This window comes from Cetorhinus maximus, chromosome 15 (genome assembly GCF_964194155.1).
Source record: "Cetorhinus maximus chromosome 15, sCetMax3.hap1.1, whole genome shotgun sequence".
Taxonomy (NCBI): domain Eukaryota; kingdom Metazoa; phylum Chordata; class Chondrichthyes; order Lamniformes; family Cetorhinidae; genus Cetorhinus; species Cetorhinus maximus.
The window spans coordinates 64,765,343-64,909,521 of NC_135893.1; the positions used below are offsets into that span (position 1 = coordinate 64,765,343).

At 45.4% G+C, this 144,179-nt stretch overlaps 1 protein-coding gene and 1 long non-coding RNA gene across 3 annotated transcripts; both read left to right on the forward strand.

The window, feature by feature from the left end:
• The first annotated feature begins 14,772 nt into the window (after positions 1 to 14,772).
• On the forward strand, positions 14,773 to 81,963 carry LOC144691222 (uncharacterized). Of its 2 annotated transcripts, XR_013579063.1 has the most exons (4): positions 14,773 to 15,310; positions 22,740 to 22,859; positions 46,450 to 46,606; positions 81,876 to 81,963. It is a non-coding gene; the product is annotated as an uncharacterized LOC144691222 (long non-coding RNA). The 2 variants fall into 2 exon arrangements; XR_013579064.1 differs by lacking the exon at positions 22,740 to 22,859.
• Positions 81,964 to 81,998: 35 nt separating this feature from the next.
• Positions 81,999 to 85,666, forward strand: LOC144690767 (ATP-sensitive inward rectifier potassium channel 12). The gene has a single exon (XM_078558575.1). It carries the CDS (start codon positions 82,049 to 82,051, stop codon positions 83,345 to 83,347), a length of 1,299 nt encoding a protein of 432 aa, XP_078414701.1. The 5' UTR covers positions 81,999 to 82,048; the 3' UTR covers positions 83,348 to 85,666.
• The last annotated feature ends 58,513 nt before the right edge of the window (positions 85,667 to 144,179 follow it).

The window sequence follows — 144,179 nt, forward strand, 5'->3', positions numbered from 1 at the left end:
TTTGGAGGGGTATGAGTGTGTGTGTATTTGGAGGGTATGAATGTGTGTGTGTGTGTGTGTTTGGAGGATATGAGTGTGTGTGTGTTTGAGGGGTATGAATGTTTGTGTGTTTGGGGGCTATGAGTGTGTGTGTGTTCGTGGAGGTATGACTGTGTGTGTGTGTGTGTGTTTGGGGGGTATGAGTTGGTGTATGTGCCTTTTTGGTTGTATGAGTGTGTGTGTGTGTATTTTGGGGCTATGAATGTGTGTCTGTGTTTAGGGGTTATGAATGTGTGTGTTTGGGGAGGGGTATGAGTAAGTGTGTGTGTTTGGATGTATGAGTTTGTGTGTGTGTTTCGGGGGGTATGAGTGTGTGTGTGTGTGTTTGGGGGGTATGAGTGTGTGTTTGAGGGGTATGAGTGGGTATGTGTATTTTTTTGGGTGTATGACTGTGTGTGTATTTGGGGGGTATGAATGTGTGTTTGTGTTTGGGGGGTATGAGTGTGTGTGTATTTGGGGGTTATGAATTTGTGTGTGTTTGGGGGTATGAGTGTTCATGTGTGAGTTTGGGGGGTATGAGTGTGTTTGGGTGGGCATGAGTGTGTGTGTGTGTTTGGGGGGTATGAGTGTGTGTGTGTGTTTGCCGGAGGCGGGAGTGGAGGTGGGGGGGGGTATGAGTGTGTGTGTTTGTGGGGGAGGGTGGTGGGGTGAATGTGCGTGTGCCTGGGGGGTATGTGTGTGTGTGTGTGTAATTTGGAGGTATGAGTGTGTGAGTGTGTTTGAGGGTTTATGTAATATGTATGTGTGTTTGGGGGGTATGAGTGTGTGTGTGTATTTTGGAGGTATGAGTTTGTGAGTGTGTTTGGGGGTTTATGTATGTATGTATGTGTGTTTGGGGGGTATGAGTGTGTGTGTATGTGTTTGGGGGGTTTGAGTGGGTTTATGTGTGTTTTTGGGGGTATGAGTGTGTGTGTATTTGGGTTATATGAATGTGTTTGTGTGTTGGGGGGTAATGAAATTGTGTGTGTGTGTTTGTGGGGCGGTTGCATGAATGTGTGTGTGTTTTGAGGTTGCGAGTGCGTATGAGTGTGTGTATGTGTTTGGGGGATGTGAATGTGTTTGGGGGGTATGAGTGTGTGTGTGTTTGGGGGTGTGTGAGACTGTGTGTGTTGTGGGGGCTATGACTGTGTGTGTGCTTGGGGGGTATGAGTGTGTGTGTGTGTGTGTGTGTGTCTGTGTTTGGGGAGACTGAGTGGGCGTGTGTGTTTTGGGGGGTATGAATGTGTGAGTGTGTATTTGGGGGATATGAATGTATGTGTGTGGTTGTGGGGGTGTATGAATGTGTGTGTGGTGGGTGGGTATGAGTGTGTGTGTGTGTGTTTTTGGGGGGTATGAGTGTGTGAGAGTATTTGAGGGGTATGAATGTATGTTTAAGTGTGTGTGTGTGTGTGTGTGTGTATGTTTGGGGGTATGAGTGTGTGTGAATTTGGGGAGTATGATGTGAGTGAGTGTGTGTGTGGGGGGTGCGCCTGGGGGGTATCAGTGTGTGTGTGTATTCGGGGGGGTATGAGTCAATGTGCGTGTGTGTGTGTATGTATTTTGGAGGTATGAGTGTGTGAGTGTCTGTGGGGGTTTATGTATGTATGTGTGTTTGGGGGGTCTGAGTGTCTGTGTGTGTGTGTGTTCGGTGAGGTATGAGTGTGTGTTTGGGGGGTTGTTAGTGCATGTGTGTCTGTTTGGGGGGTATGAATGTGTGTGTGTGTGTTTTGGGGGAGTTTGAGTCGGTCTGTGTGTGTTTTTGGGGGAATGAGTGTGTGTGTGTATTTGGGTGATATGAATGTGTTTGTGTGTTGTGGGGTATGAATTTGTGTGTGTGTGTTTGGGGCGGGTTGCATGAATGTGTGTGTGTTTGGGGGTTGCGTGTGTGTATGCGTTTGGGGGGTGTGAGTGTGTGAATGTGTTTGGGGTATGAGTGTGTGTGTGGGGGGTGTATGAGTGTGTGTCTGTGTTTGGGAGGTATGAGAGTGTGTGCGTGTCTGGGGAGATGTGAGTGTGTGTGTGTGTTTGGGGGGGTGTAAGAGTGTGTGTGTGTCTGTTTGGGGTGTATGAGTGAGTGTGTGTGTCTGTTTGGGGGTTATGAATGTGTGTGAGTTTGGGGTGTATGAGTGTGTGTGTGCATTTGGGGGGTATGAATTTGTGTTTGTGTTTGGGGGGTATGAGTGTGTGTGTGGGGGGGTGTATGAGTGTGCATCTGTGTTTGGGAGGTATGAGAGTGTGTGTGTGTCTGGGGAGATGTGAGTCTGTGTGTGTGTTTGGCGGGGTGTGAGAGTGTGTGTGTGTCTGTTTGGGGTGTATGAGTGTGTGTGTGTGGGTGTTTGGGGGTGTGAGTCTGTGTGTGTTTAGGGGTATGGGTGAGTGTGTGTGTTTAGGGGTATGAGAGTGGGTGTGTCTGTTTGGGGGGTATGAGTGAGTGTTGGTGTGTGTTTGGGGGGTATGAGTGGGTGTGTGTGTGTTTTGGGGGGTATGAGTGTGTGTGTGCATTTGGGTGATATGAATGTGTTTGTGCGTTGGGGGTATGAATTTGTGTGTGTGTGTTTGGGGGGGTTGCATGAATGTGTGTGTGTTTTGGGGGTTGCGAGCGGGTATGAGTGTGTGTATGTGTTAGGGGGGTATGAATATCTGTGTGTTTAGGGTGTATGAGTGTGTGTATGTGTTTGGGGGGGTGTGAGTGTGTGTATGTGTTTGGGGGGTATGAGTTGGTGTGTGTGCCTTTTTGGGTGTATGAGTGTGTGTGTGTATTTTGGTGCTATGAATGTGTGTCTGTGTTTGGAGGTTATGAATTTGTGTGTGTGTTTGGGGGTGTATGAGTGTGTCTGTGTACTTGGGGGTTATGAATGTGTTTGTGAGTTTCGGGGGTATGAGTAAGTGTGTGTGTTTGGGGGCTATGAGTTTGTGTATGTGTTTGGGGTGAATGAGTTTGTGTGTTTGGTGGGGGCGTTATGAGTGTGTATGCGTGTGTTTTGAAAGTATGAGTGTGTGTGTGTGTATGTGTGTGTTTGGGGGATTATGAGTATGTGTTTGGGGTGTATGAGTGGGTATGTGTGTGTTTTTGGGTGTATGAGTGTGTGTGTATTTGGGGGTTATGAATTTGTGTATGTGTTTGGGGGTTATGAGTGTGTGTGTGTGTATGTTTGGGAGAGATATGAGTGTGTGTGATTGGGGGGCACGAACGTGTGTGTTTTGTGGGTACGAGTGTGTGTGTGTGTTTGGAGGGCGTGTGAATGTGTGTGTGTGTGTTTTTGGGGGGTATGAGTGTTTGTATGTTTGGGGGGCATGAGTGTGTGTGTATTTGGGGTGTATGAGAGTGTGTGTGTGTGTGTGTTTGGGGGGGTTTGAGTATGTGTGTGTGTGTGTTTGGGGGGTAATGAGTTGATTTGTGTGACTTTTTGGGTGTGTGAGTGTGTGTGTGTAATTTGGGGCTATGAATCTGTGTGTGTGTTTGGGGGTTATGAATGTTTGTGCGTGTTTGGGGTGTATGAATATGTGTGTGTATTTGGGGGTTATGAATGTGTGTGTGAGTTTCGGGGGTATGAGTGGGTGTGTGTGTCTTTTTGGGTGTATCAGTGTGTGTGTGTATTTGGGGGGTATGAATGTGTGTTTGAGCTTGGAGGGTATGAATGTGTCTGTGTGTCTAGGGGGGTATGAGTGTGTGTGTTTTTGGGGGGTACTAATGTGTGTGTGTTTTGGGGGTATGAATATGTGTGTGTGTGTTTGTGGGGGTATGAGTGTGTTTTTGTATTTGGGGGTTATGAATGTGTATGTGTGTGTGTGTTCAGGGGTATGAGTATGTGTGTCTGTTTGGGGAGTATGAGTTTGTGTGTGTGTTTGGCGGGCATATGAGTGTGTGTGCGTTTGGGGTGTATGATTGTGTGCGTGTTTGGGGGGTATGAGTTTGCGCGTGTTTGTGGGGTATGAGTGTGTGTGTATGTGTGTGTATTTGGGGGGGTTATGATTGTGTGTGTATGTGTGTTTGGGGGTTATGAATGTGTGTGTTTGGGGGGGTATGAGTGTGTGTGTGTCTGTTTGGGGGGGTGATGAGTATGTATGTATTTGTGTTTGGGGGGTATGTGTGTGTGTGTGTGTATTCGGGGGGTATGAGACTGTGTGTGTGTTTTGGAGGTATAAGTGTGTGAGTGTGTTTGGGGGTTTATGTATGTATGTATGTGTGTTTGGGGGGTATGAGTGTGTGTGTGTGTGTGTGTGTGTGTGTGTTTGGGAGAGGTATGAGTGTGTGTGATTGGAGAGCACGAATGTGTCAGTTTTGTGGGTACGAGTGTGGTGTGTGTGTGTTTGGGGGGTGTGTGAGTGTGTGTGTGTGTGTTTGAGGGGTATGAGTGTTTGTATGTTTGGGGGGTATGAATGTGTGTGTTTGGGGATATGAGTGTGTGTGTGTCTGCGTTTGGGGAGTCTAAGTGGGTGTGTGTGTGTTTTTGGGGTTATGAATGTGTATGTGTATTTGGGGGGTATGAATGTGTGTGTGTGTGTTTGTGGGGGCGTATGAATGTCTGTGTGTCCGGGGGGTTTAACTGTGTGTGTGTGTGTGTGTGTGTGTGTGTGTTTTTGGGGGTATGAGTGTGTGAGAATGTTTGAGGGGTATGAATGTATGTGTGTTTGGGGGGTATGAGTGAGTGTGTGTGTGTGTGTGTGTGTTTGAGGGTTATGAGTGGTTATGTGTGTGTTTTTGGGTGTATGACTGTCTGTGTATTTGGGGGGTATGAATGTGTGTGTGTTTGGGGCTATGAACGTGTGTGTGTGTTTGGAGGTTATGAATCTGTGTGTTGTTTTGGGGGGTATGAATATGTGTGTGTGTTTGGAGGTTTATGAGTGTGTGTGTGTGTGTGTGTGTGTATTTGGAGGTTATGAATGTGTGTATGAGTTTCGGGGGTATGAGTAAGTGTGTGCTTAGGGGGTGTGAGTGTATGTGTGTGTTTGGGGGGGTATGAGTGTGTGTGTGTGTTTGGGGGGTATGAGTGTGTATGTGTTTGTGTTTGGGGGGACGAGTGTGTGTGTGTTTGGGGGGTATGAGTGTGTGTGTGTTTGGGGGGTATGAGTGTGTGTGTGTGTTTGGGGGGTATGAATGTGTGTGAGTTTGGGGTGTGTGAGTGAGTGTGTGTGCGCATTTGGGGGGTATGAATTTGTGTTTGTGTTTGGGGGGTATGAGTGTGTGTGTGGTGGGGGGTGTGTATGAGTGTGTGTCTGTGTTTGGGAGGTATGAGAGTGTGAGTGTGTCTGGGGAGATGTGAGTGTGTGTTTGGGGGGGTGTGAGATTGTGTGTTTGTGTATTTGGGGGGTATGAGTGTGTGTGTGTGTTTGAGGGGTGTGAGAGTGTGTGTGTGTGTTTGGGGGGTATGAGTGTGTGTGTGTTTGGGGCATGTGAGAGTGTGTGTGTGTGTGTTTGGGGGGTTTGAGAGTGTGTGTGTCTGTTTGGGGTGTATGAGTGTGTGTGTAAGTGTTTGGGGTTAGGGTTAGGGTTAGGGTTAGGGTTAGGGGGTATGAATGAGTGTGTGTATGTGTTTGGGGTGTGTGAGTGTGTGTGTGTGTGTGTGTGTGTGTGTTTGAGGGGTATGAGTGTGTGTGTTATTGTGTGTTTGTTTGGGGGGTTTGAATGTGTGTGTTTGGGGGGTACGAGTGTGTGTGTGTGCGCGCGTGTGTTCGCGGAGGTATCAGAGTGTGTGTGTGTGTGTTTTGGGGTATGAGTGTGTGTGTATTTGGGTATATGAGTGTGTGTGTGTGTGTGTGTATGTGTGTGTGCCTGTGTGTGTTCGCGGAGGTATCAGAGTGTGTGTGTGTTTTGGGGTATGTGTGTGTGTGTGTGTTTGGCAGGGGTGTATGAGTAAGAGTGTGCTTAGGGGGTGTGAGTGTATGTATGTGTTTGGGGGGGGGGTATGAGTGTGTGTGTGTGTTTTGGGGGTATGAGTGTGTGTGTGTTTGGGTTATGAGTTTGTGTGTATGTGTGTTTGGGGGGTATGAGTGTGTGTGTGTTTGGGGGGTATGAATGTGTGTGTGTGTATGTGCATGTGTTTGGTGGGGTGATGAGTGTGTGTGTATTTGTGTTTGGGGGGTATGAGTGTGTGTGTTTGGGGGTGTGATTGTGTGTGTGTGTTGGGGGTGTATAGGTTTGTGTGTTTGTTTGGGGATTATCAGTGTGTGTGTTTGGGGCTGTATGAGTGTGTGTGTGTTTGGGGCCATGATTGTGTGTGTGTGTGTTTCCGGGGGTATGAGTGTATGTCTGTGTGTTTGGGGGGTATGAGTGTGTGTGTGTGTGTGTGTTTGCTGGGGGGTGTGGGGTATGAGTGTGTGTGTGTGTTTTGGGATGTATGAGTGTGTCTGTGTGTTTGGGGGGTATGGGTGTGTGTGTTTGTTGGGGGGGGTTATGAGTGTGTGTGTGTGTGTGTATTTGGGGGGTATGAATGTGTGTGAGTTGCGGCTGTATGAGTGTGTGTGCGCATTTGGAGGGTATGAATTTGTGTTTGTGTTTGGGGGGTATCAGTGTGTGTGGGCGGGTGTGTATGAGTGTGTGTCTGTGTTTGGGAGGTATGAGAGTGTGTGTGAGATGTGTGTGTGTGTTTGGGGGGGTGTGGAGGTAGTGTGTTTGTGTATTTTGGGGGTATGAGTGTGTGTGTGTTTGAGGGGTGTGAGAGTGTGTGTGCGTGTTTGGGGGGTATGAGTGTGTGTGTGTTTGGGGCATGTGAGAGTGTGTGTGTGTGTGTTTGGGGGGGTTTGAGAGTGTGTGTGTGTAAGTGTTTGGGGTTAGGGTTAGGGTAGGGTTAGGGGGTATGAATGAGTGTGTGTATGTGTTTGGGGCGTGTGAGTGTGTGTGTGTGTGTGTGTGTTTGAGGGGTATGAGTGTGTGTGTTATTGTGTGTTTGTTTGGGGGGTTTGAGTGTGTGTGTTTGGGGGGTACGAGTGTGTGTGTGTGTGTGTGTGCGTGTGTGCGTGTGTGTGTTCGCGGAGGTATCAGAGTGTGTGTGTGTTTTGGGGTATGAGTGTGGTGTGTGTTTTGGGATGTATGAGTGTGTCTCTGTGTTTGGGGGGTATGGGTATGTGTGTTTGTTGGGGCGGGGGGGGGGTGGTATGAGTGTGTGTGTGTCTGGGGGATATGAGTGTGTGTGTATTCGGGGGGTATGAGTGTGTGTGTGTGTGCTTTGGAGGTATGAATGTGAGAGGTGTTTGGGGGGTATGTATGTATGTGCGTTTGGGGGGCATGAGTGTGTGTGTTTTTGGGGGGTATCAGTGTGTGTGTTTGGGTGGTTGTTAGTGTATGTGTGTCTGTTTGGGGGGTATGAATGTGTTTGTGTGTGTGTTTGGGGGCATGAGTGGGTGTGTGTGTGTTTTGGGGGGTATGAGTGTGTGTGTGTATTTGAGTGATATGAATGTGTTTGTGTGTTGGGGGTATGAATTTGTGTCTGTGTGTTTGAGGGGGGGTTGCATGAATGTGTGTGTTTGGGGGTTGTGAGTGGGTATGAGTGTGTGTATGTGTTTGGGGGGTGTGAGTGTGTGAATGTATTTGGGGGTATGAGTGTCTGTGTGTGTTTGGGGGAGTATGAATGTGTGTGTGGTTTGGGATGTATGAGTATGTGTGTGTGTGTTTGGGGGGCATGAGTGTGTGTGTGTGTTTGCTGGGGGGGGGCGGGTGTATGAGTGTGTGTGTGTGTTTTGGGGATGTATGAGTGTGTCTGTGTGTTTGGGGGGTATGGGTGTGTGTGTTTTTTGGGGGGGTGGTATGAGTGTGTGTGTGTGTGTTTGGGAGGTATGAGAGTGTGTGTGTGTCTGGGGAGATGTGAGTGTGTGTTTGGGGGGGTGTGAGATTGTGTATTTGTGTATTTGGAGGGTATGAGTGTGTGTGTGTGTTTGGGGGGTATGAGTGTGTGTGTGTTTGGGGCATGTGAGAGTGTGTGTGTGTGTGTGTGTGTTTGGGGGGTTTGAGAGTGTGTGTGTTTTTTTGGGGTGTATGAGTGTGTGTGTGTAAGTGTTTGGGTTTAGGGTTAGGGTTAGGGTTAGGGGGTATGAATGAGTGTGTGTATGTGTTTGGGGGTGTGAGTGTGTGTGTGTGTGTTTGAGGGGTATGAGTGTGTGTGTTATTGTGTGTTTGTTTGGAGGGTTTGAGTGTTGTGTTTGGGTGGTACGAGTGTGTGTGTGTGTGTGTGTGTGTGTGTGTGTGTGTGTGTTCGCGGAGGTATCAGAGTGTGTGTGTGTTTTGGGGTATGTGTGTGTATGTGTATGCCAGGGGTGTATGAGTAAGAGTGTGCTTAGGGGGTGTGAGTGTATGTATGTGTTTGGGGGGGGGGTATGAGTGTGTGTGTGTGTGTTTGGGGGGTATGAGTGTGTGTGTGTTTGGGGTGTATGAGTGTTTTGTGTTGGGGGTGTGATTGTGTGTGTGTGTTTTGGGGTGTATAGGTTTGTGTGTTTGTTTGGGGATTATCAGTGTGTGTGTTTGGGCTGTATGAGTGTGTGTGTGTTTGGGGGGCATGATTGTGTGTGTGTGTGTATTTCCGGGGGTATGAGTGTATGTTTGTGTGTTTGGGGGGTATGAGTGTGTGTGTGTGTGTGTTTGCTGGGGGGTGTGGGGTATGAGTGTGTGTGTGTGTTTTGGGATGTATGAAGTGTGTCCTGTGTGTTTGGGGGGTATGGGTGTGTGTGTTTGTTGGGGTGGGGGGTATGAGTGTGTGTGTGTGTGCTTTGGAGGTATGAATGTGAGAGTGTGTTTGGGGGTATCAGTGTGTGTGTGGGGGGGGGGGGTGGCGCGGTGTGTATGAGTGTGTGTCTGTGTTTGGGAGGTATGAGAGTGTGTGCGTATCTGGGGAGATGTGAGTGTGTGTTTGGGGGGGTGTGAGATTGTGTGTTTGGGGGGTTTGAGTGTGTGTGTTTGGGGGGTACGAGTGTGTGTGTGTGTGTGTGTGTGTGTGTGTGCGTGTGTGTGTTCGCAGAGGTATCAGAGTGTGTGTGTGTTTTGGGGTATGTGTGTGTGTGTGTTTGCCAGGGGTGTATGAGTAAGAGTGTGCTTAGGGGGTGTGAGTGTATATATGTGTTTGGGGGGGAGTATGAGTGTGTGTGTGTTTGGGTTATGAGTTTGTGTGTATGTGTGTTTGGGGGTATGAGTGTGTGTGTGTTTGGGGGGTATGAGTGTGTGTGTGTGTATGTGCATGTGTTTGGTGGGGTGATGAGTGTGTGTGTATTTGTGTTTGGGGGGTATGAGTGTGTGTGTTTGGGGGTGTGATTGTGTGTGTGTGTTGGGGGTGTATAGGTTTGTGTGTTTGTTTGGGGATTATCAGTGTGTGTGTTTGGGGCTGTATGAGTGGTGTGTGTTTGGGGGGCATGATTGTGTGTGTGTGTGTTTCCGGGGGTATGAGTGTATGTTTGTGTGTTTGTGGGGTATGAGTGTGTGTGTGTGTGTGTTTGCTGAGGGGTGTGGGGTATGAGTGTGTGTGTGTGTTTTGGGACGTATGAGTGTGTCTGTGTGTTTGGGGGGTATGGGTGTGTGTGTTTGTGGGGGGGGTATGAATGTGTGCGTATTCGGGGGGGTATTGAGTGTGTGTGTGTGGTGTGCTTTGGGGGTGTGAGTGTGTTTGGGGTGGTATGTATGTATGTGCGTTTGGGGGGCATGAGTGTGTGGGGGTGGGGGTGTGCGTTTTTGGTGAGGTATTAGTGTGTGTGTGTTTAGGGGGTCTGAGTGTGTGTTTTTTGGGGGTATCAGTGTGTGTGTTTGGGGGGTTGTTAGTGTGTGTCTGTTTGGGGGGTATGAATGTGTGTGTGTGTGTTTGGGGGGTATGAGTGGGTGTGTGTGTGTTTTTGGGGGTATGAGTGTGTGTGTGTGTGTTTGGGATGTATGAGTGTGTGTGTGTTTTTAAGTGGGTGTGAGAGTGTGTGTTTGTGTGTTTGGGGGTATGAGTGAGTGTGTGTGTGTTTGGGGGGTATGAATGTGTATGTGTTAGGGGTGTATGAGTGTGTGTATGTGTTTGGGGGGTGTGAGTGTGTTTGTATGTTTGGGGGAGTATGAATGTGTGTGTGTTTGAGATGTATGAGTGTGGTGTGTGTTTGGGGAGGTGTGAGAGTGTGTGTGTGTGTTGAGGGGGTGTGAGAGGTGTGTTTGTGTGTTTGGCGGTATGAGTATGTGTGTGTGTTTGGGGGATATGAATGTGTGTGTGTGTGTTAGGGGGTGTATGAGTGTGTGTATGTGTTTGGAGGGGTATGAATATGTGTGTGTTTGGGGGTTATGAGCGTGTGTGCCTGTTCGGGGGGGTATGAGTGTGTGTGTGTGTTTGGGGGGTGTGAGAGTGTGTGTGTGTGTTTGGCAGTATGTTTGTGTGTGTATGTGTGTTTGAGGGGTGTGAGATTGTGTGTGCACATTTGGGGGGTATGTCTGTGTGTGTCTTTGGGGGGTATGAGAGTGTGTGTGTGTGTTTGGGGGGTGTGAGAGTGTGTGTGTCTGTTTGGGGTGTATGAATGTATGTTTGGGTGTTTGGGGGTGTGAGTGTGTGTGTGTTGGGGGATATGAGTGTGTGTGTGTGTGTTTGGGGGGTATGAGTGTGTGTGTTTGGGTGTGTTCGATGAGTTACTAGTGTGTGTGTGTGCGTGTGTTTAGGGGGTATGAGTGTGTGTCTGTTTGGGGGATATGAATGTGTGTGTGTGTGTGTTTGGGGGGTATGAGTGGGTGTGTGTATACTTTTGGGGGTATGACTGTGTGTTAGCGGTGTATGTGTGTGTATGTGTTTGGGGGGTTTGAGTGTGTGTATGTGTTTGGGGGTATGAGTGTGTGTGTGAGTTTGGGGGAGTATGAATGTGTGTGTGTTTGGGGTGTATGAGTGTGTGTGTGTGTGTTCAGAGGGTTATGAGTGTGTGTGTGTGTGTTCGTGGGGTATCTGTGTGTGTGTGTTTGGGGGAGTATGAATGTGTGTGTGTTTGGGATGTATGAGTGTGCCTGTGTGTTGGGGGTATGATTGTGTGTGTTTGTGGGGGGGGGGGGGGGGGCGTATGAATGTGTGTGTGTCTGGGGGGTATGAGTGTGTGCGTATTCGGGGGGTATGAGTGTGTGTGAGTGTTTGGTGAGGTATGAGTGTGTATGTGTGTGTGTGTGTTTGAGGGGTGTGAGAGTGTGTGTGTGTGTTTGGGGGGTGTGAGTGTGAGTGTGTGTGTTTGAGGGGTATGAGTGTGTGTGTTATTGTGTGTATGTTTGGGGGGTATGAGTGTGTCGGTGTTTTTGGGGGGGTGTGAGAGTGCGTGTGTGTGTCTGGGGGGTGTGAGTGTGTGTGTGTCTGGGGGGTACGAGTGTGTGTCTGTGTGAGTGCGTGTGTGTTCGCGGAGGTATGAGAGTGTGTGAGTGCGTGTGTGTTCGTGGAGGTATGAGAGTGTGTGTGTGTGTGTGTTTGAGGGTATGACTGTATGTGTATTTGGGGACTATGAATGTGTGTGTGTGTTTGGGGGGTATGAGGGTGTGAGTGTGTTTGCCGGTGGGGGGTATGAGTGTGTGTGTGTGTGTCTTGGGATGTATGAGTGTGCCTGTGTGTTTGGGGGTATGAGTGTGTGTGTTTGTGGGGGGGGGTATGAATGTGTGCGTATTCGGGGGGGTATGAGTGTGTGTGTGTGTGTGTGCTTTGGGGGTGTGAGTGTGTTTGGGGTGGTATGTATGTATGTGCGTTTGGGGGGGCATGAGTGTGTGGGGGTGGGGGTGTGCGTTTTTGGTGAGGTATTAGTGTGTGTGTGTTTAGGGGGTCTGAGTGTGTGTTTTTTGGGGGTATCAGTGTGTGTGTTTGGGGGGTTGTTAGTGTGTGTCTGTTTGGGGGGTATGAATGTGTGTGTGTGTGTTTGGGGGGTATGAGTGGGTGTGTGTGTGTTTTTGGGGGTATGAGTGTGTGTGTGTGTGTGTTTGGGATGTATGAGTGTGTGTGTGTTTTTAAGTGGGTGTGAGAGTGTGTGTTTGTGTGTTTGGGGGTATGAGTGAGTGTGTGTGTGTTTGGGGGGTATGAATGTGTATGTGTTAGGGGTGTATGAGTGTGTGTATGTGTTTGGGGGGTGTGAGTGTGTTTGTATGTTTGGGGGAGTATGAATGTGTGTGTGTTTGAGATGTATGAGTGTGTGTGTGTGTTTGGGGAGGTGTGAGAGTGTGTGTGTGTGTTTGAGGGGGTGTGAGAGGTGTGTTTGTGTGTTTGGCGGTATGAGTATGTGTGTGTGTTTGGGGGATATGAATGTGTGTGTGTGTGTTAGGGGTGTATGAGTGTGTGTATGTGTTTGGAGGGGTATGAATATGTGTGTGTTTGGGGGTTATGAGCGTGTGTGCCTGTTCGGGGGGGTATGAGTGTGTGTGTGTGTTTGGGGGGTGTGAGAGTGTGTGTGTGTGTTTGGCAGTATGTTTGTGTGTGTATGTGTGTTTGAGGGGTGTGAGATTGTGTGTGCACATTTGGGGGGTATGTCTGTGTGTGTCTTTGGGGGGTATGAGAGTGTGTGTGTCTGTTTGGGGTGTATGAATGTATGTTTGGGTGTTTGGGGGTGTGAGTGTGTGTGTGTTTGGGGGATATGAGTGTGTGTGTGTGTGTTTGGGGGGTATGAGTGTGTGTGTTTGGGTGTGTTCGATGAGTTACTAGTGTGTGTGTGTGCGTGTGTTTAGGGGGTATGAGTGTGTGTCTGTTTGGGGGATATGAATGTGTGTGTGTGTGTGTTTGGGGGGTATGAGTGGGTGTGTGTATACTTTTGGGGGTATGACTGTGTGTTAGCGGTGTATGTGTGTGTATGTGTTTGGGGGGTTTGAGTGTGTGTATGTGTTTGGGGGTATGAGTGTGTGTGTGAGTTTGGGGGAGTATGAATGTGTGTGTGTTTGGGGTGTATGAGTGTGTGTGTGTGTGTTCAGAGGGTTATGAGTGTGTGTGTGTGTGTTCGTGGGGTATCTGTGTGTGTGTGTTTGGGGGAGTATGAATGTGTGTGTGTTTGGGATGTATGAGTGTGCCTGTGTGTTGGGGGTATGATTGTGTGTGTTTGTGGGGGGGGGGGGGGGGGGCGTATGAATGTGTGTGTGTCTGGGGGGTATGAGTGTGTGCGTATTCGGGGGGTATGAGTGTGTGTGTGTGTGCTTTGGAGGTGTGAGTGTGTTTGGGGTGGTATGTAAGTATGTGCGTTTGGGGGGGCATGAGTGTGTGTGTGTGTGTGTGTGCTTTCGGTGAGGTATTAGTGTGTGTGTGTTTAGGGGGTCTGAGTGTGTGTGTTTGGGGGGTTGTTAGTGTGTGTGTCTGTTTGGGGGGTATGAATGTGTGTGTGTGTGTTTGGGGGGTATGAGTGGGGGTGTGTGTGTTTGGGATGTATGAGTGTGTGTGTTTGGGGAGGTGTGAGAGTGTGTGTGTGTGTTTGAAGGGGTGTGAGAGTGTGTGTTTGTGTGTTTGGGGGTATGAGTATGTGTGTGTGTTTGGGGGATATGAATGTGTGTGTGTTAGGGGTGTATGAGTGTGTGTATGTGTTTGGGGGGTGTGAGTGTGTGTATGTGTTTGGAGTGGTATGAATGTGTGTGTGTTTGGGGGTTATGAGCGCGTGTGTGTGTGTTTGGCGGAATGTTTGTGTGTGTGTGTTTGGGAGGTATGAGTGTGTATGTGTGTGTGTTTGAGGGGTGTGAGAATGTGTGTGCGTGTTTGGGGGGGTATGTGTGTGTGTGTCTTTGGGGGGTGTGAGAGTGTGTGTGTGTGTTTGGGGGGTGTGAGAGTGTGTGTGTCTGTTTGGGGTGTATGAGTGTATGTTTGGGTGTTTGGGGGTGTGAGTGTGTGTGTTTGGGGGATATGAGTGTGTGTGTGTGTGTGTGTTTGTGTTTGGGGGGTATGAGTGTGTGTGTTTGGGTGATGTGAGAGTGTGTGTGTTTGGGGGGTATGAGTGTGTGTGTGTGTTTGGTGAGGTATGAGTGTGTGTGTGTGTGTGTTTAGGGGGTATGAGTGTGTGTATGTGTTTGGGGGCGTATGAGTGAGTGTGTGTGTTTGGGGGGTGAGAGGGTGTGTGAGCGTGTTAAGGGGGTATGGGTATGTGGGTGTGTTAGTGGGGTGTGAGAGTGTGTTTGGAGGGTGTGAGAGTGTGTGTTTATTTGAGGGGGTGTGAGAGTGTGTGTTTGGGGGTATGAGTATGTGTGTGTGTTTGGGGGGTATGAATGTGTGTGTGTTAGGGGTGTCTAAGTGTGTGTATGTGTTTGGGGGGTGTGAGTGTGTGTACGTGTTTGTGGGGTATCAGTGTGTGTGTGTGTTTGGAGGGGTATGAATGTGTGTGTGTTTGGGGGTTATGAGCGTGTGTGTCTGGTCGGTGGGGGGTATGATTGTGTGTGTGTGTTTGGGGGGTGTGAGTGTGTGTGTGTGTCTGGCGGTATGTTTGTGTGTGTGTGTGTGTGTGGGAGGTATGAGTGTGTGTGTGTGTGTTTGGGGGTTTGAGAGTGTGTGTGTCTGTTTGGGGGGTATGAGTGTGTGTGTGTGTGTTTGGGGGTTTGAGAGTGTGTGTGTCTGTTTGGGGGGTATGAGTGTGTATGTGTGTGTGTTTGGAGTGTGCTTATGAGTGTGAGGGTTGTCTGAGGGGGGGGGGGGGGGGTGTCTAATTGAGTTTGAGTGAAGTACCTGTGAGTTTTAGCCGGTGTTTTCTGGATGGAGAGGAGCCGTGTGGTCATGAGCTGATGTAGATGTGAGGTGTGACCATGTCAGCAGCCTTATCGGGAGTTTATTTGGCGTTAGGAGCTTTCCTCGCCTGGCCACTGACAGCTTTGTGAGTACATGCGCAGTGTGCGGTGTGCGGGATGCGATGGGTTCCTGCAGGATCAGGTAGCGCTGGACACGGATAAAAACCTCAGAGAGTCGCTGAGCCAGGACTCGGCTCCTGTGTAACACCCTCAGACTGTGGAGAGGGAGATCTGTGCTTTAACCCAGCTCCCAGACAAACTCCCAGTCATATATTGACAGGTCTAGCCAGCAGATCTTGTCATCGGGACCATGGAAGTCACTCAGTGGAATTGTCTCATCTCAGAGACAGCTACATTGTGAAGAGGCAGCTTTTCCCTGGAGAATTCCTTCTCCTTTATTTCCTCTGTGTCAAACCCTTGGGGGGGATCTTTATCGGAGCGTGTTGATTCATTAGGATGAACAGGTACAGCCACTTCCCAAGTTTGGGTGCTGGATTTACAGCGGGCTCTCTTCCCGGAAAGCGACCCCTGCCCGCAATGTGCTCCCAGATCCTGGGAGAATGAGGAATATTTGGTCTATTTCGCCGCCGCCACCACTCCTCGCCTGAAGAGGTGGTGGGGAGAGGAGGAGAGCCCGAGAAGCAGGTGAGCAATAATAAATAAATAAATCACCTTCTAATTTGATATATAATCCAATGGTAACTTTAAGCGAATAGATGCTGGAAGTGGTTCAATGTGCCGAGCAGTGAGCGAACACCAGCTTCAGCGTTTCAAGTCCTGCGCACTTTTAATTTATATTAAAAAAATGAAAACCTGTGTTTTAAATTCAGTATTAAATGCAACAAAAAGATTGAGATAAGTTGCTCTGTTTAAATTACTGATTGGATTGGAATGGAGAGAAATAAAAGTTAGCAGAGAGCTGAATTTAGTCTGAAATAACGGGCAGTGAAACACATACCGTTAACTGCTAAACTGTTTCGCCCCAAGCAAGGCATTTGGTGATATGAGGTGGAGGCGGATTCAGGGACACAATCCCGCTATCTGATTCAAGGCTTTTTTTTTCTTTATTTCATTATTTCCGTGTATTATCGTATGAGATTTATGTATCCAGTGTGAATTGCTCTAGTGGGGGGTTTATTTTTTTGATCTGTTTTTATTAAGTGCCTTCATTACATATGAAGTAGTAACAACAGCAGCTATTCAATCCGTTCTTTAAAAAAAAAACTGTGCAGAAGTTAAACTGACAAATAACTTTTAAAATAATTCGGATTTATTATGGAATCTGACATTAGTGGCCCTATGCCTTTTGTGCATTAAAGTGCTACAAAGTATCCTCATTAATCCAAGATCAATCATCTTAGTTAATAAATTTATTGGGCTTGCTGCAAAATAATTCATCTCCATTACCAGAATTCAAACATCTTGTAGCAAATCTATCGGGCGAGATGTTTAGTGGAGGGGGAGCCTGCACCTGAATGTTTCTGTCTATATCTATCTGTCTGTCTCTCTCTCTGTATCAGCATCAATCTGGCGGACTGAATCTGTCTGCCTGTCTAATAAAGAACAATTGGTAAGATGCTATTTGAATTTAATATAAGGCATTCAACAACAAACCTCTCGAAACTGAATTTAAAGCATTTTCAGTTCTGACTGTCGAAGGGGTTTCTGAATTGTGTTTTTTTTTTAAACTGCAGACTGTTTGGTTATATTGTTTTTATGTATTTATTTATCATTGCCTCACGTTGGGGTACTGCAGTTCGAAATGACTGGCCATTTACACTAAAAACTGTGGGAACAATCCCGTACGAATGGCATTTGGTGACTTGCATTCATGGAAAGAAAGGTTATGTTGAGGAGACATTGGTTTGTTACTTTTAAAGATTGTTGCTACACAATTTGTCTAATTGTATTTGTAGCATCCAGTTCTGCTACATGTGATTTCATTTCCGTCTCCTCCCCTCCCCCACTCCAGTCTGTAGGGAGTCTGTTGACACTCAACCCCAGTGGCGACTGACCTATTGCCTAAGTACTGATCACATGGCTCAACATAGCTCACGAGTGAATCTATAGAAGGAATGGCTTGGAGGTCAAAAGTGTGGAGTGTGATGGAGTGGGGTGGGGGGGGGTGCGGGGAAGATTTTGGGTGGGAAGGGGTGAAAAAGAGAGGGGTGGAAGAGGTGATGGAGAAAAGGAGGAAGAAGCATGAAAAGGCAGAGAGGCAGGGAAAATTCAGAAAGAGCTAGAAGGATACAGAGAGGGTAAGTGTTGGCAATGTTGCAGAAACATGGACAGCAGAAACATTAGAACAGAATGAGAATTTTTTAAAAGTTCCCAGAGTCAGAGACACAAAAAGAAGCAAGTATTAGCGAAGAGGACTTGTCAATCCAATAAAGGACAGAAAAGATGGGAAACAGTCACCAGCATGAAAGGAGATTAAAGCTCACGGTCATTCTTCACGTAGACAGTTCCAGAAAAGGAACAGTCTCCATAAATTAAACAAGCCGAGAAAAGATGCAACAAAGAGGAAGGAAAGCGAAAAAGTATGTGAGCAGGACGGGGTGTAGAAAAGCACACAGGCTTCAAAAAAAAAGCTGTAAAATCATCCAGAATCTGGTATACAATATTAATGAAAATGAAATAAAACATCTCAGTAAATTGCAGAAAGATGAAGGAATGCTATAATGGGATATTTATAGGCAATCATCAATATATAGAATACAGAAATAAGACGACGCTATGACAGAAGTGTGGGCTGTCAAACGATTGAATTAAGAACCATTAAGAAGCCCGAATCCTATTTTGCCAACACTATCTCTATTTTTAGCTTTTTAATAGGAGAATTACATAATTGAACTGCATTCTGGAACAAAAAGCTATTCTGTCATCTTACTTCCCTCAACAGAGAGAAAATTACCTCTTACTGTTGTCTTATTGAAGAATTGTGCAGGAAGAAGGTTCTTCCTTAAAAATAACATTTGGAACATTCTCTAAGACCAGTCCTTTTGACTTTTACCTACTGTGTTATTCAGCCCTTGACAGGTGTCATACCTGACAGTCCTAGAATATTACATGCTGTTAGCAACTTTCAGGAAGAAACTAGTCCTGGGGGAATGTCTGAATAGATGAAATTATAAAAGTCCGTAATTTTTAAGTTAAGACTGTGATTCTGTTTCAAAAAATCTTGATGTATTATTTTCAGTTGTCAATCAGCTACAGTGCTTTAATAAGCCGCTGGGAGAACTGATTTTGAATCCCAGACCCTTGACTGACATTCAGAACAAATTCAGGAAAGCCTTAGAGGCAAGTTTGCCAGACTCGGCTAAGTCAAATTGAGGAATGGGGGAGAGGCACAATGGCTGGCTGGATATACTGCCTCCTGATGAGCTGATTAAAGAATGTAGTTGGACAATGTCTGCTCATAAATACACAGGCTAGAGTGTCCAGATATCTGATCCAGGAGGACAGAATTGATAGAGGGCACCAAGCTAGCAAGAGGAAAGAAATAAAATTGGGAAGTGTTCCAGTGTAATGTTTTTAGCTATTAGAATTGCTTTGGAGTTGTGATATGTCATTGGCTCGAGACACATTTCCGTGGGAATACTAAAACAGTCTAGGTACAGAAAGCAACAGTGGCTATCCACTTTACACCTACATGTTTAAACCTATACCCCATCACACAGTCACTCTAAAAATCATAACAACATGTATTTATCTAGCTCCTTTATTATAGTAAAACATCCCAAGGCACTTCACAGCAGTGTTACCAAATAAAATTTGATACCAAGCCACATAAGGAGATAGAAGCACAAATGACCAAAAGCTTGGTCAAAGGGGTTCAAGGAGCATCTTAAAGGAAGTGAGATGGGCAGATTTAAGGAGATGCTGAGTAAATTGGGCTTATGCTGTCTGGAGTTTAGAAGAATGAGATGTGATTGTATTAAAACACTCAAGATTCGGAACAGACTTGACAGGGTATACACTGAAAGATTGTCTCCTCTAGCTGGGGAATCTAGAACACAGTGGCATACCCTCAGGATAAGCGCTCGATCATTAAGGACCAAGATGAGGAGAAGGTTCTTTACTCAGAGGGTTGTGAATGTTTGAAATTGCCTACTCCAAAGAGCTGTGAAGCCTCTTCATTGCAGGGATAAATAGATTTTTGATCTTTCAGGGAATCAAGAGATATGGGGAGCGAGTAGGAAAGTAGAGTTGGAGCAGAATATCACTGAATGACTTGAGGGGCTATGGTCTACTCTTGCCTCTATTTCTCATGTTCCAGTGAGGGAGTTGCAGAGATTAGGGCCTAGACAGCTAACAGGATGACTGCCAGTGATGACGGGATTAAAATCAGAGACACATAGGAAGTCAGAATTGGAGGAGTGCAGAAAGCTTGGAGGCTTATGGGGCTGGAGGAAGTTACATAGATAGGGAGAGGTGATGTGATGGAGAGATTTGAACACAAGCTGCCTCACATGTCCTTTTCTCTCCAGCCATGGCCTCTCTTCCTCTGTCAAACAGGGCTAGGGAGAGGGGCAGGATATATACCAATCCACAGGTAGAATCAGTGGTGGGAACGTGCCTTGCCTTCCACCAACTAACTTTGCTGCTGACGTAGATTCATTCAAAACCTTTATCATTTCATGGATTAATTCATGTAGATAATAAGACACAGAAAATAACTAGGAAGGGAGAATAATTTTGTTTATAAAACACAGGTTTGCGCTGAAGCGTCTCTGAGACTCAAAACCCAGACTGCCCAGAACCAGACAAATGACAATGCTGCTCTCAAAATGTGCCATGCGCGTAAGTCCCAATGGAAAGGCTTTCATAAACCCAGTCACCAGATCCCACCCTTTAACTCCAAGAGAACCAATTTCCATTCACACAGTCAATCCATTTGATTGCTCCTTCTGCATTTGATGAACAATAATTTTTAATACTACAGGGTCCTTAAACAGTGGGGCAACAACAAAAATAAACAGTGGCCTGGATGTAATGTCGCCCATTGCATTGGGAAACACGGTGGCTTGGCCTACTAAATTGCAGGAGAGGCCCTGTGTCAGCCTCCCAGTGGCGGCAAAACCTACCCCGATTAAGTTGGAGGGCAGAAGGGGCTGATGTGGGATTCCAGGCTACTGGAGCAGGCTGTCAATTGGAGTCATTAATGAGTCACTGATCACGGGCACCCGACGAGTGCAAAGTTCAGGCCCATGTGCTATTCTAAATAAACGAGTCCACAACATGTTTACCCAATCCCTTATGAGTGATTGGTGCCTTTATGTTAGTATAACAACATGACATGGGACTCAGCAGTGGTCAAACATCCTGGCAGCAAGATTATGTACAGGTATGACATGGCGAACAGCCTTAGGTTGTGCTACATGGCATGAGACAACCCTCGATCTTCTGGTCAAACCACGCAACGGAGTCACAGAATATTAGACTGTTGAAATCGCTGCGTGGTGACTGCACAGAAAAGCTTTGAAGATACAGTGCCGAGATAGTGCTTAAAAAAAGAGCTGGTAAGCAGATGGATCCCTCGTGGTGAGATTGCAGTGCATAGCCTGTCAGTTCAGTGAGTGCGAAAGTGCATCAAGAGAATCACCACAGGGTTAGCTCAGTCAGGAAAGACGAGTGACCAGGGTGTGGGCTGGATTGATAGCAAGTGAGGGAGAGTCCAACAAAATGAAGAAAAAGTCATAATACTTGGACCAGAGAAGGTTGTGATTATGATGGGCGGAACTTGGTAAAACTGCGCGAAAGCAACTATAACGACACTCATCCCAGGTACTATAGGTGAAAGAAGGTGAAAGTGGGAATTGTCAAAATGTCCACAAAATTCCCCTGTTTGAATTGGGTTGCAGCTGACCTATTAATTGAATTCAAAAATTTAAACAGCATGCAGAGCTATGGTTTTTTGACTCAGCTGTGTCTGAACCAGACAAGCAAGCTATAAAAATTCACTTAGTAATTGGGAATGAAGGTCTACACAGGCTGAACACAACAGGATTAACAACTGAAAAGCTAAATGATCCCCAAAAGATATGGACTACATTGAAGAATGATTCAGAATCAAGTTAAATTTCCGTATTCACCGACTCAAGTTTGTGTCATTTCAACAACAGCCTACAGAATCCATAGACCACTTTGTCAGCAGACACAGAGAAAGTGCTATGTGCTGTGATTTTTCAGACGCAGAGCTAGCAAACAGAATTGTTGAGTTGGTGACCGCATCCACTCCCAAGAAAGCGATCCAGAAAGATCTGCCAGACAAGCCCAGGATGTATAGCATCAAAGAACTACTCAAGGAAGCTTACAGGTCCTAAGTTCAACCCCAATTGTTGACACATTTACAAGAACACCCAAACCTAGAGAGACATGTGGAAGGTGCATGCACCAAAGAAATGCTCAGCTTTCCAGCAATTCTGCAAAGCATGTGGCAGAAAGGCCCATTGGCAATGGCAATGCACTAGAGCAAAGGCTGATGCAGCTACAAAGAGCCGTGCACTGATCCAAACAGACCGTATGAAACGGTTGCCTTTTAGTACTAAGAATGACCATTGGTATCCCGTCAAAAACATATCCATGAGGTGTCTGACAAACCAGAAAATGATGATGATGTGCACAACAAGACAATGAGCAGTGAACAGAAGTTTCAAACTGACAATCTTGAGGAAAAAGTAGACGCTGTCATAACATTCGAAGTGTTTACCAAGATTTTAATTATTTGTCTTAAGAAAGTTGGTAACTATTCATTATTGGTCAAGATTGGCACAGGGGAAAGTGCCAACATACTAGCCCCACAAATTCTAAAAGACATGTATCCACAGGCATGGAAGGCCATGCCAAAACCTACTTTAAGTGACCAATGGTTCATTAATTCCATGCACAGGATCCATCGTCCTGGAGTGCAAGTACAATCAATCCTCCTGGGTGCCACAGATGTTCTATATTATGGAGACTAAAGGCCCAGTGATTACAGGTCTATTGGCATACCGTAACCTTGTACTAGTGGCAATCCTTGAAATCAGTCAGACCTCACATAGCAGATCAACTTCAGAACTACTCTAATTGCCTCAGTTCATGATCTAACGTCTAAGTGTCCAAAATGTTTCAACAAAATTGGCAGTTTCAAGGGAGAAGCAACATTACGCTTGCAGGAGAGTGCAAGTCCGTCAACTGATCTGGTACATTTTGCACAATATAAATACCTGCAGCTACAAGAAGAAAAGATGAAAGATTCTATTCTACAGAAATTGTGGAAAACCATCATTGAAGGATGGACTGATTCAATTCAGCATGCTCATGGACACATGAGACCATTTTGGTCTTACTGGGATGAGTGAGGCATCGCCTGGGGAGTCATTTTTTAAGGCAGGCAGGTCATCATACCGGATTCTCCGAGACCTGATATTTTTCAACAACTTCATTACTCACACATGGGCATGGATCGGATGAGGAGAGTTGCAAGAGAGACAGCCTGTTGGCCGGGTATGAACAATGACATTGAAGTCATCATCAAGAATTGTGAGGCATGTCAAGAGCATATGCCAAGGCAACACAAAGCAGAACTGATTCCACATGAGTTTCCTACCCATCCTTGCTTCTAAATCGCATCAGACATCTTTTGTGTCCATGGCACCGACTTCATGGTCATTGTTGACTACTTTACCAAGTACCCCATTATTCAACAGTCACATAATACATCAAGCACAACAGTCATGCAGATTCTTAAGTGCTATTTTCAGATTGTTTGTTACCCCTAGAGAGATCATTTTGGATAACTATTTGCAATTTATTGATAAGCCATTTAAGGATATGCGTGAGAAGTGGAATATAAATCACACTACTTCTTCTCCTTCTTATCCTATATCTAACAGCCTAGCTGAATGAATGATTCACACAGTGAAATCCCTAATTCTCAAATGTAGACAGACCAATCAAGATCTATACACTGCAGTGTTACGTCTAAGCGCAACACCTTTAAGTACAACTATTCCAACACTGGCAGAGCTCATGTTTGGCAGACCAGTGCGTACCAATGCACCTACTCTTACCCATTCTACTCCCTCAGAAACTAGAGAGCAACTTTTAAAACTGCAAGAGAAGATGACCAACATGCACGATAAAAATGCGGGTACAGAACTGCCAAGTTTACAGTTGGGACAAGTTTGCATCCAGGATCCCACAGAAGGTACGTAGCAACCCGCAGAGGTGACAAGAATTTGTTCGGAACCAAGGTCTTATAAAGTCATTACATACAAAGGCGCAATGGTGAGGCGCAACCAAGGACAAATCAGATCCATTCCAGCTCCTCAACCACCGTCCAGTCCTTTTGCTTCTCGACCAAATGCAACCAGGAACAACATCCAAAAATAACAATCCCACAGATTACTGTGAGCGATTAAAGAAACCTCTATACAAGGTTACCATTACGTGATCTGGGCATATCAGCAGATTATCTCTATACTGTACAGACTCATAGTTTCATATTATGTGATGGTAACTGAGCATGAATGTATATTGTAAATAGTTATACTTCTTTGGAAGGGAGAAATATCTTTAAAAAGAAAGGGGGATGTGTAATATACCTTTAAGAGATGGCAACATGACATCAATAGAAGGGAAATGTGTCATGTGATCCAGTCTTAGTTTCACTTTTGCCTTTGAGCAGAGCATACACACACACACACATGCACACACACAACTCTACTGCAAGCTTTCAAGCTTTCTACCTACATATAAATGTTCTCACCTGCCTATTCTAACTAAATGAACCCACAATGTGTTTACGCAATTTCTTATGGGTGATTGGTGCCTTTATATCAGTATACCAACGCAACATTGGTGGCATGAGGAACTGCTGAACTGCTGGCCTCTGATTGGCTGGCAGCTCTCAGCGGGTGGGAGTTCTGCTGCTAGGGACCTCAACATGGAGAAAGCCTGAAGGTGGCCACTTAAGTGACTGAAGAGCACTTGATTCTATCGGGCCTCTCCCTCAGAACTGTTGGGGGTTCTCCCTGGTTCTCCAACCAGTCCCCTGTCTGCCTGACAGAATCCTGTCCATTGGTTATAATATCAGTTGCTTTGTCATTTGGACCCAGTATGTTATTCAGTTACAAAGAATTATGTAGAATTTACAGCACATGAAAGTTTAAGACGGATGTTGGGAAGTATTTCTTCGCTCAGAGAGTGCAGGACAACAATAACTTGAACTGGTGGTTGTGGCCAGGTTGCTGGACCCATTGAAAAGACAGCTGGATGCACTAACAGGTATATGGTAGGGTAGGTATTCTGGAAGGAGGAGCCAAAGAACTATCTTCATTTGAACTTAACTGGTGATCACAATACCTTGTAAAGACCTCTATTAAATGATCCCTCAGCCTCTTTTCATGAGAAAGGACCCTGGCCTATTCATTCTTTCCTGATAGCTATAACCTCACAATTCTTTTATTATCCTGGAAAATCTTCTCTGCCTCTCCATTGCTTCTATATCCATTTTGTAATATGGTGTCCTGAACTGTACACAGTACGCCAGATGTGGTCTTACCAAAGTTCAATACAAATTTAGCATATCTTCTCTATTTCTCAATTCTAACTTTCTGTAAAAAAAACAATAACTCTTGTGTTGTTTTGCTACAGCCTATTGACCTGCTTCATAACGTTTTGTTATTTGTACTCCCAGACCCATTTGCTCCATACCGTGCTTAGATTTTTATTTTCCAAGTAATACGTGACCTCCTTATTTCTTTAATACCTCATATTTATCTATGTTGTAATTCTTTTGCCAATTGTATGCAAGTTCTGCAAGTTTATTAATGTCTTTGTTTAATTATTTTGTCCTCTCCAGTGTTGACTATCTTTCCCAATTTGGCGTCATCTGCAAATTTAGAAAATTTGTTTTTGATTTCAAAGTCCAAATCATTAATATAAATTTTGAGCAACACCAGCCACAACACTGAATCTTGTGGGATCCCACTTCTCACCTTTAGCTACCCTTTCCTCTTACTCTCTGCTTTCTGTCTTGCAGCCAGATAGCTATCCGTTCTGCTACTTGTCTCCCGACTTCACATGCTATGACCTTTATTCATTAGTCCAATATGTGCTACCTTATTGAAGGCTCTCGGGAAATCTTGATATTTATATATACTACATTATCTTTGTCTATTTTTTCTGTTAACTCTTCAAAGAATTCTGTAGGGTTGGTCAGGCAAGACTTTCCCTTTTGAAATCCATGTTGATATTAAATATCATATTTTTGGTTTCTATATTTTTTTCTGTTCCCCTTTAGTAAGAATTACATTATTTTTCCTACTGCTGATGTTAAACTGACCAGCCTATAGTTCCTTGGACATGTTCCATCTCCATTCTTAAATATAGGTATAATGTTAGCTGTTCGCCAATCCTTTGGCACTACACCTTTTCTAACAAATTGTTTAATATGTGCAAGAGTGCCTCTGCTACATATTCTCCAGGTTCTTTTAAAATGCATGCTTGCAATTTTGTCCAGACTCGGGGTTTTATCCTCTTTGAGCTTGATTAGTTTATTTAATACTTTTTATTTTAAATACAGTTACATAATTTCTAATTTCATCTTCTGATGTCATGTCCACCTGGTTAATACTGAAGCAAAATAATTACCTAATATTTCTGCCATTTCACTATCGTTTCCTGTTATTTAATCCTGCCCATCCCTTAATGGCCCTATTTCCAGCCAGACTTTTTTTCTTACTTTTGTGCCTGTGGAATGTTTTGCTACTTTCTTTCATGTTCCTTGATAATTTAGTTTCACACTTCCTCTTTGTCTTAATTTTTAAAAATTTCTCCCCTAATCTCTTTATATTCTTCCTTGTCATGCTGTCCAAGCACAAAATGTATGCTTCTATCCTTACCCTCAGTTTTTCCATATGTCTTTATTCATTCATGATGCCTCACTGATGTTTAGATTGCTGTTATTCTTTAGCAGAATATGTTTTTCCTGAGTTCTGTTGGGCACCGTTTTAAATGTTTCCCATTGTTGTTCCATAATATTTTTAGGCAATATTGTTGTCCAGTTTATTTTCCCAAGGTTTATTCCCAGCCTCGCAAAATCAACTTCTCTTCAATCTAGTATCCTGGTCTTCCTTATGGCTCATGTCCTTTCCAATTATTACCTGAAAATGTATTATATGATACCTTTAAATTTTGAAATTGGGCTTTGAGTTTCTGTCTGCATCAAGGCATTTGGAGAATGGCACAATTTGACTAATTAGCGTCAGCATCAAAAACTCCCAAATGGAGTGGAATGAGCACAACTGGATGCAGAATAATGCTCTGGAGAATCTTTGAAGAACATCCTTCTCTCCTATAGAAGTGTGAATGTTCCACATTGTCTTGTGGTCGCTCTAAATAAGGTTGACAATTTGGTGCCGACATGTGACATGCTATAATACTATCATATTGCTTTGTACCCACTCCGAACTGGGTTCACTGCTTCAAGCTGATGTCAATGTAGTCAGTTGACGGTGAGAAAGAAGACTAGATTGCATTTGAACCTATTTTCTAGAGGCATAAGGACAGTGTGCTAACCCAGCATATCACTTACATCTGTTCGCTAGCTTGGGAAACCTGATGTTGTCAGATAAGCAGCTAGCTTTGAAGTTTTCATTGTCGTATCTTCAGATTCTGAAACTGATGTTTTTCAGAATGATAATGAAGTACTGGGAGACTGTTGTCAGGGCAACATTTCACATTCTAGAACTAATGTGTTTTTTTATTTTTCTTCTTGTGGTTGGAAATAATGGCTATGTGTCACAAGCAATCACCCGGCTTGGAACACAAGGAACGTATATTGGCTAAGGGACTTTTGGCAGTGGAAGAAATTGATGCATAGATTTCTGTCATCACTTAGCTCTATATGACATCCCTTTATTCTGATTTATTCCCCTTCTCTCTCCACTGAAGGTGTTGCTCCTTTTAGTGGGTACAATCTCATGGCTGCCAGTTGTCCTCTGTCCCTTCAGCTAAGTGATGTCAGCTATGTGAGCCTGGACTGTTAGCAGGCTATTCAACTAGTTGTTCAACAGAATGTCTGGCCAACATTCATCCCTCAACCAACACTGCTAAAATAAAACATTACACGGTCATTTCCTTTAATGATGTTCATGGAATCAAGTGTGCAAATTAACTTGTGCATTTGTCTACATTATGACAGCAACTGTGTGTCTTAGTAGGGTGTGGGATATCCTGAGCTTGTGGAGGTGCTATATAAATGCTAGTTCATTGTTTATGGCAATATCATAGTATGATCCAGTCCTTTTTACATTCAAATATATGATTGTATGCACACACTCCAGCAGGAGCTATTGGATAAGGAGTAAGAAGCAGGAACCCAGGGTGATTTCTTTTTCCCTCAGAGCAGAGTCCAAATGTAGCTCCCGTTAAATCTACTGAAAGGTTTATTATCTCACCAGAAAAAAGGCACTTCTACCAGTGCAGAACATCCTCAGTACTGCACTGGAGCATCAGCCTAGATATTTTTCTTAAATTCCCAGACAAGGGTGACAATGGAGCATAAGCAGGAGTAGAATTAACTAGGGCTCCTGGTACTGACTGCTGTTCAGCAACCCCTTATGAAACTGCATCAACATCAGACTCAGCCTTGATGCCCCCTGCCTGGTCACTCATTATCTATGTTTGTGCATGAACAATCCTTGTTAAGGCCATTAGGACTGAACCTTAGCATAAGGAAGCACCTTGGTGAGAAGAGCAGTAAAAACAAAAAGAATTTTCATTTGTACTGTCATTAATTTTTTGAACCAGTTATTTTCCCATCCTTGCCTGCAACTTTGACTTAAGTGTGTCATTAGTTATTATACTGCAAATACATTGAGACTGAGTTTCTCAACAGCACAGCTTGCATTTATACATTCAGCACAGGCAACATCAGAAATAAAATATACCAATACAGTAACTTTTATTTCTGCAGCTAGAATGCTCTAGAAAAAGCTGGAATATTCTGCTTGGCCTGTGTCTCACCTTTAGAAATCTGTAGAGGCAACTGTAGGAAGCACAGGTCTAACTGCAGAGGATTAATAAAAGGGAAACTAAATCTAATTGGTATATAAGGCTGAATTGGTATAATAGGCAGGTGCCTATTCACTTACCTGTGTCTCTCAGCGCTCCCTTGTTTTACAGCAGGCTACAAGTAGACATTCGGTGCAGTGTCTCCTCCTCAGTGACTGCATGAAGTTGCTGCCCATTGGCAAATGGAGGTTTACTCAGCCTTTTGTCCTTCTGTAGTTGAGATTGCTACTTAAGCTCATGCGGACTGACCTCCATGGGCAATCTTCTCTTTCCCTTAATCCACTGAGAGTGCCAACAAAACTTGCAGATTTCTTAAATGTAGAAATCTTTCCAGACACTTTACTGGGGGTTGATGGTGGGGGTCAGGGGGAAACAAAAAAATAAATAATGGTGTAGAAAGAACAGATTGATAATGGGAGAACAAGGGGGACTGACTAAAGCTTGGTCAAAACGCCAAGTGGAGAAAAGTGGATTGGCTTCAGATTGTGCCTTAATGGCCCCAGGACGCCCCAAAGGTCTTACCAACCAGTGAAGTGTAGTCATTGCTGTAATGTATAAACACAGCAGCCAATTTGTACACAGCAAGGTCCCAAAAATATAAATAAACTACGAGCTCATCTGTTTTTAGCAATGTTGGTTAAGGGATACATATTTGGAAAGACATTGAGAACTCTCTAGCTCTTCTCCAAAGTGCTAGCAACATGAGAGAGCAGGTGTGGCCTTGGTTTAACATCTCATCTCAAAGACTGCATCTCTGATAGTGTACCATTCACTCAGGACTGCAATGGGAGTGCCAGCCTAGATTATTGCACTCAAGTCTCTGGAGTGGGTCTCAAGCCCTTAACCTTCTAAGTCGGAGACGGGAGTGCTACCCACTGGGCCATATCTAACACCTAACTGCAGACTTCAGAGCTGCAGAGGCTAAAGGCTGTGTCAACAACTGTGGAACATAGGGGTGGGGTGGGGTGGGGTGAGGTGAGGGGGTAGGAGTTGGGGAGGTGGGAGGGGCGAGTGCCCAAATGACAAGAATTAGGAGACCAGATGGTGAGGGAAGTGATACAAGGTTGGAGGAAGCTGCAGAGATACAGTGGAATGAGGTCATGGAAGGAACTGAAGATGAGGACAAGCAGACAGATAATGTAGGTCATGTTTTGTTCCAGAAAGCCAGGCAGTGAAGGATAAGATTGGAGCCTAATCTTTACATACTCTATAAGCTTTTATTTTGAAAGATACACATTACAATCATTCACTTCCAAACCCAACAGCCATAATTTCAATATATATATATAGGAGTGCAAGCAAATCCCCAGTTAATGCCTACCACCTGAATATAATTAAAGACTCACTTAACATACAATTAACAGTCATCAAGGAGAGGGAGTAACGTGCAAATGGGACAGGATATAAATAACTGAGTTTTAGACAAGTTGAAGTTTGTGGAGGATGGGAGGATGATAAGGAGAACATTAAAGAAATTGAGTCTAGAGTTAACAGAATCATAAATGAGGGTTTCAGCAGTGACTGAGGCACCATGAGACAGCATTGTGGAGGCTGTATGTAAATAGATTGGTGATGGGTAGAACGGTGGGGATCTGTAGGCATTTGAGATGGGAAAAGAATTTGGTGATATCAGAAACCACTCACAGAAGCCAAAAGATGACTGACAAAGTTCAGTCAGCAGAGGTTGGGGAGGAATGCATATTTTTGAGGGAAATATTCTGGTTTCAAAAAAACATGATAGTCACATTTCCGTGGAGAAATGGAAATAAAAACATGAGAGAGAAACTGGGAACGTAGGAACAGGAGTAGGTCATTTTGCTTTTTGAACCTGTTCTGTTTTCAATGAGACCATCGCTGATCTGTGACCTAATTCCATATTCCTGTCTTGTATCGCATAACCCTTAATACCTTCAGTTAACATAAGTTTATCAACCTCAGATTTAAAATTAACAAGTGATCCAGCATCAGTTGCTATTTGTGGAGCAGAGTTTCAAACTAATGTTTCCTGACTTGACTCTTGGAAGGCCTGGCTCAAATTTTAAACGATGCCCTCTAGTCCGACGCTCCCCAAACGGTGGAAATAATTTCTTTCTCTCTGCCCTATCAGTTTCCCTTAATTTCTTCAAAGCTTGGATCACATTGCCTCTCAATCTTCTAAATTCCAGGGGATACAGCCCTCATTTGTGTAATCTCCACTTGTAATTTAACCCTTGGTGACCCGTCCATGCAGGCACCAATAGTCGTATTCTGCCAATTCAAGTATCTGCCCAATCCCTACTCTCTGCCACTCAGGCAATTTCCTGAGGTCAATAATTTGCCTTCAATTCCATGAGCTTCAACGTTGATCACCTGCTGGACTCTTAAAGGGACAGTATCTATAAAGGATGCCTGAAAATCTTTGGCAAAGGTTTTAGATTGGGGAAAGACCTGAAGGGTCATTTGTTACAAAGATCCCATGGATTATTTTCAGGTAATTTATGTTACCGAGTTACATGCTTATGAAAGCACAAGAGAAAGGTTTGCCAAACATTTTGTTATGTAGACACTGCCCATGTAATTCTGTTTTGAAACTTACAATTCCTGTAAAGTAGAATATAGAGCACAGAAGACCATGTGGATTTCTCTGCTGAGTCTCTGAAAGATATATCCAATTAATTCTACTCTCCCACTGCCTTACATTTCCTTTATAGCCCTGCAAATTTTTCCTTTTCAAATATATTCCCATTCTCTTTTTGAAAATTATTATTGAACCTGTTTCCACTGCTTTTTCAGGCCGTGCATTCCAGATTATAACTATTTGTTGCATAAAAATATTTCTCCCCATCTTCCCTCTGGCTCTTTTGCCAATTTCTTTAAATCTGCATCCTTTGATTACCAATCCTCCTGCCAGTGTAAACAGTTTCTCCTCATCCACTCTGTGAAAACCTCTCATAATTTACCAATATTCTGATAGATAGAATTCCAGTAACACAATGTAATAATGATCACAGTTAAGTGCAGTGATTAACTCACAGAATTGTTCAGCCATCATGCATAAATTCTATGGATTGATCTAGCCACTGACTTTCCATTACTAATGCTCAGTGCCAACAAAAATGAGTTTTTTTAAATGGGCTAAAGTTGCCCCACCCCAACAGTATATTAAATTGTTTTTGAAGATTCTTAAATTGACAGATACAAGGAATGATTCTTGGGTTTTGGCCTCTCTTTATTCATGCTTCTTGAACCCCTAAGTTATTTCAGTGCCTTAGAATCTCTCCCAGAAGCCCATTTTAAGTGTGATGCCTTCCTGTGTAATATGTAACAATGGGCAGAATTTTCTGCCTGTCGGGTGGGCGGGCCTGACCCAATCTCTGGCGGGCGGGGAGACGATCCCCGCCGGAGAAGCAGGCCCCGCCGCCATTTTAAGTAGGCGGGCTAATTAAGGCCCGTCCAGCGTGACGCCCGGTGGGAAGCGCTATGTGTTTCCTGTGCGGGCGGGGGGGGAATCCCCAAAAGCAAGAGTACGCTCTTTCGCACATGCACACGAAAGAGCGCACATCTCCCTGAGGCTAAGTGCTCCCTCAGGGAGATCGCTGAAAGTTGTACAAACATTAAAAATAGAGAAAAAAAAATCCTTAACATGTCCCCCTCATGTGACAATGTCACATGAGATGGGACATGTTAATAAATTTCACAAAAACTTGATTACACTTTTTTAAACCCTACATGAAACCTAATCCCGCCAGTGGATGAGGTTTCATGTTTTCTCTATTTGCCCGCCGGGGCTCCTGGCCTGTCCACCAACCTTAGGGTTGGACAGACATGTCGTTTAATTGTTTAAATGATCCTGTCAATGGCCTCAATTGTCCATTGACAGGTCGGCGGACGCACAGCTGATTTGGCTGTGCCCCCGCCTTCCTGAAAACTTAAATGGGGCGGGATTATGTTGGGGGTTCCGCCCGACATCATCCTGCGTCATTTTATGCGTCAGCGAGCGGGCCCCGCCCCCTGCTCACCGACGGCAAAATTCAGCCCAATATCTTTCTGAACTGTGCTTCTTTGCATCTTTATTCAATGCCATTTCACCAGAACTTATAACTGTTATCAGTGCTGACTTCATTTTATTAAGACTATATATAGGCACTCACTTCTGAAAGAGGAAGAGCGTATGATGCAGAATTGTCACATAATCGTAAATGTTATGAAGAGAGTGATCCATTCGCTTGCTGGCATTAATGAATACTTCCACTTTTCCTCTTCTTCGATAATAAAACTCAACTCTTTCGAGTTATCAACAGTCACAGATTGCAACTCTTTCGAGTACAATCACAGTTCTTGGTTTCCGGGAGTGGGACATGAACCCACAACCCTCTGATTCAAAGGTGAGGGTGCTATGAACTGAGCCACAGCTGACACCTCATAATAATAAAACTCAAGGTGCAGTGGGATGTAATTCAATCGGGGAATATTTCAATTGACGAATTATGTTCCTATCAACATCATCACGTGCATACTTTCCATCAAGTGTGCACTGAATACTGATTGAGGTGGAAAAATGATGGAGTCTTTACCCCTTCTCCAGCTCAAGGGCATTTGACCCACAGGCATCCCAGTTGCTTGCTTGACAGAGGTCAACGAATTCAGTGAATAGTGGAGAATCAAATCGGCAACCTTCCTGCTCTCATAAGGACAGGAGGAGGCCATTCAGCCTCTTAAGCCTACCCACTTAGATCATGGTACTTCAACTTTATTTACCCACCTTAGTTCCATATCCCTTAGTAGTACTCTTACCCGACAAAAATCTACCAATCTCCGTCATTAAATTTCAACTGACCCCCTTTCACAACCTTTTTGGGAGAGAGGGTTCCTGATTTCTGCTACCATTTATGTTAAAAAGTATTCCCTGATTTCTCTCCTAAATGGCCTATATCTAATTTTAAGATTCCACATCAGTGGAGTTTCTCCTTACTGTACTGAATCCATTTAACATTTTATACACCTCAATCAGATCACTTCCACACTCAAGGGAATAATGGCCAAGTTTATATAACTTTTCCTCATAACTTAACCCTCTTAGCCCTGGTAAACCTGAACTGCACTCCCTGTAAGGCCAATATATTCTTCCTGAGGTGCCATGCCAAAAACTGAACGCAGTGCTCTGGATGGGGTCTGACCAAGGCACGATACAGCTACAGCATCACTTCCTCCCCTCCCTTTGTAATCCAGTGCCCAAAGGTGAAGAGCCTCTGTGGCTCAGTGGCCCCATTGGCTAATGATGCATTGAACCTCAATGAAACATGTTTAGATATTTTGTGGGGAAATGTCCATAATCCAACCATCAGGATACTCTATTCCAATGGGCACAATGAGCTGTGGTTGGATTTGCCCATTCATAACAACTTCAAATCAGAACTTCAGTGACATCGGAACCAGTTGTAAACAAAACATTTGGCTTCAGACCACATCTCTGGACAGTACTTTTTAACTCTATGCAGATTAATGAAAGGTAACTGAGAGACTCCAGAAAGAGTGCAGATTTTAATCCTTCATATCACACAGGATTGTGTGACTAGGCCACAGGATCCTCTTATCAAATATCAACTTTTTAGAACTTCTAGTTCACCAATTATTGCATCCTCTCCCATTTTCTTAAGCACAAAAACCTCCTGACCACACAAAATGGGTTATGATGGTGAAGGCTGATTGTCTCATTGTCTCCACCTAAACAACCCAACTGCCACTATTACAACAACTAGCTAATCTTTAACCAACTCCTGTTTCCCACCCAGATGTTGCAAAATCATAATTGACTTGTAGTTTGCACTCTGAAACCAATCTGCTTTTAGGTTGATATGGTTCATAATGAATTTGTCAAAGCTTGTTAGTGTGCAAAGTCTGGGATGACTGAGACGAGGTCTGTAGCTAAAAAAAAAATACTCAATTAGTAAACGCGTTGCTCAATATGGAATTAAGTCATTTGTAATAGATTTCCAAGTAAAAAGAATGAATGTCTTGCATTTATATAGCACCTTCACAACCTCAGGGCATCCCAAAGTGCTTTACAGCCAATGAAGTACTTTTTGAAGTATTGTCACAATTGAAATGTAGGAAATGTGGCAGCCAATTTGTGCACAGCAAGCTCCCACAAACAGCAATGTGAAAATGACCAGATTACCATTTTATCTTGTGATGTTGGTTGAAAGATAAGTATTGGTCAGGACACCAGGGAGAATTCCTGTGCCCTTCTTCAAAATGGTGCCATGCCATTGTTTAGGTCATAGTCATAGAGTCATCAGGGCCCATCGATGCCAACTCTCTGTAAAGCAATTCAGCAGATCTCATTCCCCTGCTTTATCCCCATAGCCCTTAGGTCCCCATCCGGTTTCCTTTTGAAATCATTAATCATGTCCACTTCCCCCATTCTCCAAGGCAGCGAGTTCCAGGTCATTGCCACTCACTGAGTAAAAAGATTCTTGCTCAAACCCCGCCCTGCATCACTTGCCCAGAACTGTAAAACTGTGTCCTCAAGTTCCTGTACCATCAGTTAACAGGAACAATTTTCCTTATCTAAACATGTCACAATCTTGCACACCTCCATCAGATCTCCCATCAATCCCTTTTGCTCCAAAAAAAAGTACAGCTGAGGAGCAGATAGCTCCTGCTCTGTGCTGAGTCATCAGTTGAGCACAGCCTGGCTGCAGCATAGGAGAATATGTTCCCCACATCTGGATATTTTCCAACGACAACTGCTGGCCAATTCATTATTATGACAGCTGGGTGACAATGGGTTTGGGCTCAGCCATGAATCCCCTCACAATCAACTAGCCTGTTGATACCATCCAGGCTTATGCTCAAGGAATGGGCGAGCTGGATGAAGAGCCTAATGCATGTGGAATCATTACCTTAACACAGCTAGTACCTTCAGGAAGGAAGAAAACAGGATTGAGAATTGAAAAAAAAAGTTTAATTAAGAAAGTTGTAATTATATAAAAGCCAACTGCACCATTTCAGGTTCAGGCACAGGTTGACTTTTTAAACTGCTCAAGACATGTTATTGAATTCCCCCTTCCTCTCACACCACCCATGGAGCTTACGTATACATCACACCCTACTGTTTTTATAAATGAGGCATTTAAATCAAACATTATGACATTCTTGATCCTTGTTAATTGTTGCATTTCACTTTTAAGGGCTAATTTTATTTTCCATCTTGGTTTTGCTGTCTGAGAATGTCAGGAAACCACAGGCACACTGCCACAAGTTTCATCTGTTATACTAACCAATGTGAAACTGTAGGCGGCACACCCACCATTACTTGATTAGCATGGCCAACCAAAAGGCTAGACTCTCCACTGGTAATGCGAGCTCAGAACATTAACCCTATTTCACACATTTGTTATCTTTCAGTCTTTCTGAGTGTCTTTGCCACTCACTGGCTGAGCTATGGGCAGCAATATGCTGCAGATTTGAATTCAGCTAGGAATTGACTTGAGGCTGGATCCTTACATCCATCAGATGGTGGGAAACACTGGGTTGTATTTTCATGCTTGAGGCAGGTAGCGGGAGTCAGGAAAATTCCCGTTCGGCCTGCCTTCCTTGGGAGAAAGCGCCAGGAAAGTTGGGATTTTCATTCCTCAGCAGTGGGTGCAGGTTGCAGTTGGGCCAGCCAGCCCAGGAGAAAGTTCAGAGGCGGCTACAGGGGCTGCAGGGTGCCGAGGGTACATTCACCCAAAAGGGTAGGTCAAACATCTCATCTGAAAGACGGCACCTCAGTACTGCACTTGAGTGTCGGCCTATATTTTATGCTCAAGTATCTAGTATAGGACTTGAGCCCACAACTTTCTGACTTAGAGGTGAGAGAGTGCTAGCTACTGAGTCTCAGCTATGACCTAATGTGACCCTAAGCCCCAAATTATTATCCAATGCAAATTTTATCCCCATTTCAACCTATGGTAATGCACAGAAGAAAAATAATTTTGCACTGTATGTAGAGGAATCATGATAGGCATTTAACTGAACAAAACAGTTCCATATTTTGTGTAAAAAACATTAAATTCTCTGAATTGTGTCATCATGTAGAAACTAAGCAACCTGTCTCAGGTACTTAGTCATCAGGATGGTGCCCTTTAGTGATCTGTCATTTCACACATGGAACACTGACTCAGTTGATCAGAGTTAGATATCTAGCCTTTGTAACAAATGTCATTATAATAGCTTCTCTGATTGAAGACAGTCAAGAATCTAAAAGGTCAATGCCTAATGAGCCAAATGTTATAAAAGGGTGCCCATGCTTTATATACATAGGTTACTGAGTCCTACAGTCCTCATACGTTAGCATTCATATAAAATTCCTTCACAAATTCTGAAGTAAACAATCACAGTAACTATGGAATGAATGCTGGGATGAGGAGCAGTGTGGGAGTTGGGATAAGGAGTGGAGTGGGGGTGAGGAGGAGCAGTGGAATAGGAAAAGGGAAGAAGAGTGTTGAGAAAGAATGAGGTCAGAGGGTGAAGGAAGACTGGGGAGGATGTGGAGAGTGAGGATGAAGAGTGGGGACGGAGAGTAGGACGGGAGTGGGGATGGAGAGTGAGGCGGGAGTAGGGAGGATAAATGAGGTGGGAGTGGGGATGGCGAGTGGGGCGAGGGTAGGGAGGGTGAGTATGGCAGGAGTGGGGAGGATGAGTGAGGTGGGAGTGGGGATGGCGAGTGGGGCGGGGGTAGAGAGGGTGAGTATGGCAGGAGTGGGGAGGAAGAGTGAGGTGGAAGTGGGGATGGCGAGTGGGGCGGGGGTAGGGAGGGTGAGTATGGCAGGAGTGGGGAGGATGAGTGAGGTGGGAGTGGGGATAGCGAGTGGGGCGGGGGTAGGGAGGATGAGTGAGAACAGGAGTGGCGATGGAGAATGGTGTGGGAGTTAGTACTGTTGCAGAAATAAAACCTCTGCCTGTGTAAAATTGGTTTACACAGTTGGGGACTGAAACAGAGACTATAGGCAAGATTTTCACCCCACTATGGGTCAAGACAAAGAGAGACAGGCTCATTACTTCATGCTGCTGGCCAGCGTGTAGTTTGCCAGCACCGTCCCACCCCCACGGAACAGCTACCCACCTGCCCGCAGCTGATGAGATGCCAATTAAGGCCAATGGCCAGAGTCCGACTGGAATTTTCCAGTCAGCCTGCAGACCCACTGTAGTGTCAGGAGCACGGCACCTGCCTGGAGGTGGCCTTCCGGTGGCAGACCCGGTGGGGCCCAGCGCTCCGGGCTGATTTTGAGGCCGCCAACCCATCCCCTATCTGTTCACAACTGCAGTTGCAGGCTGCCCTAAGGAGGGGATTCCCCTCCACGATTATTGCCTGGCAACTGTGACAATTTTTTTCCAAAAGTTTTGGAGTGCTGAGATGGTGCCTCTCCCTTGCCTGCAATGGCAGGCTGTAGCTCCTTCCATACTGCACAGTCTCTTCATGGCCCTCTACCTTCAAGAGCCCACCAACCTTAATTGGATGTCAAGCCCAGCCTCTGGCTACTAGTTGGCCAATCCAGGCAAAATTGATATTGGATTGCTGCTCCTGACAACAATGCGGTTCGAGACCTGCATTTGACCCCAGTTTGGGATTCTGATCCAAAACGCAAAATCTTGTCCCATATCAACATTTCAGAAAGGCTAAATCAGTGGTTGAAGGAAAGGGGATTAAATGGTTATAGGAACTGGGCAGTTGTATGAGATTAGGACTACTGCTTTTGTGGAGGATAAGCACAGACACAATTGCCTCTTTCCACGTTGCAGTTTCCATGTAATTATCAGCAACAATACATTCAATATTACATAATTTAGCATGGTCTTTATGAAAAATACATCTTCTCACTCATTGGGAGCAATTTAACTTTAGTTGCTAATGTAAAAGGGATGATGATTCAGTTCAGCTATCATATACCTCAATCAGGTATTACAGGCAACCTTTCTAATATCAGCTATTTTGCACCAACACCAAAAGTCAAAGTACATGGTTCTAGGTATAAAATGATGTGCCTGGTGCAGAATTTGTCTGTCTCTCACTTATGCAGATTCCTGTGTTGCTTATGCACCTGACTGGCACAAATTTCACATTCAGGAGACATCAAAGCCCAATGGAATGTACCAATCAGCAAGCAGCAGGCAGGGATTAGAACTACTGGCTGTGAAGTTCAAAGCATTTGGCAATCAAAACCGGGCTGTCAGCAATGGCTTCCAATTCAAGGCAAACCATTAAATCCACGAAATATAACCGGAAAAACCCATGATCTTGGGGTCTGTACTGGAAGTAGGCTTTGTAACATTACAGGAATGAACATGCATCTATACAGCACATTTCACCACCTCAAGATGTCCCAAAGTGTTTTACAACCAATTGATTATTTCTGAAGTGCAGACACTGTCATAATGAAAGAAACATTAAAGACTTTACAAATTGCAAAAAGATGATTTAAGCATACCTCCCCAGTGACATTTACTACACTAGCCTCTGACAATATTTTTTGTTGGAGGCCTGTGCAAGAAACCAAAGTTATGAGTCCATTTGGGTTCCCAGACTTGTCACTACCAGTTAAGGAAATGAAACAGGATAACTGCCTACAAGTTCCACCCTGCATCTATGCCTATGCTTTCCAGATATTATAACGTGGAATGCATGACCTGAAGTAGCCACAATTGTAACTTTCAAAAGGGATTGAAAAAGGAAAGGTTTGGCAGGCAATGGAGATAAAAGAGGCGGAATGGGATTAATTTGATAGCTCTTTCAAAGAGCTAGTACAGACACAATGGGCTGAATTGCTTCTTACTTTGTATAATTTTATGAGGTTTTTTTGTGACTAAGAAGGAACACTGTCCATTCACAGGATGTGTTATGTGTTTCTGTTTGGAAGCCACTCCCCAATCTTTTGTATTGATGGAAATTTTCCAATGGACAAAAGTCTGAAGGGAAGCCAATATTGGAAACTTTGAAAGCAAACATGTTATATCCAAAGCCCTCAAATTAAGCTCAATGATACAACTGAAGACAGGTACATCTGAGGAGGAAACCAGTGAGTGAGCCGCTGGCCCTGATCTATTCAAGGTGTTCCAAAAAGTTACAACAGTTGCCCTTATTTATATTCTTAACTGAGAACCCAAAATAATAATTATTTATATAAACATTAATAATCGTGGTGGGCATTACAATCCCCAAGGAAACTAGTAACATAAAAGAACTGAAGTTCCCTAATGACCCCAACAGAAGAAACCGATGGACAAGATTTTACTTTTTAAAACTTTTATTGTAACTATCAAACAAAAATCAACACAAATTAAACATGAATTAACAGGAAAATTGTATTCAGTAGAGACTATGGGCAGGATCTTTAGGTCAGAAAGCTGGGGCAGGGCCCGCTTACCGACACGTAAAATGACGCGGGATGACCAACGTCACCCCACATCATTTCCATTTTCAGGTTGGCGGGGGCGCAGCCGAATCAGCTGTGCGCTCACCGACCTGTCAACGGCCAACTGAGGCCATTTAAAAAGTCATTAACATAATTAAGGGACCTGCCCGTCCAATCTTAGGGTTGGCGGGCAGGCCGGGAGCCTTGGCGGGCTTAAGAAGAAACTTCATCCACGGGCGGGATGAGGTTTCATGAGGGTTTTAAAATATTTAATAAAGGTTTGAGTTAAAGTGATGGACATGTCCCAACTCATGTGACAGTGTCACAGGAGGGGACATGTCAGGGAAATTTTTAACAGATTTGTCTTGAAAGTTTTACATCAGAGCCGATCACCCTGAGGCAGCGCTTAGCCTCAGGGAGATCTGTGCGCTTTCGCGCGCATACGCGTAAGAGCGCACTCCCGGCTGAGGGAATCCCCCCTGCCTGCACAGGGAGCAGAAAGCACTTCCTGGCGGATGTCACGCTGGGAGGACCTTAATTGGCCAGCCCACGTAAAATAACGGCGGGCCCCCGATTGGGGGCGCCAATAGGAGGCACGCCTGCTTGCGCCCACTCCTGCACTTCCCCTCCGACGGGGGCAAAATTTTTCCCTATGGATTACACTTTAAGTAGCTAAAGATAGATTGCACAGATTCACTGGTAGTCCCTTCAGCACATATGACATTAATCTCAGCCACAGAGCCCCTCAAAATTTAGTCTTCCCCAGGTAGAATTTCAGTTCCTTTATTCACACAGGAGTTAGGCAAAGAGTCCCACCCAACTTTACTCCAGCCAAGTGCCATGGGCACAATGTTTATCAAGAGGCATACCTTTCTGGATCCCTCACCGGTCTGCTCATGGAACCAGCCTCTTTGACCTTTTCTAGTTATGTCACTATTTCCTTCCTTAGTTTCTCCACAACCACGGAACTATTTTGACTACTGGCTAAAATTTCACCTCTCAGTTCTGTGTGTTTTTCCCCCAGTCAGCTTCCATTTCTCTAGCAACTAAAGCCCACGGGCTGATCTCTCAGAAGTCTGATGTCACAGCCAGGAAACTCAATTTTACAACTTTCTACTTCCCAGAAACCTGGAGTTTCCTTTTCAGTTAGAGACTGTCTCAAAAAATACAGGCTTTGAAATCCTGATCAGTGCAGTCAACAGTTTGCAAACTGTGGATTTCATCACAAGGGATTGCACCATTATTCAAGTTTGGAGCAATAAAAGTCCTGCTTTAAGCATGCTAATTTAAGTAGCACCTCATAGTAACAACAAGTTGTATTTGGTTCATATAGACAGGTGGCGGGCGTTGGAAGATCTGTACTAACATTCATTTTGGAGGGGACGCTCAGAGCAAACGTCCTGAATTTAAATGTTTTAACATAGACGCTGCTTAGATAAAATAAGTATTGTTCCAAAGATAATTGGTAAAGAAATAAAGATCTGAATGAGAAACAAAGTGAGATATTTTTTAGACTATACTATCAAAAGCCAAACCCAAAAACAAAATACTCTGGATGTTGGAAATCTGAAGTAAAAGCAAAAAATGCTGGAAATACTCTGGTCAAACAGCCTCTGTGGGGAGAAAAACAGAGTTAATATTTTAGGGTGCAAACCCTAGATTAGGTGCTTAAATGTGTTTATTTATTTATGCATGTGCGGTATTCCTTTATAATTGTTAAGGAACAGGCTATTTATTTTACAGGAAGCTTTACTCTCTCTGGAAAATCTCTTAGAAACCTGTTTCCAAATCCTTCCAAAGCACACCAGATTACTTGCAACAGCTTAATCTTTGACCCAGTGAGCAACTCAACAGAAAATCTTACTAATAGCTAAGGATTCTTCTGCCATCCTAATTGAGCAGGAAGATTTAAGTCCAAGCACGATAAGATATTAGGGTATATTTTTGCCTGGGTACAAAATGACGAAACCAGTTTTACAGCCACATCATTATTTGCACTCACATTAACGTCTCTGGGAGAATATATTTGACAAAGGGCGGATTTTTCTGGCCCCACCCTCCGCTGGGATTGTCCTGTCCCACCAAAAGTCAATGAGCTTTTGGCTGGGCTGCCGAATCTCCCACGGCAAGTCCCGCCACGATGGGGCTGGAAAATCCTGGCCAAAGTCTCGTGTGAACGAAAAATGTACAACTCCAGTCTTAGCTCTAGTGGGTGAAATTAGACACTGGAAAACCATACATGATTTGTGGTAGCATACAACTTAATTCAGAGAGATGGCAAGGAGAGCTGATGTTGGAAATAGAAATTCCACACCAGCATGTTGGCTAGAAAAAGCAAGCCCGGAACAACATTTTCGGATGCACCAAAACAGCAGAACAAGGGGACACAGGTTCAGGGTTATGAAGGACAACTCAGTGACAGACGCCAGGAAGTATTTCTTTACACACTAAATGATCAACAGATGGAAGAGATTGGCAGGAAGGGTGATTGAGGCCAGAGCACTAAGCCATGAGAGACATAGCGGTGTGCTGTCATGGGAAGACCATAGATTTTGTATTCTGGAATGATGACAGAAAATAGGACAGAAGCCCATCTTCATTTGTAACCTATCTTCTGTTTTTGCAGGAAGTGCTCCTTTAAGATTGGTCGTTAATGTATCTTCCTTGGGCATGTTAGAGGAAATTTACTCTGCCTCTGGCACAAATTGTGCTCAACATGTGCATGCTTGATGCCAACATCGCCTTAGTGCAAATAGATCTCCAATAAGTTAGCAAAATTTAAAAAAACATGTAAAAGCACAGGCATTACAATGTGATATCATGGAATTGATTTTTAATTCAGTGAGTTGGACCAAATAAGCAATGCACTGCTTGTGACAAAGTTGATAGTGTTGATATAAATTCAGCGCTATAGCCCTTAAGTAACTGTAGACTGTCAATGTGAATAAATACTCAGTTTAACGTTACTGGCACCTGGTAGTGTCATTCAAATTTGGGACTTGCTTCTCCAATCTGTTGTTTCAGTGATGAGTTAGAAGAAAAAAGACAAGATATCAGAAATTCTGGAACTACACAGTAGGTCCACCAGCACCTAAAAGAATAATGACAGGTTAATGTTTCAATAGCGATCCTTTGTCACAACCAGTTTTCTCCTTCGGGTGCTGATTGGCCTGCTGTGTATTACCATCACTTCCTGATGTTTGTAGTTTGCAGCTCTGACATTTGCCATTCTTTTACCTCTACTGGTCAGTGTCCAACCTTACACACCCCAAAAACTTGAGCTCATCCGATACTTTGCTGCCCTCATCTTAACTCATTCAGCAAGTGCCATTCTCCCATCCCACGTGTGCTGGCCTAGATTGGCTCTCAGTCCAGCAATGCCTTAATTTAAGAATTCTCATCTTTGTTGTCAAATCCTTCCATTATCTCACTCCTCCCTATCTCTGAACCTCCTCCAACCATACAAACCTTGGAGATTTGTGCACTCCTCCAATTCTGGCCTCTTCCGAATTTCCTTTTTTGGCAGCCAGACCTTCAGCTGCGTCGGGCTGAAGCTCTGGAATTTCCTTCCTAAACCTCTCCAGTCCTTAAAGCCCACCCATTTGACTTTTCCTGGTGTCTCCTTATGTGTCATGGTGTCAAATTCCTGTTTGGTAACACTCCCGTGAAGTCTCCTGGGTTGTGCTGTTACATTAAAGGTGTTATATAAATCCAATTTATTGTTATTGTTGTCAGTTGATTATTTTGTGGCCCCTGATTTTGCCTTTTTGTTTTGTGAAGAGGTAGCTATGAATCGGTTTTGGGCTGTACTGTAATGTGAAATCTATTTTCTGTTAGCTTTATAATGATTGGGAAGATGAAGGAAATCTTTCAGAAAACTGTGCAGCAAATCCATTGGGGCAAGGGATTGGGGAGGAGGCAACCTAGAAATGTCAGCTGCAACAGATATCATGGCTTACGAAGCACTGGCTCAATTTCAAATACATTACAAGCTGTGTCAGAGGTGGTTGAACCCAAAGCCTTCAGTCAGATGTTTGAATAACCCAATCGGAAGGTCTCACCTCAGCTTTCCTCAGTCAAGGTTGTGGGAATGCCCTGGAACAATTCTGAACGGTAGCCAGCCTTGGAGAGAGTGACTGCACAGCAGAAGATAGTAAGTATTCACTGAAACAGCAGAATCTTTTTCCATCTTGTCCTTATTTTAGCTGAAACAGCAGCATTTCTTTAATTTCATGAAGACTCACTCCGTTGAAAAACATAACAAAAAAAAATTGCATTTATATAATGCCTTTCACAACCTCGGGACTTTCCAAAATACTGTACAAGTAACGAAGTACTTCTGAAGAGTGGCACTGTTATTATATAGGAAGCATGACAGCCAGGAGAGGGGAGTGCACAAGATGCAAAACATTGGGGCCCGTGCTCTGAGGGCCCAGCCTCATTAGCTGAGTAGCCTGTCAATTGAGATGGTGCCAGATTGGCTGCTTTAGACAGAACAAATTGTCCTGGCAGTGCCCAAAGCAGCCAATCTGGCATATGGATCATTCCGATTGACATGCTACATGGCCAATGATTGCTGTTGTTCTGAACAATCATTAGCTGTGTAAGACCCGCCGGATTCCCCAGTCCCTCCTTTCTTGCTTACCTGGTGGACTGTTCTGTTTCTGTTGGGCATTGTCAGGTGCTTTCTTCACTCTTCACTTCAGACCTGGCTGGAGTGCAAGGTAAGATAAAGCACCCAATGCCTCACCTCTATGTTTAGTTTATCCACATAAGGCCCTTCCCAAAATTCTTCTTTGACGGTGTGGCCCTGGCCCTTCTTGACTCGACCTAACGCCTCCTCTCTTAAGTCAATGGTGTAGCCCTTGCCCTTCCCGAACCTTCCTCCCTTGAGTTGATGGTGTGGCCCTGGCCCCTCCCAATCCCTCATCCCTTGATGATGTGGCCCCATCCCTGGCTTCCTGGCCTCCTCCCTCAAGTTGATGGTGGCCGTGGAGTGTGCATCACCAGAGGTGAAAGCAAGGTCAGCGTTAGTTAAACTCAACTCCTTAGCTTGGCCACAATCCCCTCCTCCTACCCTGGTGACCAGGACTTGGGGCCTATAATCTCTCTCTCTCTCTAGCTCTGCTTCTTAAGCAAAAAGGCAAGAAAGGTTTTATTCATTAGCTCTGCTGCTTGGCAATTTTTAGTGGTCATTTTTATTAATTGCTTATTTTTATAATTATCAATTTATTGTTTTTACATTTTTTTTTGCTCAGCAGCTTGTTTATGTTTCCTTCATACTTCAACTCTTTTTTTGAAATTCGGAAGCAGTGCAGATCGTGGACCTGAAGCATTGATTCTGTTTTTCACTCTGCAGATGCTGCCTGGCCTGCTGAGTATTTCCAGCATTTTCCATTTATGTTTTAGATTTTCAGCATCTGCAGTACTTTGTTGTCCCATTATATGGTCTATGCTGGGCATTTGTAAATTTGGTTAGTTTCAATTTAAAATGAAAAAATATTCATTGCTCGATGCAGAATGTCATTTTCTGTTAATAAAGCCCATTTGTTTGGATAGAAGTAGCACCTTATTACAGGTGAATTGGTTGGTGCTGATTTACTCAAAGGTTTTGCCATTTTTAAACTTGGAAGTGAAACCAGGAGTCACGCACCTGTCGGATATGTCACTGTTAGTTCAAGATATTCTCATTTGTACATGGGATTGTTGTTTGCTGTGCTTGTGAGGTTCAAGTCTTTTGGACGTTGCATCCAGATATTGCATAGTGTCAGGTCAAAAAAGTGGAGCTAGTTGCGTAATATGAATGACCAAGTTGTGTGTAATTGTCTGACAAAGCCGTGGTTGTTAAGCATATCATACTGAACCCCTCACATTCGATGGGCTTTGTAAATAGAGGTATAGAGTGCAAAAGCCAAGAAATTTTGCTGAGCCTATATAAAGCAGTTCAACCCCACTGTGACTATGGTTCCCAATTCTGGGCATCAGACAGATGGAAAGGCTTTTTAGAAGGTTTAGGAGAGATTTACTCAAATGGCCCCAGGGATGAGAGATTACAGAGAAGCTGAGGTGGTTCTCCTTAGAGCCAAGAAGCCTGAGGCGATTTGATGGGGGCATATAAAATTATGAAGGGTTTAAATAGAGTAAATAGAAACTGCTTCCAATGTCTGAAGGACCGATAATGAAATGACCTCGATTTAACCTTATTTATGTTAATTGGCAAAAAAACCAGAGGTGACATGAGGAAAATCTTTTACTTGAAGAGTGGTTAGGATTTGGAATGCACTCCCTCCCTGGCATTGCGGTGGATACAATTTCAAAATAGTGTTCAAAAGGAAATTGGATAAAAGCTTGAGAAAAAATGATAGGGACAGAGCGAGTTGGGGGTTGTGGTAGGACTGACTGGATTTCTCTTCGAAAGGCCTGGCGCAGACTCAATAAGCTGAATGTTCTCCTTCAGTGCTTCACTATTTCATTCTATAGGACCCAAATCATACCACGAACGCACTCAACGGAAGCCTGAGGGTTAAGGGGGAGGGATAAAGGGCCCAGAAACAGGAGAAGCACCAGGGCCCGTGATTTATCTTCCTGGTCCTGATGGCAACCAGTTTGTTGACGCCAACGTGATAATGGCCAGATAACCTGTTTAAGTGACATTGGCTGAGGGATAAACCACCCCCCCCCCCCCCCCCCACCCCACCCACCTCCACCATTCTTTTTTTAAAAATACTGTGGGATCTTTTACATCTACCTAAAAGGGCAGACAGACAGGGCCTTGGTTTAACATCTCACCTGAAAGATGGCATCTGTGATAGTGCAGCAAACTCTCAGTACTACACTGGAGCATGAGCCTAGATTTTTCTTCTCAAGCCTCTGAAGTGGGAATTCAACCTTCCATCCCACTGGTGACCATACTGCCCACTGAGATGTAGTTGACATCTGATTTCAACAGTAATGCTCAGCCTACTCTTTCATAAGTAGCACCTATTGCCTTTCTCTGTGCAGTCAATTTCTCTCATTTGGTTTATGTTGGTCAACGGCTGAGCATCACCATTGGTAAATTATTGCTGGTCTAGCACATTGCAAAGCCAATATCAGGGCAAAATGGAAAAATGGAAAAATGCTACACTGTACATAGAATGTAAGTGGTAAGACCTCGACTCTGCGTAGCAACTCACAGCATCCAAGCCCAAGAATATCCAGCTGGAAGGTTTGCGGAGTGGTGTGTGGGATAATGAAATTCTTCATAATTACATCAATGCTCTTCCCCTCTCTTATTTTTTTTATTTACCTTGTCCCTAACGATAGTGGTAAGAATACTAAGCAACACCCTTTTGTATCTTTCAGGGTCACTAGATGACAAGGGTGCTGGGGCCACCATCACCTCAAAAGGGTCTGTCCTAGCATCCAAAGGTAAAGGAGCCATATCAGAAAGATCCTCCTGGAACCTAGAACCATCGATTAAACCCCATGCAGTAACAAAAAAGACAAGTGCCCTCTTTTGGTGAGCACCTTTCAACCTTGGTCAAACATGTTACAACTCTGACTGTGAGGTGCAATGATTCTGCAGATGTTAAAGTGTCCCATAATGGATCCCTGTTCTGACAGGATAATATTCTGACCAATTTTGCCCCTCGATTTACTAACTTAGCATGTCAACTTTCACCATGAAGGTAAACATGTTATGGGAACAAGGGTAAGCCATTCAGCCCTTGAGCCTGTACTGCCTGCATTTGGTAGGCCACCCAGATCTTTGTATTTTCTGCCAAAACTTGAACCTGGTTGTGTGATCTGAATTGCTATTAGAATGACATTGAATCTACAGCACAGCTGCAGGCTGTTTAACCCAACTAGCCCATGTCAATGTTTATGCTGCACAACCCTCCACCCATACTTCTTCATCTCCCCGAATCAACAAGCACCACTATTCTTTTATCCTGCACGTGGTTATGTAGACTTCCTTAATTGCATCTGTGTTGTTCATCTCAACTATATCTTGTGTTTGAGGCAAATCTTGATAGCCCTTAAAGTATTAAACAGTGAAACTCCTTTCTTGCAAGTGTATAGAATGGGGTGAGTGAAATGGATGGGAATCAGAGATGCATGGGAGTAAAACAATAAAGCGAAGATGGTAATGATTGGATATGGTTGAACTCTGGATTCATTGTGACCACAAAATTCCAATTTGATATATCAGTGTCAATATGAAACTAAGAACCAGCCCTCCCTTGACTGTGCTTATGTAGGAATATAGTATCAAGAGTAGGCCATTCAACCTCTTGAACCTGTCGCACTATTAAATTAAAAGAAGGAAAGACTTGCATTTATTTGACATCTTTTACAATGTCAGGATGTCCCAAAGCACTTTACATCCAATGAAGCACCCCTGAAGTGTTGTCGCTGTTGCAATTTAGGGAACATGACAGCCAATTTTGCTCATTACAAACTCCCACAAGCAGCAATGAGAGAATGACAAATAATCTGGGTATTTTTTGCAATGCAGTTTCGAGGGGTAAATATTGGCCTGGAAGAACTTACCTGTTTTTCTATGAATAGCATTTCCCAATGAGGATTTTGCTAAACGTCTCTTCCAAATAATAGTACCTCGGACACTCCCTCAGCACCGTACTGGTGTGATAGCCTATCTTTTAAGTTTAAGTCCCTGGAGTGAGACTTGAATCCTAAACCTTATGACTCAGAAGCAAGAGAGCTACCCACTGAATCACAGCTTTCATCTGAATAGCTGACACATCAAATAGGAATTCAAATGTTAACGTCTTTAGAGATCTTATATACTGTGTGTAGACATTAGATTTAAGCGCTTCGAATCAAATTATAATTACTAGATTTGGATACTTTCCAGACAAACCAGAAGTGAGAAACAGGGAAAAGGGAAAAAAGAAAGACACGTATTATTCAGTTTTCACGACCACTGGACACCTAAATTTGCACACAGCAAGCTCCTACAAACAGCAATGTGACAATGACCAGATAACCTGATTTTTGTAATGTCGATTGAGGATAAATATGTTGGTGAGAACACCGGGGATAACTGCCCTGGGAGAGAAAGAGACAGACATTTAGATGAGAGCAGTGAGAAATGGAGAGAGGAAGACAGACATTGAAATAGATGGGAACAGCAGGGACAGGAGAGGAAGAGACAGATGGACACAGTCCAGTAAAAAGACATGCAGGTGAATAGAGGGAAAGGGTTAGAAACAGATGCCATAACAGTGGAGGCAGGGAGGATAGCAAGAGATAACTGTACACTCAAGGGAAAGAATTTGAGAGAACAGGAAGAGGAGACAGATATCTAGGACAGAGTTATAGCAGAAAAAGAAAGCAAACAGTAAGACCAGCAAGGAAAGGTTCACAGAGAGAGAGAGAGAGAGGGAGAGAGAGAATTGAATTAAATAGACAAAGGTTAGAGAAGCCCCACTGATAATTGGACTCTAGGAACCAGATAATTTGTGTGTTTTTGCATCTCACAATAGATTTTAATATTTTTTTTATTCATTCATGGGATGTGGGTGTCACAGGCTAGGCCAGCGTTTATTTCTCATCCCGAGTTGCCCTTGAGAAGGTGGTGGTGAACTGGCTCCTTGAACCGCAGCAGTGCATGTGGTGTAAGTACACCCACAGTGCTGTTAGGGAGGGGGTTCCAGGACTTTGATCCAGTGACAGTGAAGAAACAGCGATATATTTCCAAGTCAGGTTATTGGGTAGACTGGAGGGGAACCTCCAGCTGGTGGCATTCCTATGTGTCTGCTGTCCTTGTCCTTCTAGATGGTAACAGTGATGAGTTTGGAAGGTGCAGTCTAAGGAATCTTGGTGAGTTTCTGCAGTGCATCTTTTAGATGGTACACACTGCTGCTACTGCGCGTCAGTGGTGGAGGGAGTGAATGTTTGTGGGTGGGATGCAAATCAAACGGCTGCTTTGACCTGGATGGTATTGAGCTTCTTGAGTGTTGTACGAGCTGCACTCATCCAGGCAAGTGGGGAGTGTTCCATCACACTCCTGACTTCTGCTTTGTAGATGGTGGACAGGCTTTGGGGAGTCAGGAGGTGAGTTACTCGCCTCCTAGCCTCTGACCTGCTCCTGTAGCCACAGTATTTATATGGCTAGCCCGGTTCAATTTCTGGTCAATGGTGACCCCAGGATGTTGATAGTGGGGATATAGTGATGATAATGCCATTGAATGTCAAGGGGCAATGGTTAGATTCTCTCTTGTTGGAGATGGTCATTGCCTGGCACTTGTGTGGTACAAATGTTACTGGCCACTTGTCAGCCCAAGCCTGGATATTGTCCAAGTCTTGCTGCATTTGGACATGGATTGCTTCAGTGGTATCGGAGGAGTCACAAATGGTGCTGAACTCTGTGCAATGATTAGCGAACATCCCCACTTCTGATCTTATGATGTAAGGAAGGTCATTGATGAAGCAGTTGACAATAGTTTGGCCTAGGACACTACCCTGAGGAACACCTGCAGTGATGTCCTGGAACTGAGAGGCTTGACCTTCAACAACCACAACCATTTTACTTTGTGCTAGGTTTTATTCCAACCAGTGGAGGGTTTTCCCACTGATTCCCATTGACTCCAGCTTTGCTAGGACTCCTTGATGCCACATTCTGTCAAATGCTGCCTTGATGTCAAGGGCAGTCACTCTCACTTCACTTCTGGAGTTCAGCTGTTTTATCCATGTTTGAACCAAGGCTGCAATGAGGTCAGGAGCTGAGTGGCCCTGATGGAACTCAAACTGGGTGTCAGTGAGTAGGTTGTTGCTAAGCAAGTGCCACTTGATAGCACTGTTGATGACACCTTCCATCACTTTACTGATGATCGAGAATAAACTGATGGGGCGGTAATTGGCTGGGACATACCTGAGCAATTTTCCACATAGCTGAGTAGATGCCAGTGTTGTAGCTGTTCTGGAACAGCTTGGCTAGAGGTGCGGCAAGTTCTGAAGCACAAGTCTTCAGTACTATTGCTGGAATATTGTCAGGGCCCATGTCCAGTACCTTCAGCCATTTCTTGATATCACGTGAAGTGAATCGAATTGGCTGAAGACTGGCAGCTGTGATGCTGAAGACCCCCGGAGGAGGCCAAGATGGATCATCCACTCGACACCTCTGGCTGAAGATTATTGCAAATGCTTCAGCCTTATCTTTTGCACTGATGTGCTGGGCTCCTCCATCATTGGGGATGGGGATACTTGTGGAGCCTCCTCCTCCAGTGAGTTGTTTAATTGTCCACCGCTATTCATGAGTGGACGTGGTAGGACTGCAGAGCTTAGATCTGATCCATTGGCTGTGGTATCACTTAATTCTGTCTATCACTTGCTGCTTATGCTGTTTAGCACACAAGTAGCCCTCTGTGTAGCTTCACCAGGCTGACCCCTCATTTTTAGGTATGCCTGATGCTGCTCCTGGCATGCCCTCCTGCACTCTTCATTGAATCAGAGTTGATCCCTGGCTTGATGGTAATGGTAGAGTGGGGGATATGCCGGGCCATGAGGTTGCAGATTGTGGTTGAGTACAATTCTGCTGCTGCAGATGGCCCACAGCACCACATGGATGCCCAGTCTTGAGTTGCTAGATCTATTTGAAATCTAGCCCATTTAGTCAGTGATAGTGCCACACAACATGATGGAGGGTATCTTCAATGTGAAGGCGGGACTTCGCCTCCACAAGCGCTGTGCGGTGGTCACTCCTACTGATACTGTCATGAACACATGCATCTGCGACAGGTAGATTGGTGAGGATGGGGTCAAGTATATTTTTCACTCTTGTTGGTTCCCTCAACACCTGCCACAGACCCTGTCTAGGAGCTATGTCCTTTAGGACTCAGCCAGTTCAGTCAGTAGTGATGCTACCAAGCCACTCTTGGTGATGGACGTTGATGTTCCTGCACCCAGAGTACATTCTGTGCCCTTGCCACCCTCAGTGCTTCCTCCAAGTAGCATTCAACATGGAGGAGCACTGATTCATCAGCTGAGGTAGGGCGGTATGTTATAATCAGCAGGAGGTTACCTTGCCCTTGTTTGACCTGATGCCTTGAGACTTCATGGGGTCCCAAGTCGATATTGAGGACTGTCAGGGCAACTCCATCCCGATTGCATACCACTCTTCCGCCATCTCTGCTGGGTCAGTCCTGCTGTTGATTGACTCAGGGATGGTGATGGTGGTGTCTGGGACATTGTCTGTAAGGTATGGTTCCATAATAATGATCACATCAGGCTATTGCTTGACTAGTCTGTGGGACAGCTCTCCCATTTTTGGCACTAGCCCCCCAGATGTTAGTAAGGAGGATTTTGCAGGGTCAACAGGGGTGAATTTGCCCGTCGTTGTTTCCAGTGCCAAGGTCGGTCCGGTTCCATTCCTTTTAGGCTTTGTAGCAACTGAGTGGCTCACTAGGCCATTTCAGAGGGCAGCTAAGAATCACATGTAGGCTAAACTAGGTATGGTAAGGCAGATTTCCTTCTGTGAACCAAATGGGTTCAATGGTCATCATTAGACTTTTAATTCCAGATTTTTATTGAATTCAAATTTCACCATCTGCCATTGCGGGATTCGGACCCAGGTCCCTAGAGCATTACCCTGTGTTTATGGATTGCTAGTCCAATGACAATACCACTATGCCACCGCCTCCCCATTGGTGGTGTAATTGTCCATCTATTGCAGTGTTGCTGGCTTTTATTTGTAGAATTCTAGTGCCTTTCAAAGCAGCTCTCTCCTGTTTTGGTTGCTCACGAATGTAGAGTGATTTTGGTAGTATGACGGGAAATAAAGCAGTCAGGAATTTTAATGGGAGTGAGAAAATAATGGGAGGGAGAGTGATGAACGCCTTACAAGCGGATGTTATGAATCAGTAACACTATGATTTACAGGATTAAGGATTAATCTCATGGGGGGTTTTGCAGTTACATTTTCGACCATATCCTTAAATAATTAAAGATTCACATTTTCTGTACTCTTTGCCGTGATCCAGATGTCAAATAAATTGTTCCTTTTTGCATTCAGCAGATCTCAGAGCCATCTCTCCTTATTTATTTAATTATCTCTCTTTCCCTGAGAGGCCACAAAATCATTTAGTTGAAAGAGTTTTCAAAAGAGCACTGGAAGGAAAATATTGTTATTTGGAAAGTAAATTGATTGGCCAGACAGAAAATATATAATGCTGCTATTTTGATGGAGACTATTATAGGTGTATGTCTCAGAGGCAGCAGTGAGTGTGCTAATGAACATGTTTGTCCCTATGATTCACTGACAGCAGCAGCAGGATGTTATACTGAGGTTTGCTGTTCACATTGATTTTGCATGTATTATGCATGTATGGTGCGTGTGCACCATATACGAACGTACAAAAAATGATGGACAGGTAAAGACCCACTGGTCCATCCAGTCTGTCCCCAACAATTATGATACCTTGAGTCTCACAATACACTGGCTCCCCACCATGCCCAAAACCTTGTGATCTTCTGGGAGAAGCAAAAAGAAACAGATAAAATCCCAGACCAATTTGGAGAAAGAAATTTCTGGGAAATTCCTCTCTGATCCAGGTAGGCCATCAAAACCATCCAGGAGATCACCCTGGCCCTGAATTCCCTGTGCTAGCTACCATTTGTAGGAGCTGATGCCCACCCCAGGTCCAGCATTTGCTTGCAGCAATTCAGAGGGCTAATTTTTTATTTGGTTGTGGAGGTGCCACTAAAGGTGGATGGGCATGCTATGGTCCCACACCTGGACAGTTTTCATGGAGACAGGGTCAGGGGAGGGTGATGGCTACCCAGCCTGCAAGTGAGAGATGAAGGCAGTCCCTCGGTAGCAGACCCATGGGCCAAAACTTCATCCAACCAGGACCCCCCACAGCCTCTCTACCATAGCCACCATAGCCATAGGGTCACAGCTCCGGCCGATGACCGTCAAAGGAGGGGCTGATGTTGCACAATGACACCATGACAGCTGTGGCCTCTTTGATTTAAAAAAATTATAGAAGCTTTGCACAGGGCTCCTCCATTTTGAGACACCCTCTTTTTCCACCGGCTACATTGGCAGCTCCCACTTCTAAGGGTGGGGCTGCTGATCTCTTAGTGGTGGAGGGCCTCCTATCAACCTGTCAGCCTCAGGAACCCATTCTCAATCCTTAACTGAATGATTGTCCATTTGGCTGCCTTCTCGAAAATTGCACTGACATGTGTGGGTTCCCAACTCTTATTTCGTCCCGATGGCAGGATCGGGACCCACAAATTAAAATCTAACCGAGAAGATTATTGTCCACTACATGAGACAGCAGGCAGTTATAGAGGTCCACTGTTCTCTGGGAAAAAATATACTTTCTGATAACTAATCTAGATCTAGTCTTATGTAACTTAAAATTATGGTCCCTGGTCCTCCCTAATATAAATCATAAGTCCTGCTTTTGGACACAAGGCTGTGTATAAGCACACAGTGCAAGTGTTTCTGGAGGCCCATCCCATGAGGTATGTTTCCAAAGAGATCTCAGCAAAACAGGATGGGGCTCAGCTGTGATACCCTTGACTGCTGGGATTCACTCATAGCTTTACTTTTTGGCAGATTCCCTTCCATTGTTGATACATAAAAGTAATCTACAGATTACCTTAACCATAAACCTAACCCTAACACTAGATTGCTTGACTGGGGCCTAGTTTGCTCATATACATGGACTGTACCATTGTCTGAATGGACTACTTCACCTTTTCCTGTTTTTTCCATATGCCTGTATGTAAGAAAGAGAGAAAAGAAAGGGTTGCATTCATAGAATCATGCAGAACAGAAGGAATCCATTCAGCCTGCCATGCTTGTGCTGGCTGTTTGAAAAAGCTGTACAATTTAGTCCCACAATCCAATTTTTTCCACATAACCCTGTAAATTAATCCTCTTCAAGTACATGTCCAATTGCCTCTTAAGGGTTCCCATGAAATCGGGTTCCATCAGCCTTTCAAATAGTGCATTCTGGATTTTAAGATCTCTCTGTGCCAAAGATTTTGCCTCATTTCCCCTTTGTTCAGCACCTTTCATGACCTCAGGATGTCCAAAAGTGCTTTATAGCAAATGAAGTGTTTTCTGATGTGTAGTCACTGTTGTAATGTAGGAAACAGGATTGGCCAGGATGCTGGGGAGATCTGGGAGACTAATAAGAGAGGAGAAAAGGAGTAAAGAATAACATGCTTAGCAAAATTAAAATGTTAAAGATTTTTTTTAAATTCTAATTCAAATTGTATTTTAAGTGCTTATTTTAGTAAATTCTAGTGGATAATATGGTAATAGGATGACTTTGAGGTGGCTTTATTACTGGGACTTTAGGGGACCTGTTAGTTTAGATGGCTTAGTTTAGATAGATTAGTTTAGTTTAGCTTCGATTAGTTTAGATAACACCAACAACATGGAATCAATTACCGTTCCAGCTGAGGTAGACTTGGGAACTGCCTCCTGACCCTGACCCTGACCCTGAAAGTGGAAGGCAATGGTAAGCTACCATTAACAAAAACTGCCAAGAAAGTGGCTCCGGATGAAGCATCAGCAGGTAATGGGCCAAAGACCTGCCTTCAGGTAGAGCGCACATGAAGGATCAAGAAAGAAAGCACTAATCTTATTTTAAACGGGTTAATCCCTTAGTTAAAAGAGCAGACAGAGAACATCATAGAAGTGTTTTCATGCATCTGTTACTGATTTCGTGATTCAGTGTCACAGTGTGTGACAGGAATTCTGTGGAAGTCTAAGGATAAAAGAGAAATCAGTGAGCTACTTATAACAACAACAAAACTGGTCAGCACTGTAGGAGCAATCTTCCTTGCATGTACAATCGGCAATGAGCCTTGCCTGCTAGATGCCCATTTTGGGAAATTGCATGCACTCTGACAGTTATTTCCAGTAAACAGGGACCAAAGATGTTGGTCCTAGGGGGGTGGCACTGAACCAGGGCCCTAGCAACCCTGCCAATCATTCCTGTTTCAGTTACCTAGCTTTGCTTGTAGATATGACTGGGTTAATTCTCCTGGCTAAAAAAGAGGGAAGCCTGGTCCGTGCTTTTAGCTTTAAATCTGAGATTGAATATCTAGGTCAGAACTATGAAGTTCAGGCCATTTAATGTTTCCTAAATGCAATAAATGGTGTGAGAACTGCTTGTTTATCATGCCTTAAGCATTTTTATATGTAAATTACTTTTGTTACTGCTCCAGAAAACATTTTATAACAAACTATGCTCCTTGGGAACCGATTGGAGCAGTGAAATGAGAGAGACAAATATACCTATCAGGGTGATATATAGTGGACAGGAGACTAGAGTATTTTTCCCACATTGCTCACCTCAGCATGAGGTGCCGTACGAATGATTTAAATATGGGCCAAGTACGGAATCAAGTTCCCCTTTATCCCATCTCTGAGACAGAAGATTACGCGTTCAAGTTCCTCAAAAACCTATGTCAATACTCCACTGCATTACGGAGAGAGTGCTGCACTGTCGGAGATGCCATCTTTCAGATATGGCATTAAGCGGAGGCCCCATTTGCCCTCTCAGATAAAAGATCCCACGGCACTGTTTCAAAGAAGAGCAGGGGATTTCTCCCCATGTTCGTGGCCAGTATTTATCCCTCAATTAACATCACTAAAACAACTAACTGGTCATCCTCATATTGCTGTTTGTGTAAGTTTGCTGCGCACAAATTGACTGTTCTGTTTCTTACATTACAACAGTGACTATACTTCAAAAAAATACTTAACTGGCTGTAAAGTGCTTTTGGACATCTGTGATATTGAAAGGTGCTATATAAATGCCAGTATTTCTTTCTTACCTCGTGTGCCTTCACATCATGCCTCAAAATAAGACTCCCTTCTTCCAATTCCTACACCTGCCATTCTCTGAGTGAATAACCAAGTGCCAAACTATTCCTACTGTGGACTCGGGCCCAAAGGAGCTGGATTGAGACAGGCACGAGGTCACTCCAATGAGGTTTCCTTACAGCTGCCAGAGAGGGGAGACTTATGCTCTTATCTGTCTGTGCAGAATTGAAAACAACGTCCTAGAGGTGAAAGGACAGTGTGTCACCGCTATGCAAGTCAATGACAGCATTTCCTCATGTCAGAAGGTGCAGAGTTCAAGCCCTACATCAGACAGTCTAGTGAGTGTAGATAAATGTTCTGAATTCTGGGTTGACTATGCAGTGGTGTACTCTTGCCACATGTGGGTATGATTTGCAACCCTCCCCCCCTCCCCCACCCGCCCCACAGCCCACCCACTTATCATGTGGGTTGTGGAAATGCATAAAACCTTCCCACCATGTTGGATTAACCACCCTAGTGATTGGGTGGTTGCTGTCAGACTGTGGGACTGCGAATTAGCCGACAGATCCTTCCACTACTTCACTCTGCTCTCCAAGGAAAAAGTTTGATGATACCAAAATAAGAGCTGCCAGGTGTGACCCAGGCCCATTGGCTGGTACTTCTGTTCTCAGCATTCTTTGTATCCACCTAATGGAATTAGATGAATAATTCTGAGGTACAAAAAAAGTATTAGCTAATGGAATATAGCGACAAACTTAAAAGTCTGAAGATTTAAGAAAGAGAATTGCAGTTCAGCACAATGTTATGCTGAAAAATGTGTTATATTTAAGTAATAATGAATGGCCACTGTGCCACTACAGATAATAGAGGACAATCAGGTCAACGTGAAAGGTGAGAACCTAGGTTAAATCTATTGAATTGACTTGCTATCCTCAGTCCCCTGGTATACAGCTTATTTTTCCAGCTCACAGCTCTGCACAATCTGATTCAGTTGTAAAATGCTGCTGTCTGCCAGAGACATTCACCAAACAAATGAAACGCAAACATACAAACAGAATAGTCTGAATGACGTAATTCATCCCAACAAAACATACCTGTGTATAGAAACATCTTGGCCCAGAAAGCAAGGCACCACCTAGGTTGAAAGAGCGGAAGCACAAGTCAAGAAAGAACTTGCATTTCCACAGTGCTGTCCATAGCCTCAGGGCATCCCAATATGCTCTATATCCAATGAAGCACTTTGAAGTGTAGTCTCTGCTGTAATTTAGGATATGCAGCGTTCAATTTGCACAATCCAGACTCCCCAAATAGCAATTTAATAATGACCAGATAATCTGATTTTTTTTTAGGATAATTGATTGATGAATAAATATTGTCCAGGACACCAGCCCTGCTGTCCTTTAAAATAGTGCCATAGAATCTTTTAAGCCCACCTGAGAGGGCAGAGAGGGCCTCAGTTTAACAGCTCATCTGAAAGACAGCACCTCCAACTGTGTGACTCTTTCTCAGTGCTTCACTGCAGTGTCAGCCCAGATTTTGGGCTCAAGTCTCTGTAGTGAGACTTGAACCCACAATTTCAAGAGGACATAGATAAGTTGGTGGAGTGGGCAGATGAAGTTCAATGTGGAGAAGTGTGAGATGATGCATTTTGGTAGGAAGAACATGGACAGACAATATAAAATAAAGGGCGGAATTTTGAAGGGGGTGCAGGAGCAGAAAGACTTGGGTGTATATGTGCATAGATCATTGAAGGTGGCAGGACAAGTGGAGAGAGCAGTTAATAAAGCATATAGTGTCCTGGGCTTTATTCACAGGGGCATAGAGTAAGGTTATGCTGAATTTATAAGACCCTCTTTAGACCTCAGGGTGAATATTGTGTACAGTTCTGGGCACCATATTATAGGAAGGATGTGAACACACTGGTGAGTGCAGAAGAGGTTTACAAAAATGGTCCCAGGGATGAGAAACTTCAGCTATGAGGATAGATTGGAGGAGTTGGGACTGTTTTCCTTGGAGAGAAGAAGGCTGAGAGGAGACTTGATAGAAGTTTTCAACATCATGAAGGGGCTGGACAGAGTAGATGGGGAGAAGCTGTTCCCACCCATAAAAGGATCAAGAACAAGAGGGCACAGATTTATAGTGATTTGCAAAAGAACAAAATGTGACATGAGAAACAACTTTTTCACACAATGAGTGGTTTGGGTCTGGAATGCACTGCCTGGAAGTGTGGTGGAGGCAGGTTCAATTGAGGCATTCAAGAGGGCATTAGATGATTATTTGAAAAGGAACAAGGTGCAATGGTTCGGGGAAAAAGCAGAACAGTGGCACTAGGTCATAATGCTCATTGGAGAGCCGGTGCAGACATGGTGGGCCGAATGGCCTCCTTCTGTGCCATTAAGATTCTGTGATTCTGTGAACCTCCCAGATGCAGAGGCAAGAGTTCTACCCAATGAGCAATTTCTGGTGCAGCAATGTGGTGGATTCATGCGGTCAATCAAGTGTATCAAAAGTCTGTAGATTTTACAAAGAAAAACTGAGATGAGGAGGTTTGATGACTTTGATGTCCTGGGAAAGAACAGCATAGAGAGGAGGCTGGACAATGGCTCTTGATTTCAGCACAGCCAGGGTGTGAGGGGATAAGGAACAGCTAGAATCTATAAATAAAGGATATCAATGAGGTACTGAACATATTAAACCCTTAAACTCATTGCCTTATCGGAATTAGACCAAATGCTGGATTTTGGGGAGTTTTATTGCCATTATTTAACATGGGTTCTTATTATTTGTCAATAACTAAAGGTAGTTTAATAATAAGTAGATTTACTGATTATTATGTGCTCAGCAGTGACACTGCTGGACAATAAAGGAACTGCAGTAGAATCTGAGTGCAAACAGTGCACTTTACACCTTTACAGTATTTGTATTACACCTGTTGACTGCCTCTATATTTGAAACTTGACTCTTGTTTTTTTTTTGCTCAGTCTCTCAATGCTCATTCTGCTGGAGGATTAGATGTGAAATATTTATTATCTTCCACTTTCAATTGTTGATCAATCAACTGCATTTCGAGCATTTTCTTGTTGTTTGAATTTTTTGGCTGCAGTTCTCTGCTTGGCCTGAGGTGGTGCCAGAGAGCATTCATTGGAATCAATAGGAAAGAATGAACAGTGAAGAATATTGTAAAATTGACAGCACAAAACAGGTCATTAACAGGATAGAATTATTGAATAGAGTGAGAAAACTAAAATATAAGAATAAAATAAATGTAATCAAATAGAGTTCCCTGATTGTTTAATAAGTAACTGCACAATGCATTGCAAAAAATAAAAAATACCTGGAAAAACTCAGCAGGTCTGGCAGCATCGGCGGAGAAGAGTACAGTTGACGTTTCGAGTCCTCATGACCCTTCAACAGAACAGATGCATTGGGTAGATGTAGAGAAGGTGTTTCTGCTAGTTGGGGAGTCCAAAACTAGTGGCCATACATATAAGATAGTCACTAATAAATCTAATAAGGAAGTAAGAAGAAACTTCTTTACTAACTTATAGGCACAGGAGAATGAAGTGATTGGTGTGTAACTCTACATTCCTAGTTTCTAGTTTATAGTAAATAATCCAAAAGTGAGCTTAAGGTATGGCAGGGCAGTTGGCCTATATGGAATGCCCATCCTGTGGCACGTGGGGAGTTGTGGACACTTCACATGGCCTAGACAAGCACATGTGCAAGAAGTGTCACCAACTGCAGAAACTTGTGCTCTGGATTTCGAAACTGGAGCGGTGGCTGGAGTCGCTGTGGCACATCCATGACACTGAGGACTATGTGGATAGCACGTTTGATGGAATGGTCATACCACAGGTTGGGAGCATGCAGGCAGAGAGGGAATGGGTGACCACCAGAAAGTCTAGGAGGACCAGACAGGTAGTGCAGGAGTCCCCTGAGCCTATCTCGCTCGAGAACAGGTTTTCCATTTTAGATGCCAGTGAGGGCAATGTTTCCTCAGAGGAGTGCAGCAAGAGTTGAGTTCAGGGCACCATGGGTGCCTCGGCTGCACCAGCGGGAAGGAAGAAGAGTGGAAGAGGAATAGGGGCAGGGGATTCAATAGTTAAGGGAACAGACAGATATTTCTACGTCTACAGACATGACTCCAGTTTGTTATGTTGCCTCCCTGGTGCCAGTGTCAAGAATATCGCAGGGGGAGGGTGAACAACCAGAGGTCATGGTTCACATTTGTACTAACGTCTTAGGTAGAAAGAGGGATGAGGTCCTGAAGGCAGATTTTAGGGAGACAAGTAAGACATTAAAAAGCAGGGCCTCAGAGTTAGCAATCTCTGGATTACTACCAATGCCATGCGCTAGTGAGCACAGAAATAGGAGGTGAGAGTTGATGAATGTGTGGCTGGAGAGATGGTGTAGGAGGGAGGGATTCAAATTCCTGGGGCATTGGAACCGGTCCTGGGGAGGTGGGACTTGTAGAAGCCGAACAGTTTGTACCTCAGTGGGGCTGGGACCAATATCCTTGCCTGGTGGTTTGCTAAGTGCTGTTGGGCAGGGCTTAACCTAGCTTGGCAGAGGGATGGGGACCAGAGGGTAGACTCAGATGGGGCAAAATCAGAAATGGTAATGGAAGGCAGAAGATCAGAGAGTGACTCTGGAAGACAAAGGAAACAAAAGATAGAAAATAAATAGAGTTTGGCAGTGCTCAAGGGTATATACTTCAGTGCAAGGTGTATAGCAAATAAAACAGACGAGCTCAGGGCACAGATAGAAATGTGGCATTATGATATCATAGCTTAAAGAGGGACAGGAATGGCAGTTCAACGTTCCTGGTAACAGGATTTTCAGGCAAAATAGAGAGGGGGGTAAAAAGGGAGGGGTTGGCAGTTTTGGTTAGAGAAGCAATTACAGCTGCGAAGAGGAACGATATGTTGGAAGGATCATCAGTTGAGGCCATATGGATTGAGTTTAGGAACAAAAAAGAGGCAGTCATACTACTGGGAGTGTACTATAGACCCCAAACAGTCAGAGGGAAATAGAAGAGCAAATATGCAGGCAAATCTCTGAGAAGTGCAAAAACAATAGGACAGTAATAGTAGGGGATTTTAACTACCCCAATATTAACTGGGATAGTTTTAGTATGAAAGGAACAGAGGGAACAAAATTTTTAAGGTGCATTCAGGAGAACTTTTTTGGCCTGTATGTAGCAGTTCCAATAAGGGAGGGCATGGTTCTGGACTTAGTTTTAGAAAATGAAGCTGGGCAGGTGGAAGGAGTGACAATGGGAGAGCATCATGATGGTAGTGATCATAATTCAGTTAGTTTTAACATAATTATGGAAAAGGAAAAAGATAGAACAGGAGTTAAAGTTCTAAACTGGGGCAAGGCCACTTTTAATAAACTGAGAAGCGATTTAGCAAAGGTGGACTGGAAACAGCTACTTGAAGCTCAGAGCAGTGGGAGGCATTCAAAGGGGAGATTCAGAGTAAACATATGCCCACAAAGAAAAGGGTGGTATGGCCAAACCTAGAACCCCCTGGATGTCAAGGAGCTTACAGGGTAAGATAGGTCAGAAAAGGAAAGCTTATGTCAGACACCGAGAACTCCATACTACAGAAAGCCAATAGGAATACAGAAAGAGGAGGGGTGAAATCAAATAGGGAATTAGGAAAGCAAAGAGAGGGCATGAAAGAAAATTGGCAAGCAAAATCAAGGAGAACCCAAAGATGTTTAATCAATATATTAAGAGTAAGAGAATAACTAAGGAAAGAGTAGGGCTCATAAAAGACCAAAATGACAACCCATGTGTGTATGGTTCATAATGAATACTTTGTGTCTGTCTTCACAAAAAAGGGGGATAATGCAGCTTGTAGTTAAGGAGGAGTGTGAAGTATTAGATGTGATAGGCATAGGGAAAGAGGAAGTATTAAGGGGATTAGCATCCTTGAAAGTGGATAAATCACCAGGGCTGGATGAAATGAATCTCAGGCTGTTAAAAGAAGCCAGGGAGGAAATAGTGATGAGTCTGATGATCATTTTCCAATCCTCACTTAATACAGGTGACGTGCCAGAGGATTGGAGGACTGCTAAAGTTGTATCTTTGTTTAAAAAGGGAGCGAGGGATAGATCAAATAAATACAGGCCAGTCAGTCTGACTTCTGTGTGGACAAATTATTGGAATCAATTCTGAGGGACAGGAGTAACTATCGCTTAGATAGGCATGGATTAATCAAGGACAGTCAACATGGATTTGTTAAGGGAAGTTTGTGCCTGACTAATTTGAATGAATTTTTTGAGGAAGTAACAAGGAGGATTGATGAGGATAGTGTAGTTGATGTGGTCCACTTGGATTTTAGCAAGGTTTTTGACATGGCAGACTGGTTAAAAATAAAAGCCCATGGGATCCAGGGGAATGTAGCAAGCTGGATACAAAATTGGCACAGTGGCAGGAAACAAAGGGTAATTATTGGAAGGCTGTTTCCAGTGGGGTTTCTCAGGGCTTAGTACCAGGTCCCCTGCTTTTTATGGTATATATTAATGATTGGGGCATAAATGTAGGAGGACTGATCAAGAAGTTTGCAGACGATACAAAAATTGGCTGTTTGGTTGATAGTGAGAAGGATTGCTGTAGACTGCAGGAAAGTATCAATGGATTGGTCAGGTAGGCAGAAAAGTGGCAAATGGAATTCAACCCAGAGAAGCGTGAGGTGATGCATTTGGGGAGGTCAAACAAAGCAAGGGAATACACAATAAATGGGAGGATACTGAGAGCTGTAGAAGAAGTGAGGGACCTTGGAGTGACTGCCCACAGATCCTTGAAGGTATCAGGACAGGCTGATAAGGTGGTTAATAAGGTATATGGAATCCTTTCATTTATTAGCTGAGGCATAGAATATAAGAGCAGGGAGGTTATGCTGGAACTATATAAAACATTAGTTAGGCCACAACTGGAGTACGTGTGCAGTTCTGGTCACTTCATTACAGAAAGGATGTAATTGCATTAGAGAGGTACAGTGGAGATTTACGAGGATGTTGCCAGGACTTGATAGGCTGGGGTTGTTCTCCTTGGAAAAGAGGAGGCTGAGGGAGATTCGATTGAGATGTACAAAATTGTGAGGGCCCTCGATAGAATGGATGGGAAGGGCCCATTTACTTTGGCAGAGAGGTCAGTGACTAGGGGGCGCCAATAGGAATATTGGTAGAAGGTTTAGTGGGAAGGTGAGGAAATATCTTTTCACCTAGAGGGTTTTTGGGGTCTGGAACTCACTGCCTGAGAGAGTAGTAGCGGCAGAAACCCTGAACTCATTTTAAAGGGTCTGGATATGCACCTGAAGTGCCGTAACCTGCAGGGCTATGGACCAAGTGCTGGAAAGTGGGATTAGGCTGGTGGCTCATTTTTTGGCCGACATAGATACGATGGGCCAAATGGCCTCTTCCCATGCCGTAAACTTTCTATGATTCTACTCGGAGTATTTAGAACATGGAGCTTTTACCATATAGAATACTTGAGGTGAATTCAATAGATACATTTAAGGGGAAGCTAGGTCAGTACATGAGGAAGAAATGAATAAGAGGCTATAATGATAGGGTGAGATGAAGTAAGGTGGGAGGAGGCTTGTGTGGAGCTATTTCTGTGCTGTAAATTCTTTGCAATTTTGTGTATAGTTCTAACACATACACAGCAGGAAGGTTTGTGCTCTGAATGAACTGACCTCAGACGGGGTAGTGTACAGTGAGCTATAGTTGACTTCCACCTTCTCAGGCCAAGCTAGAATTGCTGAACCGGCTGAATGCTCAGTGTCCCTTGCTGGAAGTGCTTAGATGCATATATTGCAATCCAATGTACTATCAGACCCTAGATACAGTCAAGCCCTCCAGCTAAATTCACTGGCCTGAATTTCACCCTCTCCCCCGCCTGAGGGTTTTGAGGTGGGGGGGAGCATGAAATTGAAGGAACAGGATTCCGTCTGGGTCCCCGCCCGCCCTGACCTCATTGTGATTTACACTGGGGCGGGCAAGGCCTCAGACCCTTGCCCCAGTTGAGGCCCATTCAGTGACCAGTTGTTGGCCACTTAAAGCCATTTCCTGCCCAGCCTCAATTTTTAGGCTGACGGAAGGATTTACCAGGTGTGGGGGAAGCCCGTAAATGAGCGGGTTTAGATCTTGGGCGGTGGAGGGGGGCACCTACCACAGAAGCCCCCTTCTGACTTCTGGCGCACACCCCCCCACTAAGGTGGCCGCAGGACCTCCATCACCCCTGGCCTCTCCCCCGACACCCTATTCGCCCACTTTTCCTCCCCAGGCCTCCCCTATCCTCCCCGCCCTTACCTTGCCATCCAGTCCTGGGACTCAGGCTGTGGCATGTTGAAGCACTTCCTCTTCTGTCCATTGCAGCTCCTGTCGCCGTAGGGACTAGAGAGTTGCCGACCAATCTCTAAGGCGGGACTTCCTCCCGAGTGAGGGGCGGAAATCCCAAATGCAGCCAATTAACGCTCATTTGAGGGAAACCCCGCCGTCCAAAATATTCAGGCCAATGCTTCTTCAAGTCAATCTGCTCCTCCAGATTATTACCCAGAGGTGAAGATGAAAATTACTCCTATTATTTTGACCCATCGTGACTAATAGGCACCTGGAGGAAGTATGAGGGAAGGAGGACACAGGGGCACAGCTCTGGAACAGCACCCTTGCAAAAATCAAGACAGAAAAAATATCTATATTAAAGAATGTATTGCAAATGCAATAGCTAAAGATTGGCACATTAACGGGTATGCCAGCCTCCGCAGAAAAATGCTTCTCTCTTCTCGCTAACATATAACCATTGACAGCAACTTTTGGTGTGATGGTTTGCCAGGAGTCATCCAGTCTAAAAATTCTCCCACTGCTGGGAAGACAGTGTCGTTTCAAATTTCTCCAGTGTGGTGTAGAAAGAATGTTTTGTTTCATGTAAATACAAGGCAGGACTATTGTCCGATTATTTGGAAGATTGATATGGGCCAAGAAAGAGCCACAAAGTGCCTCATAACAATCTACAAAGCACTATGTCCCTCAAAGCTATAATTCCACCAGCTTCCACATAACCACCAACTTTGAGAGCTAATAAAAGACAGATTAAAACAATGTCCTTCCATTAACACCCAGCTCTGACTGACTGGTAACTGTTTAGTGCTGGCATGTTTCATCAGTCAATTTTTATTTCAATGTTTCTTATTACCTCAGTGATATGAGTTTCATATTTTAAATAAACAGGGCCCCGAGGGAAAGACATCAATGCTGATGGACTTCCCCTCAATCTGAGCAAGTAATTACTAAAATGAATGAACTGTTTAGTCATCATTTGGATTCTGGCAGCTTGTCTGGTTGAGGTTGAATACTGAACTTGGCACAGAGGAAGAGTAAGTTTTATATGATATTGCTAGCTAACCACGGTGAGGTTGAATTAGTATCTGCCGGCATGCACAGGAGCAGCATTGCGTGCTCTAGCATGGGTCCAGTGAGAGGTCACTTTCCACTGCTGGCCCCTAACATTGCAAAATATTCACTCAGCATCTATTTCCTTGTTCCTTCACTGCCAGAATCAATGAAAGTGGAGAGGCAGGAATCAAGGGAGAAGATATGGGGATAAAACGATGGAGAAAGCAAGGAAAAAAACTGGAAGGAAAGGTGAAAAGAGAAGGAAGCAGAGAGAACAAGGAAAGATAGATTTGAATCAATTTCAATTAGGCTTTTTAATGTATTCATAGAAAGAGTAAACTATGCACCCTCTAGCGGGACAACTGCACATGAAAGGAATAAGTGTCCGAGATAGGGCTACAACGCTGGTCCCAATCCCCTGGCCCACAATCCTTCTGAATGCAGTCCCACGCACTGGAAGTTTGAGAGCACTAAATTTATGCTGAAATGCCTCACCGCTATTTTAAAGTAAGTCTTGATCCATTCAAAATAAACCCGCTTAATAAACTCCAACTAGGTACATAGGCCAGAATTTTCAGGACCAGTTGGCATCGCGCGTCATGGCAGGTAATGTGGGTGGGAAACAATACAAATGAGTTTCATGGCACTGTGAAACCAGTTTGCAATCATCCGCTCCTCCCGTCAATGGTGGGGAGCCTCATTTCAATACTTTAGCACCTCATTATAAGCCATGCTCGCCAGAATCATCACGCTGGATCATCCGGGCACATCGTGCCGATGTGTTTCACAACAGTATATAAGCGATGTGGATCTTGCGAGCTGCACTTTGCTCAGGACTTCGAGGTTTGTTTGCCTACCTTGCTTCAGGCAGCACTCGCAGTCATCAGCACCAGGAGTTGCAGGCAGCACCACATCACTTTTAGGGGGGCTCATAGGTGGATCTCTACCTACCAGACCAGCTGTAAGGCGGGGGTGGTTTTTCAATGGCTAGGGCTTGCTTGGGGAAGGGAGAGAAGTGGCCTCAGGCAAGGGAAGAGGCTGCAGGACGAGGGCTGTACTGGGGAAGGGGTGCATCCCAGGGTGAGTGTTGGTGGGGGGGTACATGTTGACCTGTGCAAGTGGCCTCAAGATGATGAAGGCTGAGGAGACAGTCTCCAGAGGAGATGAGGCCAGGCAGAGATGCGTGGCTGTGTGTGAGAGAGAAAGTGGTGATGTCCCTTGAATTGGCACTGAGTGAACTGCTGGTGAATATGTGATGGCCTTGTGAGTGTGTGAGTTTAGAGTGATAATATGGTTGCCTTACCCTGGATGGCTGACTTCTTGTGTGCAGCATCGGCACTGACTACTTTTGCGACCGCCTTCCAAACCAGAGTCGTGTGACTGATGGGCCTCCTGCAGGGGGTAGAGGACATCACAGCAGGCCTCCACAGCACCCAGAAGGCATCCCAGGGATGCGTCTCTGAACTGGGGGCTGCACTGTTCTTGGCTTTTTGGGCCAGTTCTTCACCGGAGCAATCCTGAGCTGCAAGCATTGAGAAATATGTGTGTGGCTGCAGTCTATGTATGGTGCCCTGTGTGAGGAAGTGGCATGGCGGGCAAATCGAAGGCCAGCGAGGTGGCCTGTTTCCTGTGTCTGCATAATTAGTAAGGTGGGAAAGGGATGATGCGGTGCAAAAAGCCGCCATTGCTGTCGGCGGGTAAAACACCCTTTTTCCCCATGCGCTACCACACTTAGTGCAAATCGAGAACGGTTTCACCCATAGACTTGTGTCTAAAGAGCCTACTTTCAAAACAAAAGACAGCAAAAAAATGTGATGGAAAAGAGAATGAGAAAGAGTAAGGGTTCATTGATTAAAGAAAGGGGACTGACTGAAAGAGTAGAGAGCAGAAGGAGACTGTCAGTAGCGGAAATGAGACACCCTTCGAAATTTATATGGATTTCCAGAGGGCATTTAATAAGGTTCCATATAAGAGACTCTCAGCTAAAATTAAAGCTCATGGAATTGAATGAAAATTAATGGCCTGGTTTGAAGATTGGTAAGGCAATGAACATGTACTCCAATTAGAAGAAAGTGGCTATTTGAATATTATTAGAAAACTGTTAATGCCTACCCTCTGACTGCAGCGCTGGACAGAACAAGATACACAAATATTGTCAATAATTCAAAGATCTTAAAATTTTTCACCAGAAGTGGAGAAAACTTTACAACTCCCAAAGTGTTTGGCAGTGATGGGAATTCCAACATCTAGTTTACTAAGTCTGTCAAATTAAAACTGACATGAGAGACCTGGAATAATAACTGAAAATGCTTGAACTACCCAGCAGGTTTATCAGTACTGGGAGGTAACTGGGTTCAAGTGCAGTTGTACAACTGGAACATTTAATATCTCTTCCCTTTCAAGTGCTGATCAATTTGCCTTGAACTTCCAGGATATTTTTTATGTTTTGTTACATAAAAGCACCTGACCTGATACCAGATACACATAATCTATTAGAATTCGTCCTTAACACTTCCTATTCAGACTCATTGTGTTGAACTGTGTAAACTCGTACCCTTTCGCTCCCAATGTATAAAAAGAAAGACTTAGAACCATAGAATCATAGAAAGGTTGTGGCGCAGAAAGATGCCATTCAACCCATTGTGTCTGCGCCAGCCAAAAGAGAAAAAAGAAAATAGCTGCTCATTTTAATCCCACTTTCCAGAACCTGGTCCATAGCCTTGCAGGTTACAGCACTTCAGATGCAGATCCAGATACCTTTTAAATGAGTTGAGCATTTCACCCTCAACCGACAAATTAGGCAGTCAATTCCAGGTGCTCACCACCCTCTGAGTGGAAAACATTTTCCTCATGATCCCTCTAATCCTTCTACCAATCACCTTAAATCTCTGCCCTCTTGTAATTGACCCCCTCAGCTAGGGGAAACAGGTCTTTCCTGTCTACCCTATCTAGGCCCCTCATAATTTTGTTATAATTCTGGAGACAAAAGCTATCCTCTTTATTATCAACTATACAGCTACTTTTTGTGTCAGATGCAAATTTCCCAATCATGGCTCCCACTTAAGTCCAAATCAAGAATATATACTTCAAACAGCAAGGACCAGAAAACTGAGCACTATGGAATGCCACTGGAAACCACTTTCCACTCGCAAAACATCCATCAAACATTACCTTTTGTTTCCTGTCACTGAGCTACTTTTGGATCTAATCCCCCCCCCCCAACCTTCCCCTGTATCCAATGGGATCTCACTTTTCTGACCAGTCTGCCATGTGGGACCTTGTCAAATGCCTTACTAAAATCCATGTAGAAAACATCCACTACACTACCCTCATCAATCCTCCTTATTACTCCCTCAAAAAATTTGATTAAGTTAGTAAGACACGATCTTCCCCCAACAAAACCATGTTGACTACCCCTGATCAATCTGTGCCTTTCTAAGCGACAGTTTATCCTGTCTCTCAGAATTGATTCCAATAATTTCCCCTCCACTGACGTCAGACTGACCGGCCTATAATATTCTGACCTATTGCTCGAACCCTTTTTAAATATTGGTGCAACGTTCGCAGACCTCCAATCCTATGGTACCTTGCCTGTATCTAGTGAGGATTGGAAAATGATCCTCAGAGCATCTGCTATTTCCTCCCCGGCTGCCGCTAACAACCTAAGATACAATCTCTACGGCCCTGGTGTTTTATCCACCTTCAAGGAGCCAGTCCCTCAAGTACTTCCTCTCTCACTATGCTTATTGTATCCAATATTCCGCACTCTTCCTCTATAATTAGAATGTCTGCATCACCCCTCTCCTTAATGAAGACAGAGACAAAGTACTCATTTAGAACCCTGCCCACATCTTCAGCATCAACGCATAAGTTACAATGTACATCTCTGAGAGGCCCTGCCATTTCCTTAGTTATCTTCTAGCTCTTAATGTACTGGTAAAACATCATTGAGTTTTCTTTGATTCTACCTGCCAATATTTTTTCGTATCCTCTCTTTGCTTTCCTAATTTCCTTTTTTACTTCACCCTTTTACTTTCTATATCCCTCTAGGCTTTCTACAGTATTAAGCTTTTTGCGACTGTCATAAGCTTTCTTTTTTCTGCTTTATCTTGGCCTGAATGCTTTTGGATAACCAGGGGGCTCTAGATTTGGCAGTACCACCTTTTTTCTTTGTGGGGACATGTCTACACTGTGCAAGTAGATCTCGCTTTTGAATACCTCCCACTGATTTGACATTGTTTTCCCTTCTAGTAGATGCATCCAGTCCACTCTCACCAGTTCACCTCTCAGCTTTGTCAAATTTGTCTTCCCCCAGTTTAGAACTTTTACTCCTGTTCTATCTTTGTCCTTTTCCAGAACTGTTTTATGGTCATAATTACCAAAATGGTCACCCACTGCTGCTTCATCCACTTCCCCAGCTTCATTTCCTCAGACTAAATCCAGAATTGCACCCCCTCTCATTGGGCTTGTTACATGCTGGCTGAAAAAGTTCTCTTGAATGCAGTTCAAGAATTTTGTGCCCTCGGTGCCCTTCACACTGTTCGTATCCCAAGTGATATTAGGGTAGTTAAAGTGTCCAACAATTATCACCCTATTGTTTTTGCACTCAAAAATTGGCCTACATATTTGCTCTTCTAATTCCCATCCACTATTTGGGGGTCTATAGTACACCCCTAGCAATGTGGGTATCCCTTTTTAATTTCTGAGCTCAACCCATATGGCCTCATTTGGTGCTTCATTTAGTATAACATCCATTCTCACAGCTATAATTGTTTATTTAACCACAATGCTACACCCCCACCTTTTTTATCCCCTTCTCTATCCTGCCTGATAACTCTACATTCAGGGATGTTGAGCTGCCATTTTTGCCCCTCTTTAAGCCAAGTTTACGTTATAGCAATGATATCACGCTGCCATGTGTCTACATGTGCCCTCAGCTTTATTTGTTATACTCCTTGCATTTACATACACACGGTTAAATTCCTGTGCTGCGTTTAACCTGTGCTGCTTCTGTCTGTCAAAATCACTCATTATTTCTCCATCTCCTGTTCCCTGCTCTGAATTTGCCCTCAGGTTCCCATCCCCCTGCCAATCTAGTTTAAACCCGCCACCCAACAGCACTAGCAAATCTCCCTGCAAGGATATTTGTCCCTGTGCTGTTCACATGTAGGCTTGTACAGGTGCTACCCAGAACTGGTCCCAATGCCTCAGAACTCTGATACCCTGCCTCCTACACCAACTTTCTAGTCACATGTTCAATCGCTCAATTCTCCTATTTTTATTGCACATGGGACTGGGAATAATCCTGAAATTACTGCTTTAGCAGTCCTGCTTTTCAATCTCCTTCCTAGCTCCCTGAAATCTGCTTTCAGGACCTCATCCTCTTTCCTATCTAAGTCTTTGGTACCAACATGGACCATGACCTCTGGCTGATCACCCTCCCCCTTCAGAATGCCCTGCAGCCACTTTGTGACATCCTTGACCCTGGCACTAGGGAGGCAACGTACCATCCTGGAGTCACGTCAACAGCCACAGGAGCACCTGACTATTCCTCTAACTAATGATTCCCTTATTACTACTGCTCTTCCCCTCTTTTTCGTTCCCTCCTGTACAGTAGCGCCGCCTGTGGTGCCACAAACCTGGCTCTGACTGCACTCCTCCGAGGAACCAATGCCTTCACCAATATCCAAAACAGAAAACTGATTGGCGAGCGGGATCCCAGGGGACCTCTGCACTACCTGCCTAGTTCTCTTGGACTGCCTGGTGGTCACCCATTCCTTTTCTGCCTCCAGGCTCCTAAGCTGCGGTGTGACCACCTCTCTGAACATGCTGTCCATGTAGCTTTCAGCTGCGTTGATGCACCACAGTGACTCCAGCCACCATTCAACTTCTGAAACCCGGAGCTCAAGGTTCTGCAGTTGGTGACACTTCCTGCACATGTGGTCATCTAGGACACCGGTAACATCCACAACTTCCCACATATTGCAGGACGCACATTCCACCTGACCTGCCATTGCTTCAATTTACTTCCCTTATTTTAATTTTGTTTTACTTTGTTTTACTTATACTATTTCATTTTACCTGGCTTTGCCCTTAACTTTATTTCCCTATTGCTTATGATTCTGACTGAAATCTAAGTAGCTCCTTCTTTCAAGAAGAATGTGTTTTTCTAATTTTTTCTAATTAGAAAAAATGTTAGGGAGGGTGCTTGAAGACCCCCCCTAACAGCAGTTTCTCACCAGCTGATGACTTTTGTTCCCCCTGTGATGTCATTCTTGGATGTTTTTAAAACTCAGTCCTCTCCTGAGGCAGAATTTCTCCCTCGTCGGGTGGGCTTGGGCGCGACCCGAATGGGTGTAAAATAGTGTATGAATACACCGGGCAAGTGCCCCAACATCATCGTGCGATATTTCGATCAGCAGGCGGCCGGGAGTCGACAGCGTGCCGTCCGACAATTCAGAGGGCTGTTAAGCCCATCAATTAATCAAATTAAATTGAATTTTTCCCCGCCCGTCCAATCTTACAGTTGGGTGGGCGAATAGGCCAAGCGGCCTTTGCATTTTTTTGTAAAACCTCATCCACGGGCGGGATGAGGTTTCGACCAGTGATTAGAAAAAGACTTTTAAAACTAATTTTTAACATGCCTCTGCTCATGTGACTCGATTCTTTAGTTTTAAAATTAGAAATCTTCAGCTCCCTGAGGCAGCTCTGTGCCTTCAGGGAGCTTTCACTGAGCAGGCCCCCCGCGTGTGCATGTGCTGACTTCTGCGCTCGTCCTCCTCCTCCTCCCCCCACCCTCCCGACTCAGGCAGCACTGAGCATTTCAACCTGTGATTCACGTTGGCTGGCCATTCCAGCCAGCGTGAAATCGCGGTCGGGGCCCGATCGCGGGCGACAGTCGGTTTTGCAGCCGTTCCCGGGCCCGCCTGCCACGCCCGCCCGATGAGGTAAAAATCTTGCCCTTGGTCCCCTGCAGGCTGAGAAAGATAGAGAAAGAAAAAGAGAGAGAACAGAGCACCTCCCTCCGCTCCTTCTCATCAAACTCACAGGAATTCCATTCTGTAACAGTGCACTCCATGACAGGGCATTTAACCTCTCTCTTTTACACTACTGAGCTTCAAATGAATGTCCTATCTGGCAGTTACAGAGCCAGATTAGGCCTTTCATCATCTCAGGACATCCCATTTGAATACGTTTTGAAGTGTGGTCACTGTGTGATGTAAGAAACGCAACAGATTCCACAAATAGCACTGAGCTAAATGAGGCAGATTCGAGCATGGCTTTCGAAAGGGAAATGGATAAGCATTTGAAGAGAGAAAATTTGCAGGGCTACAGGGAAATGGCAAGGGTGTAGGACTAGCCCTTCTTGAGAGCCAGCAAGGACATGATGGGCCAAATGACCTCCTTCGGTGTGTCACCATTTTATGAATCTCTGAAATGACAAGGTTGCCCAGCTGGTTGGGGAATAAATGCTGGCCAGGATGTCAGGAGAGCTCCTCAATGTTTCTTCAAATAGTGCTGTGGAATCCTTTAAGTCCAACTAAAAGGGCAGATGGGTTGGCTTAACATCTTATCTGGATGACACTGCCTTTATATGCATACTCCCTCAGTAGTGCGCTAAAGTGTCAGCTTGGATCATGTGCTCAAGTCTCTGGTGTTGGACTTAATTGTGTCCCCAACCTTCTGACTTCTGATTAACCAAGAGCTTTGAGATTACACTTCAAAGGCACTGTAAAGGTACTTTGAGACATCCTGTGGTCATGAAACTTGTTATATAAAAGCAAGTTCTTTCTTTCTTCTGTAAGAAAGATGCAGCAATAGACATTGAATCATCTTGTGTTGAATTCAGGATTTTGTGTTTTATTCATTCCTATTTCAACTGAATCACTGAATAGTGATTAAATTGGCTTTGGTACAAACATCATGTCAATTGTTTATTTAATATTGATTAGTCAGACCATTTCTTTCCACAAACAAATACAAAAGATTAAAAGACGAAAGAAACTTTTGTGAAGCAGCTTCTTTCCCTGAGCACCTGGAGTTATTACAGATGTAAAAGACTTCAGGATTTTGAAAGAAGTGGTGTGTCACACAGAGGGAGAGAGATTTTACTTGCACGAGTGCAGCCAGTTTCGTTTTAAAGAGGTAACCACATTTAAATGGGCCGAATTCAGGAGTTCCTGAAAGCTGTATTTTTTATTTCCAGTTGATTTAGGTTCAGTTAGTCAACTGTTATCATCCATATTGAGAGCACATAGGCCACGCTGCCTTTGCCCTAAGAGTGCGTAACTCCTGTCCTTTTTAGGCAGGAGAAGATATTTGGGCTCAGTATAGGACAGAATGAGTTGGAGCATCAATGTTTCAGGAACTGAAATGGTAGGGTGTGAGCACACACCTAAAGGGTCTCCAATCATGATTCCTGCCCCATCGTAATGAAAGAAAAGAAAGAAACATTTGCATTTGTAGAGATTTTTCACGACCACTGGATGTCTGAAAGCGCTTCACAGCCAATGAAGTTTGTTATATAGGAAATGTGGTAGCTAATATATGCAAAGCAAAACCCCACAAACAACAATGCCATAATGACCGGATAATGTGCTTTTTGTGATCGATTGAGGTCTTGTGCTTTTTTTTGAAATAGTGCCATGGATTCTTTCACATCTAGCCAAACAGGCAGATGGGGCCTTAGTTTAAAGTCTCTTCCAAAAGACAGTGCAGCACTCCCACAGTCCTGCACTTGAGTGTCAGCCTTGATTTTCTTTGCTCAAGGCCTGGAGTGGGACTTCAACCCGGAATCTTGTGACTCAGAGGCTAGAGTGCTAGCGACTGGGCCACAGCTAACACTGAGACACTGAGGTAGAGGCACCTAATTATAAAAAAGAGGAAAGAACTAGAGGGTGAAATTTAATGCCCTCCCCTGCAGCGAGTTTGGAGGCGGGTGACATTTAATCAGGCGGGAGGGCAGTGAGCGGGGACCCCGCCACCTTCACACCTCCACCTGATTAAGTTTGTGGTGGGAAGGGCCCGTGGACAGCCTACCCGCCCCACAGCCAATTGAGGCCCTTAAGTGGGTAATTAATCCCAGTCCAGGGCTTCATTCCGCTGCCACTGATATTAACCCTGCGGTGAACGGGGAAGTTGCTATGCGGGGAGTATGACAAACCCTTGCCAGCATCTGGGAGGGCTTGGGGATGGGAGGGAGAGACTTCCTCATTCAAAGGCACTCAGTGCATGATGGAAGAACCCAGCATTGGAAAGGGGGAGCCTGCTGTGAGCCACCGCTTGCCCTTACTACCCACCTTCTAAACCCCCTCCCCCACAACCCCCATCCCTCCAACCATTACTCACCTCTATGCTTTGGTCCACCCATGATCCACAGTTGATTGGCTGGCAGCTCCCAGTGGGCGGGACTTCTGCCCTCAGGGTGCTTGATTCAGAGGAAGGCCCGCTGTTGGGCTGTCAACTGCCTGATTGACACGTAATTCAGCAGGCCTCCCCTAAAAGAGGCAATGCAAGGCTCTCACTGGCTCTCCAGCCAGCAGGCAAGACCCCATTGCCACAATTAAATGCCATCCAGAAGGTTACAAGAACCCATGAACAGATGGTTATGAAGTGGCAGGAGCCTTGGACCTTGTCATGCACTTCTCCTTGGGTTATTCGGGCGGACCACGAAGAGAAGAAATGGGGCAAATAATAGATACATCACCATTTCCTTTGAAAAGAATATGAAACTGGTCCATTTCATCACCAGATTTGATACAAGGCCCAATATTTCATTAAGCCAAATTGGATTAGTGCAGTCCGCCCTTCATTGCTGATTAAGGAGTTGACAACAATGCTCACTGACAAATGTGAAAAAAATTGGGCATGATTATCAATCACTCAGTAAAAGTATCCAGTTAATGCAAGCCTGCTGTAAACTAATCAATTGAACATCATTTTGAAGGAGTTTGATTGGAAGTAGAGACAGGAGTATGGATGGTGGGGGGTGGGGGCATTTGGTTAGAACTGCCCAATTGTCCCATCCCACTATCAATTTATGGATTAGAGTTACAATTCTCACCCCTACCCCTCTATCACTCCAGGCATTTATTGCCCATTTCTTGTTGCCCAAAGGGCATTAAAAGTCAACCATAGAACTGGGATGAGACCAGGATGGGGTCCCTTCACTGAAGGATATTAGTGTACCATTTGAGTTTTAAATCTGGCAGCTTGCATGGTCATTTTTTTTTCTCAGGCCAATCCATAAATTATCACATGTTTTGGTGGAATTTGCACTGCTGTACACTGTGTTGCTAATCGACAACACCAACTTAAATTTATCATAATAAAATGTCTCAAGGGTCTTCACAGGAGTTATTCGCAAAGAAAATTTGACTTCAGGTTACATAAAGAAATATTAGAGCAGATGATCCAATGCTTGGTCAAAGAGATATGTTTTGAGGAACATCTTAAAGGAGGAGAGAGAGATAGAGAGGGGGATAGGCTTAGGGAGGGAATTCAGTAATTCAGTTCTCTACCACCTAGAAGAATGAAGATATCAGGCAGATGGGAACACCATCACCTACAAATCCCTTGCCAGGTCACTCACCGTTCTGACTGGGAAATATATCGCCGTTCCTTCACCGTCACTGGGTCAAAATCCTGGAACCCCCTCCCTAACAGCACGGAGGGTGTACCTACACCACATGGACTGCAGCAGTTCAAGAAGCAGCTCACCTTCATCTTCTCAAGGGCAATTAGAAATGGGCAATAAATATTGGCCTAGCCAGCCATGCCCACATCTTATGGATGAATAAAAAATGTAATAATCTGTACAATACTCACTTGATTATGTGTCTAGTGCAGTTGAGTTGACCTAAAAGTGTAATTTTGGTGATCAGTTATTCCATTCTGGGTTTTTCAAGTTTTATGTTATCAGTTAACATGGTTTAATCTTCAGCTGATTTGTTAGTCCCCATATCTTGGGATCTTCAAATTGTTAGAAGTTGGTTGGATGGCGAGGTTATCACATTGGTCAATAATCTCTTCCTGAGACCCACGGGAATCCCACTGTAACTCTAGCAGAATGTTCTGGAAACAGAGAGTGACTCTTGTATGCTGGCTCTGCCAACTCTGGGAGTTTACAGTTGGTCTTGTGGGGAGCAGAACTTCCACTTACATGGCCGATGATGTCACAAGGTAGCCGTGAGGGTGGGGAGCCCCTCTGCTGGGAATTCTGTCGTCCCTGGTCCCAGCATAAGATTGGATGCTAGTACGCCAAAGAGGGATAAGGCATGCTTGTCTTCAGAAGGGAGGAGTGGGTCATATCAGATTGGTCCAGGTCAGGGAAACCAACCTGGAGCCCTTTGAGGATTCAAAAGGAGTCCATGTGGGAATCACATGCCCTGTTGGCAGGATGGGGCAGATAAGGGCTGTCAATCCTCAAGGATTATCCTGGCGTCCCCATGAATTAAAGATAAATCTTCAGGACATTGCTGTGAGCAAACACTCAAAAGAAAAATCATCGGAGAAATGGAAAATTTTTCTTTTAAAAAAAATCGCTTTGAACACTTTTGTTTATTAGTTATTAAAATGTTGGCAATGTGAAAAAGGGCTGCCTGACAGACTGTTAAGAATCATCCAGTCAGGTAATGCAGAACCTATTCACTTTCCAATCGGTTGTGGGCAGGTGCTATGCCATGACGATTGACAGGTTGGGTGACCAATGGCAGAAGTGTGGGGGTGGGTCAATTGTGGCAGCGGGCAGGTAAAACAACTCTCCAGCCACGATGGCGGGTTTTCACGCTGTTTCATCCCAAACCCGACGCATTATTTATGCATTCCCGGGAAACATGCCATTTCCATGGCGGGCGGGCTCTAATTTGCCTGCTACACCATCACCTTGATACCTCATCACACTGAGCGCCACGTTTAAAGTCCAGCCACGTGCAGACATCTCAGTGCTTCCAGCCCATGACTGCTGCAGGGAAGATGTCCATGAAAGGTAAAAAGACTGCAGCCCCCAGATTTAATGACGTGTCACTGGAAAGCTATTTGGATGCCGTGGAGGCCCGCCATGATGTCCCCTACCCCCGCTCTGGCCACAGGATGGGCAGCAGCATCACCAACCCAGCATGGCAGTTGGTGGTAGTGGTGGTCAGTGCCAATGCTACACAGAAGAGGTTGGCCATTCAATGCAGATAGAGGATGAATGATCTCATCCGTGCAGCCAGGGTATGGCAACCATCTCATCACTCTAAACTCACACACTCAATCCCATCACACATTCACTGGCATCTCACTCACTGCCAGCCCAAGGTACATCACCACCCATTCTCATACACACCCTCACATGTCCATCTGGCCTCATCTCCTCTGGAGACTGCTCCCTCAGCCCTCACCATCTTGAGGCCACTTGCACAGATCAATATGTGCCCCCACAACCTGGGTTACCCTCCTTCCCCAGTACAGCACTCACCCTGCAGCCTCTTCCCTTGCCTGAGGCCACTTCTCCCCCTTCGCCAGCTCACCCTGCACCTGTTGAAAATCCACCCACATGTGGCTGATCTGGTAGGTAGACACCTACCGTGAGCCCCCCTAAAAGTGATGTGGTGCTGTCTGTGAAGCCTGGCGCTGATGACTGTAAGCGCTGACTGAAGCGAGGTAGGTAAACAAAGCTCAAAGTCCTGAGTGAAATGCAGCTCGCCAGGTGCACGTTGCTTATGTGCTGTTGTGAAACATGTCGCCGTGTTTTCCCTTGGACGATCCAACTGGCCCATAATGATATGCTGATGTATTACAATGAGGCTTCTGACGTCCAATGGCGGGAAACACAGCCCGTCATCTGTGGGCTGAGCGGACGATCACAAGCTGGTTTTACACCGTCATGAAACCTATCGCACCATATCATCCGTTCACGCCACCGAACACACCCGACACCGGCCGGCATGGAAAATCCTGCTGCATGTGATGACACCGCCAGGAATGTGTCCAATCAGAGTTGGCAACGCTTGGGCAGGCAGATGCCGGAGGTGTACTTGTATTGATGTGGGCACCTGTCAATCTCACGCAAACTACGTGTAAACTCTGGTTGGGTTAGCACTGGAGATCGCTGACAGGCATTATCTTAGTATAATCAGCAGGGCCATAGCCAGCAGATATTTGGGCCCATGGTGTTAGCACAGTGCTTTTTCGCTCTGGGAAATGAGTAAATCCTATTCTGAGACTGACAGGATTAAGTCTTCAGGCTCTGGACAGTTCCTAATAAGGTCAGGTCAACAGCACAGAACTGCCGTGATTTGATGCAATTTCAGTGGACTTTTGAACTGTAGTCAGTGCTGGAGATGTGGCAATTGATTTGTGTAAAGCAAGCTTCCTCAAACAGTGATGTGATAATAACCAGCTAATCTGTTCTTTTCAGTGGTGTTGGATGAGGGATTAATATTGACTAGGGCACCAGGGATAACTCCCCTACTCTTCTTCAGAATAGTGCCATGAGATCTTCCACATCCTACCTGACAAGACAGAGCTGAAAGATGATACTGCACTGCCAGCCTGGATTTTGTGTTCAAGCCCTGGAGTGAGACTTGAACACACATCCTCCCAATCCAGAGGCAAAAATGCTATGCACTGAGCCACGAGTGACATTTTATGCTGTTGACTGATCTACTGTATCACATGAAGTCAAGATCTACCCCAGAGTGTCAAATATGAAGCATGTTTTGACAATCCCCATTCAGTATCATGCTTTGCTGAGGATACAGCTAAGGCAAATCATTGCAGCAGAGTTCAGGGAGCTTTATTCCAAATTTAGCTGCATGATACCTGATCTGGGAGTGATTGATGCAGATTGGAAAATGTTCCAATCCCTCAGTGCAATTGAGCACTACAATTCACAAAAAATAAAGAATTGACAATATACATTTTTAGAAAAAAAAGATTAGATTTGCTCTCAAAATTCATCACTTTGCAAAGAGCAAGTGACTCTTTTTAAAATACATATATTTAGGAAGTCATGATGATTTGAAGCATTCAATTCACGGAAGCTGAAAGTTGTAATTTAGAAAACAAAATGCTTGAAAATCAGTCTAGGGTTTGAAACCCTCTGGGGAGCACAATCTCAGTGCAATAAAACATCTCTAAAGCAATTGTAAGAAATTGTTGCTGCTATTGCATTGATAGATAGTGAACTGAAAAAGAAATATGCATTGCCTTCTACATAAATGAGTTCCCAGCCCCTCACAACACAGGAATCAGAAATATACTTGTTGTTAACCGCTCTTGAATTACTGAACACAAAGTTATTTGCAGTGTTACATAACTTGTCATACAGTTTCATAGGACCCTGATGTGCATAGTGTACTATTACTGTAGTTCTAGGTTGAAGGCTTATCATTGGTGCACGACTGTTCCAAACAGGCTGACCAAATGCCAACATTTAGTTCTTTTAATAGATGTTCATGTTCATTTTTCTTACTATCTTTTTCTCCCTTCATGGAGCATGGGAACAGGGGAACAGGAGTCAGCCATTCAGCCCCTCGATTCTACTCCTCCATTCAATCAGGTCATGTTTGATCTGTTCCTCAATCTCATGTGCCTGTCTTTAACCCATTATCTCTTGACGGCCTTACCCAATAAATATCTATTGATCACAGTCTTGAAAACTTTGTGAGGAGCAGATAGGCAGCCCTGCTCCCAGGCTTTTGCCAATGGCATGTTCCAGCCAGTTGCAAAGAGATGTGTAGGAGGAAGAATAAAGACTCCTCCATTGACTTTCCCTCTATTTTTATATGGAAGTGCCTGAGGTGACCGGTAACTTAGCAAAGTGCGGAATTGTGTCCCCGTCCGGAATCAAAGGACACAGAAGGCAGCCAATTAGCCCATTGCACCTTTGCTGGATTTGATTTTTGTTTTGAATTTTGTTTAAATTCTAACGCAGCTTAAGCTTTTGGAGAGACTGAAAGCAAAACGATGCCATGAAATGAAGGCCTGAATTTTTCGGTCGTCGGGCACACACAATCGGCGGGCCCTGGAGTGGACAGGAAATGAGCCACCGGCTGCGATCAGCACCCATCCACTATTTCACACTGGCTGGGCAATTCGCCAACCAGTGTGAAACGTGTGCTGAAATGTTCAGCGCTGCCAGGGTGGGGGCAGGAAGAGGGCGGGCGCTGATATAACCAAGGGTCCGGGTGAGCGCTTCGAGAGAGCTCCCTGAAGGCAGACAGCTGGCCCAGGGAGCTGCAGACTTCCATAGATTAAAGGCCAAGACAAAAATGCTGCAAAATATGTCCATGCAGCACAATCAAGCACCTGAAAGCATAACTCATAAAAAACCAGTACCCAGATATCTCTTTTTATTTTATTTGCTCACGGAGATTTCATCCACCCTGGATCGAGGACTGAGCAAAAATCTGATGCCACCTGGGAGAATGGCACGTCCGCCAACCGTAAATGTGGACGGGCCACGTAAAATCGCTGTCGATTGCATTGTTAATGGGGCTTTATTGTTGGTGGGCACGTTTCCGACTGCCGCGCGTGCCTGCTGAGTGAAACCACGCGAGTGCGCGATGACATCGGGACACTCACCCAACATTATCTCGCGCTCTTTCACGTCCGTTCAGGTTAGGGCTGCGCCCGTCCGCGGGAAGTAACACCCTGGCTGAAGAGTCGTATTCATCCTGTTCTAAACCTGCTAGTTATCCAGTGATAAATCAAGCCAGTTTCACTAGTTATCCAGTGATAAATCAAGCCAGTTCCACTAGTTATCCAGTGATAAATCAAGCCAGTTCCACTAGTTATCCAGTGATAAATCAAGCCAGTTCCACTAGTTATCCAGTGATAAATCAAGCCAGTTCCACTAGTTATCCAGTGATAAATCAAGCCAGTTCCACTAGTTATCCAGTGATAAATCAAGCCAGTTCCACTAGTTATCCATTGATAAATCAAGCCAGTTTCACTAGTTATCCAGTGATAAATCAAGCCAGTTCCACTAGTTATCCAGTGATAAATCAAGCCAGTTTCACTAGTTATCCAGTGATAAATCAAGCCAGTTTCACACTCCTGCCACTTGAGTGGAAATGTTTCATTGCTGCATATTGAAAAATTACATCCTACACCTACCCCTCTTCCCAGTTCACTATAATTTAATTAAAACTACACAATGGGTTTGCATATTCTGGATTGTGCTTATTTTGGACTGAATGCATATCTTGCAGATGCTGACACTGTTCTGCTTACAACCCTCCATCAAGGCTGCCTATGGCTGACTGTAAGCAGGTGTGCAAGAGGCTGTGGGGATTTCTATCTTTTCCAGTTAACCCAATCCTACAAGGGGGTGGGGAGAATAAACTGCCCACTGGTCAGTGGCAAAGGTAAAGTTGAGAACTCACACCATGATCTGCTTAAATGGCCGGAGCAGGCTTCGGGGGGCTGACTGGTCGACTTCTGTTCCTAAGTTTGTAAAGAGATAACTCAGTTGACTTCAATGCTAGTGACACAGACCAAAACTCTATTTAACATTTTTGAGTGTGACGTTTGCATTTCTAAATATTGCACATTTTAACCATAATTATTTTCATTTCAGGGTGCTACACTGACAAGACACTGACAAGGCGAGCCAAGCTGCCTGGACTCAATTCCGTTGTCAGAGACTCTACTTTGTTTATTTTTCCTTGGGGGGGTGGGTGGGGGGCTGGGGGCCTTGGCGGTTGGCAAACCGGGCCCCTCAGCTGAACAAATTTTGTTCTGAGGACAGGAATGACTGGCGCCCGTGACAGCCGTTACAGCATCGTATCCTCAGAAGAAGACGGGCTGAGGTTGACAACCATGCCAGGAATCAACGGCTATGGCAACGGGAAGATCCACACCAGGAGGAAATGCCGTAGTCGCTTTGTGAAGAAGAATGGCCAGTGCAATGTACAGTTTGCAAACATGAGTGACAAGCCCCAGCGGTACATTGCCGATATCTTCACGACTTGCGTGGACGTTCGCTGGCGGTATATGCTGCTGATCTTCTCGCTAGCCTTTGTCATTTCATGGTTGGCTTTCGGCCTGGCCTTCTGGCTTATTGCGCTGATACATGGAGACCTAGAGAACTCTACCAGTGATGAGAACTTCATGCCTTGTGTTTTGCAGGTAAATGGATTCATTGCTGCCTTCCTTTTTTCCATCGAAACTCAGACAACAATAGGGTATGGTTTCCGCTGTGTGACGGAAGAGTGTCCATTGGCCATCTTCTTGGTGGTCTTCCAATCCATCGTAGGTTGCATTATAGACTCATTCATGATTGGTGCCATAATGGCTAAAATGGCACGGCCGAAGAAACGAGCCCAGACCTTACTTTTTAGCCATAACGCGGTAATAGCCATGAGGGATGGCAAACTCTCTCTTATGTGGCGGGTGGGAAATCTGAGGAAAAGTCACATAGTGGAAGCCCATGTCCGGGCTCAATTGATCAAGCCACGGATCACTGAGGAAGGAGAATATATACCCCTTGACCAGATTGACATTGACGTGGGTTTTGATAAAGGATACGATCGTATATTCTTAGTTTCCCCTATAACTATTCTCCATGAGATTGATGAGGAAAGTCCTCTGTATGGTATTAGCAGGCAGGACCTGGAGATGGCGGATTTTGAAATTGTGGTCATCCTGGAAGGAATGGTGGAAGCTACAGCAATGACCACACAAGCCCGCAGCTCGTACTTGGCCAGTGAGATTCTGTGGGGTCAGCGTTTCGAACCGGTGCTCTTTGAGGAGAAGGACCAGTACAAAGTGGACTACTCACATTTCCATAAAACCTATGAGGTGCCCACAACCCCCCGATGCAGTGCCAAGGAACTGATGGAAAGCAAGTTCCTCGTTCCCAGCACAAACTCCTTCTGCTATGAGAATGAGTTGGCTTTCATGAGCCGAGATGAGGATGATGAGGGTGATGATGATGACAGCAGGGTCCTGGATGACCCGAGTCCAAACAGCAGCCGGCACGAATTCGACCGATTACAGGCAACTTTGGCATTGGATCAAAGGTCTTACAGAAGGGAGTCTGAGATATGACTTTTGACTGTTATAATGACCCTTTTATCAAATGTAAGAAATGGGATACCAATCATCAAGAGTGCCATAAAGGATTTTAAAGCTTGCATAGAATTAAGAATTTGATTGTAATGGTGGAGGGAATTCTCACTTATGAAATCTATCTGATTAATAAGTGCAAAGCAGCAGAAAAAGTTAACATTCAATGTGAGTAAAGATAGAATTACTATTGTCATTTTTTTAAAAGATTATGTAACATTGATAATTACCTTCCAATGGATCTAGACATTAATGTAGAAGGTCAAGGAATTGGTCCCAGCAAGACATTGGATCAAGTATTTAGTGATGTGTGCAACCGTGGGCTTTAAGGAGAGTAGATCTAGAACAAAACCATGATGTTTAGACTTGCAAATAGGCAATTTCAAATTGTCAGACCAGATTTAATACTCCTTCTGTGGGTTTTTTTTCACCATTTGACATTTTGCTTTGAAAGAAGGCATCTTCATACCAGCTGACAAATGAACAGAGGGCAGAGATGGAAGCTCAGGAATGCGCATCAAGTCAGCCACAGAGTGTATGTGGCTCTATGTCAGCAAGCACAATTACCTGTGCACTTAACCGGCGTGAAGAGCTAGACACTGTATAAGGTGAAAATTGCGCAAAGCTCCTGAGGCATACAAAAAAATGTCATTCGCGCTCGAGATGTCACATCAATGTCAGTCAAGCAGAATACATTTTTGTAAAAAATAAAGTTCTTTATCTTTAAATACAAATTGCTTCACAAGATTATACTATTGTACAGGCCCAGCTAGACTGAGTGCTATTATATATAATGTATATGCCTAGCTAAGGAGAGTGCTGTTCCCATATATTTTATATATAGATATACACACACTCTCTCACACATACACACACCACACACACACACTCACACATACATACACACACGTACATACACACGCAATATGTACACTGTACAGTTGGGAGGAATGGTGTTATATACTGTATAGACCTAGCCTGGATGAGTGCTATGGTTAATTACTATCAGGGAGTAATTGAAGGGGAAGGAATGTCTGGAGGGATAGCATTTTTCCACCTTAGATGGAAATAAAATGAATTCTATAAGGATCCACTCCCAATGTGCTGCATCAATGTAATGGGAGCCTAAGTTGGAGAATTGGCCATCTACTTTCATAGCCTTATCTCAAGCCTACATTATCCTCTAACAAGGCCCTATTCTGCACATGGAGGCCCACGGAATTACTCCTATAATGTTCTTACTAGAATTTTGATTGATAGTTGTTTTTTTCACAAAAAGGCCAAATTGCGTGGAAACACCCTCAGTATGGTGTTCCTCTCTGCTAGGCTGCTATTACCAGTGAGGTAAGCACCTACACAAACATGAACAACTTCATGAAGAACCAGGAAGACTTCAGAGATGATTCACGGCCGTGGGGTCTCTGGGAAACCACACCATCAGCTATAAGTACAGGTTTCCCAATTAGTTTTACACTGGGATCCAACTAAACAGACTGAAATTCTGATTCCCATCAAATTTCTTTTTTAAAATTTGTTTTCGGGATTCAGGCATCTCTGACAAGGTTGACATTTATTGCCCATCCCTTGTCACCCTTGTGAAGGTGGGATGAGCCTTCTTCTTTCACTGCTGCAGTCCATGTGGTGAAGGTGTTCCCGCAGGGTTTCCTGTTGAGTCGCTTCAGAACGCTGTAGGCCTTTTTGTAAAAATCATCAACTGAAACCTTAGGTGAGCAATGTATAGTTGAGAGAGTACTTTTAAACTAAAGGTGCTCTCCCCTGCCAGGACTTTCCTACCCCTTTAAGCTTATTGTTGATTTTGGTGCACTCTTTAGCATTTGCAATGCCTTCTGGGAAGGCACTGTCTTGACACCTGTTGTGTGAAATCCTTGTACCTACTATAGGGGTGTGATACCACTGGGATGTTTGTGGCTTGTCTCACACTAGGTAACCATGGTGACAGCATCATCAGCTTCTCTGCTGCAGCCTTGCACCTGTAAGACTGAATTAATTGCTTTAACGATCTTCAATTGTGCTAGCCAATCTTCTTGTTTTGGACGTAGCTAATGAGCTTAACCTTATAGTCCCGTTATTTTGGCTTTTCTCCTTCTCAATTTTTGCGATATGTCTCAGCATAGAAGCTTGTGATTAATAAAGGTATTTCTCTTAAAGGGATAAGGTGAACTTTGACCTCTGTAGAAGTCTTCCTCTTCACCCAGATTGTAAATGTAAAGAATGACTCTGGGTTCTGTTTTATTTTATTGGGTGATCAAAGAATTTATTAAATTAAAGAATTCTAATACATATTGGAATTTGTCTTTTTTCAGTAATATTAACCCATCAATGTTGTAACAAGAGATGATAAAAGAAATTGTTAGAACAGGTTATTTTACCAAATCTGGGAATAACATTGAGTGACCTCAGTGCCCTTGAATAATACTGTACATGATAGAGATGGGAAAGGCTGCAATTATAGCTCATCCAGATAAAAAGAGCTCTAGTTCCCTTCATGCACCATAAAACCCAACTGCTTCTTAAATTATTTCAAAAGCCTTTGTCTCGACTACACTACCTTGAGTCCATGGGAAATTATACAGAATTCCTGAAACTTTCTCTGGACTTCTTCAAGGATTGCTCAAATGGAGGCACTCTCCATCATGTTCATATGCACCAGGTTTTGTTCCAACTTGCAGGACATGTGTAAATGTAAAGGCTGCTGATTGAAAATAACCTACATTGATGTAGTGCCCGTCTCATTCTCAGGACATCCCAAAAGGTTTCGCAGACAATGAATCGCATTCCAAGTGTAGTCAGTGCTGTTTTGTAGGTAAACATGGCATATAGTGAGATCCCACAAACAACTGTGGGATAAATGAGTATTTGTTAGAATAGATTATTTTACAAAATCTGGGAGAATAATATTGAAGCAATTCAATTCTCTGATGGGTGGAACTGGGGATTCTTTCTATTTGAATGAGCTAAGATCATGGCCTTATTCATGTGTAGTATTGTTCAATGGGCATTGAGGGCATTCACTGTTATTCTCACAGATTTGGTAACATTGGGAAGAATTCTCCTACTCTTCCTCGAGTAGTGCTCTGGAATCTTATAGGTCTGCTAAGTAGGCAGATGCAACTTTGGTTTAATAACTCACCCAGAGCTGCCTCAGGACAGTACTGAGGTAGGTCTTGAACCCACAATCAGAGGCAAGAGTGACAACGATGGCACAATGAGGAAAGGAAGACAGTACCTCCTGTAAAATGTTGCTCTATTGCACAGCCTCCTTCCTTCAATTATGTTCTATGGATTTTGGCAATTCAGATTGAAAGACCATAGGATACAGATCTATAGAATAAAGGCATAGCTAAGTGTAGGGGTCAGTTAGCTCAGTTGGTTAGAATGTAATGCAGAATGACACCCATGGTGTGGGTTTAATCCCTGTACCGGACATGTTAGTGTAGGAAGGTCTGCCTCCTTGCCTTGCCTCACACTTAGTGGTGCTTCTCAAGCTATATTTAACCAATTGCCTCTCTCTAATGGAGAGATGCCTATTGTCCTTTATGGACCATGGCTAATTACCATATCTATAAGTCTATAGAATAGTGCAGACCAGGGGCACAAAAAATTATAGAATAACATATTGAATACATTGTACATTATTGGCACTGGCACCAGAAATGCAAAGCATGAGATAGGATAACAAGAACGTACTCAATAAAAGAGATCAGTATATAACAGGAAAAAAGTAACAGATCAAAACCAAGCAATAATCTAACATGGGATTCTGAGTTATCAGCAGTTCAAACTTGGCTATTATGGAATTAATTTTCCTTAATAATAAATTACTCAACATTTTTCCTTTATGGTTTATTCTAACCCAGTTGCTAACCCATTCACTTTAAACTGGCTAATACCCTTATTAAAGTAACACACATTGGCTGGCTTTTCAGCCTCCACCAACTTCACACCCGTTGTGTGCAGAGTAACCCGACGTTGCCATCATGTGAGCCCCCAAACCTTTCTAGGTTCGAGCACCAGAGGACGCCTTGCTGCAGCTTACCAATTGCAGGAAGGTGGGAAATCGGCCTGCTCCTACGCTGAGCTGGTCAGCAGGTCAGGCCTAGGAGAGGCAGGGAGTATTTCTGATTCTCCTGGCCCCATAAAAATGAAAGAAGGAAGTTTAGGGGACCTTTTCAGGATTGACTGCCTCCAATTCCACAAATTAGGCCATTAACTGCAAGGTGAAAAAAACGTCTGAGGATCCTGATTTCAGCCCCTTGTCCTGGGCTTATGGTTCATTCATTTAAAGACCCAGCCGAAAATTACACCAGGCCAGCCTAGGACGTCTTTGGGGCAGCCAAGGTGTGCCCTCCAATTTTTAGCTGCTGGTTGCTCATCTTTCAGATGAGAAGTTGAGTGGCAGCAGTTTCAAATCACCCTCAAGGAATTTTATATGAGCACATTAGCCAATGTACTACCAATAAAATCACCTCCGAGCTAATGGGATAAACTGAGCTTCTTGACTTCATTACAGCTTTGCACTCACTCTCAGCTATTTATATAGTTCTAAATCTATGTTTTTGAAGATCTGTTATTGTTAGTTTTTTTGAAGTGTTGCTTCACACTAGTAAAAAAAAAAATAAAATGGTAACAGGTTTGTCAAAGCAACATTTCCAGTCCAGTAAGTGCTACATGCTGCTGTTTAGGCATCCCATGACTAATTGGTCAGTTACTTAACACAGTTGACATTGTATTACTGCATTGCAGGTAACCAGTGACTAACTGACTTGCCATCCTACATGGTTTGCACTGTATTAGGGACACAGGGACAGAAGTAGGCTATTCAGCCCCATAAGCTTGTTCCACTAGTCTGTTAGACCAGAATTGATCTGTTTCTTAACTCCATTTTATTTCCTTGGTTTCATATCTCATGACTCCCTTGCTTCAAAAAAAATCTATCAATTCCAGTTTTGAAATTCTCTGTGATTGACCCTGAGCCTTAAAAGCTTTTTGAGGGAAAAATGAGAAAAAAGGGTCAAAACGATTTGAGGCCATTGGAAGTTATTGATAAAAGAATGCGTTGATAAAAGAATGATAAAAGAATTTATTGAATGTGAAGCATTTTGGAATGTCCTGAGATGTACAGGAGACAATGAAGTTCTTCCCTTCCTTTTTTCCCATTTGGCCTGCCAATCTTTGGAACTTTGTCAGCAATCTTTTTTTTTGCTCAGTAGGGCAAGCTTTCTACTTACATTTAAACCCACCTGCCATTGAGAGTAGCCTTGTATGGGCCAGCAGTATATGTGGGTCTCAATCATCCTCGATGGCTACCATTCTTACTTTGGTAACTGAATATTGAGATTCCCTATGTTCACAGGTTCACCATCAGTTTTCTAAAAATTCGTCCTTGGAATGTGGGCATTTTTGGCAAGGCCAACATTTATTGCCCAATTACAAGTACATTAAGAGTAAGAGGGATAACTAAGGAAAGAGTAGGGCCCATTAAGTACCATAGTGGTAATCTGTGTGTGGAGCCGGAAGATGTAGGTAGGGTTCTAAATGAATAATTTGTGTCGGTGTTCACAAGTGATGGGGACAACATGGGTATGGAAATTAGCAGAAGGACTGTGATATAATTAAAGAAATTAGCATAGAAAGGGAGGAGGTTCTAAGCTTTTTGGCAGGCTTAAAAGTAGATAAATCTCCAGGCCCAGATGAAATGTATCCCAGGCTGTTGAGTGAGGCAAGGGAGGAAATAGCAGGGGCGCTGGCAATAATTTTCAATACCTCTCTGGCCACAGGAGAGGTGCCAGAGGACTGGAGGACAGCCAATGTTAATCAAGAAGAGAGGAAGGGACAAACCAGGGAACTACAGGCCAGTCAGTCTAACCTCAGTGGTGGGGAAACCATTGGAAGCAATTCTGAGGAACAGAATTAATCTACACTTTGAGAGGCAGGGATTAATCAAGGACAGTCAGCATGGTTTTGTTAAGGGGACGTCATGTCTGACCAATTTGATTGAATTTTTCGAAGAGGTGGCCAGGTTTGTAGATGAGGGCAATGCATTTGACGTAGTCTACTTGGACTTCAGCAAGGCTTTTGATAAGGTCCCACATGGGAGACTGATAACGAAGGTAAGAGCCCATGGGATCCAGAGGATGGTGGGAATCTGGAACTCACTGCCTGAAAGGGTGGTAGATTTGGATGTGCACTTGCGATGCCATGGCATACAAGGCTATGGGCCTAGTGCTGGAAAATGGGATTAGAATAGCTAGGTACTTGTTTGACCGGCGCAGACTTGATGGGCCGAAGAGCCTTTTTCTGTGCCGTGGACATCTATGGCTCAATGACTCTAAGATTGGACAATAACACAACTGGTCACGTAGCTGTATGGCATATTCAAAGATAATAAAAGTCTTTTATTTAAAACATAAATGGTTTCTTCACTGTTAAAAGTAGTAAACATCGGCAGGTTATCATAGCACTGCAAGTGGCTTATACTGGATTCATTCCAGTTAAGGTAGAACTTATTGTTCAAGATTTTTCTTATGAAATAGATTAGTACCAGACAGTAAGCAGGCAAATTATGTATCATTTTCTTTCAAGGTTTCCAGAGAATAGATCCTAGCTGTCCCCTCTTGCTCTTCTCTATCTCTAAATATGTCATCTCACCCACTCTCCCTCCCCCTGCATTCTCTCTGCCACAAAATCAAAATGCAAAACTCATTGCACTGTCTCCCACTTTCAGTCCCAGGTTTGCACTAAGTGTGGTAGCAGGCGGGAAAAAGAACATTTTACACCCCCCCACCCCCCCGCACCCCCCACCAACCCTCCCCCACCCCCACCCCCACCCTGCTGCATTGGTGACTTTTCACGCTGTATCATCCCAATCCCATCTCATTAATCATGCCACTTTGCTGGTGGGTGGCCTCCGATTCACCCTCACGTCACCTCACCGCTTCCTCACGTTGGGTGCCGGGCGCACACCTCTCAGTGCTTCCAGCCCAGGGCTGCCACACAGAAGACATGGCCCCAAAAGGCAAGAAGACTGCACTCCCCCAATTCAGTGATGCGTCCCTTGAACACTGTGGAGGCCCGCCGGGATGTCTTCCACCCCCGCTCTGGCTACAGGAGAGGCAGCAACATCACCAACCCAGCTTGGGAGGTGGTGGCAGCCATGGTCAGCGCCAATGCCCTGCAAAAGAGGACAGCCACCCAGTGCCGAATGATCCCCATTCTGCCAGGGTAAGTCACCCTTCTCTTCACTCTCAACTCACACACTCACAAACCCATCACACATCCACAGGGATCTCACTCACTGCCAGTTCAGGGGACATAAGCGTTCACTCTCTCACATGCAACTTCATTGTCCTCATCCTGTCCATGGCACCACTCACCACCCATACATGCTAGGCATGTGGCCTGGTAGGTGTCCTGTTTGTACACTCTCTCCATCTGTCTTCCTGCAGGACAGGCTGGTACACAACAAAAGGGAGAGGTCATAGACCGGTGGAGGAATACTTGAAATCAAGGTCCTCACAGACATTGAAAACAGACCATCTAGCTGGCCAGTGAGGACCTGGACCGGTCCTGTGCTGACGGTGAGGTCGATGGTGCTCTACCAAGTGAGGATCCAGCAGTGCAACATCCACTAGACAACCATGCTGTGAGTGATGTGTCCTCTTTCACAGGCCACTGCCATGCACTAATTATCTCTCCTTGCTTTCGTAGGCACATCTGCCAAACAGCTGACAGACAGAGTCCATGACCCAGGGCCTCCAATCAAGCCCTGAAGAAACCTCTGAAGAGGAATCTGCTGAAGCCCTCATTGAATACCCATCATAGTGCTCACCCACACCATCCACCAGCGCAGTGACACATACCTCAGTGGAACCTAGCTTTAGAGTAGCCTTGGGATCACAATCTGGTGAGCACATCACACTGTCTGATCCACAGCAGGCAGAGACCGGGACTTCCCAGGTTTCCGTCACTCAGAGGACTGCTGGAGGCCAGAAATATGCTGAGTCTGAGTCAGATGATGAGCCTCTGGACTCGGCTATACCTCAGTTGCTGGAGCTGCAAAGGCAAGCTGGGGCTCATCAGGAAGGGATGTCCGCTGCACTCCTCAGATTGCAAGGCACAAAGGAGGAGTCCGTCTGCTGCACCCTGAGGCCGCCACACAGGCGTCATCAGCCAAATTCTCTGTGGGTAGCCCTGGTCCCTGAGGAGCCAACCCTGCAGCCTCTATGGACACTGGAAGATGTCAGAGATCTGAGACCTACTGAGAATGTCAGAGACATGGACACTCCCTGGGAACCAAGCACAAATCTGCAGAGTGCATTTGTGGTGGTCGCACACCAGCTGAGCATTCAACAAGTGGAAGCCATTGTGGTTGACGTAGTTGACTGCTTGTTGCCATGAAGACCTGAGCACCACACAGTCAATGGCACCCTACATCTGTGGAAAACCTGAGAATTGGCAATTCCCAGTGGTCTTGTTTCCTGGCTTTCCTGGTCCAGGGTGAAATGCACAAAGTTGTGTGCCTTTGCAAAGATGGCGTCCGTGACCTCATGGATGCATTTGTGCGTGGAGGCTTATTATATCCCACAGAGGTCACCTGTGGAGCCCTGAAAGGAGCCACTGGCGTGGAAATTGAGCGCCGCAGTCACTTTCATGGCCACTGGCAGTGGATGCCCTCCATGTCCCCTTGGCGCCAAATCCTGCAGTAGCTGGCAGATGTGACCGACCAGTTCCCTAGACATGCGCAGTCTTTGGCGACACTGGTTCTCGGTCATCTGCAGGAATGAAAGGTGGCATCTATAGACCCTGGGTGTTGCTAGGCACCGACCAACGACGGCTCACTGTGGCTCTTCGGCAGCCTGTGTGGGAGCACCAGCCGCCCCTTCCTCCTCAGGGTGCTGCTCTTCCCATCGCCACAGTCACTCTCTCCCCTATCGTCTTCACTGTCTATAAGCCATGAGGCATACAGATAGGTCACCAGGCTCCATGCTCCTGATGTACTCCTCCTGCAGGATAAAAGAGAGACATGTGTATTAACATGGGTGAAGGCCCCTTAACGCATCCCAGAGAGTGCTGGCCACTACTGCATGGCTGCCCGAAGCCCCTCCCATCTCCGCCCCACTCCAGCTGACCGATTGGCGGAAGCTTTGCCCACTGGACTGCATGCTGTGCTCTCAGCTCAGGGACAGACATTCTCCTAACCCACACTGCAAGGCTGCACTGTTAGCTTGAACCATGGGGGAGACTGGTCCAAACTGGGATGCTGACATTGCAAGGGGCTGTGAGCGCCTCCACCAGTGACTGCTCCATGACCAGCTTTAGCAAGGAGATTGTACAATGTGCGCAGTTGTCCAATTGTTCTGCAGCCCACTAAAATCCTCAATACTTTGCAGTCTGTGCCCAAGGGGTGAAAAACTCTGGAGCACTTAGTGGCACATTGATACCTCTATGTTGCTTGAGTGGACAGGAAAACTAGAGGCCTGATGCCAATCATATCAATGTGGCTGTGCCTGAGCTGTCTCAGCTGCAGAGAAATGGTCACTTTATACAGGTTTCCCTAATGAATGGCCAATTCCTTCCCCCCAACCTTCAACTGCAGTGCAGTCCTACCCCTCCACAACTTGCCTCGACCGCAGTGCAACCCTTGCCCCAGCACCGCACTGTCAGCGAGCCGGGAAAATGGAGCTTGCCTGTGCCCTAGCCTGAATGCACGATGGCTCAACCTTGAGGCCCAACAGGTGACCCACGCGAGTGCAGTACAACATTACTGTGCACCACTCTGCGTTCCCCTCGAAGTGCAGCTCACCAGGTGCACACCTTAGAAGTGCTGTTGTGAAACACATCAGCGTGCAATTGCAGTGACGTGCTTGGACGATCCAGTGTGGGGGGGATGATGATTCTGGAGAGCTGGGCTTATAATGATATGCAGATGTGTGACAATGAAGTTCCTGATGTGCGGCAGCGGGAAACGCAGCCCGCCATCAATGGGCAAAGCAGACGATTGCAAACTGTTTCCACCGCATCGTGAAACCAATTTTTGGCCTTCCCACCATATTGTCCACTCATGCCCGCCATGATGCCCAATGCCAACAGGGACAGAAAATTCTGCCCTCGGTCTTTTCTTCCTCCTACAATATAAAGAAAGAACTTGCATTTACACAGCACTGTTCACAACCTCAGGATGTCCCAAAGTGTTTAACAGCCAATGAAGTACTTTTTGAATTGTAATCACTGTTACAGGGAATTTGTTCTCACCAACAGCAATGAGATAAATGATCAGATAACCTGATTTAGTAATGTTGATCAAGGGATAAATGTTGACCACAACACATTGTAATTATTGTAAAAAAAATTACCTCAAAAATATATAATTTGGCAGACAATATGATCAGACCTTCTCAAGGGCAATTAGCGATGAGCAACAAATGCTGGCCTTGCCAATGACACTCGCAGCTCGTGAAGGAATAATGAACATCAGTCACTCTTGCAGGGGTCAACATTTCTTGCATGTGCTCAGTGGCAACTTTTGTGCACATTATAATTGCACTTATTCAAAAGTAATCCATTGGTTGCAAAACACTTTGGGACATCTTAAGCCCATGCTAAAAGTATAATCTTTGCGATTTGAATAAACATTCAGTAAAACCCAAATCAAAAGAATGCAAAATGTATGCAACTGACTGAGATGCTTCTCTTGCAAAGTACATGGAGATGGAACTCAAGAGAATGGGAGAGCTACCATTCAAAAGGAGCTTAGGGCTGATGTTAGGATGTCTTCCTCATATATATAAATAATTACCACATTCAACTAACAACCCGGTAAGGGAACAGGGAAGAAAGCTTACTATAATTTAATAAGCAGTTAGATCCTGTAAAGGGAAGACTGTAGGTTCTTCTAGATGTTGGTGCCTTATTTACCTCATGACCTTCTGAACGTTCTTACCTGGCCACTCTAATTCATTTTCTCTTAAGATTTAGTGCCTTAAAAATTATTCTTCTCTTCCTCCTACATTTGGCAGCAATAGCAACTTGCATTTATGTAGTACTTATAACATAATAAAATATCCCAAAATGATTTACAGGTTCATTAAGGAACAAAATTTGACACTAAGCCATACAAGGAGATATTAGGTCAGGGAGCAAAAGACAGGCTTCTAACACCACTAGCTTGGCAGCCTTCACCACTATTACTTGATTCACCTCATCTTCTCTCTGACTCTTCCTCATCTCAGTGATGTCATGCACATTGAGCCATGGCCCTGAAGCTGGGATCCCTTCGGGATGCAACACTCACTGTGAAAATGGAAACATGCAGAATAGCACCTAATCCAAGGCATTGCTGCTCTTGTTTGTGGATTCACACAGCACATGAGTTTACATTGTTGTGAAACTGTTGGAGCTATTTTTCACAGTTCCACTGGATTATTTCCACGTGCATTGAACCAAAGCAAGGAATAATTAACACATCTGAAAATAACAAACATTTGTTGGGCAGCCTCATGGGCGACATAAATCTTTAAGAAATGTTGACATCCATCACAGTGATGGGATACAGCTTCACAAGGTCATTTGCCTTAAATGCTAACTCAGTTTCCCTCTCCATAGATGTTACATGTGTATTTTCAACATTCTCTGTTTTTATTTGATAATTTTACCCTCTAGATAATTTTCTCTCTTCAAGTAATATCAAGCCAAAGTTAAGTGCTTGGAAGTGATTGAGCTCAAGGCTGATTAAATAGTTTATTTGTCTGTTTGTGGAAACTCAGTTATCTCATTCTGCATCTTTCAATTTTCGCAGTGAGTGTTTTGTTCTTGGGGAACCATAAAAGGGTTACAACACAGGAGGCCATTCAGCCCATTGTGTTTGTGCCAGCTCTCTGTAACAGCTACTCTGCTAGTCCCACGCTATCCACTTTTCCTCGTAGCCTTGCAAATCTTTTCAGATGCTCATCCCTTTTGAAAGCTTCGATTGAATCTGCCTCCACCACATTCTAAGGCTGTGCACTCCACATCCTAACCACTTGCTGCATAAAAAGTTTCCCCTCAGGTTCCATGCCAATCACCTTAACTCGGTGTCCTGTGGTTCCTGACCCTTCTGCCAATGGGAACAGTTTCTCCTTATTTACCCTGTCCAGACTCATGATTTTGAACACCTCCATCAAATCTCAATCTTCTCTTCTCTAAGAACAGTCCCAGCTTCTCTAATGCTCCCACATTACTGAAATCTCTCAAACCCAAAATCATTCTCATAAGACTTATCTGCATCCTCTCCAATGCTTTCACATCCTTCCTAAAGTGCAGTGCCCAGAATCAGACTCAAAACTGTATTCCATTTGAGGCTAGACCAATGTTATCTAAAGGTTCACTATAGCTTCCTTGCTTTTGTACTCTATGCCCCTGTTTATAAAGCCCAAGATCCCCTATGCTTTATTAACCTGCTTTTTCAATCTGCCTTGCCATCTGCAATGATTTGTACACATATACTCTCAGGTTCCTCTTTTCCTGCATCCCTTTTAAAAATGTAGCCTTTATTTTATATTGTCTCCACACTCTTCCTTCCAAAATTATCACTCCACACTTCTCTGCATTAAATTTCATCTGCTACTTGTCAGCTCATGCCACCAACCTGCCTGTGTGCTCCTGAAGTCCATCACTATCCTCTTCATGGTTCACAAAACTTTCAGGTTTTTTGTCATCTGCAAATTTCAAACTGTGCCCTGTACACCCAAGTCTAGGTCATGAATATAGATCAGGAAAAGCAGTGGTCCAAACACTGACCCCTGGGGAACCCCACTGTTGTAATATGGGTTCTATAGATGTCTCAGTGATGAGATCTTGAGACATGTATATTTAAAGATGAACCATTTATTGTTAACCTTTAACTATTTACAGATCCCAGGTTACTGTCATGCATGGTGCTGGTACCTCCATGCAGGCTGGTTCCAGAGTATTTTCTCTAGCCTGTTCTCTTGGTCTATTATCATGTGACTCTATACATCATACCGTGGGCAGTGCTACTCTCCATTAGCCCCTGTTCTACCAGGCACATTTACCTTACAATGGCATGCAGGAACATCGTACAACACCGACTGTATACCATCCTCCAGTCTGACAAAGAATCATTCACCACTGCTCACTGTTTCCCGGTCACTCAGCCAACTTTGTATCCAGGCTACCAATGTCCCTTTTATTCTATGGGTTCTAACTTTGCTGTCAAGCCTGTTATGTGGCATTTTACCAAATGCCTAGGCTAAGGTCATAGGGCAGGCCACTGCAGGGGTTAAAAAGAGTGGACGAGAAGACAAAGGGCGGGTGTCAATTTTAACCCGCAGTGGGTTTTGGGTGGTCCAAACACTGACCCCCGGGGAACTCCGCTGTTGTACTATGGGGTCTTTAGATGTCTCAAAGATGAGATCTTGAGACTAGAATATTTAAACATGAACCTTTTATTGTTAACCTTTGACTATTTACAGATCCCAGGTTACTGTCATGCATGGCGCTGGTACCTCCATGCAGGCTGATTCCAGAGTGTTCTCTCTAGACCGTTCTCTCGGTCTATTATCATTATATTGTGAAAAGAGGATTATCTCAAGAGATACCCCATAGGTACTGCCTATACAATACAGGTCTACATATTAAATATCTGCAAAATGAAAATAAAAGCATGCACAGCTAAGTTTTAAGTTTGCCTGCCAGAATTCCAGAGAACTGATGGGCAGCGGGGTTTCTGAAGGGCCTCGTGGAAGTGGTCTGGGTGCCATAACTTTCCTTGTGGAGCCCAGAGGGGCAGTCCCGGTCCCAGGAAAAGAAGGTCTTTGAATTGCTTGGAGGGCCACCCAGCACTGATGACCTGCTTTAGTGGGAAAGACCTTACCTTGCTTTGCCAGGTCTGACCAGAACGCCGACATGCCAACATCTGTCATGTCGGCAGGAAACGCTGACGTGAAAAACTAGCCTCAAAATTGTGGTGTGAGAATGGACAGAGCATCATGCAGCAAGATTGGCAACTGTATCTGCAAATCATTCTCAACTATCCATTACTATACACAGTGGCCACCTGTATCCCTTTAATTTTACAGTCAGTATGATTATCAACAGATATCTATGATTGCATACACAAACCATTCGAATATCCTGTTAAAATACACCCTTCTAATTCATATGTAAGTATCTATTATTCCTAAAAGCTTTCACCATCCACTTCCTTGTAACATTTTGTCTTTATGTGTTAAATGATGCACAACTATCTCTCTGAAGGGTGCCATCAAAATATCATTACAAGTGTCACTCATCTGGAACAAAGAGTTATTAAAGATAACATTTTCAGGGCATTTAATTCCACGTTACAACAGTAGCTACATTTCAAAAGTACTTCATTGGTTATAAAATGGTTTGGGCTCCCTGAGGCTGTGAAAGGCACTATAGAAATGCAATTCTTTCTTTTATACTGACTGATGATGGGCTTTGACTGATGAGTGTGCAGGGCACAGTTTGCAATTTGCAGATGACTCAAAACCTGGAAGTGTTGTGAGCTATGAGGAGGATAGTGATAGACTTCAAGAGAACACAGACAGGTTGGTGGCATGAGCGGGAACGTGGCAGATGAAATTTAATGCAGATGTGAGAAGTGATACATTTTGGTTGGAAGAATAAGGAGAGACAATATAAAATAAAGGATACAATTCTAAAGGAAGTGCAGGAAAAGAGGAACTTGGGAGTATATGTGCACAAATCATTTCAGGTGGCAGTGCAGATTGAAAAAGCAAGTTAATAAAGCATCATGTTGGGGTTTATAAACAGGGGCATAGAGTACAAAAGCAAGGAAGCTATAGTGAACCTTTAAGTAACACTGGTCTAGCCTCAAATGGAATACAGTTTTCTGTCTGATTCTGGGCACTGCACTTTAGGAAGGATGTGAAGACATTGTAAAGAGTACAGAAAAGATTTACAAGAATAATTCTGGGGATGTGAGATTTCAGTAACGTGGAAATATTGGAGAAGCTGGGATTGTTCTCCTTAGAGAAGAGAAGTTTGAGATTTGATGGAGGCGTTCAAAATCATGAGACTGGACAGAGTAAATAAGGAGGAACTGTTCCCATTGGCAGAAGGGTCAGGCACCACAGGACACCAATTTAAGGTGATTGGCATGGAACCTGAGGGGAAGCTTTTTATGCAGCGAGTGGTTAGGATGTGGAGTGCACAGCCTTAGAATGTGGTGGAGGCAGATTCAATTGAAGCTTTCAAAAGGGATGAGCATCTGAAGAGAAAAGGTTTGCAAGGCTACGAGGAAAAGTGAGTAGTGTGGGACTAGCTGAATAGGTCTTACAGAGAGCCCGCACTTGGGGTTTACTTGGGGCCAAGTCTCAAAATCAAATATACTTTAGCATTATTGTTCGAAGATGAAGTCTTGACATTCACTCTTTTCAAATGGGAACATCTATGAAGAATTGTAACCATTGCTTTGTCTAGTACCAAGTAAGATCCCAATTGATTTAAGGAGGGCCATTGGTAGGAGTGGTAGAATTAGCCTCTGTGACATTGGCCGAGAGAGAGGTGGAAAAACAGTCGGTTATGGTTTCAAACCTTGTGGATCCTGACACAAAATCCACCCCCTTCCAGAAGGAGTCATGTGGTGACCAAAGAAGCCACATTTGAAAATTACATTGGTGAAACAGGAATACAATTGACAAAGGTTCCTGACACAGCCTTTCAAAGTAGAAATAATATGTTAATCTCTTCTCACTCAACAGACCAACCTTCAACCTTATGCGGGAGCAGTGTGAGACCGAGGCCACAAGTGCTCCCAGTGTAAGGGGTTCCTGGAACTGCCTGTCTATACCTGCATTAGATTATTATTATTGTTTCTATTCTGGTTAAATTCACTTCAATTATTTCTTTTATAAGAGGCTGGTCGTGGGTTTAGAAGATGCTGTCGAAGGAGCCTTGGTGAATTCCTGCAGTGCATCTTGTAGATGGTACACACTGCTGCTGCTGTGCGTCGGTGGTGGAGGGAGTGAATGTTTGTGGATGGGTGCCAATCAAGTGGGCTGCATTGGCCTGAATGGTGTCAAGCTTCTTGAGTGTTGTTGGAGCTGCACTCATCCAGGCAAGTGGGGAGTATTCCATCACACTCCTGACTTGTGCCTTGTGGATGGTGGACAGGCCTTGGGGAGTCGGGAGCGGGTTACTCATCGCACTATTCCTAGCCTCTGAACTGCTCTTCTAGCCATAGTATTTATGTGGCTAGTCCAGTTCAGTTTCTGGTTAATGGTAACCCCCATGATGTTGATAGTGGGGGATTCAGTGATGGTAATGCCATTGAACATCAAGGGGCGATGGTTGGATTCTCTCTTGTTGGAGATGGTCATTGCCTGGCACTTGTGTGGCGCAAATGTTACTTGCCACTTGTCAGCCCAAGCCTGGAAATTGTTCAGGTCTTTCTGCATTTGGACATGAACTTCTTCAGTATCTGAGGAGTCACGAATGGTGCTGAATATTGTGCAATCATCAGTGAACATCCGCACTTCTGACCTCATGATGGAAGGAGGGTCATTGATGAAGCAGCAATGATGGTTGGGCCACATAAATACTGTGGCTACAAGAACAGGTCAGAGGCTAGGAGTAGTGCGATGAGTAACCCACCTCCCGACTACCCTGAGGCTCTCCTGCAATGACGTCCTGGAGCTGAGATGACTGACCTCCAACAACCACAACCATCTTCCTTTGTGCTGGGTACGACTCCAACTAGCGGAGAGTTTGCCCCCTGATTTCCATTGACTCCAGTTTGCTAGGGCTCCTTGATGCCACACCCGGTCAAATTCAGCTTTGATGTCAAGTGCAGTCACTCTCACCTCACCTCAGGAATTCAGCTTTTTTGTCCATGTTTGAACCAAACTGTAAATGAGGTCAGTAGCTGAGTGACCCTGGCAGAACCCAAACTGGGCGTCAGTGAGCAGGTTATTGCTAAGCAACTGCTGCTTAATAGCACTGTTGATGACCCCTTCCATTACTTTACTGATGGTCAAGAATAGACTGATGGGGGCAATAATTGGCTGAGTTGGATTTGTCCTGCTTTTTGTGTACAGGACATACCTGGGCAATTTTTCACATAGCCGGGTGGGTGTCAGCGTTGTAGCTGTACTGGAACAGCTTGGCTAGGGGCGCAGCAAGTTCTGGAGCACAAGTCTTCAATACTATTGCTGGAATATTGTCAGGGCCCATAGCCTTTGCAGTATTCAGTGCCTTCAGCCATTTCTTGATATCACGTGGAGTGAATCAAATTTGCTGAAGACTGGCATCTCTGATGCTGGGGACCCCTGGAGGAGGCCGAGATGTAACATCCACTTGGCACTTCTGACTGAAGATTGTAGCAAATGCTTCAGCCTTATCTTTTCACTGATGGTGCTGGACTCCTCCATCATTGAGAATGGGGATATTTGTGGAGCCTCCTCCTCCAGTGGGTTATTTAATTGTCCACCACCATTCACGACTGGATCTGGCAGGACTGCAGAGCTTAGATCTGATCCATTGGTTGTGGGATCACTTAGCTTTGTCTATCGCTTGCTGTTTATTGCTTGTTTGGCACGCAAGTAGTCCTGTGTAATAGCTTCAGCAGCTTAACAACTCATTTTTAGGTATGCCTGGTGCTGCTCCTGGCATGCCTTCTGCACTCTTCATTGAACCAGGGTTGATCCCCTGGCTTAATGGTAATGGTAGAGTGGGGGATATGCTGGGCCATGAGGTTACAGATTGTGTTCAAGTACAATTCTGCTGCTGCTGATGGCCCACAGCGCCTCATGGACGCCCAGTCTTGAGATGCTAGATCTGTTAGAAATCTATCCCATTTAGCACGGTGGTAGTGCCACATAACACGATGGAGGGTATCCTCAATGTGAAGTCGGGACTTCATCTCCACAACGATTGTGAGGTGGTTACTCCTACTGATACTGTCATGGACAGATGCATCTATGGCAGGTAGGTTGTTGAGGATGAAGTCAAGTGTGTTTTTCCCTCTTGTTGGTTCCCTCACCACCTGCCACAGACCCAGTCTAGCAGCTATGTCATTTAGGTCTCGGCCAGCTCGGTCAGTGCTACTGAGCCATTCTTGGTGATGGACATTGAAGTCCCCCACCCAGAGTACATTCTGTGCACTTGCCACCCTCAGTGCTTCCTCCAAGTGGCGTTCAACATGGAGGAGCACTGATTCATCAGCTGAGGGAGGGCGCACGTGGTAATCAACAGGAGGTTTCCTTGCCCATGTTTGACCTGATGCCATGAGACTTCATGGGGTCCAGAGTCGATGTTGAGGACTCCCAGGGCAACTCGCTCCGATTGTATACCACTGTGCCGCCACCTCTTGGGAGGGATGGTGATGGTGGTGTTTGGGACATTATCTGTAAGGTATGATTCCGTGAGGATGATTATGTCAGACTGTTGCTTGACTAGTCTGTGAGACAGCTTTCCCAATTTTGGGCACTAGTACCCAGATGTTAGTAAGGAGGACTTTGCAGGGCCTCAGGGCTGAGATTGCCATTGTCGTTTCCGGTCCCTAGGTCGATGCCGGGTGGTCCGTCCGGTTTCATTCCTTTTTTGTGATTTTGTAGCGGTTTGTTACAACTGAGTGGCTTGCTGGGCCATTTCAGAGGGCATTTAAGAGTCAACCTGGTCTGGAGTCACATGTAGGCCAGACCAGGTAAGAATGACAGATTTCCTTCCCTAAAGGGGATTAGTGAACCAGATGGGTTTTTACAACAATCGACAATGGTTTCATGGTCATCATTAGACTTTATTGAATGCAAATTCTACCATCTGCCATGGCGGGATTCAAATCCGGGTCCTCAGAGCATTACCCTGGGTCTCTGGATCACCAGTCCAGCGACAATACCACTACGCCATCACCACATTGTCTTTTTTGAGGCTTAACTGCCTATTTAGTTATAAAAGGCATTATAATTATTTGCTGGTTCAATATCCACACACACAGGGGATGTATGCATGCACATTCAGAGTTTATAAGTGGACCCAAATGCCCCTGTGAGATTGGTAACTTAATATAGGCCAGGATTGTTACTGGCACCTCCCTGCTTTGTATAGCTTGGTAATCACACTAGGCAGCATACTTGCCATTGACTCATTGGGGAAACTCCATCACTCCAAATTGCTTTAACACCCAAAATAGAAGTGAATAGCTACATAAAAAAAAAAGTTAAGGCCATGAGAAATAGGAGCAAGAATAGGCCATTCAAACCCTCGAGCCCACTCCACCATTCAATGATCTTCTACTTCAACACTATTTTTCTGTACTTTCCCTGTATTCCTTGATGTTTTTAATATGTAGAAATCTATCGATCTCAGTCTTGAACACACTCAATGACTGAGCCTCCACAGTCCTCTGCGGCACAGAATTCCAAAGATTCCCCACCCTTTGAGTAAAGAAATTCTTCCTCATCTCAGTCCTAAATGGCCTGCCCCATATTTTGAGACTGTGTCCCCTGGTTTGAAAACATCTTTCCTGCATCTACCCTGTCAAGCCCTGTAAGAATTTTGTATGTTTGAATGAGATCACTTCTCATTCTTCCAAGCTCCAGAGAATAAAGGCTCAGTCTATTTAATTGTTCCTCATAGGACAAGCCCTCCATCACAGGAATTAGTTTCGTGAATCTGTGTTGCAGCCCCTCTATGGCAAGTATGTCTTTCCTTAGGTAAGGAGACCAAAGCTTCACACAATACGCCAGGTGTGGTCTCACCAAAGGCCTATACAATTATAGTAAGACATCTTTACTCCTGTACTCAAATCCTCTTGTAATAAAGGCCAACATACCATTTGCCTACCTATTTGCTTGCTGTTGGCTTTTAGCGACTTAAGAACAAGGACACCCAAGTCCCTTTGAAATTCAACACTTCCCCACCCGTCACCATTTAAGAAATACTCTGTGGGCGGAATTCTCCCATCCTGCCCGCAGCAGGTTTTGTGACAGGCGGGAGTGGATAATCCAGCGGGAGGCAAAAAATCGTAAACCCGCCATCGTAAAAACAGCTCGCAATTCCCCCGACGGTGATTTCATGGTGGGTCGGTTATTCCGCCAACTAGTGGCGCGAATGCAATTTGCATTCATTAGCATGTCATGAATGTTCATTAAAACAGCTGCTCACCAGAATCTTGCTACGCCTTCCAATCTTCTGTCACGCCAGTGGGAAATTACATTGGAGTCAAACCCATTTGAAAAGGGGCGGCGTGCACAAGTCGGACCTCAGATCGCTGGTGACTTTGAGGTGAGTGGAACACACCTGTCATAGCGCTGCGCCTGTTTTGTTGTGATGAATGCCACTCTGCTGGGGTTGTAGGTTTGAATTGCTCCTTCTCTTTGTTTTCATTAACCTGAGGAACGCCACTGTGCTGTGGTACTCATGCAGGCCTCCACTTTCAGAGCCTAGCACTTCAACTGGGGGTGGGCTGTGAGGCAAGGGGTTGGGCTGACTACACGATGGGGGGCAACAGGGAGGGAAGGTGTAGAATGGCAGTCAAGGAGAAGAGCAAACATGAGGGGGGCAACAGGGAGGGAAAGCTGTGGAATGGCAGTCGAGGGAAGGGTAAACATGATGGGGGCCTTTCTGGTGTCGCCCTCCAATCTCTTTTTGCTGTCAGAGTGAGCAGGAGTCTGCTTAGAAAGAAAGGAGGAAGACCTCCTTGCAATGAAAGTCGCTGAAAGCCAATAGCTTCATTAACACTGTTAAAGGGTGGTTCAGAACTCAGTGGCTTCACATCACAGCCGCTGCATCTCCAGAGTAATACATAGGAATGTAGAATTTGGGAATGCAGGCAATAGTGAGGGAGGCACAGCTGTATCATATATGGCATTCCATCAATGAAGGCCTGTCGTGTGTTTACCAGATTTGACATTCCTAACGGGCCAAAGGGCATCCACTCATTGAACATGAGCAGCTGATTGGTCATTAACATGCCACATCAGAGATTGAAGCACAGAGCTAGGTTGGATCACTCATCTCACTGAAACTTTAGCATCCCACGCAGGGCTCAAGGTGTGACATATCTTGGTCACCTCGATGTGTGTGCCAGTGTCTCAGGGACAAGGCAGCATCAGTCACCATGCAAGTAGGTCAGGAAAAACTATGGACCCTTCCAGCTTCCAAACGCGTCATCCTATGAGCTTCGCTTTCTTGCCCCTTGAATCATTAATGTCTTCAATGTTACCTTTCAGAGAGAAGGCAAAAGCAGATATGGATCCAGGGCTCAATGCTGCCTTTGTCGGGGTCTTAATGCAATGGAGGAGGCAAAGGAGAGAGAGGCGGCTCTGCGTGCAGCTCCAGCAGGAGGGACATTGTCAAGAGGGGGCACAACATGAACAGGAGGGTCAGGAGGAGAGACCCAGACAATGGGACAACTTGCCAGACCTAGGGTTTATTGTAGAAGAGTCTCCTATTTACAAATGAGTGAGAGGCAATGCCATTCATGTCTGCGCTTGTCCTGAGCTCTGGCGCATCACATATGCCACATTCTTCGTGAAGACCTGATGCCACGTGGAGTTGGAGGGTATCCCCTGCCAGTGGCTTTGAAGGTGGCCGCAGCACTCAATTTCTTTGCCTCTGGTTCTTTCCAAGGATCAACAGGAGACCTGTGCAGCATCTCTCAGTCTGCAACAGATCGATGCATTTAGGAAGTCACAGAAACCCTTTACAGGAAGGCTCATCATTATGTCAGGTTTGCTCTGGACAAAGACAGCCAGGCTACGAGCTTCACCAGCTTTGCCGGCATCTCAGGCTTCCCAAGAGTGAAAGGTGCAATATGCTGCACCCATGTGGCTATACAGGCTCCATGGCAGCGGGCCCTAATGTTTATAAACCACGAGGGCTACCATTCTATCAATGTACAACTGGTTTGTGATCACTGGAAGCACATACTGCACATTTGTGCACGGTACCCTGGGAGTTGCCATGACTCCTACATCTTGAGTCACTCCCTGGTGCCTGAGATTTTTGAGGGGCCATTACATCTGCAGGGATGGCTGCTTGAGGGTATGGGGTACCCACTGAAATGCTGGCTGATGACACCGGTGGGTCATCCTCAGAGTCTGTCCGAGGAGAGATACAGCGCTGCTCACAGGTCCCCATGCTCCCTTATAGAGCAGACCATAGGGCTTCTGATGATGCGCTTCAGATACTTGGACCGCTCAGGTGGCTCACTCCAATACACTCCCGACAGGGTTTCCCACATCATCGCAGTGTGTTGCACCCTTCACTATCTGACAATGCAAAGAGGTGACCCTTTAATTGGAGCAGGATGAGAGCTCATTGGAGGATGAAGATCCGGAGGCCCAGGAACCTCATGAGGCTGCTGAGGGTCAATATGAGCACGATCACGCCATGGAGGAAGGAAGGCGAGGGAGACGTGCCCATGATACGTTAATTGCTGACAGGTTCCAGGAAGAGTAAAGTCAAGTGAGGGAATATGGCCACATATCTCTTAGCCCTCAATGTCATTTTCTTTCAACTCAGGTGATGTCCACCCATTTGCAATGAGAACGAGTCCTGCATTCACACGTGCGCGTTCTGACCCCATGAATCACCAGGCCATGACCTTTGCTTTGGACTTTGGGGCTCTGTGAGTGAGCTCACTCTGGAAACTGAGAGCCCACTTAGGAACAAGAGCGATGTGAGAGAAGACTTGAAGTTTCATCTAATGATGCAAACGCTGCTGCAACTGAGATGTGGACTTGCCTAGGGATCTCCTCCTCCGTGCGTGTCTGTTCTTCTGCCACTACCACTGAGGAGACACAAATGCTGCTAGAATATCAATACTGATGAGCTGCCCTCACTCAATGGTGTTCTTTGAGGAGAAGGGTGAGAATCGCTTACATCACACATTTCCAGTAAAGATTAAACACCCTGATCTCCCTGACATCACACAAGAGTGTGGAGACTAATTCAACTGAGGTTGATATCACAGGAATGTGAATCTCACAGTGGGACACTATCACTGAGTGGGAGAAAGGCTAAACCTCAAAATAAGAGGATTACACAGTACAAAATCACAACGCCTTCAGTTTACAGGAACATTGACATAACCTTCAAATGCATCAACAAAAGTGTAATTTAGTTACATGTCTAGCACATCCGTGACCCAAAAGTGACATCAGATTTTTTTAACTTTCCTAACTCTACCACTACACCTGGGTGTAGCCCTAACATCCACAGCAGAGGTGGAGGCAGCCTGCTGACTGCTATGTCCTAATGCCTCTGATGACCTTGGCAGACGTCCTCTGGTGGTCCGTGGCCTGGAGAGCCCCAGCCTGATAAGGGTCACCTGCTCAGTGACAGAAGCGTCCTCGGTGGCCTGAGAAGCTGGAGTAGATGGGGTCTCAGGCAGAGGAGGCTGTGAGCAGCTGAACACCCTTGCAGTGTCCTGAAAGGAGGCCCCCGGGGTGTCCAGCTGATGATCATCCTCCCTGTGGGTGCCTGAGGGCCCCACCCTGACTCCTGCAGGAGATGGTGCACCCAGAGGGAGATCAAGGTGCCTCGTCCCCATGTCGCCTACATCCTGATGGTGCCCACCAGGGTGTGTGGCCATGGAGTGCAGGGCAGAGCGCAAATCCAGCAAGACCTGCTGGACCAAGGTCTCCATGGTGATGGCCAGCCTTCCCATGGTGACCTCGAGGCACTCGCATGTCGGAGCCACAACATCAGACAGAACACGGACAGACTCCTCCATCGTACACTCGAGTCTGCTGAGTGACTGTTGAATCTCTGCCTGATGTTCCATCACCTGTCGTTGCATCTCCAACATTGATCTGGCGGCTGCTTCTAGAGGCTCATCATCTGACTCAGACTGAGCGGGTGGCTGGTCTCCAGTAGCCCTCCGAGTGCTGGAGACCCGGGCAGTCCCTGCCTCCGACTGCTGCGGGGACATGTCAGTGAGGTGTTCCCCAGAAAGTGAGCCTGAGCCTAATCTACAGCTGGGCCCCACCAATTGTGTGTCTCGGAGCTGGTGGAGGGCGTGTGTGAGCGCCGTGATGGTTCTCCTGGAGCTTCACCCTCGGATGTAGTCTGGGAGCTCACACTGGTGCTGGACTGGCTTAGGGTCCTCGATCTGCTGGTGCCTAGAAAATAGAAAATAGCGTTTCAGTTAATGAGTATGAGCTAGATAAGGCTGCATGTGACTCACTGTGAATATCAGGATTTGATGAAGTGATGGAGCTGTGATCCGTACTAGGTTAGTGGGAGAGGCCGATCTCCCCTTCCCCACAGGAGCGACCCCTGTCCTCCCCAGCCTCCTCGGCTGCAGCCTCCTCAAACTCACTGACGGCGAGGATGTTGGCCGTCCCTCCCCCGGTGTGCGCTCTCTCATACCTGTTGTGTGCCAACTTAGCCTGTATGAAGAAGAAAGAAAGGCCTGTGATGAGAAGGGATGGAGCACAGTTTGGGTGAGATGCATGTTCCCTGTGTGTGGTGAGCCCTCCCCAGGAGGGCCAGAGGATGGAGTGTGAGCAACATGATAGATGGGATGGTGGTGATGTGAAAGTCTCGGTGAGAGAATGAGCGTTGATATGTGTCCCCTGCTTATAGTTGTGTGAGTTCCCTGAAGAGAGAAGCCATTTGAGTGCATGATGCCATAATGAAAGTTTGATATTGGAGGGTGTTGAAGAATGACGTACCCTGGTGGAGCAGATGAGATCATTCATCCTCTTCCTGCACTGGTTGGCATTTTGGGCGTGGGTGCCAGTCACACTGACCTGCTCCGTGACGGCCTCCCAGGCTGGAGAGGTGAGGCTGCTATGCTTCCTGCATCCACCCCTGGGATAGAGCACTTGCCTATGTGTCTGCAGCCCTGTGATCAATGCCTGGAGGGCCTGGTGCATGAAGCAGGGTGTTACCTTCTCCTTCAGGCTCTCGGCCTTCCTCTTCTGGCTGCCAGACATCTCTGGTGGGCTGGAGAGAGTGAGATTGTGTGTTGGACTGACCTTTAGATATGGTGCCCGGACCTTTGAACCCACCAGCTGACGGTGGACGGATGAATCAGCTCCCGACCCACCCGGTTATTTGGAGTGAAACGTGCCTCTGTACAATTAATGAGGCTCCAAGCTCAGAATCAGGCATGAGTTGCTGTATTTACAGACGGCAGGCTGGGCTCTGCTGAAATCGCCCACCACCGCATTTAGTTACAAACTGGATAACCTCACATTTCTCCAGATTGTATTCCATCTGCCAGATTTTTTGCCCACTCGCTTAGCATCTCCAAATTCCCTTGAAGCATCTTTGCATCCCCCTCAAAGCTCACACTTCCACCAATTCTTGTGTTATTTACAAACTTGGAAACATTATATTTAATCCCCACAGCCAAATCATTGATATAGATTATGAATAGCTGGGGCCCAAATACTGATCCTTGCGTTTCCCACTAGTCACAGCCTGCCAACCTGAAAGTGGCCCATTTATTCCTACTCTCATTTTTCTGTCCATTAACCAGATATTATGCTGTCTATTTAAAAAGAAATCAATGGTCTATACTTCTGAGTTTTCATCTTCTCCTCTAGGGAGGGCATTGCACTTTAAGTTTTGCACATGGATGTACATATAATGCTCTCCATTGTTAACCATCTGCCTCAACCTCTCTAACCCTCTGTGCCCTACTGAATAACTGTCCTTGTGCTGTACTAACCACCTGGAGCCCTGTTTGTTTAGCAGTAGCATTAAGCCACTGAGATTACAATGGGCGATAGAGAAATGGAATTAACACAGATAAGCTTTATTTTGTCAGTGTAACAAAAATATAGCAACATGATCCAAAGAAAATGCAGCAATTGTAGAGCACTGTGCGAATTGCATCCATACAGCTTAAGGTGGCAACAACCCACGACTACCTGATACCCAATGTATTGTGCGCTGTGCCAGGCACATGGTGTCTAATGTCACTTTAGTGAATTAAATTTTAAATGTAGGTTAATAAAGGCAGCAGGCATTCTACATGTGTAAATAGCTTGGAAGGTCTCACTGATGTTTTTGAAACATCATCAGAAGTTCATCTCAAATAACAAAAATGAAAACCAGGGAATTCCTCTAGTAAGAAAGAAAGACTTTCATTCCTGTAGCACCTTTAACAAACATCAGGATGCCCCAAAGTGTTTTACAGCCTATGATGTCATTTTGAAGTGTTGTCACTGTTAACATGTAGGAAATGCAGCAGCTAATTTACGCACAGCACAATCCCACAAACAGAAATATGATTATGGTCGGATGATCTGTTTTTAGTGATGTTAATTGGCAAATTAATATTGACCAGTACACTGAGGATAACCCCCCTTCTCTTGTTTGAGTTAGTGCAATGAGACCTTTTATATTCTCCTGAAGGAATAGACGAGGGACAGAAATTTGTCTGAGGTAGTGTTGGTTCAGCTTCCTGTATAAGCGGCACCTGGTATGCAGTTCCATTGCAGTCAATAGAATTAACTATCAGGTGCTGTGTATAACAGACAGCCAATCTAATACCACTCAGGATAACCTTTTACTCCAGGGCCTCAGTTTAACATCTCATAGAACCATAGAACCATAGAAAAGTTACAGCACAGAAGGAGGCCATTTGGCCCATCTTGTCCATGCCAGCCCGAGGACACCCAGGTGCCCTTTATAATCCCACCTTCCTGCACCTGGCCCATAGCCCTGCAGCTTACAGCACTTTAGGTGCAGATCCAGGTACTTTTTAAAAGAGTTTAAAGTTTCTTCCTCTATCACCAACTTGGGCAGCGAATTCCAGACACCCACTACCCTCTGCGTAAAAAAGTTCTTCCTCATGTCCCCCCTACACCTTCTGTCACTTATCTTGAAACTATGTCCCCTGGTTCTAGAATTCTCCAACAAGGGAAACAATTTTATCCTGTCCACTCTATCTATTCCCCTCATAATTTTGTACACCTCAATCAAGTCACCTCTCAGCCTTCTTTGTTCTAAGGAAAATAACCCCAAACTATCCAATCTCTCCTCGTAGCTACACTTTACTAACCCTGGCAACATGTAAATCTCCTCTGCACTCTCTCCAGAGCTGTTATGTCCTTCCTGTAATGTGGTGACCAGAACTGCACGCAATAATCCAGTTGTGGCCTCACCAGTGTTTTATACAATTCCAACATTATATCCTTACTTTTATATTCTATACCTCTGCTAGTGAAGGAGAGCATTCCATATGCCTTCTTTACAACCTTGTCTATTTGAACTGCTGCCTTCAGGAACCTGTGTACTTGTACGCCAAGATCTCTCACTTCATCTACCTCTCTTAGTATATTCCCATTTATTATGTAATCCCTGTAACTGTTTGACCTCCCTAATTGTATAACCTCACATTTCTCTATGTTAAAATCCATCTGCCACTTTACCGCCCACTCCACCAACCCATCTACATCATTTTGGAGATTATGGCTATCCTCTACACTATCCACTACTCGGCCAATCTTTGTGTCATCTGCAAATTTCCCAATTGTGCCCCCCACGTTCACATCCAAATCATTAATATATAACACAAACAGAAAGGGTCCCAACACCAAGCCCTGTGGAACACCACTTGAGACAACTTTCCATTCGCAAGGGCATCCATCGACCATTATTACCCTTTGTTTCCTGTTACAAAGCCAACCGTTTATCCAGTTTGCCACATTACCCTGAATCCCATGGGCTTTTACTTTCCTGACCAATCTGCCATGTGGGACCTTGTCAAATGCCTTGCTAAAATCCATGTACACAACATCCACTGCACTACCTTCATCAACCCTTCTTGTCACTTCTTCAAAGAATTCAATCAAATTTGTGAGATCATCTGAAATTTCTGGCAATGCAACACTCCCTTAATTCTGCACTGAACTGTCAACCCTGATTTCGGTGCTTAAGGGTCAGATTTGCGCAGAGTCTAGCCCACCCCAGAGGCCTTTAAAATGGTGGGCGTGATCTGGATACAGAAGTTCTGCTCCCCATTTCTGACAGATCCAATTTTTGCCAGCAAGGGTAAGGGAGCAGGTGTGAATCACATAGGTGCGAAACCCAAGCTCAACAGGGCCATTTGAAATTAGTGCTGAGTTTAAACAGACCCCATTTTTGCTGTTCCAATGGCCTTAACACACGGTGTGGGTGTCATAAATCTATAGAAGAGGCATAAACATTCTTGAAGTGCGGATAAATACAGTTTTAAGTGTCATGATGAGAAGTTATTTAAATGCCCAGCCCTTAAAAGATGATTTTAAAAAACAGGCTGAAGCTGTTAGTTGTAGTTAAAAAAAAAGCTGGCGTCCTTTGATTGACAGGACATCTGGTGTAGCTTAGTATAAACCATTACCATCTGTCTCTGCAGTTTCAATAGACCGCATTGTTAATATTTTCCAAGGGATGTTATTACAGATGAGCCCATTATGAGTGTTTGGCTGAGTTTCAAAAGCTCCAGAACTATTTATCACAGAAGTAGTGAGTGGGCTGATTTCACATTTTGATTTACAGTTTTAAAAGGCTAGTAAAGGATTAGCTGTCTTTGACATGGTTAATGAATAGAAGTGTGCTTGTTTTACAGCAGATTGATCACTTGAAGGGATTTACAATTTTTGAACGAGTTTCATAAATGAGAAGTGTTTTTCTGTATCAAGTTTGTATGAGTGGGACTTCCATCTGATTGTTAGCAGTTTACTTTTTTTTCATCCACACATGGCTCTTGAGGTCTGCCCATAGTAGATACTGGGTAAGTGGCTATGGAGGTGGCATGGGCATATGGGGAGACATGGAGGTGGCATAAGGGCTATGAGGACATGAATGTGGCATGGGGAAATGAGGGCCCTGGGGGTGAGTGGTGGATGAGGTGAGGGCTAGAGGACCTAACAGACTTTTACACAACTGGGCTGAAGTTTCAGAGAATCGAGGCGGGCCTTCTAACCAGCTCACCTCGGCACCGGCCCACCACCACAGCCAGCTCTGAACTACTTCCAGAGGGAGCAGACCTGACTCGATCATGCCCCTGTCTCTTGGAGCATAAATTGTACGTGTAGGGATTGTTTCCATGGAGACAAGTCTGCTGAGTTGAGAGATTTCCTGACTCAATCTTCCCACCTCGATGGCAAAAATCCAGTCCTAAGCCTTTGGAGTGGGACTTGAATCCACTACTCTTTAATTCAGAGGCAAGACTGCTACCAACTGAGCCATGGCTGACACTATAACCTTGCCTGTTGCGCACTTTGAAAGTAAACTTAACTAAGTCAATTCAGTTCTTTTCTTTTACACTTGACAATTTTCTATCCTCCCTCGCTGGTGTTACTAACTCTGCTCTAGATGATGGTTTCTTGGCTATCTGTTACCACCTAGTCCCTCATCTCAAGTCCCTTTTTTTCTTGTGAGACACCAAAGAGTAAGGCCTGGATTTTGTGATTCCCTCTTAAGGTGGGGAGTGCGGATTATTGCTTGATAGGCTTTGCATCTGCCTGTTCTCTGTGAACGGTCACCTTGACAGATGGTCAATCTTATTGAAGTTTCACTGGGGGAGGGCTTGGGGGGATGGGGGAGGGGTGGTTCTAGATAATTTTTCTGATGACATGGAGTTGCCTGAATTTCTTCTGCTGCTTTGGTAACATTGGAAGTCAGGAGCATCTAAGGTGTTCCTAACATTTAGTATTGCTAAGGCATTATTAATGGAAAATATGTCACACAACCTATTTATCATGTGATAAATGATATTGTTGCCATGTTGCCTCTTTCTAGCAAGGTTATAAAAATGTTCAAAATTATAATTTCCCTAGAATTAGCCATCAGATGAATCCTTCCTGCTAGGTTTAGGGTTTGATGAACACTTAGCAACCAGAGGGAACCAAGCTTCCTGTTATGTTTCGGGTTTGGCAAACACATACTGACTAGAGGACCATAATCCCCCCATTCTGAAAGGAGAATTATTCTAAAACTAACAGTAGTGACAATCACCAACCAGTCAGCAATTCTACCCACAATCCAGCCCTTTTCCACTCTAACCAAGCCAGCTCAGTTCAGAATACATCAGGGAATGCAATGAACTATGCCAGCACACTGAAATTTTTGTAACGCAGCCAGTTTTTAATTTCAGATATGTAATCTAATGCTTTGCATTAAAATAAGTTACTCTGTATTAACTAATAGAAATAATTTGTTTAATTAAGTATGTACACTTTGCAACAGAGGGAAATCCCCACAGTATTATCTTCTTTTATTGACAATAATGAAAGCACAACTCTACAATACAAGACTTCCCTACCCAGAGACGTACCCACCAATACCTACAATAGTGGAAATTGCTCCCCTCAAAGTCAGGAGGTTGTGGATTCAAAGCCAATGACAGACTTGAGCACATATTCTATGCTGGTGCTTCAGTGCCGTACAGGCTGAATGCTGGAGTGCTAGAGGTGTCACCCTTTGGTTGAGATGTTAAGTTGAGCTACAGTATGCCTGTTTCATTAGTTCAGATGATTGCTTAAGATCACCTGACAAAATTCAAAGAAGAATAGTCAACATTCCTCCCTTAGGTGCCACTCAAAAGTAGATTGCTGCTTCTGGAATATTGCAAAGCACAAAATCCTTGCTGCATTTACCGGCAAAATAATGATTCATTGGGCTGAGTTTTACGCAGACTTTGGGACCCTGACGCTGGAACCAAATGGGGCCTTGAGCCCTCACTTGCTGGCAGCGAGACTGGCTCAGAAATTTTCCAATTAAGGATGGCAAGTGGGTGTGGTTGTTGCTGGTCCAACCAGAGGGCTGGCAGCTCTGAAGCTTCCCCAGGCCCACTGAGAGAGATTGAAGCTGCTGAGGCAGGTTGGGAATTGAGAGGGCACCTCCATTTTAAGGAGCCCGCAGAGAAGTAAGTAAAAAATTTAAAATCAGAGGGGCCAAGCAGGCAGGCCCCTGCAGATTGAGGCTGTGGAGGCAGCCTTCCCTGCCCACAGCATTTCCCCCCTCACCAAGTCCCAATGAAGCTCCTTGCTATTTTCTTGACCTCCCTGCCTCCCCAACTTCCACCCCATCATCCCAGGGCTGGGAAAATCCTGCCTATTGAATGTGAAGAGTTTCAGAATATTTCTGAAACACATAGGCCCAGATCTTCCAAGAAGTGACGATCATTGTCAGATTGCCACTCGGCTTGAATATTCCCCCAATTCGCGCTACTCTGCATTTCTTCTGGGACATTCCGAGCCCAGCTTTCCCAGGAATGCAGAGCACAGCGCCCCTCGGAGAGCTCCGTCGCAGTGGGGTAGAGTCAGAGGAAGACAGGACGTGACCCAATTCTACGGCACTAGCTGCCTTATGGTAAGTTTAAATGTCCAGTTTGAATGTTAGTGAATAGGGTGGATGAGGTGGGTAAGTGGGTAAATAGGTCGGGGAGGTGGCAGGTGAGTGAGGTGGCAGGCAGGTGAGTCGGTAAGTAGGAGAGGTGGCAGGTGGATGAAGTTGTAGGTGGGTGATGTGGTAGGTGGGTGAGGTAGTAGGTAGGTGTTATGTTCCTCCTATCGGGTCACTTTGCTCAGGGAACATGGTTGCACGCCTATCTACTGGTGAGTGAATCAGTAAACAAGGTACTGCAGACTCAGAGATCAATGTAAGATGAAGCACGTGCTGTTTATTATCACAACAAAGCACTAACACATGTGTGCTTCTCCAACCAGACCCTATTCTAAACTACTGATTAACATTGTAGCCCACGCGAAACAGCAATTGGGTAATACAGACACGTGGGGCAGAATTTGGCCCTTGATGGGCGTGCGACCCGACCGACTCGGCAGCTGGCGGGCAGCCGATCGCCGCTGCTGAAGTGGGCCCCGCCGCCATTTCAAGTGGGTGGGCCAATTAAGGACCGCCCAGCGGGCTGCCTGACGGGAAGCGCTATGCACTTCCTGTGTGGGCGGGGGGGGATTCCCCAACTGCGAGAGTGCGGTCTTTCACGCTTGCGCACGAAAGAGCGCACGTCTCCCTGAGGCAAAGTGCTGCCTCAGGGAGATCGCTGAAAGGCTGGCAAATATATAAAATAGAACAATAAAAAAATTCATTAACATGTCCCCCTCATGTGAAAAGGTCACACGACATGGGACATGTTAATGAAATACACAAAAACTTTATTACACATTTTTGATTCCGATATCAAACCTCATCCCGCCACTGGATGAGCTTTGTAAAAAAAAAAATCACTTACCCGCCTGCCCATTGGGCCCGTGCGCCAACCCAAAGTTCGCACGGGCCCCTCAAAATCCTGGTCGATTGGTGACTTAATGGCCTTAACAAAGCCTTTAATTAATGGCAGGCGCGCGTCCTGCGCACTCACCGACCGAAACATCGCGATGCCGCGCGCTGACGTTGGGACACTCGCGCGACATCAGTGCGCGACATTTTAAGCGCTGACATGCGGGCTCTGCCACCCGCACGTCAGCCAGAAGATTCAGCCTGTGGTCAATCTGCTCACATTCTCTTAAAGGTGTGTTGCACCTCAGATTACCACAGTAAGTGAGGTGGCAGGTGGGTGAAGTTGTAGGTGGGTGATTTGGTAGGTGGGTGAGGTAGTACATGAGTGTGGTATGGGTAGGGTTGCAGGTGGGTGAGGTGATGGGTAAGTGAAGTGGTAGTCCAATCTGGGGCTAGTTGTATGGTCGTTGGGAAGTCCGGTTAGGTCAGGTTGGGACGGTAGTTGGGTTGGGTAGCAGGGGTGGTAGATGGCTGATCGGCCATTGGGTGTAGTCAGATAGTCAGGGTGATAGTTGGGTCTGGTCAAGGGAGGGTTGGAGGGTAAGTCAGGAGGTCAGTGTAACTGATTTGTGAGTCAGTTCTATAGTTACCCAGGATTAAACTAGATTTTAGTCTGGCTAACATTTCCTGTGTAACTGCTCGGGTAAGTACACTGGAACTGTCTGAAGTCTCTAACTCTAAGCTGGAGACTTTCACGGAAGGTCCCGGGCAGCAGGAAAATTGCCCAACGCAAGTTGAAACTTCCCAGGCAATTCCCTCAGAGGTCCATATGCCAGGACTTCCATACGGTCACAAAACATCTCTCAGTTGTAAAGTCTAGTCTCCGACAATTCGGAGGCCGGAACATTTGGCCCATAATAAATTGTTGTACAAATGTATGTCTTTTTGAAAAAAATGTTGCAAGTTTGTTAAATACTTTACACAAAACAAACAGCAGAGGTGTTGGACCACATCTGATCATTCATCCGCCACATGTGTGGCACAGCATTGTGCCCAATTAGAAGCGATGGGTTGAATCTTGTGTTACAGAAAACAACTGACATTATTTCAATAATACATGTACAGAGCTTGTTTTTTAGTCTACAATTTAGTGAGTAGAAGTACTCTGAGTGGTGATGCTCTGTTAATGATGTACAGCGAGGTAACTGAGGAACATCCAATGGCCTCGAAGTTGCTGACTGCAGGATACAAACAGATGAGCCCTGAACCCATTCATTTGAAGTTCCACTATCTACTGTTTGAGTGAAAATATTGGCCCAGAGGACACAGGTTTAAGGGCGTTGGCGAAAGATCCAGGTGTGAAATGAGGAAAAAACATCTGTACAACAAAATGATATTATCTGGGATGCACTGTCTGAGCAGGTGGGGGAAGCAGATTCAAAGCAGATTCAATACTAACTTCCAAAAAAGAATTGGAGGGGAAAATGTGCAGGACTATTTGACAAGAGCAGGGGTGGGGGGCGGGCTGGTGTGGTCGGGTGAAGGGCGGGGCGTGAGATTAATTGGAAAAGCTCTGCCAAAATGTCTGCAAAGGAATAATGGGCCAAATGGACTCCTTCTGTTCTGTATCATTCAGTGGTTCTGTAATATTTCCTCAAAAAGAGAAGAGGGGGATTTCAGACAAACATGTTAAACCTTCATACACATTTATCCCCTTAAGTGATTACAGAGCCCATATGTTTGTCTGTCACCCTGCTTAATTGCATTGCTTGGCAATTTTAATACAGTAATTATACATCAGCAAAAGTTATAATTGCATTTGGTATTCATTTCTTTATCGAAATAGTCCAAAAAGTGCATTTAAAATGAAAAATAACTGACAATCCCATCGGGGCCAGGTCGCAAATCAATTTAGAGAGAAAATGACTTGCCATACATCTCCAACACTGATTGAGTTGCCCAGAAACCCACAGATTGTCGGCCCTTGTATTTAATTTGATTTGGCTTGGCATTCACATTTTTCCACTTCTCTGTTCCCTGGAGTTCCACAGCCGTTGAAGTGGCCCAGGCAGATGGCGCCTCTCTTCAGCATAGTTCTGAAGTCTTCTCTTCCGTTAACAAAATAGTGTTTAGGACTAACAGAGACTATTTGTTTTGCAAAGAGGGGATGATGATGGGACACACTTTGCCCCTTCAAGTATTTATGTAACTCCTGTTTGAAAGTTACTGCTGAATTTGCTTCACCCTCCCTTTCTAGCAGTGCATTCCAGGTCACATAATCACAAGGACCTTTCACAAGCCAGTGAAAATTCAGAATCTCTGGGCGGGATTTTCCCTGAAATGCACTAAGTGAAGTTAGCGGGCGTAAATATCAGTGTTTTTCCTGCCAGCCGCAATGGTGGATTTTCATACCATATCGTCCGCTTCCCACCTTATTAATTATGCAGGCACGGGAAACACGCCATATTGATGGCAGGCAGCCTCTGATTCGCCTGTCACGCCATGACCTCACCTCTTCCTCACTCTGGGCGTCATATTTAAACTGTAGCCGCGTGCACAGTTCTCAGTGTCTTCAGCCCAGGACTGCTTCACTCAAGACGTGGCCCCAAAAGCCAAGAAAATGGCAGCACTAAAATTCAGTGACACCTCACTGGAACACCTTGTGGATGTCGTGGAGGCCCGCTGTGATGTCCTCTATCCCCGCTCTGGCCACAGTAGCTCCACCAACCTCACCACAAAGGCATGGGGAGGAGGTGGTGGTGGCAGCGGTGGTCAGTGCCAACACTGCGTAGGAAAGGTCAGCCACCCAGTGTAGAAAGAGGATGAATGATCTCATCCGTGCAGCCAGGGTAAGTCAACCATCTCATCACTCTCAACTCACGCACTCACAAACCCATAAGACATTAACAGGGATCTCACTCACTGCCAGCTCAATGGATAGCACCACTCACTCTCTCACACAGACCTTCATCTTCTCTGCAGATCGTGTCCTCATCCTGTCCATAGCACCACTCACCACCCACACATGCCAGGCATCCTTCTCATCTGGCCTGGCATGCACCTTGCTCATGGTCTCTCAATCTGCCTTTATGCAGGAAAAGATTGCGCACAATCGTAGGGAGAGGTCCCAGACCGGGGGTGGAGTGCCGGAACTCAAGGTCCTAATGGAGCTTGAGAACAGAGCCATCGAGCTGGTCAGAGAAGGCGTAGATCATGCCTGCAGTGAAAATGAAGTCGGACGGTAAACACCCACGTGAGGATCCTGCTCCAGACCATCCATCAGTCCAAGCTATTGTGAGTGCAATCTCTTGTTTTTCACTCATCTGCCATGCGCTAATTATCTCTACTTCTTTTCATAGGCACCTCTACCAAGCGTCCAATGCCCTCAGCCAGCCAGGTCCTCAGCTCCAGCCCGAGGACACCTCAGATGAGGAACCAGAACACAGCAGCCTTAAAGATCTGTCACAGCGCTCACCCACACCCTCCACCAGGGCAGAAACTCACACCTCAGTGGGACCGAGATCTAGAGCAGGCTTGGGGTTGCGATTTGGTGAGCACTACACAACACCTGGTCCACAGCAGGCGGAGGCAGGGACATCCGAGATCCCGAGCACCCAGAGGACTGCTGGAGGCCACAATTCTGCTGAGTCCCAGTCAGATGATGAGCCTCAGGACTCGGTCCTAAATCAGTTGGTGGATCTCCAATGACAAGTGCGGGAATATCAGGAAGGAATGTCAGCTGCATTCCTCAGATTTCAACGGGCAACGCAGGAGTCCGTCCACCTTCAGTCTGAGGTGATCGTGCCGTCATGCCAACAGACTGAGGTCAACATTGGCAGGATGGCAGCCTCTATGGAGACCTTGATCTAGGATACCAGTCCTGCACTGCTGCAGGAGCTGCACTTCATTGGTGTAGGCATTGGTGGCATCCATGAATGTCAATGTGAGAGGGGCATGGGGCACCTCAATCTCACTCCAGCTGCCCTATCCCCTCAAGGAGTCAGCCAGGGGCCCTCGTGCGTCCATAGGGAGGAGGACCAGCAGCTGGACACCCCAGGGCCATCCACTCAGGTGACTGCAGTAGTGTCCAGCTGATCCCAATCCCCTCTTCCTATGACACCATCACCTCCAGCTCCACAGGCCGAGGAGGGTGCACCTGACCCACAGTAGGATACCCAAAGCAGGCCTGGACACCCCCCTCCCAGGTCTTGGCTCTCCAGAGGATGCCTGTTGATGTCACCACGGACAGGGCATAGCAGTCAGCAAGCTGCCTCCACCATCACTGTGGATGTCGGGGATGCACCCAGACGTCACGGGAATCAAGAAAATAATAGGAGTATAACGGTGGTACGGGTGTTCACAACATAATGTTCAAAACTGTAAATAGAATCGCACCCATTCCACTTCTCTTGTGTATGCCTCCTGGTTATGATGAGCTGTGTTGCAGTCACTCAGGTAACACAACATGGTCCCTCCCCCGACTTGTCGCCCATGTGCTATCATGGGCCTCTGGTCAAAGTAGCGTGCTTCCATATCACCACAGGGTGTGCCACTTTTGCACATCATTCTTGACATCAGTGATGTCTCGACCTTAATGTTAAGTGTGCTTGTGGAATGAATCTCGTTCGCATGCTCTGCTGTGTCATGTCATGTTTATTCTTGGCTGTGTAAGATTGAGGCAGAGGTGTTCTCCAATCTCGTCTGCATTCTTCAAGGTGAAAGTGTAGTGTTCAAGGAGAAATGTATTCACACATGGAGAAGGATCATATATCGAGCAACTCTATATGCTCTCTGTCTCTTGGCAGGGTTTTCATGCTATGAACCCATACTCAGAGCTCGTGTGCACTGCTATCAGCCAACCGCGTTTGCGACTTTCAGATTGTACATGTGCTAAGCTCACGAATAAGTGGGAGAACCTTACACCTCAAGGTGATGAAGTTCAGCCCCTCTCAGCCACATTATTGTGCTGGTGCTCAAACGCTAACCTTATGCGTCTCTGATCCTGCAGTTGTGAGTCTTGCGGAGGCAAGGCTCTCCTCACAAACTAGGGACGCAGGGCTGTGCATCCCCTCACCTGAGCACACGCCAGGTCACTGATGCTCATTCCAAATGGTGATTTCTGGCTGCCAATCGAGGCTTTGAACATGCTCTGGAAGCGTACATGGTTGCTTTATACAATGTGGAGGGAAGCAGCGGGATAGGAGCAAGGATGTACTGAAGCTGAAGTGTGCTCTTTATTAGGAATGGCATGTGCCCTTGAGGGCTTCATGGTGTCTGTACATTTTGGACTTGGCAAGGGCCAGAGCTGGCCATGAGGGCACAACGTCTATGTTAAAGAGGAAGCATTTTAATGTGTGGCAGGCAAATGTTTGATACCATCATGCACAGGTGGCCCACATCCATATTAATCTGAGGATAAATACAGCCCAGGATCCCTAACTCAGAGTGCTGGATGTCAGTGTGATTTGGAAGAATGTACCACAGACGTCTGATGCCGGGACTCCCTCCTCCACCTAGCACCTCATCTCAGCAAGGACACATGCTCCCAAGGCTTCATCTTCCTTCAAAGGGTCAAGACAATGTGAGCCTGATGTGTGACTATTCACTCCCGTATTGAAGTGTATGGGTGAAATGAGAGGAATTGCATTGCTGGTGCTCATGCTGGCCCCATGAAGGAGGCCCCATGTCCAATAGGGTACTCACTACAACTCATCATCCTCCTGGTGGAATCTAGTGGCTATCAGGGCCTCACGCACATGCCTGCCTCATCTGGCTTGGACTATGGTCTTGACATGACCGATGCAGTTGGTAAAGCAGAGTTATTTAAAAACCCCAGAGGGACACTTTAAACAACTGTCACAACCTATAACTTTAAGTGTTATGTTTGAGATGCGACTCTAAATTCAGGAATCAGATCATCAGTTCTCGAGGCTTTACATTAAACTAATTGAAACATTTTATTCATTTACACAGGTTAAAATATATACACATGGGCTGAATTTTCCGGTTGGTGTGCGAGAGTGGGCCTGACACGTCAACGTGTAAAATGATGCGCGATGATGTCAGGCGTATGTCCCGCCATCATCACGCACAATCTCGATATTCCGTTTGGTGGGAACGCGCCGGAGGAGGCTGCGTGCCTGCCAAAATGTCATTAGCCTATTAAGGCCATTAAGAAAGTAATTAAACTAATTGAGAATACTGCTCATCCAGCCTTAAGGTTGGCGGGCAGCCGAAAAGCCCAAGCGGCCTTCGCGTTTTTCAGGAAACCTCAACCATGGGCAGATTGAGGTTTCCTGAAGCTTTTATAAAATAAATAAATAATTTTTCCCAACTTCACAAACATGTGGCACTGTCACGAGGGGACATGTTTAAATAAATGTTGACATCCATTTATTAAAATGTTTAATTCTCTATTCAATCTCCCTGAGGCAGCTCCGTGCCTCAGGGAGATTGCTGCGCTCTTTTGCACGCATGATGAAAGAGCGCGGACCCCGGCTCTCCCTCCTCCCCCTGCCCGCACAGGTAGCGCTGAACGCTACTGGCCTCGCGTAAAATGGCAGCGCGCAGCCAATCGAGGGCAGCGATCGGCTCCGGGCCCACCCCTGCCCGCTCCCGTCCAGCCCACCCACCATAGGAAAAATTGTCACCATGGCTACAAATTACTACTATCATAACTTTTATCATAATTCCCGAACTAATCTCCATTAAGGCAACAGCAACCCATAGACTTAACCCGGCACCAAGTAAAGTATTACGAATACAAAATGAGGTTCTTTTCACTGTGGAACCAGTTGGAGGCTTGCAGCTGCCTTTTGATCTTACATTGCCTCTGCTCTGCACACCCGGAAACTACTGAAGTTATACCTACCACCACTGATTGAATTCAAATTCTCATTGTCTCACCAGTCTCTTTGAACTTCACCTTTTAACAATGAAACCCCATTCATCGTACCAATTTTATTAGTAATATAAACATGTTGCTTGGTATCTGCTAGATAGACGTCAAGTTTTCACCCCACTTCTTTAATGCTCTATTCAAAAAATGCAAATGCACATTATCTCTCTTACATATCAAAACTAGTACCCATCAAAGCACCCAGACTAGCTGGCTTCAATGCAATTAAGATATACCCATAGGCTAACTTCTATTTTAAAAGAAAAATATTTTCCAAAATATTAAATACATTAATAGCTTCATGACAGGTCTCTTCCCCTGCAGTCTCATCTTCCTTGAATTCATCACCCTCACCCCATTCGAGGTCCTCAGAGGAGACGTGCAGCTCCTCCATCTCGTCATCTGGCAAGTCCTCCCTGCTTTGCAGCACCAGGTCATGCAGAGCACAGCAAGCCACGATGACCCATGAGACTCGCTGGGGACAGTACTTAAGTGCCCCACCAGATCTGTCCAGACATTGGAATCGCATCTCTAGGATCCCTTGGGTGTGCTCTATCAGTGCTTGGCTGGCGCTATGAACCTCGTTATAGCTACTCTTTGCAGGAATCTGAGGCTGCCGCATGGGCGTCATCAATCACATCCTTTGTGGGTACCCTTTGGCAACCCTGGATCCTGTGTGGTTCCTCGAAGTTGTCCGGGAGTTTTCTGGCCTCCTAGCAGGTTACAATACTTATCGAAGGAGGTGCTCCTGAACCTTGACATTCTTGTCACCATTTGCTAGATGTCCTACAATTACTGGGTTGTTCTTGAGCCTAAGAATTATGTTTTGTTAGTGAACCAGCTCCTTACTTTGCAACTGCTGTGTGTTCTTTTAAATCTGCTATAAATAAAGTTTTACTCACGACACATCACACTGGTTTTGTCTCCTGCAGAACTTTACATTTACTATTTACAAGAGTAAAGTGCCAAGGCACCTTACAGGGGTAAAAGCAACCAAGCAAGATGTTCATTGTACATGTCCTCTTTAAAGCTGTACTTAGCAGCATGAAGGATACAGTTGCTGCAGCTATTGGTTTCCTATCACGGTATTCCTTTAGCTGTGTGCAAAACAAGATTCCTTACATAGACATGTTTGTGTAGCCGGCAAGATCAGTTTCATAGAGTGCAGCGATTGACAGTCCTGGGGATATTTGAGACATTCTTTCCCAACGTGTAGTGTATTTTTTTCTGAGGAGGCTGAGTTAGATTATGTAAAAGGATTATAATTGGATACGTAGAGTTAAACTAGAAAGAAAACCATAAACCAACTAAGTTTAGAAATTAAGGATGACTTGCATTTAAAACGTAGTAAAACATCTCAAAGAGCTTCACAGAAGCGATTATCAAACAACATTTGGCACCAAGCCACATAAAAGAAATATTAGGACAGTGGCCGAAGGCTTGGTCAGAGATAGGTTTTAAAGAGTGCCTTAAAGGAGGAGAGAGAGGTAGAGAAGCAGGAAGATTTGGGATGGGAATTTCACAGCTGGGAACCTGTACAAGCAGCTGATGACACGCCTGCCAATGGAGGGCCAATCAAAATCCAGCAGCGCAGGAAGCCAGAATTGGATGAGCCCCAATTTCTCACAGAATTGTAGGAGGCTGCAGAGATGGAGAATTGTGAGGCCATTGAGGGATTTGAAAATAAGAGTGAGAATTTTAAAATTGCGCAGTTGCCAGACTGGGAGTCAACTTAGGTCAGCAAGCACAGGGGTAATTGGAAAGAAGGATAAAAACACAAATGACAGAATTTTATACCTCGCGGGCGGACGCGCACCCGACCCAATCGGGTGTAAAATAGCACAAAAAGACATCGGGGGAGCGTCCCGACGTCATCCCACACGAGCGCAACCTTCAGGTCGACGGACGCGAGCGGGTGTCAGAGCCGCACCCGCCATCAATTAAGAGGCCACTTAAGGCCATTAAAAACCCAATTGAACCCAGTTTTACAATGCTCATCACACGGGCAGAATGGGCAGGCGGGCAGCCCACATTTTTCAAAACCAAGGGCAGGATAAAAAGGGTCAGCAGCATTGCCAGTGTGAGTAGTGAGGAGTTTTGAAGATAGTTTGCTGCTGGTTGCTTATTTGAACTTGACAGCTTCATCTCAGTTCTGAGCTTCATTCTTAGTATTTCTAGGCTTCATTTCATGATTCATTGGTGTCTCCTAGGCCCCCAGAGGATTTTGATGTGTGGACCCTTCCAGGTATCAGACAGCCTTCTGTTGCCCTGGTAATGGGGTTTGTGGTCTCCGTTGGTGGTACCTCCTCCTCTGAGGAAGGGAGGGGCAGAAGGGAGAGGAGGCCAGGAATCCATATTCAGCCACCAGGTGAGCGATTTGTGGGATGAGAGGTGCAGGCACAGCTGATAGTCCAAGATGGAAGAAGTCGCAAAAGGCGCCACTATCCTACTGCCAGGGTTTACAGGCGGCGATGCAGCCACCTCAATATGTCTGAGGTGCAGTGCCGAAGGAGGCTCCGCTTCTCAAGGGAGACAGGGACTTCTATTTGTCAGATGATCGGTCCTGAGATCAGCTCCAACTGTGTGGGTGGACACCCCATGCCAGTGGTGCTGATGGTCACAGTGGCCCTCAATGTCTATGCCTCTGGCTCTTTCCAGGGCTCAGTGGGGGATCTTTGTGGAGTCTCCCAATCAGCTGTCCACAGTTGTGTCAAGCTGGTGACAAAAGCTCTGTTCAGGTGGGTCTGGCCTCTATTCTTTACCGTATGGACAAGGCTAGCCAGGCTGAGCAAGCCATAGGGTTTGCAGCGATTGCTGGGTTGCCCTGCATCCAGGGTGCAATTGACTGCACACATGTGGCCATCAAGACACCAGTAGGTCTGCCGGGAGCCTTCGTCAACAGGAAGGGATTCCACTCCATGAGCATCCAGAAAGTGTGTGACCACAGGATTCAGATCCTGGAATTCTGTGCACGGTACCCTGGCAGCTCCCATGATGCTTATATCCTCAGACACTCCCTGGCTGGCTGCTGGGTGACAAGGGCTATCCATTGAAAAAGTGGTTTATGATGCCTCTCCGCCACCCAAGAACAGAGGCAGAGCAGAGTTATAATAGGAGTCATGCCTCCCCAAGGGCGGTGATAGAGTAGACCATAGGTCTTCTGAAGGTGCACTTCCGATGCCTGAACCGTTCAGGGGTGCACTCCAAAACCCCCCAGAGCGGGTGTCACTGATAGTGGTTTCATCTGCACTCTCCACAATCTTGCACTGGCAAGGGGGGACCCACTGGAGGAAGAGGATCTTGATGCAGCTCCACAGGTCACAGAGGATGAATCCAGTAGTGAGTCAGAGGAGGAGAAAAGTGAGGAGAATGCTGAGGGCATGGAGGCAGACCTCGGTATCCTCCAGGGAGGCACGGACACCAGGGACACCTTGATCCAACGCTCCTTCAGCTCGGCTGCCAAAGATCTACTTCCACCTCATGCCAGGGCTGCTGCCTCCACCCTGGATGTCTGAAATAACCCTTTCCTTTGAACCCAAAGTCCTCTCAGTGCCTGTGCAATAAAGTTTAGGGCCACTCAGGTCCAGCATTACATACTGGCGTACCCGGCACCAAGAAAATACAAAGGTGAAGCATACTCAGGCCATAACAACAAAAAAGAAATTTACCTCATTTTGACAATCCAAAAAAATTAACATAACCTTCTCTGGTCTTCATTCCCACACCAGTAAACATAAACAAAACATTGCACAACAGAAGTTCATCCGTCACCAGTCCCTTTTGTGCTCATGGTGCCTTAAATTTACATTTGTGAGTGCTATATCTTGGTGCCCCCCTTCGCTGGCACCGGCATTGGAGGCAACCTGCTGACTCTTGTGTCTTGTTGACCTTGATGACATTGGCGATCATCCTTTGGCCAGTGGAGTGTGCCTGGGAGAGGGTGGCCAGTGCCATGGCTGGCATCTCCCCAGTCATCGCAGCCTCATCAGATGCCACAGTCACTGGCAGAGGGGCAGAGGAGCTGCTACCATTATCCAGAGTGTCCTGAGAGGGGCCCGCAGAGACGACAGGTAGCTCATGCGCCAATGTGAAATCGCTCTGGGTCTCCCTGCTCGCCAGTGATGGACGGGCACCTAGCTGGATACTGAGTGCCACATCCATCTCCCACACTAGCACTGACCATCTGAGGTCATTGCCTGTGTGAGGGTTTGCAGGTCCGAGTGCAACCCCAGGAGCCCCTGATCCTGTCCCTGGAGCAGCCTCTCCATGAAAGTTGCCACTCTCTCAATGGGGGAGGCGATGCGTTCGGCCATGAAGGTCAATGCAGTGCTCACACTCCTCATGGACTCCTCCATAATGGAGACCGTGGCATACATTTCCTCATGGATCTCCGCCAGATCCCCTGCACATCTCGCTGGACATCCAGCATCTGCTGCCTATTGGACGACTCCAGAAGCTTATCATCTGCCTTTGACTCAGCATCGTTCTGGTCTCCAGCAGTCCTCCGACTGGTGGTGCCCTGGGCACCCTCTACCTCACCCTGCTCCTCAAGCGTGTGTGAAATGCCCTCACTGCTGTGCACTGACATTCTAGCCGAGGATTTAATGCCCACCAAGGTTCTGGTATCTGCGCTGGTGCCTGATTTAGAAAGTGGGTGTGACACAGGTGCATGTGAAGCCTGGCGCTCCTCTGGCGTAAGGGGTGGCTCTTCGGGGTCCTGCAATTGAGTGTGTGCCGGAGAATCTAAGGGAGAACAACGACATGTCATTAGTTTAAGTTGCTACACTGTTGCTGTGCATGCCAGGCACCCTGGTGAGCCAATGGAGATCTGCATCATAGTGCCAGCATATTTCAATGATCAATGGGGAATCCAGTCTTGAGGCTCCCATCAATGATGAGATTACACAAGAATGTTTGCACCATCTGAAACTCTCACCTCTGTGCACTGCACTCTTACCTTCGTCTGACACCCCAGCCTCCCTGGGGCCAGTTGACAAAGCTGCATGGTGCCTGTCCAGCACCAAGGTGTCCTGCTCATATCTGGATAGGATTAGGAAGTTTGGGGACCCTCCGCTGCTCCACGACCTTTCAATGTTGTTATGGCTCATCTCCTCCTAAAAGGACAGAGGAGCATTGATTAGTCACTCTGTACCTGCAGCACCATTGCAGCCTGACCAACCCCACCTGAGGAGCACCTTGCAGGGCACATCTAAGTTGTGGCCCATGAGCTGCAAGGCACTCAGTCCGAGCAGCCAGGGCTCACCCCCTTGGCCAGCTCGGGAGTCATTGACAGTTGGCACTCAGACTCTAACAGTCCTGAGCTCCATGGGGCGATGGCCAGAACTTAACACTCCCACACGCTGATCCATGCCAACATGGCACTCACCCTTCCTGAGCACAGCAGGTCGTTAAACCTTTTGCGGCACTGCATCCATGTGCGCCGCACAACATCGTGGCTGCTGACCAGCGCTGCCACCTTCTCCCAAGCTCTTTTCGTGAGGTGCGGTGTCCTCCTCCTTCCATCTCTGGGGAGAAGGGTATTCCTCCTGGCAGCCACCCCCTCCAGGAGGACCGCAAGTCACTTATCCGAAAACCCGGGGGGGGGGCCGAGGGCCCACTCAACCTGCCCTCCCGCCTGGCGTCTCCAGCCGCACTTGAGGCCATAACTCCAGCGTTCACAACACTGCAAATATGTTCTTCCCTGGCAGCCTGTAAGGAGCTGCCTGGGCCGTTTTTAAACCGGCCGCCGGGTCGCCATTGGACCCGGCAGCAGACGGGCCTCCACCCCCGCCTGGCCCTTCCCAGCCATTGGGAAGGCACGTTTCACGTTGGGCAGGCCTTAATTGGCCAGCAAGCACGAAATCGCAGTCGGGGGCCAATTACGGGCTCGTTTCCTGACCGGTCGTGGGCCCGCTGAATGCGCCCGCCTGCTAAGGGTAAAATTCAGGCCAAAGAATAGTACGCCAGCAGAGTTGAAGGGAGGGACAAGAACTACTTTTTAAACCCAATCTCCAGATAGACTGTTCACGCTCCCTTACTGCTCCATGGGAGGTTTCTGTCCTACCCGAATTTGCCATGTGCTACAGTGTGACAGGTGTACCACCCCAGCCAGGAGATAGTGATCAAGTGATGCCAAGCTTGCGTTTCAAAAGCCTCAAGACTATTGGAAAAAGAGAAGATTGAGGAGAGAAGTTGCACTGCTTTTAGGTACTGGGAAAGTATGACTTGGATCAGGACACTGCGAAGTGATGGATCGTTTTGATGCATGGGTCAATAACTTCCAAATGTGCATGACCAAGAATTTGTCCTCTGTGGGGCACAAGCACATAAACACTGAACCAGGCCACTGGAGATTCCTCTTTCCACAACTTCAACGTAGGTTGTGGCCTATCTAATTTAAGCAAGGCCATATCTCAACACAGCACAGTGAGGACGCTGGAGGAGGAAACATTTCACAGCAGCATTTTCACAGCTTTGAAGGAACAAGAGGGGAAAGTTCAAGGCCAGGGCGGGCCCCACACACTGACGCATAAAACGACGTGTGGCGATGTCAAGCGTGTGTCCCGACGTCACCGCCCATCATTCCGATCTTCAGCTCGGTGTGCGAGCACTGGAGTCGGCTGCGCGCCCGCCAAACTCTCAAAGGCCTGTTAAGGGCATGAAGCACTTAATTAAACTGATTGTCTGGGCTGCCCATCCAACCTTAAGGTTGGCAGGCGGGCGAAGAGCCCAGGCGGCCTTCGCATTTTTCATGGAACCTCATCCACGGGCGGGATGAGGTTTCATGAAGGTTTTATAACTTTAATTAAAAATTTTAATAAAATTTATAGACATGTCCCAGCTTGTGTGACACTGTCTCATGGGGGGGGGACATGTCTGAATGATTTAAAAACATTTTTTTTTCAGTTTTTCACAATGAAATTAAACTCCCTGAGGCAGCTCTGTGCCTCAGGGAGAGTTCTGCGCTCTTTCATGTGTGAAAAAGCGCCGGCCCCAACTCTCCCTCCTCCCCCCCGCCCGCACAGGGACCACCCAGCGCTTCCGGGTGCACGTCACACTGGGAGGGCATTAATTGGCCCGCCCTCCTAAAATGGCAGCGTGCAGCTGATCACAGGCAGCGATCGGCTACGCGCCCGCCCGTGCCTGCTCCCGCCAAGGGAATGTCGACTATAGTAAAACAAAAACAAAATGCCACAGATGCAGGAAATATGAAGTAAAAACACAGAATACCAGCAAACACTCAGCTGGTCAGGCAGCATATGTGGAGAGAGAATTTAAGGTTAACATTTCAGGTCAATGACTTTTCATGAGAACAGTTCCACTCTATTAAGTATTTCCAATATTTTCTGTTTTTAGCCCAGGATATAATGACATTGATCAGATAGAAAGTTTGGAGGTTGGAGGCTAGGGCCGGACAAAGGCGTCGGGCATCATGGCGAGCAATGGGGGGGCGAGAAAGCCAAAAATCAGTTTCATGCACATCAGGAACCTAATTTCAATACTTTAGCATCTCATTATAAGCCGTGCTCGCCGGAATCATCCCCCCCACACTGGATCATCCGGGCACACGCCGACATGTTTCAAAACTGTACACAAGCAGCATGCACCTGGCTGGCTGCACTTCACTCGGGACTTCGAGGTTGGTTTGCCTACCTTGCTTCAGTCAGCACTCGCAGTCATCAGTGCCAGGCTTCACAGGCAATGCCACGTCACTTTTATGGGGCTCATGGGCAGGTCTCTACTTACCAGGCTAGCCGTAAGGTCAGTGGCTCTTCAATGGCTGCAGGGCTAGGGCTTGCTTGGGGAAGGGGGAGAAGTGGCCTCAGGTAAGGGAAGAGGTTGCAGGACAAGAGCTGTACTGGGGAAGGAGCGCATTCGAGGGTATGCCTGGGGGTACATGTTGATCTTTGCAAGTGGCCTCAAGATGGTGAGGGCTGAGGAGGCAGTCTCCAGAGGAGATGAGGCCAGATGGTGATGTGAGGGTGTGTGTGTGAGAGAGTAAGTGGTGATATCCCTTCAGCTGGCAGTGAGAGAGATGCCAGTGAATGTGTGGTGGGCTTGTGAGTGTGTCAGTTTAGAGTGATGAGATGGTGACCTTACTCTAGGTCATTCATCTGTTTTCTGAACTGGATGGCCAACCTCTTGTGTGCAGCATTGGCATCGATCACCTCTGCCACCACCTCCCAAGCCAGATTGGTGAGACTGATGGGCCTCCTGCGGCCATGGTGGGGTAAAGGGCATCACAGTGGGTCTCCACGGTGTCCGGAAGGTATCCCAGGGATGTGTCACTGAATCAGGGGAGCTGCACTCATCTTGGCTTTTGGGGCCATGTCTTCCCCGGAGCAGTCTTGGGCTGCAAGTATCGAGAAGTGCGCACGTGGCTGCAGTTTAAATATGGTGCCCCGCGTGAAGAAGCAGCGAGGTAACGGTGTAGCAGGCAAATCAGAGGCCACTCACCAACGAGACAGCATGTTTCCTGTGGCTTCATAATAAATGAGACGGGAATGGGATGATAGGGTGTGAAAACACTCCATTGAGGCCAGCGGGTAAAACAACTTTTTCCCGCCCGCTAGCACACTTAATGCAAACCTAGGACGATGCCGCTCTAGAGGTTAGGTTAGGTGGCAGTTTTTTCTCGTCTTGTGCAGCATTGCGAAGGAGGCAATAGAAAAGCCTCTCTAGAGATGGATCAAGTGGACTCGAAAGCAACAGCAAAGTTCTTATGTCATCTTGTCGTCTAAGAAGCAGGCTCTTACCTTGAGTGATGGTCATTTCTCTCTTGTAATGAGCAACCCCCAGGTTAACATCCCCTATTTGCATTAACTTGTTTACCCTTTTCATTTATCAGCCTTCTGAAGCAAGGCGCAAGAAAGCTGCTTCCTAAACGGACAGTGTTTGGATCGCCAATGGCGCGTAAATGCTGCGTCGATGAAACTGACCTGAAATTGACAAGGGTATTGCTAGCACAGGGCTGATCACCAGTCTAAATGAAACTCTGATGAGGTGTCTGACCTGAGGACAGGTCTGCCCTTCTCCTTCAAGTGCTGACTGTGCTGCTATAAATTTCCTGCCTTTTCTGTCCTTAGTTTGCATTAATATATTTTTAATGAAATCTACTGTTAACCACAAGGAGAAATAGGACTTTAAAAAATAATTGAGTCATAATTCATTATGTGAAGCATTTTGACATATTTCTATCTGATAACATGCTATGAAAGACCAAGTATATTATCTATTTTTAAAGAGTAAATGCATTTTTCTGAATAAACACAATCTTAAAACTTCTGAAATGGATTAACTGTATGATTACTTGCGTTCCCTGGTGTCGCTCTTTTGTTTTTTGTTCTAAATGTGGTCCTGAGAGATACCATGGAGTAAGACACATCAGGGGTTTTAATATGGGCTGGATGTGTCAGTGGGGGGGACAGAGTTTCAGGTGGGAAGCTTGGAAGTCCATAGCATGCGTCTTTTGTACTTGACAGGTTCCCAGCCTGAAAGTCAGCCTTATTGACAAGCTTGACTCCCAGTCAGGCAAGAAGACTCGGAGCAAGTTGCAGGAGGAGGAAAATGTAATCCCTGGTTTGGTGGGAGTTGGGGGAGCTGAACGATTCTGGGGAGGGAGGAGTCAATCCCTGATCCTGGGAGTGGGGGGTGGGGGGCTTGCCTGATCTCTGGGAATCTGATCCAGGAACCCAGGAGAGTGTCGGATCCCCGGGGTGAGATGTCTGATCCCAGGCATCAGGTCTTGGACCCAAGGGTCTTTGTAATGGGATGGTATGATGGAGGGAGTCAGTGTGGAGCACTCCTGCTTTTCCTAGGCCAGCAGCAGGGCTGTGAAGGGAATTACCTCCTCCCTGAACTGTCCTCAACTCCCTTCAGTTGCCAGGTTTCCTGCAGTGCAGGTTAAATCTGAGGTGACCAGTCTCATTAAAATATTTAACTTGCCAGCCCATCTCCTGGGAGTGGGTTTGCTGCCCACCCCTTGCCTGCTTTCATTAAACCTGGAAGAGGTGGGTTGGGGATGGGTTGGAGTTGGCTTTCAGATTTATAAAATTTTAACTCCTGACCACCACCCATCCGTTTTTGTGAATGTTCACTGTATTGCTGTGGCGCCGCTCCCTGGTAATATAATGGGCCATAACTTCTGAGCTCCAGGGCAGTGTAACTGGGGTGAGGCGGGGAGGGCGCCCCCCAAAAGCTGCGCTGGGGAACCAGCCCCCTGCCAACCCCCCACACCCCACTCACCTGGAAGTTCCCAGATAAGGTTTGCAAACTTCCCATGGGAAATTGCCCTGCACTAGGAAACACCCAAAAATGCAATTTAAATGCAGGTTTCAGATAGTTCTGACTGGGTTACATCAATAGTTACCCAGAAAAAGTTAGAAGAATTAAAACCAATTCTAGCTTCTGGGTAACTGTTGTACAGACACGCCAGTCCCCCAGGTACTCCCGCCAACACCACACCCCTCCTTCTCCCCTACAGGGACTCCCCACCCTCACAGGACTCCCCCTCGACCCCAACTACCCCTGTCCCACAGGACTCCCCCGCACCCCCAACCCCTCATGGGCTTCCCCACCCCACAGGACTCTCCCCCGCCCCACAGGGGACTCCCCACACCCCCTGGCTATCCCCCCTGCCACTGGATTCCCCGCCCCCATAGGAACTCCTCCCTCCCCTCCAAGGCCCGACTCCTTAGTTCCCCCCACCCCACCCAAAAGGCCCGATGTCGACCTCCCCACCCGCTCCACCACTGGCCAGGCCTGACTCTCTTGCCACCTTCCCCCCACTCGTGGCCAGGCCTGACTCCCCTCTCCCGTGCCCAAGGCCCAACTGCCGACCTCCCCAGACCTCTGAACCGGGCCCAACCCTTCCCCCCCACCCAAATCCTACCCATTTACCTTATACACTTACCTGGCTTGTCAAAGATCTTTAAACCTGGCTGGACATTTGGTTTACTTATCTGGTTTACAGTAGCCAGTGTCGTAAAAAATTGGGCGTGGCTTACTTACCTGCCCTCGACTGTAGGCTGTGGGAGTGAGCTGCACTACGGTGATCTGGCCCGGCCTGAGTCAGAAGGTTGGGTGCGATAGGATCACCTGGATTTCCAGGTAAGTACTTTCGAGCAGAAAGGCAATCCGACTCAATTGTCACTCCATCAGAAATTACAGTCCAATGACTGGAACAGAAAGCAATTAGTGAATGGCATTGCCAATAGCTAATGGGGAATTTATCACCAATGAACAATTATTGTAACTGTAACAGCATGAGACAGAAGCAAATATGGATATAAAACCAGCCCAAGATATCGTATGGTTTAGAGGCAGTCTTATACAAGTTAAAAGCTATATTATAGATGTCAGCTATGTCTATCATTCTGTGGATCACACCCTTGTTTTTAAGGGGAGGATTTCCCCCTCATCAGATGGGCGCAGTGGGCAGGCCCTGGAGCAGCCACGCAACAGTCCACCGCCCGCAATCGGGACCCGACCGCGATTTCATGCTAGCCACCCAATTAACGGGCAGCCAGTGTGAATCACACACTGAAACACTCAGCGCTTCCTGGGTGGGGGCCGGGGGGAGGAGGGCGAGCGCGGAAGTCAACGCAAGTGTGGGGGTGCACTCAGTGAAAGCTCCCTAAAGGCACAGAGCTGCCTCAGGGAGCTGAAGGTTTCTAACATTAAAAATAATGATTTTAAAATTAAGGTAAACATGTCCGCTCATGTGACTCTGTCACGTGAGCAGGGACAAGTCAAAAATGAGATTTTAAAATGTTTCTTTTTTTTTTAGATTAACGTCGGAAACCTCATCCCGCCCGTGGATGAGTTTCCTCAAAAATTCAAAGGCCGCCTGGCCTTTTTGCCTGTCCGCCAACTGTAAGGTTGGACGGGCAGGGAAAAATTCACTTTAGTTAATTTATTAATGGGCTTAACAGCCCCCTTAATTGTCAGCGAGCTTGCTGCCAACTTCCAGCGCGCCTGCCGACCAAAATAGCACACGGTGACATTGGGCTCGGCCGACATCATTGCGCACTATTTCACGCCGTGTTGGAAATCTAGCCCTAAGCTTAAAGGTTGTGAGTTTTGGTCCCACTGCACAGACTTGAGCACAAAGTGCTAACTGATACTCTAGGGCAGTGTCCACCTGCTCATTGAAGGATGTTGTGACCAGTGGGCACCACAGGATATGCTGTGCTTTATCGATAACCTGAACAGAATCACCTTTAAGTGATGCAGGCACATTCGGTATTTTTTCATGGTAGCCTCCCAGTCGAAGAGGGTGAATGACAGTAACTGATGGCCAAATTGTGCCATTCAGGGATACTGTGGCCATTCTACTGGTTCAAATCAAATTGTCCCCAAAGATGAGCATCAGTTGGTTTCTTGATAAAGAAAGAACTTACATTTCTATAGCGCCTTTCACATCTTCTCAGCATCACAAAATGTTTTACTTTTGAAGTATGCTCCCTGTCGTAAGGCAGAAAATATGGCAGCAATTTAGTGAACAATCAGCTCGGACAAACAGCTGTGTGACAATGACCAAATCATTTATTTTTAGTGATGTGGGCTGAGGGATAAACAACTGGTCCGAGACATCTGGGGAGAACATTCCTGCTTTTCTTCTAAATAGTGCCATGGGATCTTTTACATTCACCTGAGAGGGGGCTGACAGGCCTCAGTTTAACTTATTACGCAAAGGTGCACCTCTGAGTATTGAACTGCAGAGGCAACTTAAACAATGTGCTCAAATCTTTAGAGTGGGAGTTGAACTCACAACCTTCTGACTCAGAGGTGGGAGTGCAACCCACTGAGGCACAGCTGATGCCTGATGAATTTTAAATCATGCCAGCCCCAGATCCAGGTGATGTTAATTTCTCCCAACGTTCAGCAGCTCGCAATGGAGAGCAAAGAATCTAGGTACATATAATTGGCTGTTCTTCCATGGTTCCACTTCAATGCATTTCAGCTGATCTTGTTTCATGTGATTTAATCCAGCCTTAGCCATCTCCTTGTACAAATAATGCTGAATCATGAAGAACAAATTACGGTTAATACTGTGGGTCACTGGCTGGCCAGTGCTTCAGCACAAATCCAACCAGTTTAACATTTCATGCAGTTCTAATCCAGTTCCAGTCTAATAAACTTCAATTCACCCTGTTCCATCTGGTTCAATCCAGCTGCAGTCTGGTCCAGCTTAGTTCATTTTATCTCCTGTGGTGTTATTCTAATTCCAATTTGATACACATCCACTCAACCTTTTTCAATGTGTATCACTAGAGTTCTATATAAACAGTTCAAATCTCTTGTCCAAATTGGCAGAAAACTCTACCAAACCAAAGCCAATATTTGTTTAGCTGAGATGAAGGGCCAATGAATGTCGTGTCTGTTTTGAAAGCAGTTGGAGAGGTGATGAGCCGGGCTAGGAAAGAGTGGCAAGATGTTACTGTGATTGGGTTTCCTAAAGAAACGGGTTTTAAGAGGAAGGGGTCATGAAGGGAGGGCTCCTGTGAAAGAATGTGAATCAGAGGTTTAAAGAGTCTAGATTTTAACAAAGACACAGTGAGGAGAAATAGGGCAGGATTCTGAGTTTTGTGTCAGGACTCCAACATTAGAGGGTCAAATAGGGATCACAACCTCCCATGGCATAGGAAACCGTCACCCCAGGCGTGATTTTCCTCCACTTGGCCAATTAGTGGCCAGAGTCTGGGCTGACCATCCATTTAAGGACGGCAGGTGAGCTCTTGAAGTCCAATAGGAAGCTCTCCCTCCAGCTCAGAAGGGGGACCACCCTATATGGAGAAAGAGAGAGAGAGGGCATATCCATCTTGAGGCAGCTGCCTGGCAATCTTTAAAAGTTTGAAAATAAAAAAATGGTCTCAGCAGCCAGGCCACCAATGTGGCAAATGGGGGTGACCAAACCACAGGGTGGCCTATGGCCCTAGCTATGGCCAGACAGGTAGGGGGGGCTGCTAAAGCTTGCTGGGAGCACTTGCCCTCCTATCTGCCACCAGAAGGCCACCTTCAGGCAGCTGACCTGTTCCCAATACCTCCGGGGCCCTCAGGCCCACTGGAAAATTCCAGATAATAATTCTCTGATAATAGATCTTCATAAGCCAGTAACCTTCATTAATTGGTTCCTCACCAATTTTTTTTAATATTCATTTATGGGACATGGGCATCACTAATTGCCCCCAAGAGGAATTAATACTGGCCTAGCTAGTGGACATTTAAGAGTCAATCACATTGCTGTGGAGTCACATATAGGCCAGACCAGGTAAGGATGGCCAATTCCCTTCCTTAAAGGACATAAGTGAACAAGATGGGTTTTACAACAATAAGCAATGGTTTCAGGGTTGTCATCAGACTTTTGAATCCAAATTTCATCATCTGCCATGGTGGGATTTGAATCTGGGTCCCCAGAGAATTACCCCAGGTCTCTGGAATACTAGTCAGTAACAATACCACTATGCCACCACCTCTGCAACTGTCAATCCTGCCTACAGGAAAATGGCCCAGGGGTTGGGATGATGTTGACAAACTGGCATGTTGGCTGGAAATGTAAATTTCTGCACCCACTGCTTCCATAGTCGCCCCCATATGGGGGTGAAAATCCTGCCCAGAATGTCTGTTTGTAACATAAGAGAAACATGAGAGGACAATTCAAAGGAATTCAATAGCCAGGCCAGTAAAATAGAGAATGATGAAAGATTATGATGAAGAGAGGTTGAAAGCTGAAGGCAGAATAAAGGGTGGATTGCTGACAAGAAAGAGGAAAGAATTTGCATTTATGTAGCACTTCTCATAGCCGCAGAACGTCTCAAAGCACTTTACAGCTGACACAGTGCTTTTCATGTTAGTCACTGTTGTAAATGTAGGATGCACGGTCGTCAATTTGTAGATTGGCAAGGTGCCACAAGTATCAACAAAAGAAATGGCCAGATAGCTCATTTTAGTTGGTTGAGGGACAAATATTGACCAACACATTAGGGGAATTCCCATGCACCTTTTGAAATAGTGCCATGGAATTGGTTACATCCACCTGAGCGAGAAAACAGGACCTTGGTTTAATGCTAAGATAAAAGCAAAAAACTGCGGATGCTGGAAATCCAAAACAAAAACAAAAATACCTGGAAAAACTCAGCAGGTCTGACAGCATCTGCGGAGAGGAACACAGTTAACGTTTCGAGTCCGTATGACTCTTCAACAGAACTTCGTTGAAGAGTTATACTGATTCGAAACATTAACTGTGTTCCTCTCCGCAGATGCTGTCAGACCTGCTGAGTTTTTCCAGGCATTTTTGTTTTTACCTTGGTTTAATGCCTCATTTGAAAGACACCGCCTTGAATAGTGCAGCATTCTCTCAGTACTCCACTGGAGTGTCAGCCAAGTTTATGTGCTCATGTCTCTGGGGTGGGTCAAATCCACAACCTTCTAACACAGACGAGATTATTACCAACTAACTGATACAAGGCTGACACCTTGAAAGCTATGAAGATGAAATGTGTTTCCTGTATTACCAATGTGAACATATATGGTCTGTAATCATTCAATTAATTCCCAGCTATAAATACACATGCTTCTTTTTCCAAGTATCTGGGAGCAGATTTCCTATAGTGTTACAGCTTTCCGTCTAGTCAAGCCATTGAGTCTATTCCTGTATGTACCTCTGAGCTCGCTGCCACTAATATCACCTTGTTGATGCTACTTAATTTGCACCACTGACCAATTTAAACACATACAGGTACTATGGGTCATATGTGTAATTAGTTCAGGCAGTCTTGTCCCAGTTCCCAGTCTATTTTCACTCACAGCAAAAACTTCCCAGCTCACAGCTGCAAACGAATAATCTCCCAGGCTTTCCTGATGAGTAGTCAGGCATTTAGAACACAGCAGTGGTTAGTTGCTAAAACTGCATTGTTTTAATCTGGCCAATTAGAGCCACTGCTCACTGTGGAAATGTGGTCTTAGTCCTAAATCGTTAAAGAGTTAAAGAAAGAACTAGATGTACTTAGCACCGTATCACATTCTTGGGGCATCCAAAAGCAACTGAAACTGATTAATTCTGAAGGCTGCTGTATTGTTGGCAAGTGCGGCTACTAACAGCACACAGCAAGGCCCCATAAAAAGCAAGCAATATTACTTGCCATTTAATTCTTTTTCAGTGGTGCTGACTAAGGGAAACCCCCTGTGCTTCTTCAAATAGTGCCGTGGGATCCTTTTCTTACACGTGAATAGGCAAGTAGAGCTTTTGTTTAACACTACATCTGAAAGGCAGTAACACTGAAGAACACTATGTTTCTCAGTACTGGACTGAAATTTCAGCTTAAACTATCTGCTCTAGTCCATGCTGGAACTTGAGCCCACGATCTTCTGACTCAGAAGTTTGTGGAGTTCAAGACTCACTCCAGAGATTTCAGCACAAAGCCAAGGCCGACACTTCAGTGCACTACTCAAGGTGTGCTGCACTGTTGGAGGTGCTGTCTTTCAGATGGCACATGAAACTGAGGCCCCATCTGACACCTCAATGGATGTAAAAGATCCCATGGCACTAATTTGAAGAAGCACAGAGCAGGTTTCCACAGTGTCCTGGCCAATATAAATCCTTCAATTAACATTGCAGTCTGTGGGAGCTTACTCTATACAAATTGGCTGCCATGTTTCCTACTTTACAGTAGTGACTACACTACAAGAAGTACTTTATTGGCTGAAAAGAGTTTTGGGATGTCTTGATTTCCTTTATTCCTTTTTAGCTGGTTACTAAAGCAGGTTCCAAGAGGCTCACTTTGATCCTCTCCAGCACTACGCATGACCTGAACATGCTTGACATTTACAGTGGTTGGTTAAAACTGTACCGCTCCCCAGCACTGACGGATACGTGCTTGCTCCCTGATTCACCTTGGTCAAGGATCAGAAAGCAGCCTCTACTACATCAGTACATCTGTTCCATTTCTCATATCATCTGTTCTGCTTGTCTCTCTGAGTGAGATTGTTGAATTACTGCCAGCGGACGGACACTTTCCAAACACAAGCTAGGCTTTCAAATTTAAATATCAGCCATCTACACAAAGCATTCTGTATGTGTTCAGCTCTCCAGTCATAGGACACTCACCGGCTACCACATTCTGTAGTGGACCTCCCAATGAACCATTGTGTCGTAATAAAGCAGTGTGATGTCATGTGATGTCACATGTTACAACTTTACCCTATCAATTGCTTTGCGCCACCTCGACCAAGCTCAACAACAACAACAAAGCAACCACAACAGCAGCAGCAACAACGTCTTTAACATAATAAAACATTCCAAGTTGTTTCACAGCGCTATCAAACAAGGATTGACACTGAGCTACATAAGCAGATATTGGGACCAAAAACTTGGTCAAAGAGATAGGAAGGTCTTAAAGGGGGAGAGGGGGGAATGCATTGTCCACAATGATAAAGAAAATGGGATTTTTTTTTAAGTAAAAAAAGACTCCTGTCTACAATATATAAAAGATAACAAATCTCCAGCAGCTGGTTGAAAGCTGTAATTCAATCTTGCTCCTCTGCTGACGTCCAGAAATTGTTTAAGCTTTGGTCTTGTGATTTTAAGATGTCACCAGAGGTGCTCGATTGAATTACAGTGTTGTAAGCTGACTGCCAGATATTTAAGATCACATTGGAAATAAAGTGAAACTGCCACAAAATTCCAATACAGAGCTCACTTTCCCAAGTTACAGGACATTTCCTTTCAAATATTTTCTGCTTTCGTTTTCTCTCATTCTAACAATAACATTTGAACCATGTACCTTATCAAAACCTGCTGATTTACTTTTAGAAGTATAGTAAATATTGTTAATTAGGGAAACACAGCAGGCATCTGCTCCAGCAGGGTCGCGCACATAGCAATGCAATGATTGACCAATTATTGGTGGCTTTATTTGAGTAGAAACTTTGACCAGGAAATTTTAGTACTGCGCAGACAATTTGAGTTGAGAAATTACCTCAGCAACTGAAACAAATTTCAGATGAGCATCAGGTTCAACAGCAACAGTCACTTTGATAAGTGGACTCTACGCCCCTTAAATTCTGGGGTTCATCTAAATTGCCCAAAATCTAATTATACAATCACACGTAAAAAATAGGACCACCTTATGATCTGAACTGAATATCGAGTCCTTTGCATCTGCCTTCCATTTCTCCAGTCTTTCAGTGGGAAAATTGATTAACTTAGTACTGGAAGACTTTACCTTAAATAGAACACTTAAATGTATCTTATTCACAAAATCCTTTCAGTGGAAAAGCAATAATAATCCCAAATAGTGACGGCGGTGCTAATGGATAGCACTCAACATGTTGGGATAACATTTCCTGCCCATAATTTACTTATCAACACATTTCATAGAATCATTTAGTATTACAGTGCAGACGGAGGCCATGCAGCCCATTGCGCCCATACTGGGGCTTTCAAAGTTCCATTGACTTAGCCCCACTTCCCCACCCTTGACCCACTAACTTGTCAATTTTTGTTTTTCAATTCTAATCACTTTCAAAAGTTACTATTGAATCTGTTTCCATCATCTTTTCAGGCAATGCATCCCAGATCATAAAAACTCTCTGCATTTTTTTTCCCTCATCTCTCTCTGGATTACTGATACGCCTTGCCAATGGAAACAATTTCTCCCTGTCTGAACCCTTCATAACTTTGAACACCTCTATTAAGTCTTCCTTTTAGCCTTCTCTGTTGTAAGGAGAACAGTCCCTGTTTCAAATAAATAGGTTATCACCTGCTCTAAAACATCCATAGAGGAATGTCATACAAATGCACTAAACATTAACCCATCTATATCACCAACAGTAATTACTAGGTGATAGTAACTTTGTTCCTTATTAATTGCCTCAGTGCTCAGTGCTAGCATTTTTACTTTGAAATCTAAAGCTCCCCCAAAGAACCTGAATACATAAGCCTGAGATGGTCAGCCAGAAAGCCAGGGGCAACCATGGCCATTCCCAGGAGCCCAGCCCAATTCTGTGTCCATCAGGCAATTAACCACCTGGGATCGGGGCTCCTGTTCTTTTAAGGGCAGAGATCCTGCCTCCCAGAGCTGCCAGCCAATCAGAGGCCTGCAGCTCTTCACTCTCAGCGGCGCCATTAGGAACAATGGTTACTGCTGGAACTGCAGCAAGCCAGGACCAGCAACAATGGAGGAGGCCTCAGAAGAGAGGTAGGTATGTGTGGCTTTCTAGAGCTAGTCCCGGTAAGGTGGGAGGGGGGGTATCATTAGAGAGGGCTGGGGTGACGTTTCCACAGGGGCAATCCTTGCTGCTGGGGGTAGCCTGTGTCGACCACAAAGTGCTTATCAGGAGCGCAGCCTCTCTGCCAGAAAGGAGCCTGCCATGGTATGCTTGGAGGGCCTGTCTACCAACTCTCCCACACCCCCACTTAAGGGCCTCAATTGACCCTTAAAGTTATCCTTGACCTCCCGTGCCGCTGAATGAATCACAGGGGATCGAGGTGGCAACAGGCACTCCACCCCTTCCTTCCCTCCTGATTTTATGGCTAACCCCGACCTCCCATCCTGCTGCCAAGGGCCGCATTAAATTCCACCCATCATTTCACTTGATACCTTGGTGCACTGGCAGAGATGCCATCTTCCAGGTAAGATGTTAATCTGAGGACTCACTACCTTGCTCGGGGATAAGAATCCTACTGCATTTTTCTTTGAGGAGAACAGACATTGGTCCTGGACCATAGTCATCCTCAGCCCAACACTCCCAAAAGGCCAACATCATCAATTATCCCATTGCTGTATGTGGAATGTGCTGCGCAAAAATGATTTTCTGCACTGGTCTACAGAACAACAATAGCTGCACTTGTGTCTATGACATCTTTGTCAATCTCTCCTTAGTCCCAGCTATCGCTGACCTTCAATCCTGCTTTACCTCCTCCACCTCCCCTTAAACATTATGATTTCCATCACTTTCTGCTTCTCTTTAGCTCTGAAGAAGAGTCACACGGACTCGAAACGTTAACTCTGTTTCTCTCCCCACAGATGCTGTCAGACCTGCTGAGTTTTTCCAGCGTTTTCTGTTTTTATTTCAGATTTCCAGCATCCGCAGTATTTTACTTTTAACTACACTGAAGTAGTTGATTAGTTGCCAAGCTGGATGCAACATGTGCTTTTGGTCACATTTCCAAACATTGCCCCCTTTGAAGTTTTCACTTATCACTGATATTTCTGTGAAGTGCCTTGGACCATTTCCCTTACATTAAATGTGACTTATTGCGGCTGATAATTGTGAGGTAGTACATTAGGGGAAGCAAAACAAGGAATGGGCATATACGCTCAACAGGAAGACACTGAAGGGCGTGGATGAGAAACCTAAAGGTTGAAGCTGCTAATTCCTTAAAAGTATCAATGTAGTGAGATAAAGCCTTGAAGAAAAAGCCCAACAGCATTCTAAGTTTTAATAGGGACATGCAGTACTAAAGTAAAAAAGTAAGGATGAATTTGTATAAAATGCTGATTAAATACAATTACATTGAATTTATAGCACAGGAAGAAGTTATTCGGTCCATGCTGGCATTTATGCTCCAAATGAGCTTCCTCCTACTCTATTTACTCCATCGCATCCTATTAGTCCTTCTATTCCTCTCTCCCCCGTGCATTTATCTACAGGTCAAACACTCTTTATCCATGCATCCAAAAACTGAACTTATTTTGGATGGCTATGCAGCTAATTTGTATGTTAATAATGCAATGTTATGTTCTGTTACAGGTGTAATAAGTGTTAACAGGTAAGAAGTAGGGTGTGTGAAAGTTGGAAAATGGAGAAACAACCTAGTATTTGTAGGATAGAGTTTTACAGCCCCTCCTGCTGGCGGGATCTTCCAGTCCTGGCGTAATCAATGGACTTTTGAAAGGTTTGCTGCATTTAATGGCCCCACCCCCTCCATGATGGGGCAGTAAAATTCTGCCCATAGACTGTAGCTAGCCAAGGCTTAGGTGATTGTAATGCAAATAGGCGTGGCCTATCGTATATACGGTAGATCCGAAAACCAAAAACATCAGAATACCGAAACGCAATCGGCCCCAAGCGTTTCCGATAAAGGATGCTCAACTTGTACCTTCCCCTTAAATGCATCTATGCTATTCACCTCAACCATTCTATGCAGTTAAAGTTCCACATTCTAACCACAGTCTGGGGGATGGAGTTTCCCCAGAATTCTTGATTGGATTTATAAATAACTATCTTATACTTATGATCTCTAGGTTTGGACTCTCCAGCCTGGATTTTCACCCAGTCGGGATGATTCGGAAGCCCTTTAAAAGTGGTAGGCAGGTCCTGATTCCAGGATTTCCACCCCATTCCCAGGCTGTCCGATTTTCGGGAGTGACTTTAAAGAATGCAGGCTGGTTTGGGTTAAAATCTTGCAACCTTCACTCCTGACCTGGCCAGCTCCATTGCAGGATAGGCATGTCCTGCTCCTCTGCAATTTTCATGGAAGTTGAGCCAGCTCTTAAAGGACTCGTGGTCACAGCCCCTCAGGGGAGTAGTGAACCATAGTTTGCATGAAGGAACCTTTCAGAAGGTAAGTTCAAGTTATGCACTTTTATGCCCATTCACCCACTATACACTGTATAGAAACAATGAACCCTGTGGTAACAGTAGGGTGTGTGAAAAAAACATTGATAAATCTCCATTTTCTTAAGAAAAAGCTCTTTTTTACTACAAGGCATTAAAAGTGTC

Excerpts from the sequence above, each read along its gene's own strand:
- LOC144690767 (XM_078558575.1), top strand. The coding sequence starts at position 82,049 with ATGACTGGCGCCCGTGACAGCCGTTACAGCATCGTATCCTCAGAAGAA.